The sequence below is a fragment of the Pantherophis guttatus genome, chromosome 4 (assembly GCF_059756535.1).
Source record: "Pantherophis guttatus breed Tessera chromosome 4, ASM5975653v1, whole genome shotgun sequence".
Classification (NCBI taxonomy): domain Eukaryota; kingdom Metazoa; phylum Chordata; class Lepidosauria; order Squamata; family Colubridae; genus Pantherophis; species Pantherophis guttatus.
Window position 1 is genome coordinate 129,538,696 of NC_142066.1, and position 107,153 is coordinate 129,645,848.

The 107,153-nt window shown below is 36.9% G+C and overlaps 2 protein-coding genes, 1 long non-coding RNA gene and 1 pseudogene across 5 annotated transcripts; 1 reads left to right on the top strand and 3 right to left on the bottom strand.

The window, feature by feature from the left end:
* Positions 1–28,488: 28,488 nt before the first annotated feature.
* LOC117655084 (uncharacterized) lies at positions 28,489–38,129 on the bottom strand. Its single transcript, XR_004588543.3, has 4 exons — positions 37,480–38,129; positions 32,576–36,974; positions 32,172–32,267; positions 28,489–30,919 (listed from the first exon to the last, which is right to left on the bottom strand). It is a non-coding gene; the product is annotated as an uncharacterized LOC117655084 (long non-coding RNA).
* BET1 (Bet1 golgi vesicular membrane trafficking protein) lies at positions 33,041–55,679 on the top strand. Its single transcript, XM_034402152.3, has 4 exons — positions 33,041–33,202; positions 43,092–43,207; positions 46,875–46,931; positions 49,237–55,679. The coding sequence occupies exons 1-4, from the start codon at positions 33,184–33,186 to the stop codon at positions 49,390–49,392; spliced, it is 348 nt and encodes a 115-aa protein (XP_034258043.1). The 5' UTR covers positions 33,041–33,183; the 3' UTR covers positions 49,393–55,679.
* On the bottom strand, positions 51,757–105,908 carry LOC117655082 (putative acyl-CoA dehydrogenase 6). Of its 2 annotated transcripts, XM_034402149.3 has the most exons (10): positions 105,666–105,899; positions 92,049–92,169; positions 73,688–73,817; positions 67,109–67,215; positions 64,541–64,708; positions 57,973–58,146; positions 56,255–56,416; positions 56,004–56,154; positions 53,538–53,624; positions 51,757–52,193 (listed from the first exon to the last, which is right to left on the bottom strand). In XM_034402149.3, exons 1-10 carry the CDS (start codon positions 105,876–105,878, stop codon positions 52,178–52,180), a joined length of 1,329 nt encoding a protein of 442 aa, XP_034258040.1. In that variant the 5' UTR covers positions 105,879–105,899; the 3' UTR covers positions 51,757–52,177. The 2 variants fall into 2 exon arrangements, with proteins under 2 accessions (XP_034258040.1, XP_087748906.1); XM_087892780.1 differs by lacking the exon at positions 51,757–52,193 and having other exon boundaries at positions 53,441–53,624; positions 105,666–105,908.
* Positions 78,767–80,431, bottom strand: LOC148114349 (uncharacterized; annotated as a pseudogene). The gene has a single exon (XR_015734060.1). The product of XR_015734060.1 is annotated as an uncharacterized LOC148114349 (transcript).
* Positions 105,909–107,153: the final 1,245 nt, after the last annotated feature.

Below are 107,153 nucleotides of genomic sequence, written 5' to 3' on the forward strand. Positions count from 1 at the left end.
GTCCTTTGGAAGGTATATTAAAAAGTCAAATCCAGTCTAAATACCTGGCTCACTGGATGAACAGCCATAATAATGTATTCATTTAATTGTCAAGCAATCCAGTTCACATTTAACCAGTTTGCAAATAAGGGTTTACTTGGGAACGTATTATGGATATTTTTCACATCTCTTTAACTTTTAACTTTACTGTATCTCTCCATTATAACACTTCAAATTGCAATCAAAGGTCAATGATGGAATTCTTCAGTTTAAAAAAAAATAGCAAAACATTTTTCACAGATGTAGTGGTTTTATATAAGTAAAAATATTTATTTAATTTATATAAACAGTAATACTGATAGTTATTATAATTATTATGGGCACCCTTAGAATACCACTGAAAAAATGAATGTTACTTTTGTTTCCATTCATAAAATAATTGAATCTATATTGGGATTCATAATATTCTTGCAAATGGAAATAATTAGACATTGGGAATCTGAGTATATATTTTTCAAATTTGTCTCCACTCCCTCTCAACAAAACTATTATCTTCCCAGTCAAAATCAGTGTGAAATGCATTTCTGTCAGCCCTATAACTTACTGCATAGACAGGGTGTAACAGCTGAGCATTCTTTTTGATTAAATTTTCAAAAGGCGTTTCAACATGTGCGAAATCGAAAAAGAGGTACCCATTTGTAACCATTTCTAGCAGTGGTGTCTTTTTTCTGGGATTGCACTACTGTTTGCAACTGCCGCACAATCTTGAGAAAGTACATGGCTGTTTTAAGGATCTGTTGTGGCAGATGCTACATTTACAACCTATGTGCTCCAGTTTTGGAGATGAAAACTGAAGTGTTGCATGGTGCTAAAGTCTTCTTGCTCTGACTCATAACTCAAAAAACTATAACCCTTCCCTCATAATTCTGGATTCAGAATTGCTAAGAACTCAATTTTTTTTTTTTTAAAGAGATATGAATAACATACCATACCACTTTTCCAAGACAGCTGCATTATCGGCTCTGTTAATCAGTACATAACAATGTAGATATTTCAATTTATCTTTCTGTATTTCAAAACTGTATCTTTACAACAACACTGACTTTGTTCTTTGTAGGCATGGACACATCATGCCATCTGAAAATTTTTCTCCAAGGTCTCCAAGTTGCTAGTTTAATTGAAAGCTGGTGCCTTAATATTGATAATTGAATCTAAAAAACAGAAACTATCCACCACTTCAATATTTCAATTCTCATTTCTAAGGCAAATGTCATTAGTTTAGTTTCCTTTATATGCAGTTTTAATCCCATGTTTTCATTGTGCTTCTTGACTTCCATTATTAGAGCTTGCAGATCCATTTAACTTTTGACTATTAAAGCAATGTAATTCAGCATAGCATAACACAGCACAGCATAGCATAGCATATTCCTTCCCCCAGCTTTAAAGCCAGTCCAATACAGTTTCCATTAGATATATTCAGCATATAGGTTGAATTAATAAGCAAATTATTACAATTAACTAAAATATAAATTAATTTAAATGAGTTAATTGATTATTAAGTTAAAAAGTTGTAATAAATAAATAAATAAATAAATAAATAAATAAATAAATAGTAAATAATTATTAACATTGTGGGGCATGATGCCTCAGTTAAACATGCTGAGCTTGTCAGCTGAAAATCTGACAGCCCGGGTTTCAGACCTGAAGCATTGTAAAACAGGGTGGGCTCCTGTTATTTGCTCCAGCTCCTAGCCACCTAGCAGTTCAAAAGCATGCACCAGTGAGTAGATCAATTCACTGGGAAGGTAACAACATTCCGTGTGCCTTTGGTGTAAAGCTATGCTGGCCACATGACTTTGGAAAATGTCTTCAGACAACACTGGCTCCCTAGGCTAAGAAACAGAGATGAGCACCTTCCCCGAGATTTCAACATGATTGGACAGGAGAAACCTTTACCTTTGATAAAGAAAAAGCCCTGTCTCCTTTTTCCAATGTGAGCTAATCTGTTTCACCCTGCTCTGTCAGACTTTAGCTCCTTGCCTAAGTATAGTTTTGCATGAAGACAATAAGATGTTCAGGGATTCCATTTTCCTAAGTACGCTCCACAGTGTAATATGATCAATACAATCAAATACACCTTTTTAAAATAAACAATGAAATTCATATTGAGTTTTTGGTAGTCTTTGCTTCGTCAATTATCCATCATGCATCTGCAATTATGTCTTTTGCTTGCTGGCCTTTTCCAAAGCCAGCTTGTCATCTTCCTTCCCTCCCCCCACCAGGGGTGGGTTCTACTTACGTTTATTATCGGTTCACAATGGGATCGCGCGCGCGCTGTCTCTTCGCTCAAGTGCCTTGTTTCTGCTCATGCGCAGAAGCTCCTGCGCATGTGCAGATCACTGATGATGTCATCCGGGGAGGTGGGTGGGGCCTTCTGCTGGTTTTACTTCCAGTTCTTGTGAACCGGTCCGAACCGGGGGCAACCCACCACTGCCCACCACCCCAACACAATAAGGCAGCATAGCAGGATTTAGCACACTACACCTGTAGTGTAGCAAAATGCCTTCAGCTTAAAAAAAGTGGAAGAGGGGGGAATAGACAATACAGTTACAGCATAGCAAAAAGTAATCAAGTATAACGGCAAAATCAAATGTGATTGCAAAGAAGTGCCAAGCAGAAAAAATTGATTAAATTGCTATGCTAGGAGCAATCTAATACTAGACAGAGCAAATCCTGATCTTCTGTTCTCAGGAGGCTGAATCAAAGGCATCCGTAGTGCTGGCCACACTACTGTGTCAATTCCTAACCCTATATTAATCTTAGATCATTAGGCAGCCACAACTGAATTGAGAAATAGAATAGAAAAGTCTCTATTTACTATGTATAACAGCAGAGTACAGTTTTATTTTTAAAATGTCTAGTTTTGTGGGTAGGGATCTTGGCAATGCCAAGAATCTTCAGCCAGCTCCTTTTATTCATTTACCTGCTTCATATCTGCTTGCACGGAGCCAGGACTCACCAACCAAATCAACCAGGTGTTTGTTTAATTATTTATGTAGGTTATCTATAGAAACAGCCATCTAAAATATATAATCCTTGGTGGCTAATAACATTGTACAAAAATACTTAATAAAACTCAAACCACACTGACACTAGCTAAGGTCATAATTCAGCAGGAGAAATAAAAAATGTTAATATAGTCAACATCTTCCAAATTGCCACAGGTAACTGTATAATTTACAGTATACTTTAGAATTTACAGACAGAAATATATAAATATTCTCACCTATTTGTCTTCTCTCTAATTTTTCCTATTATTTTTTGTTGCTTGTGATGAATGTGCACCTGGAGAAGGTGTCTGTGTATGGATGCCGAGGGGTGGGGAGGAATTCTTGGCAATCTGACTTCTCAGGGAGGAAGCAGCCTATTATAGAGAGAAGCCCAAAATAGGACAGCGCAGAGTTCTGAACTGGACATGGGGACTGAGTAACTATATCCTGAAATCTCCTAGGATGTATCTCTAAGATTAGAAGATTATAGCTTTAGACTAGCAAGATTCTATCTATTAAATGTAACCCAATAAAAAACTGTACTCAGTTGGATTTCACTCTATGGTCCTTGGGTTAGGCTTGACTCTGTTTCACAGCTGGCCACCCTTCTTCCCCAACTTAGTTTTCTTAGTTTTCTGATTGACTGTGCTAAAATAATGAATAATATTCCGCAGTTGCCGTTCCTATTTATTTCCGGGAATCAGCTGTGGGATTCAATTTTTTTACTACCGGTTCTGTGGGTGTGGCTTGGTGGGCGTGGCTTGGTGAGCATGGCTGGGGAATACTGTAAAATCTCCATTCCCTCCCCACTCCACGGGAAGGTTACTGCAAAATCCCCATTTCCTCCCGATCAGCTGGGATTCGGGAAGCAGAGAATAGATGGAGGCGGGGCCAGTCAGAGATGGTATTCACCAGTTCTCCGAACTCCTAAAAATTTCTACTACCGGTTCTCCAGAACTGGTTAGAACCTGCTGAATACCACCTCTACCTGGAATGTGAAGGAGATAATAACTTTCATTAGATTAATACATAATGCATGCTGATAACATTTTGCTTGCTTGAGTTTAAGAAACTTTTCTCAAATAGAAATAATTATTAATAATTAATCCTAGTTCTATTAGTGCAATAATATGTTTATCACATTGTACATGAACAACTTACATGCTTTTTCCCCATTCATCTCTCTGTTCTTAAAGAGAACATGGTAATTATTGGATTAATGTAGGAATATCTTATATTGTGATACTTCCAATGAGAACACCTTCCTGGGAGAATTCCATGGAAAGAATGCCCCAGCACAAATATGATCTTCTGAAGTGCTGAAAGCAAAATTCAAACAGTAAGTAACAATATCTGGGCAATCTTGTCTAGATTAAAAAGTTAAACAGAGTTAAGCCTGACTAATAATTCAACAAGGGACTTTGAGGAAATACAAGAGTTATAGATCAGACAAGGAAAAATAAGAAGGTAACAGCAAGCAGGTTTTATAATGTCAAGTAAAGAATTCAATTATGTTCATTAACTTAACTGGGAATCAAAGTCAAAGTGATGACCTTCATCACATTTTCCCCTCTTTTTATTTTATTTTTATCCTTCTTGATTACCTTATTAGTAACTCAAGGGGGAAAATATATACTCCTTCCTACTATTATTTTACCCACAAATACCCTGTGTTCTGTTTCTAATAGAAAACTGATAAAACAGCAAAAGTAAGAAATCATGAAAGACACAAAAAGGAAGTTTTTATGGAAGACAAAACAAAGACCAGAACATGCCTACATTAACTTCTCAGTATGTGAAAGCTTTCACTAATAACATTTGTGTAAGGAAGCTGGCAAAAGAAAGCAGCATTTGCAATTCCCCATCTCAATTTCTTTTGTTGTTGTGTTAATGATGAAATAAGCTGCAACTTGTCATGTTGATCATTCTAGGTAAATACCAATCCAAAATTTTGTTACATTTATATGTCCATTTTAAGCTCATTTTGGGACAACCCCATTCATAGAATTAGGATAAATTCCTCATTCATATGTAAATAACCGCACTTAGTGAAAATTTTAAAAAAGTCATCAGACTAAAAATGCATATTTATATGAATAAATGATCAGCGATGCAAGATCTTTTTGCTAGATCTAATATAACAGTGCAGAAACAGGAATATGTTGGAAATTATCATAATGATCTAGAAACGCAGTGCTCTTCTTCAAATAGATAGGAAGACATGGGCAAGAGAGCTTCCTAAGGATGTCAACATGAAGAAGCTGAGTTCAAAAAAAAAAATGAAGCATTGACCTTTTTTCCCTGGGAATCATTCTGAGTTTTATCTTTTCTCATCTTCATATACAAATAAACACAGAACAGACAGTGTGAAACTACAGTAAGAAGCCTTCTTAAGCATTGACAGGGAAATAGAACCTTTGGGAATTGTCTTTGAAACAAGCATAGGGGATTTCTTATGAAGTTAAGCTTACTAAAGAGGTGAAGATGAGATATTATTTCAGGTTGGGTCTTATCAGTCTAGTCCTGAATATGATCCTGAAGTACATAAATTGTTGTTTGGGACTTAAACTGAACTGTTTTCTGCATCTTGAAAACTGAAAATACTTTATCAGCAGTTTATTCAGGGCATGAGCAAAATGAGGTTATGAAATTATCTGCCACAAAATGTTGCATTTGCTGCTAGCTTAAATGTTTTTAAAGAGGATTTTAGTTAAATCAAAATGTTATTAGTAGTGGCAGACAAAAGGAAGCCATCTCACATAATTTTCCTATTAATTTTTCGTTAGTATTAAGAGGAGAAATTGCTGTAGACATTCTTCCAAAGAAGAAAAGAACTTCAGAAAAAACTGTTGTGGATGGTATTTCTACAGTTATTTAATTAGAAGATGACCAAGATACCCTATCTTACAGTGGCCAATTATCTCTCCAATGGTCAGCGGCTTCCTATCCTATTTCTCTGCCCATGACTCTGGTGCAGTGTTTCTCAGCCTCAGCAACTTTAAGATATGTGGACTTCAACTCCCAGAATACCCCACCCAACATGTTCATATGCTCTAGTGGAATCTTCCTGAAGTGTTTTTGTGCTCTGCTTATCAGCCATTGAAGCAGCCTTTCTCTGGGTTAAAAAAAATTGTTTCTGAAATTGAGCTCTGAAGTGATAATACAAGAGATCATTCTTGAAGTAGATAATACTCTGGAATATTGAGGAAACTTATTTATTTAACAGAATGTTCTTATGGTTACTGTTTATCTATCCATTAAAAGATAGGCATGTAAATAAACTTTCATTATGATCTTTGACCAACATATATTCATTTATTTATTTACCAAATTTATATGCTGCCCATTTCACCAGTGATTCTAGGCAGCTTAAAAATCTTCAATTAAAATGCACTATAAAACATTAAAACAATAAATATGGATTTTAAATTAAATGTTCAGTTAAAATAAAACTGACCAGGAAGAAGGAGAGAGCGAAGTGCATACAGGGAAGGGCATGGGAAGCTACCTAATCCATTAGCTGCCTCCAATTGCCATCTTCTCTTGGGGCCTCTGGTGAGTTGGCAAATCTACATTTTCAAGGCCTTTGGGAGGCCAAAAAGGTAAATGTGGAACTCACCTTGGGGCGCATGATGCTTCAGAGTGTGAGAGCCACATTAGATCTTCTGACCCCACCAGTCAAAATTCCTTGGGTGATGGGGTCTTCGGAATGCCCTTATGCTAGCGCAGGAGGGGCAGGCTGGCCTCAGTGAGATGATCTGGTAATAAATTAATTTACCATTCAAAATTTCATCCTGTAAGTGCCAAGTGTAATACTGTTCTTTTAAAAAATAAAATAAAATCACAAATTGTGTCAGTGCTGAATTTTTGCTGCTTCAGTGGAGAATTGCTTTGGCTTTTCAGCTTCAGCTACAGGATATGACAAAGTCCACTTGTCCAGTTCAGATATTAGTAACCTTTATAGATCTGTTTAGAGCTCTGGAAGAATTTACATTTAATAGTAGTGTAGGAAAGTTTTTCCTGAACAATCTCAAAAATGAATTTATTTTTTCCCATGACAGTGTATGTGTTCATTGCATTATGACGGGTTTTTCCCCTTCTCTCTTTCTCTGTTTTTGTTTGTCTTCAAAATTCAACAATTTGGAGGTGTGCTCCTCAACTCATACCTATAATCACAACTAAGAATATCAGAGAAGTAAAAAAATAGAAATCTGATTCTTGCATTCCTATTCAATAAATACCCTGCTGTTGTTAGGTAGTGGAAGACCATGGGAAGGAAATGGCTACGGTCATCTGCCAGATTCTCAAGTCATCCAGACTTCCCTTCTGCATTAAAATCAGCAGCAAATTCTCAGTAGGCACAGCAGCAATTTCCTGTTGGAGACTGAATATAATCCTACAAGGGATAGTTATGATTTGGGAAGATTATGGGCATGTGAATGTGTTTCCAAATAATCAATTTATACCATTACTATCACAAGGATCTCAACAAAACTAGGAAGGATAATTAATCCATGGGAGGAGAAAGGAAAAAAACCAAAAGTCTTAGGCTAGAACAGTGGACAGAAACAGACAGAAAGAAATTTTACAGGGAGTAAAGTAAGTCAAGTCAAGTAAGGCATCTAAGTAAGAACAACAAAAGAAACATGTACAGAATGGGGGAAATTTGGCTCAAGAGTAGCACCTGTGACAAGAACTTGGGGTACTAATAAACATGCCCCAGTAATGTAATGCAGCTGCAAAGAAGGTCAGTGACATAATAAGGAGCATCAATGGGAATGTAGCGTCCAGATTGCAGGAAGTAATTATTCTGCTCTACTAAGCCATGCTCATGCCTTACCTGGAGTATTGTGTTCAGTTTTGCATACCACACTTTAAAACTGATAAACTAGAGCAAGTTCTGAGAAGGGTTATCAAGATGGTGAGAGGCCTGGAAACTAAGCCGAATATAGAAAACTTAAAAGACTTTAATTTTATTCAGCTTATAGAAGAGAAAGTTGAGAAGAAATATGATAGTTTTCTTCAAATGCCTGAAGGTATTATTGACAATTCAGACTTATCTTCATTTGTTCCACAGGATTAGACTAGAACTATTAGGACAGAACTTCGAGGATGCAAAGGCTAATTGCACACTAAAAAAAAACTTCTTGTCAGTAAGAGGTGTCGTCAGTGGAACAGGTTGCCATGTGAAATGGTTTCTTCCCCTTCGTTGCAGGGGAAACAGAGGCTGGATTATTGTCTATCAGGGATGGTATAATGAATCCAGCAGGAGGTTAGACTTGTGACCTCTTTAAACTGTATGATTCTGTGAATTTGGAAATACTGAAATGTTAATATAATTTTTGTTGTTGTTGTAAGAGGTTCTACTCGTTACTTTCCCCATTTGTTGTTAGCATCCTTTTCTTAACTATTGTTGTTCTTTAAAATTAAAAGAATAAGAATAACAGTAAACCTTAACTCTGGGAGACTTCCACAGGATCACCTTGTCTTGCTACTACCATTATTTTTTGCCCACTGTCCTTCCCTTCCTGGTACCTTGCAAACCCCTTTTCATTCTTTCCAGGGCCTGCTTACTGCATCCTGTCTTCCTCCTCTATCATAATTTCCTCCGCAGAATAAGTATCATGTCAACTGTCAGAGCTTTTCATAGAAATTTCATGTCCTCCAGGTAAAGCGGTATGTTAAAGCAAACAACAAAGAAGAGCACCCAGCCTCATAAAGGTTCTGGAGTTTGGCATTCAGCTTACTTTATATACAGCTTTATTCCAACAGAAATTTATCCTATCCTAGGCACCATGGCAGAATCACCTACTGTAACGATTCAAGTTAGTTACCTTGAGAATTACGTAATGATTCACACCCAAAAGGAACAGAGTGGTATAAAACTAATCTATCTAGTCAGATACTTCAGCAGTAAAAAGCTAAAATATTTTTCACATAACTTCTTATAAAAGAGAGTATAATAAAACCTATTTATTGTTTCGATTCCCTTGGATTCACATGAATAAACTGCCTTATCCATATGAGTTTTGGAGTATTTATCTTTTCAAAACCCAGATGGAAGAATGTTATATCTGGTCCCAAAGCATTTTTTTGGCAGCTTTACAGCTTATTTTTGCATTAAGCTTGTCAGTCTCCTTGGAAAGGTTCACAAGGAAAAACCCCATCTTCCATCTATTGTCTCATGGTCCCTTTAAGAAATGCTTTTCTAAAACTTTCAAAATGGCATAAAGGTACATTGATTGATTTACAGATTGCTGCATAGCTAAATAAATTGTTGTATTCTATATATTTCAAAGAAAGAGAAATATTGTGATATATGTGCATCTGCAATGGCCTTTTTAACTCTTTGAATTTATCAATCAATGAGTTTACTGCTACTAATTCATAATTACCTCACTACTACATCTAAGCATATACAGATACTTGAAGCAATTGCTAGTTTCGGGGTGGGGGGGGAAGGTCATAAATCATGATCAAGTGACCGTGGTACACTACCATAAATGCAGGCCAGTTTCCCAGTGCCCAAAATGCAGTCATGTGACTGCAAGAGAAACAGATACCATAACTTTGAAATCAGTTCCCAAGTCCCATTTTTGGGGTCCATCATAACTTGTAATGGCCACTAAGTGACTGGTTATATATAAATCAAGGGCTACTTGTATCCTCATTTTGATCATCAGGGGAAAATATAGGGGAGGATACAGAAATATCGAGTGATATTGGCATCATATGGTAATAAAACTAGGACATTCTGGTAGCACAGTAAATGATTGTCCAAAAATCCTCGTATGTATTTGAGTGAATAGAAATCCCAAATATTAAGATGCAGGGAGCTGTAGCCTTAGCAGACTTGGAATGATCCTGATTGAGGAAGGCTAATTTAATTCAAGCAGATTCTTTCATAGTTGAGTGTATACACTATTTCTATTATTTGCTATTATTTTTGTTCTCTGTGGCAGCCACCAGATGTTCTTGGCACTTCAGCCTTATATTAGACTAGTCTTGTTGAACATTTCTTCTATTTAGCACTTGGAGCAATCAGCCCTTGAGGTATACATAATTGAGCCAGCTTTTCCAATCTCATTTATACATACAGTTTCAGGAAGTATATTAAGAGAGATTATTATTACCCTTGCTGAATTCAGTAATGACGTTATCTCTTTTACTATGTAACATGTTACTCCTTAAATGTATGAAGTGAAACAGAATTGAAAACTTGATCTGATTTTAGAAATCACAATATCGTTTATGATTTAGCATGACTCTTGAAAATCACACTGAATGTCAGTTATTATTTATTTGTTTGTTTGTTCATTTGTTTATTAGATTTAAATGATTGCTCATCTTAATTCCAGGTAGTTCATAGCAAGTTTCAAGTTGTGGTTTTCAGTAGGTAAGTTAAATAGCAATAGTAGTAGCACTTAGGCTTACATACTCTCCACAGTGCTTTACAGCACTCTCTGAGCAGTTTACAAATGTCAGTGTATTGCTCCCAACAATCTTGGTCTTCATTTTACTGATTTCAGAAGGATAGAAGGCTATTTCCCCTCTCTCTTCTTCTCCGCTTCTATCTCCTTCCCTTTCTACTAGAGAGGGGACAGGAGAAAGGGAAGAAGAGAGAAGAAGAGGAGAAGGAAGGAGGGAAGAAGAGAGAAGGAGAGGGGAGTAGAGAAGAGAGGGAAAAGAAAGAAGAGGAAAGGAGAGAGATGTTGTAAAAATGGGTGAAATATGGTGTACAGGAGAAAAGAAAACAGATGGACAATTTCGTGTTTTTTTTCCCTTGAGGGTTATACTATTGAAACTATAACAGAAGATAATATGGATGCTAAAGCACATCAGTTTAGATGTTATTGCATACTAGTTAATATTTATGTGAAAATTAAAATTTTGTGTAAAAGGTAGGAGTAAATAATATGAAATAAGGAAAATGGAATGTAATAATTAGGAATATGTTTATATGTATTGAAATGTATGATAGTCAAACATTGCACCATTCACACAATGATATGTATAAATTTTAAAAAAATAATAAAAACTTGATTTTTTTTTAAAAAAAGGATGGAAGGTTGAGTCAACCTTGACCCCAGCCAGGATCAAACTCCAGGCTGTGGGCAGTATTTGCCTGCAATACTGCATTCTATCCACTGTGCCACCAGGACTTCTAGGTGAATGTTCAGACTTGTTGTGTAAAGTATGTTAAGGTATGACAGGATAAAACCATTTTGGAGTATGGTTAGTTCACATACGTTTCCAGCTCCTTCCTCCAGTGCAGTAATAATAAGGAAAGAAACAGAAAAGGAATCTGAGGGGTGCAGCACAAATAGCATCTCTACCATTTAGAATCTCAGCCATACTTCCTTGTTCCCATAGCAACATCTGTCTTTAGAAGCACTTCTGCAGCTCAGCCATTAACCGGTTGAACTCCGGCATTAGTAAAACATAGTTTGGTAACTATTAACACTGAGTTCTGGAAAGCAGGTTCCCCACTGGAAGACCTCCTGCAAAATGCCTTTTCCTTCTCTCTCTGCATTGAAGTGCCCTGCCTTCATATCACTGGGCTTAATTAAACTGCTGAAATCAAGAATACCATTCTTCAGAGTGAGTTTGGCTCTCTTTTTTAGCATCATGGAAACATAGTGTAGTAAAGAATGGAGGCAACACTGAGTGGATACCAATTTCTATGCTTTCCTATTTGTCGCCTGAAGGGAAAGCTGATTATGTTGTAAAAAGTTTGTGCAAACACAAACATTAAAAGACACACATACACATACACACACAAACATGTTTCTGAAGATGAGGAGATTGAAATCAGTATGGAATACCAATATCTCATAGGTTATTTACACGGTGTATACTCATATCGTAATTCTATTTTCAAATACCCAAAATATTTCCAAAGCTTGTGATATTAACACTGATGTTTTAAATGATAGTTAATACTGATATTGATAGCTTTTCTTTATTTCTATCTTTAATGGTCTGTATTATCCAAACATTATAGAGCAGTGATGGCTAACCCTTTTGCCATCACGTGCCAGGAAGGGGGTGGGGTGGGGGAGGTTCATGCGTGCATGTACCCACACCCATAATTCTATGTGCCCTGCCCTGCGCATATGCGCGTGACCCCCCTCTCCCCCCACTCGTGGCACGTGATGGCCCGGTAGGCCCGTTTTTCTTTCTATCTGGCTCAAGATCTTCTCTATGCATCTGGGGAGGGCAAAAACAACCTTCCCCACCCCCTCAGAGACCCTTAATGGTCCATTTCCCAACTTCTGGTTGGACAGGAAGTGATGTCTTTTGCTGTCCCCAGCCTCCAGAGACTCCTAGAGAGGAGGGCCTCCGAGGGTGTGGGGAAGGCTGTTTTTGCCTCCCCAGTTGCATAGAGAAGATCTGGAGCCAGGTGAGAAAGAAAAACGGGCCTTCCCCACCTGCCACCCCCAGGCTCTCTGGAGGCAGGAAACAGCCTGTTTCCCTACTCCTGGTAGGCCCAGAAGGCCCAAAAATCAGCTGGCCAGCATGCACATGTGCGCCAGAGCTGAGCTGGCATGCCAGGCGACATGGCTCTGCATGCCACCTGTGGCACACGTGCCATAGATTCGCCATCATGGTTATAGAGTGTTAGTAATTTCCTGTTGATAACTATACAAATACTACTGAATCCAAATAAACCATATATGATGTACGTTTTTCAACAACGAACATAAAAGAAAAAGAGTCAGGGAAACAATCATTTTGCCTAAATTGGCAGAATATATTCATGTTGATTTTTTCTTGTTTTTTTCAAAACCATATTTAAATAAAACAAGAAGATATATTAATGCATCTTTATACTTCTTTTGCCTTCTTTCCCCATATCTTTTATTTAAATGTACATTTTAAAAAGAGTCTGAAAGTATTTAATTGCATGTAGCCTTCTTAATGTAGTGATTAAGTGCTATTTCATGGTTTTAATGTGTTGTTTGTTCATTTTCCTTTCTTCAGGTAGAAAAAATTTGAGGAGGAGAGGAAATAGAAGATTTTATTAGGTAACTGTTGGTTAAAAATATATTTTCGTAATGATGGAGAATATAGGCTTTTCTGAACTGCATAGAAGGAGGAAAATTGGGTGTAATTAGTTTGAATGAAAAATTAGCCCTATTGAATAGCAAACGACATTGTTGCCAATAGAAGCACATAAGTAATTAATGTGCTTAATTTAATTAAGATCTGTGAATAATCTATAGGAAAAGAATATTCCTCTCATTTAATTAAACTTTGTATAATCATTAATCCACCCTATATTTGGGGGGGGGAGGTGTCAATGATGAATATTTCAATATTCTTATGGCATTTCATACATTTCAATTATTGGCAAAATGAAACTATCAGAACTGATTTGATCATATCTGATCAAGCATTTCTTTCATACATTTCAATTATTGGCAAAATGAAATCTATCAGAACTGATTTGGTCATATCTGATCAATCATTTCTTTTCTGTTAACTTTTAAGGCACTGTTCAATGGCAGCTGAAACAGAAAACAAATAGAAGAAACATATGGCTTTTTATATCAGCCCTGTTAAAATTTGATTTATTTGCAGCTTTACTCATGAGAAGCCATCAGCAAAACTCATCTTGGAAAGCAATAATTCATGAACATACTCATTATTAACATTGCTCACTTGCATCAAAATAAGTTCCTTACATATAAAAACAGTAGAAAAGGATTAGCAAATTTCATTTACCTAACTACAGAACAAATAATATAATGTTCAATGATCAATAATAACCATTTGTTCATTGTCAAATCAGATTGTAGTTCACCCTGAACAAAAAAATGATCCATTTTCTGTATATAAGGTAAGTATATTTTACATCAGCTATTAATTATTTTCTTTCCAATTGCCAAACAAGGACCCAGTTTGTGGGGACAATAAGCTGACTTTGTAAAAATTTACAAAAGGATGAAGGATATTGCTTAGCACATTGTAAGCCGCCCTGAGTCTCCGGAGAAGGGCGGCATATAAATCAAATTAAAAAAAAATATATTTATTATTCAGTAATAACAATATTCAAAAGTTAAAAGATAAACTTATACTTTCTGTGTTTCTCCAAAAATAAGACCCTGTCTTATATTTTTTTGAACTCTGAAATAAGCGTTTGACCTTATTGCCATGCGCTCAAAAGCCCGATTGAGCTTATTATCATGAGGTGTCTTATTTTGGGGGAAACAGAGTATCTATCCCATTAGTGAAAAAAAACCTCCTCTTACAGCCCATAATTTTTTTTATATATTATTGTGTAACAGTATCTCTTCATTATGATACTATTAACAAGATATTATATTGTGTTATTATGTACCAAGATAATGTTCCCAAGCACATTAAAATTCCAGGAAACTTCCATTACTGCAGTTTACTACAATTTTCATTTGGCTGTAATCTAGATTACAGCCAAAAATTTCAAGGTCTTGGCTGTGATGAGATGGTGAGATCTGTTCCTCCTTGTTGAAGCTACTGAAAACTGCACTGATGATGCTGAGCAGAACACAGGTCAACAGATGTCAGTTTTGGGCGATAAACCAGTTGGTAAAATGTCATTATAACTAATGGATGCCACTAATGGTTGCATTGTTGAACAAAGCACATAAAAACAGGCAGAACCTCAATGGTACCGTCAGAGCTGCATCTTGACTTTTTTAACCATCCCTGTTGGGAGGAATAATATTAAGAATTACTAATAATTAATAACATTCATATTAGAAAGATGATTGACTTAAAGAATATATATGTGTGCTAAGCTATAATTTTAATCAATTTTTATTATGGTCACAGACCAGCTTTGCTAAATTATAATTTACATGTATACATGATACATGCACACACACACACACACACACACACACACACACACACACAAGCTATCCATTTTAGCAAGATCATTGAAAATGATAAACACTAGCTATCCTTTTCAATTAATTGAAGTTAAATTAAATGGCAATCTGAATTTCTGAAAACTAATGGAGATCTGAAACTGTCTGGACAAGGAAGTTCTACCTAGAATAAGGTCCAGAAATGAAATGCTACAACATATTTCCTTCACCATTAAATCATTTTCTTTGCTTACTTTTCATCAAGGTGAATGGCATTCTCAAATCAAATATTTAACGCAATATTCTATGTCAATTTTGTTTTGCTTCATTGTGACTCAGTGTTAAGCATCTAGGCTAAGAGGTAAACACATGACAAAAAAAAAGCTGAAGCATTCAGGGATTTAATTATAATATGTCAACCTTTTGTATGTTTTCATAATATTCTTAACCTAAAAGAGAATAAAGTGATGACTCTGTCTATGTATATGGACTTTTAACTACAACAAAATAAAATAAGCTGACACATAATTTTATAAATATTCCTTTTCTAGGCATTTAGATAATTTAATACAAGAAAAAAAAATACTGTGACCTAATCAAAAGAAAAGGATAAATACAATAGTGAAATATGCAAATAATTTAGAAGCAATGTCAAAAATTGATGAGGATCTTTGCACTTTGGAATAGGACATAGAAGCCAATAATACAAAGTAGAAAATATATGAGTATAAGATAAAAAGAACCCTAATATGCAGCAGTACTTTCAGAAAGATCTGAATATCTTAAATATTATATTGAACATAATACAACAATGTACTATAGATACTAAACAAACAAACAAACAGCATTTTAGATTGCATCAACAGTAATATAGTTTTAAAACTGAAAGAAGACACTGTTCCTCTCCTTTCTGTACTGGTGAGCCCATACCTAGCTGGGGAATTCTAGGGAATTTAAATCCACAAGTCTTAAAATTGCCAAGTTTGGAGATTCCTGAACCAGTTCATACTCAGAACAAAACAATCAAGATGATAGGAACATGGAGTAAAAAAAAATCTCAATTATGAGAAATAATAAGAGTCCTTAAGCTCTTAGAGAGAAGAGAAGACTATAAGGACACATCATAGCTACTTTAAGTATAAAAAAAACTTGTTATATAGAAGCTGAGGATAAACATTCAGAGTCATTCCAAAAGATAAAAATAAATTGCATAAATTAAGAGGAAGTAAATTTCAAGAAGAAAAATTTCCATCGGTATAAGCTGTTCAATAATGGAAAGAATTGTCTGGTTGTTTGTATCTGTAGTGGATTCTCCTTTCACAGAGGTATTTAAATAGAAATTTCCAGGGTTGATCTAGTGTGAGATATTAAAAGAGGATCTGGCTGAAGGATCTAACTTCCCTTAACTACTTGAAGGACTCTGAATAGATTGAGAGTTGGAATGAAGAGTCTTTGTTGATAACGGCATGCTGTGTGAATGTGGTAAGACACGGAGCACCCCCCCCCACATCTGCTGGTATGTTGGCTACTACCAGAAACATGTACCAATAATGAATTATTTTTAGCCAACAACAAATCCAAGAAAATGGCTTTATTCTGGCAGTTTGATTTACACATGGAAGAAGAAGGAATAGAAGTTGGAGAGCCATCTTTTATAGATGCTGCAGTGCAATAATGGATTTCTCCACTTGATAGGGGATTTTGTTAGATATTTTCTTAGCTACCTTCCAATCCTTGGGTGACTCTATAACCTTTAGACAGTGTTTCTCAATTGTAACAACTTTTTAAAAATGGACTTAAATTCTCCAGAAAGCTAAGTGGGGAATTCTGGGAGACAAAATTCCCACATCTTAAAGTTGTTAAGATTAAGAAATGCTGCCATGAATGATAATTAAAAGATTAGATCTTCTTTCTAATCTCCTTCCGATTTTTAAAAGAAGACCCTGTATGAGATCAGACTATCACACAGATCATGACAAAGGTATTTGTTAAAGTGGCCCAAACTGAAGCCTTGAATGCATTTTTTGGAGACAAATATAAAATTCACCTTGGAACAGCTGTGCTTATTTGGAGACAATGTTAATATATAATAATCCACTCTTATGAAGCTCTATATAGTCAAAACAGTACCATCCAAGCATATCATATCTGCTACAGAAGTATTTATCCCTGGAAAATTAGCTGGCTCTCAGTTACAAGAAATAGGGTTAGTTCCAAAATGAGTACAAGTTTATTCCATGCTAGCTCTAAACAAGAATCTGAACTACTAATGATCAAGACAAACTGGTGGTAGATCAGAGTTGATGGGATTTAAGGAGAGCTGGACTTAGATTCTTAGGGGCAGAACTTCAAACTGATGATGCATTTGACCCCTCCCTTAGGCTCAGACTGGTCACCTCCTACACAGGCCTTGTGGAACTTCAAGCTTTAAAGAAGTAAACACTTTTAATTGGGGCGGGAGATGGAAAGACTCTCTAAGGGGAAGCGGAAACTCACTAAGCCGGAAAGGATGTTTTCAATGGCTTTTTGTATCTTAGCTTGTGGTTAGACATAGGAGCCTTGACACTTATTGCTTTTTAACTCTAATTGATGGGCAAATAGGATTTATTATTTTTATTGTTTTTGCTGCTCTTGTTGCTTTTATTGTCTTGTTTATATTGGTGTAAGACCATTATAAAATCACTGCTACTGCTGGTTATAGAAAGTTTATTGGTTGTTAGTAGTGGGAGTAATGAAAATTGTGTTATGACTAAAGACGTAATACAAAATTCTAAAAATGGCTAAATTCTTAATGGAGTCCATACTACAATTTGTTTGTAGATTCCATTTCTCCAGTTTAAGCCATTTCTCTCATTAGCTGAAAGAAATATGGTAAATATATTTATAGCAGCTAATAACATTTAGCCTTACAGATGTTGCCCTGCACTAACTAATGACTACTCAGGCTCTGGCTGATTGTTATTGTGAACATTAAAAAAACCTGAGGATTGTATTTATGTTTACAGGCATTTCAAATTATTGTGTTGGGAATTACAAGGAAAGACTATCCATTAAAGCAGTCACTTAAATCTATAAAAAGAGAGGAAAAACACCACCTGCTTTTGTTTTTGCTTTTTAAAGAGAATTATAACTTAAAATTATGGCAGATATTCACAATATTCTTTACAGCAAAATTAATCATGCTTGGCTCAGTGACTGTAAATAATGTCAAGAAATTTCCTCAAGCTTAAAAACATTGTTAGATGTAAAAAAAAAAAAAGTCATCCTGAATTTCAAAGCAGCTGATTATATTTCTTAAAAAAAACTACTTGCCATTTTGTAAAAGAAAGTTTTATCTTACCTACTGATTCTGAGTTAAGTTAAAAAAATAGAGTAAGAAGTCAATACTTTGATTACTAAGAGAAGACAAAACCATCGTTAATACAGTTGAAGGTACATTGAAGGTACATTACATAGTAAATCCACAGAAGTTAGTAGCTAAAAGGAATTTAGCAATCTGTTGGGAGGTGCCAAAATTCAGGCACAGCATAATCCTTGTAACACAGCATTGCATTTTTTTTTGTTGGTTACAAAAAAGAAATTGCTGGGTGAAGTCATTCATCACACAGGCTGAAATATCACTCTGCTGATGATACAGTTATATCATCAAGGCTATACAAGGGATGCTGCTGAGATGCTTACTCAGTGCCTTCAAGATGTGAGGATCTAGATGGGGACTCATCTCACAGTTATGACTCAATTCACACTGATAAGACAGATTGACTTTGTGATTTTGGGTTTCTGGAAGGATATGGATGTTCTGTCTTCAATTCTTGGTGATGCAGCACTTCTTGGATAAAATTGATGCAAAATTTGAGGCTTCTAGACTTGCTGTTCCTGATCAAAGAGCAGGTGGGATCCATTGTTAGGGGAGCTTTTGCACAAATCCATCTTGTGTGTCAAATGTGTCTATTCCTGGACACAATAACTTGTGGCCTGGTGGCTCAGCATACTGATAGCATTGTGATTAACACCAGCTGTCTGCAATTACTGTAAGTTCGAATCTCACCAGGCTCAAGGTTGACTCAGCCTTCCATCCTTTCTAAGGTAGGTAAATTGAGGACCCAGTTTGTGGGGGCAATAAACTGACTTTGTATAAATATACAAAAGTATGAAGGCTATTGCTTAACGCATTGTAAGCCGCCCTGAGTCCCCGGAGAAGGGCGGCATATAAATCAAAAAATTTTTTTTAAAAAAACCTTAGTCAGTTCCTGACTAGACTACTGCAAAGGGGTCTACATGAGCTTGCTCTTAAGGATCACTCAGAAGCTTCATCCAATGCGAAATGCTATGGGATGTGCTGTTTTGGGCATACTATCAGCTTTATGATTGTGGAATGAGTCTCAGTATGCCTACAGGTGCAGTTCAAGACTCTGTTTATCACTTTTAAAGCCCTGAATGGCTCAGGACCACATTACTTATGGAACTGTCTCTACCCATCACACCAGATCTGAAAGGACAGGTGCATTCCAGATTTTCCCTACCAAACAGTGTCACTGATGAGACAAAGGAAATATTCCTTCACTATCATGATGTCTGCCTGTGGAACAGGATTTCCCTAAGATCTGGAAGGCGATCCACTTGGCCTTTCAGAAGGCTATGAAGATTTGGCTGTTCCCACAGGTGCTGGGCTGTGATGTTTGTGGGGCCAATAGAGGCCAATCATAGACACTGATTTTCATATGGTACAGATGTACCTGTCTTGCAGAGGCTAAATGACCTGCTTGGAGAAATGAGTGCTGCTTTGAGTTTCATAATGGAAAGTAAAAATCGTATGATACATCCACTTGTTTTCTATGCTCATTTATATTATATTGCTGATATAAATTAGATTTCTATAAACTAGATACAAAGACATAAGTTTTATTATGGAGTCCTGCATAGATTTACTACAACTTGATCATATTGTCTATTGAACATGATAAAACAAGTTTTGAATGACCAAAGATAATGGAGAAAATAAAAATGACAACATAAAAGAAAATCTGATAAAGAAATTTAAATATCCAGAAATGGATGAGGTCTTAATTTTAAAGAAAGACATTTATTTTTTTTACAATACTTTTTCTAGCAGTGCAACACATGCTAAACATGCTAAAACCATGCTAAAAAAAGAAAAAAAAATAAGCAAATGCATTTTTGCCTAGTTTTGCAAATTATTTTTATGGTATTTAAGGATTTTTTTATATTATTAAAGACTGATGATAGACTCAAAGCAGAGCTTTTCTCAGAAATGTGATGTAACTAGTTAGTTGCATTTCCAAGAAAAAAGAACACTGCTAATGGAAAGGTAATACTATGATTACTTGCTGTTTATCCTTTTTGTATGCATTAAACTGATTAAGAGTGTTAGGTGCATCTTGGTTTCATCTTTTAAAAAGCTGATTGGAAAAAGTCTCTTCGACAATTCTATCAAAACAGGGGAGGGAGGGAGCCTATTGTGAAGAAAATTGTTGAAGAGATTGGGTATCATATGTTGCACTGCAATTGTCCATCTTTCATTAATCCAGATGGCTGTAAACTTACACCAGGGCAGAAAATTATTAAGTAATAATAAAAACTGCAGGTGGCTTTCTTTTTGGGTTTCTAATATCTTGGGTTTAGTCTTCTAAATCTTCTTCTGGATCTGCAATTTGATGAGAATGGCCATCTTTTGAATATGACTAATGAGCCCTGCATCCCTTTACTTGTCATGCTATTGAGCACACTTATTCAGTGCAGTTATCACCATGACTGTGTGTACGTATGATTACCGCTATCTATCCCTAGAATTCCCCAGCCAAAATGGCTACAGTTGCATTCCTACTCATTATAGAGTCTCCATCCAAAGAGAGATGAAGGGTATCTTCAAGACATTCTCCTTCCTTTATAGTGTTCTTCCTTTTTTACCAGATTAGGGCTGATTGTGAAAGAATATCTTAAACAGAGATTCGCTTGTAGTAGAATTGGACGTATTCCTGTTCTCTTGATGTATTTCATTTGCATTCAAATTTGGAAGCAAATGGTTTACTGCAATATGGTTTGTTTCAGTGGTGAGTTTCTACCATTTCGCCCTGGTTCAGGCGAATCGGTAGTGGTGGCGGTGGGAGGCTCTGTCCACTCGCCTGGACGTTCTGCGCATGCGCAGGTTCTGTGCATGCGCAGAAGGTTGTAGGCATGCACAGAAGCATCACGAACAAGCAAAGAGAGCATTTGTGCGCACTCCTGATTCCGAACCAGTAGCGAAGGTAAGTGGAACCCACTACTGGTTTGTTTGCTTTTGGTTTAGCGCCTTTTGTGAAACCTAACATATATGGTTTTTAAATCATGATAGATGGCTTAATAACTTGAAGGTCCAAGCCAAATGTGATTTATCACCAAAACATGGCAAAGTAAATATAGCTAAACATAATGTATAAATACAGCTTCCTACCTTTTTTTTTTTTTTTACTAATTCAAAAACACTTTGACTCTTGACCAACAAGTGATAAGTAATTTATAGTATAGCATACTTGCAGGAACTTAAGATGATAACCTGTTATAACTAAGACAAGTGTAGCTGTTCAGAGTGCAGCAGAGTTGTGAGTGCCCAATCACTAGGATCATCTTATCCATTATTTTAGTTACTTTGTACATAAATTCTAGGATTCCTTGACTTCTGTTTAGTAATAGCATGTATTACCAAAGACATAATAGGATCTTCCACTCCGACAAGCTGAGTGTACTTTGACAACTCACCCACCTTCATAGCCTGTTCCTATATCTGTCTTATGGTCCAATTTCAATTAAAAATGCATTAACTAGTGGGGTTCATATAAGACCAAAGTCATTTCTGCTGACCAATAGGTAGACTCTAAAATCTGCCAGCTGACTCCAAAATCCACTGATAGAGAAGTCCATCAGCACAAAGCTGAAATCTATCAGCAGGAAGAGTGAGAGTCAAAGCAAGGAAATGTTGATGTTAAAATAATACAAAATACTTGTAGCTCGCATTTTAGATTTTGGCAGTGGTTTGCTCTCCGAGCTTGTTTCTGTTTGTTTGTTTGTTTATTTATTTATTTATTTTTATTTATTTAGGTTGTCAAACATGGGCAAGATAACAGGTATATAGTATAAACATGGACATGAGCACATGAGTACAAATAAATGGGGACAATAGGACTAGGTAGGTAGCCATGCTGGTGCACTTATGCACGTCTCCTTACAGACCTCTTAGGAATGGGGTGAGGTCCATAGTAGACAATTTAATTTAATTTAATTAATTAAATTACATTAATTAATACATTAAGTTACAATTTAATTTATTTTTGTTTTTGAATGTTTTGTTATCAGACTAAGTAACATCATCAGTGGGATTTTCTTGTCCTATTCTCCTTGGCTTATAAATGTCTATAAATGCTGATGTGGTCAGAGCTGGCAGGAAATCAAGCTAGCTGGAGATAGTCTTTGGCTGATTCCAACTACTGAATACAATGGGAGATCCAAGTGTACACTCCTTACTGGGATGAGTTTGGATTTAGCTCTGATTCTGCCAGCAATTATCAGATTGGCTAGAACTTGGACATTTTTATTTAAGGACAGTGTTGTGCACCTACCTTCCCAAGTAAAACAAAGCTAAGCGAACTTTTAAGTACACTGAATAATGTTGCAAAAGAAATCCTGTAACATTACCCAATATGCTTTTTAAGAAACATGGCTTTCTAAGAAGAAAAATGTGATCAAGTTGAAAATGCTACATATGCTATTTATTGCAGGATGTTCTAAGGATAAAATAAGGACAATTCATTTAATTTTTCTAACTTCACAGAACATTTTAATTTACACTAAGTAATTCCGTTTTCAAATCCTTTTCTAACAATACTGATGTCTCTATTGCAATGAAAGATTCCTAGCATGTCTGCCCTAGCCTCAGATTAAAAAACAGCAATTGGGGTCAAAGTTATTTTGCTTCATTGTACTAGTTTAAGGGGGAGAAAGCCTTCTACTAATGCTGTTGGATAAGGGGTAGTGCATTTGTTAGAGTTCGATATGGTTTGTCTTGAAGGTTAAGATAACACAAACCGTTCCATCAAGATTTAGTAATTGCAATTAGATAGAAGGTAGAGTGGAAACGTGATAGTTTTCTTGATTTCTGAGCTATACATGCTAGCAGGTAATTTAAGGTATATCAGAGCATGAAGCATCCTATGCATGCTTACTAAGTTAGACTGTGTTTGTAAAGATGCACAGGATTGCAACCTAAACACGGAGGTGAATGCAATGGCAGAAAATTAATATGAAAAAGCTAATGTTGCATAGCAAATAAAGATGATTTTATTTGTGTTGTTTATAAAAATAGCTCATTAATAAAGATATAATCTATACTCTGCATTTTGAGGTGATTATATGATTAAGGCAGGGAACAATATCCAAAACATGTTAGAGAATTATTGGAGACTGTCAATAAAATTAGGTGGATCTATCAAATTAGCATTTCTTCCAAGGATTCAGAAAAGAAAATAGAAGATCAGATGGCTATTAGCAATTGGAGTCTGGAAGACTGGGCAAAAGGATACCAGTGGGGTGCCAGATGTTTAAATTCATATGAAAGGTTGAAAGTAGCTTCCTGCTTTTCCCACATCTGTTTTTTCTTAGATTTCTCCCAATGCAGAAAAATGAAAGAAAATTATGCAGATGAATCTTTTGCTTAGCAACAGGCTACAGAACTCCCTAATATGTATACCTGCAAAGATCTAGACACACACAGATAAGGATGTACTTAGCACTTGGCCCAGGGACAAGCTTATGGTCAGAACAAAGTGGGGGTTAAGACAATGAAAGACACTTGCACTTTTGGAGGCTTCCCCATTGCAGCCCAGTGTGAAGGTGCTATGTTCCTTTGTACTGGCTAGATTCTCTGGCAGAACAGGCATTTGATTGATAATATTCCAGTTGTGCTTCTCTCTGTACTGGAAATCTCATAACAAATAAACTTTAGTTGTATCTGAATCCTAAAAAAATCTCTTGGCTTTACTGGCCATATGTGCCAAGACAATGAAATAGAAATGTGTCAGAGTACACACAGTGTGGCTATTTTGAGACAACCCAGGAACAAAATACAGTAAATGGAGGTTTGTCTTTCAAATAGTGGTTTATCTACAAGGAATTTATACATACACATACTAGGCAAAATCAAGCAATCAGCAACTACAGCACAGAAGCACATACGGAGAGAGATATACGCCCTCACAGGGCCTCTCTTATGTTACAGCCTCTTAAAGCGATAGCAGTCAAATAACCCTGCTGACTCATTGCTACCATTGCATCATTGTTACAGTGTTACAGCATTACAGCAGCTGATCAGTTATTAAATCATCATTACCTGACAAAATGTGACAAAAATAGCAATATTATCTGGAATAAAAAACTTGTTTTTCCTGCCCAGAGTTATAACTGTCCTGAATTGTCTTTAGTTAGTCATGAAATGTGCATTGTCAATTCTTAAGCTCATGAGTTAAGACTAATTTACTACAACTTACAAATAAGGATTTATTTTTAAGGATATATAGACAGCACTGCATCTTCCTTCCTTCCTTCCTTCCTTCCTTCCTTCCTTCCTTCCTTCCCACCTACCTACCTACCTACCCTTCCTCCCTCCCTCTCTTTGAGAAATTTGAAAGAATGAGTTGGGGATTGACCATCATGAAGAAAATTTATTTATGTGATTGCTAGAAGTTGAAAATGACTTGATCATCATCACCATCTCGTATATATGACTTTGGGAAGTTTACAAGCAATTAAAACAAATGTGACACAGCAATACACACACACACACACACACACACATATATAAAACTGTGGGGATTTTTTTTGAAGCCAAAACAATTGTTCACTATGCTGGCAATCTCAGTTTATATGAGTTTTATGTCACAATCAACTGGGTATGATTATTTGCTCATCTATATTTCCTCCATCATTATATTTCATAGGAGTCAGCGGGGGAAATGGAGGGTGGACAATTGATGAAACATACGTTGTGAGATTGTGACACAAATTCTAGCCTCACATATCAGTACAAGAATTGTGATGTAAGTATGAAAGAGCAGAACTTTCACAGTGATATGCTTATTCCATCAGTCTGGTATCATCATAATGAGAAACAGATGTTAGTGGTGGACATGGAACATGTCCCACTGAATACTGTGAGGGTTTTCCAAAAGTGCATGTAAGAATAGACTGCAGATCAGTTCAAGACTGAAGAATGAATCTTGATTCACACAGATCCATCATTCAGAAAAAAAATATCACTGTGTCCTACTGTAATGTAATGGTTGAAAATTGTTTTAAAATGACTTAGCTGTGATTATTCACATTTAGTCACATCTCAGTTTTGAACCACACGCTACCTGATTGGAAATGCGGTTGAGAAGTTCTCGGCAGCTACAGTTGGGACAAAACTGAGCCATCTGGCTGGGAACAAGAGAATGATATATTTACTGTAAGTATTATATAGCTTCTGTTCTTATTCTTATCCATATGTGATGGGTGACTACTCATCACTTCTGCAAAAGACAATGTTGGAGGGATGCTGGGAATACTCTCCATTGCCACATTCTGCCACGGGTCTATGACAATTCGTCACAGCCAACTTCCACAGCCAACTTGCTGCAGGACAACTCATTGCAGGACAAGTGTTACACTAATACCAAAGAAAAGGTGGAATAGAATCATTAAAGAGGGGATACAAAAGAAGGGACAGAACAAAATGTGAATGGTAAAAATTAAAATTATTTTTATTTATTTTAAATAATTAAATAGAATTGTTGAATTGTCCCACAATGAGTTGTCTCGTGGTGAATTGTCCATGGCGAGTTGTCCTGCGCCAAGTTTAAGAGGTCCCTAAGGGGGCATGCATAAGCACACCAGCATGCTTACCATCCCTGTCCTACTGTCCCCATTTATATATAATCATTTTATGTGTTTATGGCTATAATTTTGCCTATTTATATCCATTTATTTGTGCCATTTTTTTCATGTGCCCATGTCTATGTCTATACTGATACTTATTTCTTTGTACTTGTTGACAAACAATTAAATAAATAAAAAGTTGCCCATGGTGAGTTGGCTGTGGGGCGTTGGCCGCAGTGAATTTGCTGCAACGAGTTGGCTGGGGCAAGTTGTCCCATTCCTTCTGCCACTTCTATTTGTATGTAGTCAGAAATGTCAATTCAGTCCTATTATAAGGACATCTAACATCAGAACAATCGTTAAAAAGGCACAAGGAAGAATGTTCTTCCTGGGTCAACTCAGAAAGTTCAAATTTCTCCAGGAGCTGTTGATCTACAGAGGAATTTATTGAGTCTGTCATTTGTACTTCTATCTATGTCTAGTTTGGTATATCAACAAACAGGACAGGTACAGACTTCAACTGATAGTTAGGACTCCAGAAAAAACAACTGCAGCCAGCCCTGCCTTCCAGTGATAACCTGTATATTGCACGGGTCAGAAGGAGGGTTGAGAAAATATTTACAGTCACTTCACATCCTGGACATACTGTTTCAACTCCTCTCCTCAGAAAACCGTTCCAGGGTATTGCATGCCAAAACAACTAGACACAGAGACAGTTATTTTTTCCCCCTCATGCTATTTCATTTCAACTTCCACTTCATTATTGAGATGGGAAATATAGAATCTGTCTGTTTAAATGAGTTATATGTTGGATTGCCAATTCTACTTGCTGGTTCATTTCTTATATTTTTAATAGCAACTAAAATTTTAAACATTAAATGAAGGTTTTCATTGTATGGTTGGAGAAACTATAGCTGAGCAATTTTTTTTCACGTATTTAACTGTCTGTGTTCTTAACTCTTCTTAACTCTCAAGAATATCCTTACTTTCAATTTTAATTCCTTGAATATTGATAGGGATATACAGCCAAAAAAAAAAAAAATATGCCTGGAACACAAAACTTTCTCTTACAATGCTGTATAATCACCAGACAATTGATTACTATCTTTTTGCCCAATAGCTACAGAGCCTCTAACATTCATATGTTAGAGGGCAGGGAGTGGATCAGCTTTCTCCCTTTCAGTATCTCCATGCCAGGATCTGAACCCATGGGATCCAGAATATTTGTCAATAAAGTATTATAACAATACAATATTAGGTTTGAGTGTCAGAGTTGATGTCATTCCAAGATTGGTAGGAAAAAACTACCTTTTGAAGTCCAGTTGCCTTTTGAAAAAACTACCTTTTGAAGAAAAAGCACTTTTAAGACTGGTGGCAACTACCATTAGGAGAACAATAGAGTTGTATGGAGTCTTTCTAAAGGAAAAAAATGGGTAGAGAATGGGAGCAGTATGGAATATTTTTGTTTATTAAAAGTCTTTACTGATTTGGTACAAATCTGCAGAGAACCAATATATTTTGACCAATTTTCTAAAGTTATCTTAGTTTGGAGAAAAATTCAGATTAAATGGGAGGGTGGCTTGTTGCAAAGGAGTATGCCAACTTCCATCATTTTTAATTACGATAAAGCTACCTCTTAGGTTCCACATACATTCTTGGGAGAATAAGATGTTGGCATGCCACAGTTTACCTGTTTTAATTGGGGTGTTGATTTTAATTTTATCTTGTTGTGATTTGTATTGGAAATTGTCATTTTGTAAGCCGCCTTGAGTCCCTCAGGAAAAAGGCGGCATATAAATCGCAATAATAAATAAATAAACAAACAAATACTGATTTCTTTGGAGGTGTTTTCACTTGCCCAGTAAAACAGCCAATGGTATAAGGGCATTCATACAGTTCTTCATAACTGAACAAGTTATTCTATCTTAGCTAGGGGAAAGAAATAAATGTAATGGCTCATATCAATCCTTTTCTCTGAAATTGCAATTTATAACTTTAGTTTGTATTCACTTCATTGGAAGTACTCCTAGTGAATACTAACTGATAATGTGGGCTTATCTGTTTCTTTAATTAGTCATGTCATTAAAGTAAACAACAAAACTATGTGATGCTGACATCACCAGGTCATGATACTTACCAGATGTGGCATGTTTAATTTAATTAAACATTAAATTAAGAAAATAAAATCAAGAAAATAAAACCCCCAGAAGTTAGTCACCTCTAGCGTAAATGATTAATATAACCCAAACTTCAATATTTTGTAGATTCAAATCAGATCTAACCAAAATGAATAATTAATAGAATCTTATAGTTGCATCAAAGTTGAATTAATAGAGGGATACAAACAGAATCAAGTGAGGTACTAATACCACTCTATAGTAAGACCACACCTAGAATACTGCATCCAGTTTTGGTCACCACACTATAAAAAAGATGTTGAGACTCTAGAAAAGTGCAAAGAGCAGAGCAACCGAGATGATTAGGGGACTGGACACTAAAACATACAATGAACTGTTGCAACTACCTGGCATGGCTAATCTAGTGAAGAGAAGGACCAGGGAAGACATGATAGCAGTGTTCCAATATTTGAGGGGCTGCCACAGAGAGCAGTGGGTCAAGCTAATTTCCAAAGCACCTGAAGGCCAGACAAGGAATAATGGATGGCAACTGATCAAGAGGAGATTGAACCTAGAAATAAGGAGAAATTTTCTGACAGTGAGAACAATCAATCAATGGAACAGCCTGCCTTAGAAGTTGTGGGAACTTCATCACTGGAAACTTTCAAGAAGAAACTGGACTGCCATTTGTCAGAAATGGTGTAGGATCTCCTGCTTGGGTGGGGAGTTGGACTAGAAGACCTACAAGATCCCTCCCAACTCTGTTAATCTGTTAAATCTGTTTCACTGTAGTTTTGAAGCAAACCCTATTTTGTGCATTTTGAAATAAATAATATATGCTATTAATATTGATGGGCAAGCTAGACCTACAAACCACATATATCCTCACCCTTATTTTGGCCTTAGAACATCCACCACTGCCTCTCAACATCACACTGCTTTTGTAATTCAACTATAAATTCCAAGATAATAGCAATAAAATCTTGAACAGTTTTGCCTCTCAATATCACACTGCTTTTGTAATTCAACCATAAGTTCTAAGATAATAGCAATAAAATCTTGAACAGTTTTCTTCCATAAGTGATAGTAAATATGTACACTAATCACCCAGGAAGGAAAATGCTACTATTTTATACTTCATCTCCAGTGATCTCAGTGTCTTGCCATATTGTTCCCCAGGACCCTCAAATACTGGAAAACAAAAATTAAGGGGAGGTGGTTTGCAAAAGATTTGTTAGGGAGGGATGAGGATCCAGCCATAAGCTTTAGGCAGTCACATCAAGAAAGAAGATGCTGGCTAGAAGGGCCATAACAGTAATGTTGGTCTTGTGCGCTACTTGATTCATAGACCCTCTGCAGATCCCACCTTTTGTCAATGATGAAATAAGATTCAAAAGGCAGTTCTCAATTTACGACTACAAATTGTAAGCCCAATATTTCTGTTGTTAAGTGAGAAATTTGTTAAGTGAGTTTTGCCTCATTTACGCCCTTTTTTTACCATGGTTATCAAGTGAATCACCGCAGATGATAAGTTAGTAACACAGTTGTTAAGTGAAACTGGCATCCCCATTGACTTTGCTTGTCCAAAGGTTGCAAAAGGTGATTGCGTGATCTTGGGACACAGCAACAGTCATAAATATGAGTCAGTTGCCAAGCCTCTGAATTTTGATCACATGATCATGGGGATGCTGCAAAGGCCATGTGAAAAATGGTCATAAGTCACTTTTTTCAGTGCCATGAATGATCACTAAATGAACTGTTGCAAGTCGACCTGTAATGTTTATGGAGATTCTCAGTCATCTAGATCATGGTTGTCCAAAGGTGCTTTTTTTTTTTTTTTTAAGAGGCAACTGGATTTTCTGGGTTTTCTTTGAAGACGTTTTACTTCTCATCCAAGAAGCTTCTTCAGCTCTGACTAGATGGTGGGGAAATTTGTCTTCAAAGAAAATCAGAAAGTCCAGTTGCCTTTTTTTTTTTTAAAAAAAAAAGCACCTTTGGGTACTTCTGAAGATAGATTAAGAGAGCAAAAAGATGCTGTCTTATCTTTTTTTTTTTTTCAGGCAAAAGATATGTCAAGTTGAAATATAGTGCCTAAGAGAGCAAAAGGAGATTCTGGGTAAAAGCTGAATCCTGGGGAAGCTGCAAAGCATTCTGAAAAAAAAAACATAGAACAGATTGCAAAGGATGCTTAGAATGTAAACAGTTGAAAAATGCATGTAATTCTGTGCAAGTGCATTTTCTTGTTTGAAGTGGAGGACAATCAGAGTGCCTAAAAAAAGTGACAGAACTATTATGCACAAAGAAAGGAAATCCTATAGAATGTAGTAGAAAACTTCAATACCACTAATGTTAGGACAGCTTTCAACATCTGAAAGATTCTGCTGCCACAAAGACAATTTCACCTAAGTGAAGAGCAGCCTGGCAGACATTCAAATGTAAAGGTTATTCTGGTTCCAATGGCCAACCAATCTACACATTTGCAATTACTAGATTCTATTCATATGACTGTCAGGTGTTGAGTGAATAGCAGGAGAACCAAACTTGTGTTATTTCCTCTTGGAAACACTAAGTGCTTCTTTCATAAGGGTGGACAGGGATTGTGCTCACAAAATCCTTGTAAGACATTAACTCATTAAAGTTATGGATCACCCTTAAGAGGAAAACCATCTTTAAGGATAGGAGGAAACGAAGGAAGGGGAAAGTAATTTCTGATTCAAAAACCAAGCCAATGCAAATTTAGATTTAAAGACATAAAAAGGCACAATAACAGCTTGGTAACTTGGTAATGATGCCAAGCAAATCTATCACGGAGAGAAGACTTAGAAAAAAAAATATTATGTAGGCTGTGATACTGGAAAAAGAACAATTGATGCATATACTTACTGCTGTGTTTTATTCTATGGAAGACGTAAATGTTCAATAGAAGCCAGAATAATATCATATGCATAATATCAGCTGATTGGTAGAATCCATGAATCCTATGTTAAAGTCCCCAATCAAACGTCAAGAATTGCTTTAATAAATTAGAGAAAAGAATGATACCAATATTATTTCTTTTAAGAATACAAATAGCCATTCAGAGAGATGCTGTTTACTACACAAGACAAAGATTGCTGTCCTGTTGTAGTTTGTTTGTGTTTGGCTTAGCATATTATAGAAACCTGGCTAATTATTGTTCATAGATGACTATTTATGTACTTTGCATAGTTTCTGAATTGTACTAATGTCACTTTTCAATAAATCATAATTTAAACAAACTGTGGCTTAACATAATACATGACATTAGAATTAAACTTTCTGCGTACTCCAAGATTGTTCAGGTTTTTCTAGCTTGACTCTTCAGAGGGTCAGAATTTTACAATTCCTTTTTAAATAATATTTTTATTTAAATGTTATAGTTAAATAGATAAAAAGAAATACAAACTATTACTGGTGAAGATTCATGGTAGACTACATGTCTCTGAAGGAGCAGAGATGGCACAATGGCGAGACTGGCAGTCAGAATGTAAATTCCGGCTGGCAAAATCTCTCTGGAAAAGGGAAAGGCTGTGAGATCACCCTCTTGTACTCCAGACAACTGCTACTCATAAGTAATCTGCAGTTGTCTCATGAGCTGAGCAGTTGGGAATTATGAGATTTCCACCAAGTTCACAATCACAATGTATACATTATTATATTATTGACACAAAGTTCTCTCAAACCTTAATTATATTTGGAAATTGTTTTTCAACTATTTTTCAAATACTAAGAACCTTCCAATCAACAATATATTTTACATGTATTAAATTAGAAAAAAAAACTGACACGATTGATTGATGCAAAAAGTTGATGTATGCATAACAGATAAAATAAATACAAACTACTCCTGTTGTTTTTTCTGTGGAATGTTTTAGCAAGACACACCTTTGAAATTGAGACAAAATTTAAGTAAAGAGAAAACCACAAGAAACTCTGTTCCAATTCTACAATTATTTTTCAGAATGTCCTTGATTAAATTTATCCACAATATTATAAATTTTAAGAACTATATGTTATCTCCCTCTGCCATAGAAAAGCAATAAACAGATATAATGGGAAACATTATTCATCTTTACATTTTCTCAATAAAAGCTTCTATGTTTTCATTTTTATTGTAATGATAACCTTTTTTTTCTGTAGTAAGATTCAGCAATATGGGATAATGGAAAGATATATAAAATGATAGAGGAGTTCTGTAATAGTTTTGACAATGAAGAAAAGAAAAATAAATGAAGTTGTATACGTACATGAATGATTCATAGTTTCCAAGCAGTTTATTTTTCTGTTCAAGTTATTTTGGGGGAAATAATCTATAATCCTGTGGTGAATGGCCTGAGTCATATCTACAATATAAAAAGATAAAAGCCCAGTTCTGCTTAAACATTTGAGTTAAGTTGAAGGAAATAAATTAGCTTGAAAATTAATTTTAAATAATGTTGTAGAATACGAAATGTAACAAAATTACGTAGTGAACAATGGGGAGGCTGCAACGTTGTAAGTGTGTGTGAAAAACAGCCCTAAATCACATTTTTCCAGTGCCTTTGTAACTTTGAACAGTCATGAAATGAACTGTTGTAAATTGAGGACTACTTGTATACGTTTCCCAACTCCTTATAGGACCCTGAATGAAAAAGAGAACTGCGGTAGCCACCTCTTTTGTCAGCTTTGTCGACCCTTTGGGGTTCTTGCCCGGCTCGAAGATGCTGCTGACACTTAAAGGGCTTTCAGCCTGGCTTCTCCTGCCAGCTGTTGTCTAAACCTGAAAAGCTGCAAAACAAAGGAAACGAAATGTTGCTTCCCTCTTGGGGGTCCGCCTTTAATCCGATTGTCCGCTTTCTCTTCCACATATAAAAGAGATAGTGATGGTCCTCGTTTAAAAAAGGAGGAAAAAAAAAGCATTTATGATTCTAGGCTTCATCACCGAACTTTATAACCAGCCCTTGACGCGCAGAAGTAACCAGGCAGGCTTATAAAACTACATTATCCAGAAATCTCCGAGAGTAGTACGGGGAAACTACGTTACCCAGAAGGCCTCGCGAGGGCAAAAAAAAAAAATTAATAATAATCATAGCGAAACTACAATTCCCGAAAGGCTTTTCAGGAACTTAACGCTGTCGTGGCGTTTCGGGGTTTCAGTGGGAATGCCTGACAGTGTGCCCCGTTTCCTCCTTGCCGCCGAGTGTGTGAACGGCGCTTTTCCGTGGTGCCCGTGAGTCTCAGGGGAAGGAATTTATCTCGCCTCTCCTGTGACGAATAAGGATGAGGAGGGCTGGGCTGGGTAAGTGGGGATCCACCAGGAGAAGTTTCGTTGTGGGGAGCGGGTCTCTGCGGAGGAAACCCGTGTTCAGGGGTTCACGGCGCCCTTGCCTTGCCACGATTGAGTCCCGGCCCTCGTCTTCGGGGAAAGTCCCCCTGGGATCTTTCAGCCTTCCTCTTATTCATGAAGGCGAATAGGAGAGGCCTGGTGATACCCTTCTTCTATCAATGCCTTTTCCTCGTCAATGGGATTTAAACTTAATGTGCCTGAAGATTCAAAACATTCCATTGCAGATGTGGATAGATTTCTCTGTGGGATTGTTGCCTCCTGCCAGGAGTTAAGCCTTACATAGTTGGTTTTAGAACAGATGGCAGAGACGCAAAGAGCAAGTGGAGGTGTAAGAGGGACTGGCAGTAGGGGCATCCTATAGGTTTATACGCTTAGACTGAAAGGTCCTTGGGTGGTTTTGGGCCAGATAACACTCAGCTCAGTCTGCTCTGCTGGGATGTGGTTGGGGAAAAAATAGAAGTAACTTTATGCACACCATTTGATGGTCTTCTATCAAAAGTCAGGATATAAATCTAGCAAATAAGAGGCAGAGCTGTGAAAAATATCTACAGATCCCTCGAACCCTGGGCACAAAAATATCTGCAGATCCCTTGAACCCTGGGCACAAAGTGTTTCAACTTCTACCCTCAAAATGACGCTTTAGGGCATTGCATGCCTGAACAACTAGACACAAAAACAGGTTTTTTTCCCCCATGCCATCATTCTGCTCTGCATCATTGAGCCTGACTAGGTGGCTCAGTGGTTAAGACACTGAGCTTGTCGATCAGAAAGAAGTTTGGTGGTTCAAATCCCTAGTACAGGTCTCCTGCGTGAGCTAGATGACCTACAAGGTCCCTTCCAACTCTGTTACTGTTATGCTAAACAACTAATTCCCACAACACTTGTCAAACTATCTAGAAAGGCAATATTACCATCATTATTCTCATCTTCCCTATCTTCTTCTTATGACTATAACTTTGTTGTTGTATCTTATGATTTATTTATTTACTTAGTATCCTAGTATAATTTATGTTGATTGCTTATTTAGTATCCATGACTATTGCCAAGTGATAGATAATGATGTATTACTATTGTTGTATGTACACTGAGAGCTTAGGCACCGGAGACAAATTCCTTGTATATCTAATCACACTTGGCCAATCAAGAATTCTATTTCTAATAAATACAGGTGGAATATCAGGTATACTGATTCAGTCATCCTATTATAGTTGGATGGACACATATCTCAGATTTTTAAAAGCCAGTGTGCTTTGAGACTCAGGTTGTATTTATGGGGTGCTTTCATCATGTATCTGCAGAAATCACTGTGTTACTGAATAAAGTTGAAGCCAACTATAGACTATGATGAGAGTGATAAAACACTTTCTGTAACTTGTTTTGCATATCTTCCCACATATGGTACAAAGACATCTATCAGTCTCTTTCCCAGGATATGTGGGAGGAGATTCATAGAGGGCTGGGATGATAGATTAGACACAACCAATGAATTGTATCAGGAGGTTCAAGACTGCATTTGTAATGAAAACATGGGGCAGCAATGAATATTATGGCATCAATATTGAACTCCTATGGACGTTTAATATTCAGTCCAGTTTTCACTGCGTTAATGAGAATGAAAAATGGCATTAACTTTTAAAAGAAGTATATAACCCTGCCATCAGAAACTCCCATTCTCTGGCCTATGACATCTAGGAATAACTTAACTTTATCAGAAATCTTTTATTGAATGCTAATTGTAGACCTAAGACTAGAAATATCATTTACTATGACAAAGTTAACACTATACATTATGCAGATAGCTTGCAAATTTTAATCAGCTTTCAAGAAATTCCTAGGGTTGGTATATTCTGAAAGCATTTGGCCCTGCAAAATAATGAGAAATTTAATATATAAATTAATTTTCTGCAAAGTAATTCAATGGCCTTCTATTATAGTACGTTCTGAATAATAATAGCTTACCTTCTATTTATGAACTCTTTTTGGCTCTTGTCAAAAATGTTTTCCATTTTATATGGATAAGCTGTCTCATTTAGTCAGCTAACTCTGCAGATATATATGTATTTTGACTGATTAATAGCCTCATCACATTTTTGTTTTACATATAAAACTTGGAGAAAATAGAGAACGATAGTGTATGCTACTTTTCTTTTTTAAAATTCAGAAGTGCTTGACACTCTCCGACCCCAATCCAAATTCTGAGCAATTTATTCACATCTTGTGCATTGAATGAACAATAAAATCCAGCAGGTGCAGTAATTATCAATTATATGTGTAAAAATAAGAACATAGATTTCCAGCATTCATGTGAGGCTGGAAGGACATTAAATTAGATGTTATGGCAATATTCCATAAGTAGACTTGGTCCAGGGCACACTATTCTGGTTCTAAAGACAGGATTTCTGAGATGACTAATGTGTGCAAGGGGTGGTGGTGGTGGAGGGGGAGGGGGCTCAAACAGAAAAAAAGTTAATCCTGATTTTATCTATGTTCTAATTTATTACTAGCTGAATAAGTAATCTTCACCGATTTGAAAACTATTCAGAAACTGGCACAGTCTTAATTTTTTTAGCTGGGCTAAGTAATAATTTAGTGGGTGGGTATCTGAAATTTTAAGAAAAAGTATAAAGACTGTAAAAAGTTAGCACCCCACTTCATAGAAAAATGAAATATTTTGAGGAATATTAAAAAAGGCATAATGTTATATTTCCTTAAATGAGAAGTGAGAAATATGTTTTTCTTAAAAGACAGAAAGCAGACTCAATCTCCCTTCGCCCAGCAGATTTTTGTGCCCATTGAGAAAGATTGGGCCAGCCTATCTACAAAACAAATACCTTCAGCTCCAGGGTGAAGGGATTAAGACATGACCCTCCAGGACATAATAGGATTAACTCACTAGCAGCACTATCACTACATTGCACTATCTCTTAAGGATATTGCATCAGAGTCCAAACTTCAACCAAACTTCTCAGACAACCTACAGATCTAGCTATGACCCCTACAACAGCTAATAGAATACATGTTCTTGCACAGAAACAGGAAGTTTAAGTGCAAAGCCCAAGAGAAGGTATAAATACCCCCCACTCTCAACTCCGTGTGGTCAGCTGCCCAGGACCTCAAACCCATGTGGTTCTGCTTCATCATTAAACCCTCTTTCCAATTAGCCTCCATGGTTCCAGTGACTTTCTCCCGGCTTGGAACTGAACCAGATGGATATTTCTCCCAACAAGGAAAACTATCATATGCTACTGGTAGTAATTTAAACAATAGACATTCAAATAATCTCACTTTGGAAAGGTGTGACCTGTTTCACAAGCTTGCTGCATCTTACATTAGCCACTTGGCCTTCCAATGACAACATATATCAGCACCATAAGCTATAGGCATGCCCTTTAGGATAAACTTGCTTAGATATGTGGCTCCCCAAGTCTTGTGTGGAGCCTCCAGTTCCATCCTCAAATTGCTGCTGCATCATTATTAATGCTGCAGGTTATTTAAAAAAGCACCTGAATGGTATTCATTAGTTGCAGTCAATAAAACCAAAATTAGTTTATTGCCTTTGTCCTATAAACGTGCCAGAGTGCTTTTCATGGATTATGAATAAAATGTTGCACATCTTTATTTAGGAAAATGAAATCCCATTGACAACGATTTGGCTCCTGACCTTCATTTGCCTCCAGTCTCTCCATTAGTGTTCTACATTTCAAGACTGGTTCCACTGCTTTGTCTATCTGATGAAAAGGTGGAGTAAAACAAAGTTTCATTAGTGCATATTTTATAGCACCTCTACCCAAATTTCCTTGAAGAAAAGGATAGTGGCTTTCCCCCCCATGGTAGTGTCTTTAAATGGATTTCTGAAGAATCTTAAAGTGCATCATTGAGTAACAATGATGAATGGGATTCTGGAGAGAAACTAGCTGTATTTCTGTGTTGCATCAGTTATGAAATAGACATCTGGAATTGCAAGAAACATTTCCAGCCTATGATGTATAACTTTTGAATTCTCTCCATATAAATGGTCACTGTACAACTTTTAGATATCCAAGAAATGTGTAGACATAGTTTCATCATTGCTCTATTATTCTATTTGGAAATGAAGCTCCTGGCCTCCTATGAAAATTATAAATCCATTTTCCTACTTGAGATATTGAGACTCTGTTTATATGCCATGTTTTCAATAAAATAATTTGTAATTCATTGATTTTTAGGTCATCAACATATCTGACTCTTACCTGACCCCCATCTGCTTTCTCTTATCTAGCGCTACTTTTTCATCTGCCAAATTTATCATAAATTTGGTATATCTGTGGGCTGTTGAGTAAGAGGGATATATATATATTAATTATGTGTGGATGCTATATGCATGCATGTATTTGAACATAATCACTTCAACTTGCCCCACCCTTGTGCAACACGTTCTACTGGACCTGAAAATGATCCTGTATATAAAAGTTGCATATCTTGCAAATAGTTTGTAATTCATTTTGTCATTTTATAGATGTTTTTATTTTTTTAAAACAGTCAAAATCTTATGTTGTAGTTTCAGAGAAATGAGATATAATCATGACCTAGTGATGTTGATAGGACTCTGGCTGCAAACTTTCCCTATGTACTTTAAACTTAAGAGATGTTTTTGAATAGATACTGTATGTATATATCTCTAATTTATTAAAATTAACTATAGATTAATAGATTTCAGCAAATGTCCTGGCCTGTTTTCTTATTATAGCCCAGTTATTAAAATATACATTCCTGTTAATGATGGAAAAGCTTAATTTTGTGAAATTAGTATGCTTGTAAAACCATTATGGTTTTTCAAAGAAGCAGCAATGGGTTACAATTATAAGGAACATTTGAAATGATTTGGTTGCAACAAAATATAACCTTCTTTATTTCTAACAGCCAAATTATATTTTTCATTCCAAAAGTTAACTTAGTATTTTTGTTTCCAAATGAGTTAGCCATATTAGTCTGGGGGGGGGGGGAGGGATGAAGAAAGTTTTGTAATCTTTTAGAAATGTAACCAATTTAGATCCACAAGTTTTTGTGGATCATGTCCACTTAATCAAAGTGGGGTTTAATAGTGTATTGTAGCACCTTAAAAACTATCCAAAAAATTACTAAATCATTGTAAGTTAGTGCAGTTCTCCAAAATAAATTTAATGGCAAATGACTTTGTGTGTGTCTCTGTGTGTGTGTGTGTAAATAAATATTAAATAGTATACTTCTTAGGCTATCACTAAATGGCAGTAAATTATTAGGTTTCTGTATCCCATGGCAATCATCCAGTTGTATGATAGGCCTAATATGTATGCAGGGTAAATTTTTTACTGAATTTGCAACATAAACTGGGACCCTGCGATAGCTCAGCAATTAAGATGGCAGCCTGGGTTTGAGACCTGAGCATCACACGATAGGGTGAGCTCCTGCCTTGCTCTAGCTCCTGCCAATCTAGCAGTTTGAAAGCATGCAGATGCAAGTAGATAAATAGGTCCCTCATCAATGGTAAGATAACAGTGCTCTGTGACTTCATGCTGGCCACATGATGATGGGAATATCTTCAAACAACGCTGGTTCAATGGCCCTTGAAAATGGAAATGGAACACTGCCCCTTAGAGTTGGCAACAACTAATGGAATAAAATCCTCAGGGACTCCTTTTTTCTTACCTGTTATCTTTCAACATATTATAATTGAATTTTATTTATTTATTTATTTTATTTAATTTGTATACCGCCCTTCTCCTAGTGGACTCAGGGCGGTGCACAGCCAGAACTAAAACACATACCAATACAAAATTTAAAATTATTAAAAGAATTACATACTTTGGCCCAAATTTAAAACAATTCGAATTAAAACCCATTGACAGATTAAAAGCTAAAAAGCTAAAAAACTAAAAAAAAAGGGGGGGGGTTCACGCCAGCCCTGCTTGATGGAAAAGAACAGTTTTCAGGGCACGGCGAAAGACCGAAGATCCGATATCCTTCTTATCTCCATGGGCAAATCGTTCCAGAGGGCAGGAGCTGCCACAGAGAAGGCCCTCCCCCTGGGGGTCGCCAGTCGACATTGCCTGGCTGACAGCACCCTCAGGAGTCCCTCTCTGTGGGAGTGTACTGGTCGGTGGGAGGCTATCGGCAGCAGAAGGCGGTCCCGCAAATACCCAGGTCCTATGCCATGGAGCGCTTTAAAGGTGGTAACCAACACCTTGAAGCGCACCCAGAAGACCACTGGAAGCCAATGCAGCTCACGCAGGAGAGGTATCACATGGGAGCGCCCCCTCGCTCCCATAATCCCCCACGCAGCCGCATTCTGCACCAGTTGGAGCCTCTGGGTACTCCTCAAGGGGAGCCCCATGTAGAGAGCATTGCAGTAGTCCAGGCGGGAAGTGACGAGTGCCTGAGTGACTGTGCGTAAGGAATCCCGATCCAGAAAGGGACGCAACTGGCGAATCAGGTGGACCTGATAAAAAGCCCCCCTGGCCACGGCGGTCATATGCTCTTCTAAAGACAGCCGTGCATCCAGGAGGACGCCCAAGTTGCGAGCCCCATCCATGGGGGCCAATAACTCGCCCCCAATAGCCAGCGATGGCACCAGCTGGCTATATCGGGACGCCGGAAGCCACAGCCACTCGGTCTTGGAAGGGTTGAGTCGAAGCCTGTTACTCCCCATCCAGATCAGCACGGCCTCCAGGCACCGGGACATCACTTCAAGGGCATCGTTGGGATGGCCTGGGGTGGAGATGTACAGCTGCGTATCATCAGCGTACTGATGGAACTCCACCCCAAAGCCATGGATGATCTCACCGAGCGGCTTCACATACATGTGAATTTACAAACATTACCATAATATAGCAATTATGAGCATCTTTAGATCTGTTAGAAGTATTGTGTATGTAAAAATAAAAAAACTACAAAAGGCTAATTTTAAAAAGCAAGGGAAAGAAATATCAGGAAAAGCAGTTCGCTAAAAAGAGCTGAAAATAATATTAAAAAAGTAACTGGGAGGGGAAAAGATAAAAATTAAATAGTAAAATGCAAAAATGCAAATTGCAAAATTTTCCACAAATCTCAATGTATAGAAAATGATTTCAAATCTCAATTTTATATTTATACAAATAATTGCAAATGTAGTTTTTCAACAGTAAATTAAATCTAGGCGGACCATTGCCCAATCCTACCTATCTGTGGAAACAAAGCAATTCAAAGAAAAAAGCTAACACGTTATTAAATCAACTATTAATATCTGGATCATAAAATTTTATTCAAGAATAAAAAATCACTTTCTATGCAACAGTCCAAGCAAAATATATTGGAAATTTCTTCATAAATTGACAAGTTCCAGTTTTTTTTGGAATATAATTGAATATTATTTTAACCCATAGCTATCTTCCAAAAATATGCTTTACTTTACTATTGATAGTATGATAGTTGCTTTAATTCTGGATTTTAAATTGATGTTTTCTTTTATTAATTAAAAGTGCATCATAAACTCAAAGTCTTATGTTAGTTAGCAATTGCTCTAAATTATACTTAAGAGTGTTTGGCTGCTGTATTTCCTATATAAATAATTGTCATCTTGTACTGTACAAGTAATCCTCTTTTAGCAATTAGACAGTGACATCTATGATGGGAATGAAAAAGTAACTGTGACCAATGCCCACATTTACACTTTTGATGCAACAGAAGGAAAGCTGAAGTAAAATTGTAAACATAGTCATGGTTCCATGTTTTTCACTGATTACTTAATGACAGAGTTGCAATTGCTAAATGAGGACAATCTATAATGCTTTGACTCCTGAAGCTTTCTATGTATGTCACTTCAAGATTATTTTTAACCAGGAAGTGGCATACATGTTTTAAATAAATGAAATAATTAGTTACAAACACAATGTTTGTGTGGGTATGTTTGAATATTTATACTTATAGGCAACTTCAACTGAAATTGACTTTAAACAACTTACATTTCCAGTTTACAAGAAAAAGATAAAACTGTCCAATATTACATCATCAACCTACATTAAAATCAAATCTAATAGTCCCTGTAATGTTAACATATTAGAAGAGACTTTCAATTATTTCAACGAAGTCTTTTCCAATAGCCGCATCTTAATGGTTTTTCCAAAGCACCCAAAGAATAGATGTTAGCTTGAAGTAATTGTATAACCTTTAGATTTAAATTTAAATTCAGTTAAATTTTAATTATTTTCTTGGTTATACTCTTGAATTTTTCTTTGTAAAAATTGCAAAGAGGCAGAAAGCCAGTTTAATCTTGTGGTTAAGGAGAATACGTCTAGAAACCATGAGACCAGGAATCTTAGTTCCACTTTAGGCATGAAAGATAGCTGTTTGACTTTGGGCCAATCACTCTTTCTCAGCCACTTCTTAGAGTTGTTGTGAGGAATATAGCAGGAAGAAGATATGTTTGACACAGGAGTGAAATGCTCCCGGTTTGGACCAGATCGCCTGATCCGGTAGTGATGGCAGCCGGTGGTTCCGAGAACCGGTAGCAGAAATCCCTGCGCCCCCCTTCCCCCATGCCCAGCTGAGCTGTGCAATCATCAGAGGCTGTTTTTTTTACTTTTAAAAGCATTTTTTCTACAACCTCTTTGGCTGAAAAAATGCTTTTAAAAGTAAAAAAAAAAGCCTCTGATGATCGTGCGGCTCAGCTGGGATCGTCAGAGGCTTTTAAAAGCATTTTTACTACAACTTCTTCGGCTGAAGAGGTTGTAGAAAAAAAAATGCCTTTAAAAGCCTGTGACAATCCCAGCTGAGTTGCCTGATCGTCAGAGGCTTCTAAAAGCATTTTTTTTCTGCAACCTCTTAAAGTTGTAGAAAAAATGCTTTTAAAAGTAAAAAAAAAAGTTGGCCATGCCCAACATTAGGTAAGTCACATTACTTCCCCACCCAATCAAGCCATGCCCACAGAACCGGTAGTAACAAATTTTAGATTTCACCTTCAGTGGTTTGACACCTTCAGTTATTTATAAAAATAAATAATTGGATTATGATCACAATTAGGACTAGAATCTTAATCCCGATTGTGGACTAAAGTGATGCAAAATATTATCATTGTATTCTAACCTAATCTCAGGATGTTCCAAAAATGATGTTGGCACAGAGAAGACCCATCCATGTAGTCTGTGATGCTAAATAAGTCTGAAAGGAGTTGTCCCTTGCAAAATTGTTACCAACAGTCAGATACCACTGGGAGAAGGTGATCCAAAATTACAAAACCATAAAGTTTTTTAATTGCTAGTCTAACACTGCCTATTCTTACTGAAGAAAAAGGCAAGGGACAATTTCTAAGTTTTAAAGAGTAGAACTTAACACTTGGGGAAGATGATGTCTTTGATTTTGTGTTGGCCTGAAATGCAAGGAGAAAGAAAATAACAGATCCAATTTAATAGATGATCCAGATATGTACACCCCACTCAGAAAATCAAAGAAGGGGGAAGAGATTTCTTTAGAAAAATGTTTTCTTTAGAAAAATGTTAACAGGATATGGAAACTTTGGACTGTCCAGTTCAGTTATTTTTTTAAGATGATGGATTTGGATCCTGAATTCTCTTTGCAACCCATTGGTTTGGACTGCAGACTGAAAGGCCCTGAGGGTAACATAAATTAATCACATTTGTATGTCTTCCTTCTTCCCTTACTCATTACTTTGACCCTGTTCAATTTTAGATTATGAAAGGTTTAAGTTGTTCCTATTGTACAATGACATTACTTGCCTGTTCTTTTAAAACAGGGGATGATTTAATAAAACTAAGCTGTTCTTTCCCTCCAGAAATTATATTTTCCCATCTGAATTTCTGGTGCTTTAATTTGATTGGTTTTTTTTTTTCAGGTGAAGGAGCTGCTGGCAGCAATTATGGTTATACCAATAGTGGCTATAGTGTATATGAGGAAGAAAATGAAAAGTTAACAGAAAGTTTGCGTTCAAAAGTCACTGCCATAAAATCTGTAAGTATGTCATTATACTAGCAGCATCCAAATTGATTGGAGTACAGTTGCTATCAACTGTATAGCAACAGTTTAATTGAATTGAGTTGCCCATCAGAGAGCATGGTACATTTGTTCATAGAATAGATTCTATCTATAATTGGATTTGAGTTTCAGCTGCCCTTTTTGACTAATCAAAGTATTAGTTACAAGCTGGAACGGGCAAAAAGATTTTTTGTTTGGCACTGTGACTAAGAATTGTGTTCCTAAGGGATGATAAATCAGTAAAGATTAGTACGTTAGTCTATTTATAAGCCACAGAGTTAAATTATTCTGTTAAATAAATAATTATAGCTGAAAATCAAACTAAGGTAAACCAGCCCAATTGTCTAGTTTAGTCCCTATAAGTAAAGCTGGCAAATTGCACGTCCTCATTTGCCAATTCATTTGCTAGGTCTTGATGGTTAAGGTCTCAGTGTGGGGGCAGAAAAAAAGATTGGGTTTCCTTCAAAAAGAACATAATGGCTCTAGCTTGATTTATTATACATCTTCTAAGGAAGGAAAACCAAGACATTTTAGCATCAGTTTGATTTAAAGGGACAAGACATATTTTAAGCAGGAATAAGAATAAAATCACTTTCATCAGAGATGGCAATTTTTTTTCAGCTAATGGCCACATTTCAATGCATGCAAGTGTATCGCTTGTCTTAGAAAATAATCCAATGAGTGAGAAGTGTGTGGAAATATTCTCTTTTTTTCCCCCTCTGTCTATCCCTAGTCTACTTGCAAAAATCTAGAACATACTGCTTTTTCCAGATGTCTGAGCTGACTACTAGCAGAGAGGTTTTGAAAACTGGCTACCCTGATTATCTATATTTTTCCAATAGAAGAGAATATCGAAAGCTCATCATTGAAATGTGGAGTCCTTGGTGCTTACTGAGCTTAGTTGTTTATTTGCAGACATTTCATTACCTAACTAGGTAATGTTATCAAAATGATGATGAATGAGTGTGGGGTTTGCTCCCTGGTTATATACAAAATTTCACTGCCTGTTACGGATGTCCTTTACTAGTCTCCTGCCTGTACAGCCACCATATAAGACAGACAGGCTAAAGACTAACTGATCACATCCCTGAACACCAACCAGCCATCAGCAGACATAATGAAAACTCCTTAATCTCACAATGTATAGACAGAACCCATTCAAAAGAGGCGATATAAAAACTAAAAAGGAAACAAGATCAGAATGAATCCTTTCCAGCAATCAATACCCAGATAAGCAAGGAAAACAAGCAGAAAATAATGCCCTAATCAAGGAACTATATCAAGAAGAAAAATCACACCCTGCCAACGTTGGCAGGGCAAGCTACTGTATATAAGCAGGGAGCAAATCCCACTAGCACTGATGATGTTACTTAGGTAATAAAAGTTACTTGGGTAATAAAAGATTTCAAAGCATACAAGCAAGCTGAAAAGCACCAAAGACTCCACGTATCTATATTTTTATTGATTCTGGCTTTATTTCATGATTTATGGCTGCATTCGCTTGTGATATAACAAGAGAGTTTGGAAATACATTCTCTTGGGGACAAAACAAAGTCCAAAAATCAGATGACAATCTTCTTTATCTAGAGAAAACCTTTAAAAAAAAAGCCTATGTAAGAGTTGTCCTAGTCACATAATGTCTCACTTAGGAACCGTGGTGATTCACTTAACCATGGGAAAAGCTGACATACATCTGTTGCAGTCATGTGATGTCTTGCTTATTGATGGAGTAACAATTGACAATTATAGTTAAGCAAGGACTAGGCAACCTGTAATTGTTTTTTTTAGTGCCTTCTTCAGCTGCACGATAGTCTTTTTAAAAAAGATTTTGTGACCAGAGGTGTACACAAACACAGATTCATCTTGGATTTGTGTAAGGAAATTTTAATATTGGGTATTTTATAATTCCCTTCCTAATAATTCCAAGCATTATTTTTTAATCATTTTTTAAACAGCAGCCAAATTACTTTTTTTTTTAAAATTTGATTTATATGCCGCCCTTCTTCGGAGACTCAGGGCGGCTTACAATGCACTAAGCAATAGCCTTCATTCTTTTGTATATTTATACAAAGTCAGCTTATTGCCCCCACAAACTGGGTCCTCAATTTACCTACCTTAGAAAGGATGGAAGGCTGAGTCAACCTTGAGCCTTGGCGAGATTCAAACCTGCAGTAATTGCAGGCAGCTGTTCTTAATAACAGGGTGCTTTAGACCACTGTACTACCAAGGCTCTGAGGAAAAACATTAATGTTTTTCCTCAGCTGCCTACCTTCACTCTGACATCGTTTTTTCAGATGAATCCTACCAGTTCACTTCCTACGAATTATTGTATCATCTGATCTGATGACTTCCTTACTGATCAAACTCAGAAAGATATTGGGGGGGGGTGTGTGGACAGAATGCAGATTGTCCCAATACTGAAGATGCACAACTGGAAAAGTTCAGGAAACAATGGTAGCCCTGGAGGACTTCTTTATTTGTAAAGCATGAAATGACACAGTTGGTTATCTTATAAGTAGTGTGTGGCTGGTTTAAACTATATGATTTTTTATTGATTCGTTCCTGTTTAGTTTCTGTGTATCAGGATTTAGGGTGCTTTATCAGTTGCTTAAGAGGCATAATGGTGATGTGGTGAAGGCAACTAAGCCAACATGTTTGATCTGTTTTTAAAGAAATGAGGAAGGGACTCAATGCCAAATAGCAAATTAAGTATGGATTTTTAAAATGAGAAAAATTGTATAGCTAATGTTCAACGTTTGTACAGTAGGTGGCTCAGTGGCTAAGACACTGAGCTTGTTGATCAGAAAGGTCGGCAGTTCGAATCCCTAGTACAGGTCGTTGGACTAGATGAAATACAAAGTCCCTTCCAACTCTGTTAATCTCTAATCTGTATCTGTATCTGAGTTTAAAGTATATTATCAAGGGGCTGTAAAAATGGGGCTGAGCTATCAAAACTGCAGTCACTTTTATATTTTTAAAGTATTGTCAACATTCTCCCCTGCTCTTAACTCTTTATTTGTTCTAACATATCCAGTGAATATATTCTTGTATATCCATATCAAAGTCTGTGAGATGAAAGCACTTGAAGGACTAAGAAAAGCAATTCTTGAGCAGTCCAGTGGCTCACTTGATCTGAGTACCAAACCATGTGGAATTATTATGTTTCAAAGGAATCTATAGGAAATAAATGATATGTATATAGTAATCTACTGCCTAAACTAGCTAGTATACTATTAATCATTTTATGTAATTTCATCTGCCAAGTTGATCATTTTTTGTTCAACATTAATAATCTGTAGTTCTGAAGTATAGGTTTTAAAATATTGAAACATAAAAAGCATGAAAAAAAAGGAACAAGTTATCCAAGGATAAAAGAAATATGAATTAAAACAGATTTAAAAGTGTACAATGTGTCTTTAGTTAAAGGCTTTGGAGAGCAGAGCAAACTGTAGCAATACCATCAGCTTTTTCCCTGCTACATAAGGAAAAAAATTAACAGAAGGGATAGATTTCATATTTGAAAATGAATGAAATACTATTTCCTACCTTTTTAGGATCATCTGGAAAACGTGTTAAATAAGCTGTTATCTCATTATTTACTATTATGCATTGTAAAATACCATGTATGTCTTTTTTCTCATAGCTTTCCATTGAAATTGGAACAGAAGTTAAACAACATAATAAATTATTAACTGAAATGGTATGTATTTACTTAAGCAGTTTATTTTAGATGAGCATGGAAACAGCTAAACTCTAAACTTTCAGATATATCAATTTAATTTTAAAATCACTCAAGTAAATTCTAACATACTAATTAATCCCTTTGGTCAAGCTTAGATTACATCACTGAATTTAATAAAATAAGTGAATGCAGGTAGTCCTCGACTTACAACAGTTCCTTTAGTGACTGTTGAAAGTTACAGCAGCACTGAAAAATATGACTTCAAGTCCATTTTCCAAAGTTACAACTTTGCAGCCTCCCCATGATCATGTGATCAAAATTCAGATGCTTGGCAACTGGTTCATAATTACGACCGTTGCTTTGTCCCAAGGTCACGTGATCTCCTTTTGTGACCTTTTGACAAGCAAAGTTAATGGGGAAGCCGGATTCACTTAACAACCGGGTTACTAACTTGTCAACTGCAGGTTATAAAACGGGCAAAACTAATTTAACAAATGTATCACTTAACAACAGACATTTTGGGTTCAACTGTGGTTGTAAGTCAAGGACTACCTGTAATGATTTAGGTTTGTTATTTCAGTAGATTTATTTTATATATATGTTTGGATTCTTTAGCCCTATACATAACATCAAGTGTGTCACATTTTAAAATGTTACATGTTTTTATTGCGAAGGAAGACCGTTAAAGTGAGTTATACCGCATTTTTTGTTTTTTTGCCACAGCGAAGCAGACCACTGCTGTTGTTGTGAATCATGTAATTGTTAAACTAATCTTGCTTTCCCCATTAATTTTGCTTGGCGGACGCCAGCTGGGAAGTTTTCAAGTGATGATATTTTGATAAACAAAACTGGGACAGTGCAGCTGTCATAAATACATGCCCATTGTCAGGTGCCCAAATTTTGATCATGTGACAACAGGGATGCTACAACAGTTGCAAGTGTGAAAAAAGTCATAAGTCACTTTTTTCAGTGCCATTGTAACTTCAAGCAGTCACTCAACAATGGTTGTAGCTCAAAGACTATCTGTACTGCTTGGATACATGAACATATGCTCTTCAGCAATACTCAAGATGATTAAGTAATTCTGAGAGTTGGCAGTCCACACATCTGAAAAGAGCCCAAGATGAGGAAAAATGTTTTAATGCATGGAAAGCCGGGGCTTGAAGTCAAATCAGAGAGTTGAAGTCTTTCCATCTTAAAAGTTGCTGATACCAATAGCAGTTAGACTCATATACCACTTCATTGTGCTTTACAGCCTTCTCTAAGTGGTTTAGAGTCAGAATATTGCCCCCAGCAATATGCTGACAATTTTACTGACCTTGGAAGGATGGAAGGCTGAGTCAACCTTCAGCCGGTCAGGATTGAACTGCTAGAGCAGGGGTGTCAAACTCAATTTCACTGAGGGACGCATGTATGGCTGGGATAGGTGTGGCCAGGATGGGCTCAAGATGCATTTTTCACCTTCTCTTCTTTCCACAGTTCTTTATTATAACCATTTTCCTATCTCTTCTATCACATATTACTGGCAAACATTTATTACTTATTTTTCATACTCCACTACACTTTTTATTTCTAAATTTATATCCCATTGTTTAATAGTAAATAGCAGAAAAGCTATTTATACAATTGTATATTTATTATTCAACTAATAATAAAAATATGATTGCATAAATCACATGATAATACAAGATCTAACAGCGGAGGTAAATTTCCAGGATAGTAAATAGAAATGGCTGTCAATTATAGATTGCTGATTGTAGATTAAATGGACCTACATTATGTAAAATCTGGCATTAAACTGTAATATTAACATAGGATGTTGCTTGTTTTCTATCCAGATTAGGTACTTACTTGAGGCCACATAATTGTAATCCAGTCCTATCCAGTCCTCCTGCAGCACTCTGCTGGCTGAAAATGGGCCACGCAGAGGCCCTATGCAGCAGATTTTTGGCCAGCAGAGTGCTGCAAGAGGCCCTGGAGGCCAAAAATAGGCCACGGGGGAAGGGGGACATCCATAGTCCCCCAGGGCCCATTTTGGCTGGCAGAGGCATTTCCTTTGATATTTCCAGGCCAGATTTAAGCACTCCGCAGGCCAGGCTGGGTCACGGGCCTTGAGTTTGACACACCTGTGCTAGCGGGAGCAGCGAGCTAGCCTGCAGTACTGCATTCTAACCACTGCAACACCATGACTCTCAATGTTGAAGAACTTTTGCTGATCCATGAGCAGAGAGAATACAACTAATTGCAAGCTCTGTCTTTATGTTTTAAAAGTTAATAGGAAATATACAAACAGTAAAATAATTCTGCATGTTTTTAACAACAGGACAATGATTTTGATTCAACAAGTGGATTCCTTGGTGCAACAATGGGCAGACTGAAAATCCTCTCCAGAGGAAGCCAGACAAAACTGTTATGCTATATGATGCTGTTCTCATTGTTTGTCTTTTTTGTGATTTATTGGATTATTAAACTGAGGTGATGCAGATCTCCATTATGAGATTATTCATACCATCTTGAAAACTTTTTTGAGAAAATTGATAAATAATTTTTGTAACTGGATTTAGGATTAATGCATTTGAATCTCTTCTGTAATTCTTAAATCTTATCAAGCCAGAAGCATTGTCATTTTTTTTTAAAAAAAGCCCTTATTTTATAGTTTCCTGAACTGAATTCTATTCAAATCTTAACTCTTTGTAAACAAAACATAAGTTTACTAAGGATGAGTTCCATTACTGAAACAGGCATTTTCCTACTCAAAAATTACACTATATAACAGTTCCTTTTTTCCCCTAGTAATAAAAATAATTTTAGTAATTTTGTATAAATTTATCGAATATTTTTAAAAGCCAAAATACTTCTTTTCAAAGCTTAATTAATTGAAGGGCTATTGTTTTAGTAAAATATTTAACCATGTTCTGAATCTGGTTTGCAGTTAATTATTTACTTTAAACGATATAATAGTTTTAAGATACAGTTGTTATGAGGGGAAAAAAAAGAAATATTGTTCACAATCAACATGGTTCTTTGCCCACATGTCTGCTGGGATTGCATTACTATTATGTTTAGGGTTAATAGAGGAATTGGTAGTTTTAATTTTACTATACTATAGTAGACAGTTTGTGCAATATTCTAGGTCGGCAAAGCAGTCACGCAACTTGCTGTTATAATGTTCGAGGTTTCATCTAATGTAATAGTGAAATAGGTGTTTGTGGGGGGGGGGTTTGAAATAAGGAATTTAGGGATTAAAGTTCCCTTTAATTAAAAGATGAAAGGGATCCACAAATATTAAATCCCCATTAAATAAATGGTCTGTTTTATTAGATATTGGTATATCCTTAGTAGCAATGTCACTGTTTAATTTGTAGGCAGAGTATTATTTTCCAGAATATGAAATCTGACAGTATGTGACATTTAAAATATGGGTGACATTTATAAACTTCCTAGAAGAGAGATAAATTTTGATGATGAGAATAGAACCTCAGTTTTTATTTTTTGAAAAAAACGTTCTGTCTCTATAAGGAATACCTATTTCATATGAAGATTTCTTCACAGCAGAGCAAATCTCTTTTAACTTGCAATTCAACAGCAATAGCAACAGTACTTAGACTTATATATTGTTCCATTGTGTATTTACAGCACTTTCTGAGAAGTTTACAAATATCAGCATATTGCCCCCAACAATCTGGGTCCTCATTTTACCAACCTTAGAAGGATGAAAGGCTGAGTTAATCCTGAACTGGTCAGGATCAAATTCTTGGCTGTGGGCAATACTGCATTTCAACCATTGCACCACCACAGCTTTTAAAATTAAGGCAGGGGTGTCAAACTCACATCGTCACAGCAGTGTCATGTGACATATCGGGATCTTCCCCCCACCCCTTCGTTACATTGGGCATTGGCATGGCCAGCATGTGATGCATCCAGCCCGCGGGCCAGGAGTTTGACAGCCCTGAATTAAGGTGTTGGAATAGTGGGGAAGCCTGAGTTTTAGCTCTGCTTTACACATGGTAGGCAGCTGGTTGGTTTTAAGCCAGTCACTAACTTTCAGCCCTAGAAAGAAGGCCCTTGCAAACCAATTCTGAAACGTTTCCAAGAAAAGTCAGTAGATTTATCCAACCAGATGCCAATAGTTAAATCTGATTTGGGAGTAGTCTCTATTTAATTCTCTATATTAAATACTTTATACTATTTTTGCTACTGTGTTTCCCCAAAAATAAGACCCTGTCGTATATTTTTTTTTGAACCCTGAAATAAGTGCTTGGCCTTATTACTATGTGCTCAAAAGCACGATTGGGCTTATTATCAGGGATGTCTTAATTTGGAGGAAATAGGGTAGGTTCATAGAGGTTTTAACACACATCTGCAAATTTAAGATTTGGAATTGGAAGATATAATAGTGGATTTTTTCTTCCAGTGTACAACATATTAACTTGCTAGAGGTAATAGACCTACATGTTAACAAAATGACTTTGAGTATTGTGTTAAGCTTCTTCTAAGTGTTGTAGTAAGCTTCTTTTGTATGCAGAAGGTTTTTTGAGAATATTGGTAAATAATTTTTACTAAGTTAGATGCTGGTTAAATTTCCACTGAGAATCTTCAGCATTTGTTAAGTTTGATAATGCAAATCCAGTCGCTATGTAGCTAGGATCCCATTAAAAGTGCTAAAGGGAGGATTCTACTCACTAACACAATTGGTCATTTCAACAGCTGTGATACTTTCTATCCATTTTTCAATTGCAGCATGTAGTGTCACACTTATATGAGCAAGGATATCTTGCTTCATTTATATGTATTTTATACTGACAAATTCTCCAATTGAAATGATTTTTTAAAAATATAATAGAACAATTCATGATTTGTAGTTTATTCCAATCATATATAAATGCTTCAATTATAAAAATTATATACTATTTTATTATATAATCAAAATACTGAGGAATATCTTTGATTTTACTAATAGTAAGGCTTATATAGACTATACATATTTATGATTTTAAAATATAGGGAAATGCAATAGGAATGCTTCCTTTCTCCAAAGTCATCCCATTTCCTCTCAGTATTATTTATTAATTAAATTTATTTGCTGCTTGCCTTGCTGTGAGGCTATTTTAGGCAATTTAACAGTAATAAAAAGAAAGAAAAATGAAAAATTAAGGTTGTTAAAATTAAAACTTTAAACAATCTGAAGAATACTATTAGGCTGGCTGAGGTTAAGAATTTTTTTCACCATAATTCTGTTAATTGTGTTCTGAAAATTCCAGGGCTTATTCTTTTTTGTTCCTATAAAATAAGAGAATACAGATTAATGCTTCAATTTAAAATATATTTTCTGTATCTAACTACAAGGCGACTGTTTACTGAGACTATCCTGATATTATATCTGAATTTGCTAATCTCATAAAATTCAGCTGGAGGAAAATGGTTCCCTTTCACAGTTACTTCCCAATAACCTATAATTGAGTATGCAGCCAATGATCCAGGGGGTAGTAAAAACCTTCAGTACTAACAACCATTGATAGCTTGATTCTGAATGAACCCATTCAGTTCTCTTTGAAAGCTGTCCAAATTGCTTGCTGTTATCACCATTGCTGGCAGTGAATTCCCCAAATTAGCTATGTATAGTGTATAGCTTCCCTGCATTTAGTTTGGATAATAGATGACATGAAATTCTAACTATGTAAAATAAGGATAAAAACTTCTCTCTATCTAAGTTATATAGGCTATCTATAACTTTATACACCAGTGGTGTACACCAATGCATCCATTCTTTTTCTGGCACAATATTCAATTAAACTAAATAGTCAACTACAGGTAGATTTTTTCCACATCTTTTGAAAAGGTAATGGTGGCTTTAATACATAGCGTATTATATTATAAATAAATGTAGAATGCATGCTATATATTATTCAATTGTTACCAACAGAATTGAACAAACAATACATTTAAATAATTATTTAGATTAATATAATTATATGGTATACATTAAGATATGCAATATTAATGCATATGTTAATATCTATGAGATGCATGGAATAATTATATAAACTGGTAGGTGTGACAGAGCTCTGGTTAATATTTGAAGATGTTGATTATAAAACAGGTGAGATAAGAATTCTAGGTTAGTCCTATCATTACATTTTTTTTATATTACATCACTACCTTTCATGATTCAGAAGCAAACGATGGATGGATTTATTTTTTAGTAATTAAAAAAAAAACCAGAAAAATGTTCTAGGTATGAATGTGCAGGCATTCACACATTCAAAGCAGGAAAGGAGATTCAGATCTGGCCTGGATGTGCTATGCATGAGATCAGGGGGGAAAAATACTGTTTCTTTCAAGGGCCAGAGAAAGATAATGTGTGTATAATCACATCAGATCAGAATCCCCTTTTCTGCTTCATAACCAAATACTAAGTTATCAGTGGTTCTTGGAAAACATCCTACAAATTTGCACATTTTAGTACCCTTATATCCCCTAAATTTAAGTATAATTTACGTGCAAGAAAAAATCATGAAAATTAAAAATTTGGTCATATACGGTATTTATTGTACCTGCACTTTAAAAAAAGCTTTAATACTGATTATTAAAACAGTAGCAAAGATCTATAGTCATAAAACTTACTTTTCGGGCAAGATACCCATGTATTTGCATACAACAGACAGCATGATTTCATCAGCACCGCCTCCTATTGATACCAATCTTAAATCTCTGCCATGACAGAAAAGGCAAAACAAAGTATCAATAAAATGAAATTTGTCTGTTCTGCTTCCCCTTTCACTTAATACTATTAATATTAAACTTGATATTGTTTAACAGTCCTTGTTTAACTAAGTCAATGTGAATTGCGAGCTGCTTTAATATACTAATCATCAACATCGCTTAAAATATATTAGATTTGTAAGTACAACATTTTAATTCAGGTCAGCAATCTAGCAATCCTTGGCAAGTATAACTGAGTGTGACTGCATATATAGCACCCAAAGCCTACTAGGGCAGTCTTGTGAACATTTCTATGTTGTCAAGCTGAACAGCCATCAATTAGGAAACAAAATTCCTAATTGACCACGATTTTGAATTACAGTAGGGTTTAATCTTCTGTTACACATGCATTCATCTCTATGACTTTGATTGTTGTGGGAGTTATAGCTTTCCAAAGAATTGTTCTGATGCAAATTTTCTCTATATATATCAGACAAAATGCAGCCCATAAAAATTTCCCAGAATTCCAGTCAGTCTTCTATCTCAGAAAAGCTTCCTAATTCCTTGGGGGGGGGGATTTCAATTCCATTTTGGCATGTGTATGTGTAGTCCTTGGTTTACAACAGCAATTGGGACTGAAATTATAATTAAGCACCACAAATGATGTGGTCACATTGCTTAGTGACAACAATTCTGGCAGTCCTAGTTGGTGTTGTTAAGCAAATCACTGTGGGTCATTAAGTGAGGACATCGCATGATCACCATTTGTGATCTCTTGGATCACATGATTGTGGGATGCTGCAACAGCTGGAATGCTAAGGATTGTCCATAAGTACAGGTACAGGTAGCGCTCAATTTACGACCACAATTGAGCCCAGAATTTATGTTGCTAACTGAGGGATTTGTTAAGTGAGTTTTGCTCCATTTTACAACTTTTCTTACCATGTTTGTTAAGTGAATCATTGCAGTTGTTAAATTAGTAACGTGGTTAAGTGAATTTGGTTTCCCCATTGACTTGACTTGTCAGAAAGTCACAAAAGGGGATCACATAACCCTGGGACACTCAACTGTCATAAGTATGAACTTCTTGTCAAGCATCTGAGTGTAAATCACGTGACCATGGGGATGGTGCAATGGTTGTGAAAAAAATGGTCATAAGTCTCTTTTCAGTGCCGTTGTAACTTCGAACAGTCATTAAACGAACTGTTGTTAAGTTGAGGACTATCTGTACCAATTGTTCAGTGCAATTGGAATTTTGAAAAGATGCTGAATATGTAGTCATTAACCAAGGAGTCCCTGTAAAATTTTAGATTAGGATACTTTTTAATCACTGAATAAAATGTTGTATTTTGAAAAAAGCTGCTTTCAATGTGATCATGCAGAATAAAATAGGGGCTATGCAAGAATTTCAGACCTCGTATACATAGAACATAGAATAACAGGATTGTTATTCTATGTTCTACATAAGGAACCTTGGAGGTCTTCTAGTCCAACCTCCTGATCAAGAAGGAGACCCTATACCAATCTGGAAAATGGCTGTCCAGTCTCTTCTTGAAAATCTCTAGTGATGGAGCAGCCACAACTTTCAGAGGTAAGACTTTCCACTGATTAATTGTTCTTACTGTTCTCTCCTTAGTTCTAGGTTGAATCTCTCTTTAATGGTTTTCCACCTTGGCTTACCTAGTTCTTTCAACAGTTCATTGTATGATTTAGCTTCCAGACCCCTTATCGTGTTGTTGCTCTTCTCTGCATCATTTCTAGGTTATCAATATCTTTTTTGTTGTGCTGACCAAAACTGGACACAATATTCCAGGTGTGTGTGTGTGTGTGTGTGTGTGCGCGCGCCCACGCATGCATATATGCATATATTACATGTGTATATACAAACACGTATACTGAATCTATGTTCATTGTTTTGAAACAGTAGTTCCTGTTGCCATAAAGGCTGGATTTCCTACTCATCTTTCTTATTGTACTTAAGTTTGGCTATTGGCATTAACTGGATAGTTGAATGTAAATGTTGTTGGTCAATGACAGAAATAAAAATTTAATATTACTTCTTCAGCTGTTCTCCCTGTGTATTTGTAGGGGTTTTTTGGTGGGTGGGGATGGATTTGAATGCATTTGAGCTTAAACATGAGGCATGGGGAATTTAAGAAGAAACCTGTACTGGTAATTATCCCACAGGATACATAGTACTAGTATATATAGTTTCCTGGATTATAATACATATCTTTTCTTAAAATTTAACATTAACAATATGTATCCAATACCATACTTCAAATACAATGTATCAAACATGAATACCCGATTAATAATTTGAATGCTTGTGACATTACACACTTATACAGGTACACCCACATAGATTAAAGAGTTAATCCTTCTCACCTGTACATTCTACTCACTAGCACTTCATTAGTGTACCCCATTCCTCCCCAGAACTGGAGACAGCTATCTGGAATCTCTCGACATAGGCGACCACACTTTAGCTTGGCCATGGATACAAGTTTGGTCACATCATTACCGCGTATGTAGAGACCTCAAATAAAAATACAAACTTGCCTGTCAATTTAACCATATCTACAAAAAATAATGTATCTTTTATTAGATTATTGGAAATAAATTTTTATTGCACTTACCTGCCGCCTCATATAGCAACGCACGAAGGAGTTCCACTTCGGTGGCTAGTTCAGCCAGGCGAAAATGCACTATTTGATTGTGAAGTATTGTCTGTCCAAATGCTTTCCGTTGAGAAGTATAATCAATAGTTTCTTTTATCAGGAGTTCTAGAATTCTCAGTGCTAAAAATGTGATGTAATAAAAAAGTAAATTTAATTCCTTTCTATTGAAGATTAAGTCTCCCTTCCTCTCCCTCTCTCCGCCCAGATTTTTCTGAATTTTTGTGTATCTTTGCCATAGAACATGATCAAGAGTTTCCCATGGATATTACTGTTACTTAAAGTGAATCAAAGTGAATAACAGCAATACTCAGTGTCATGAACAATATGCAATGTGTATGGTCATCAACTTCCTTAAAATTCAGTAAGTGGTTGCACCATCTTGAACTACAGTAATGCTTCCTGATAAATTATGTAGGAATTTTGCCTGTTTCATAGCACATTGCTTTGCTCACTAAAATTTGACATTTTTCTAACTCGCTACATCAAGATTTGCTACAATATTTCAGCTTTTATGTCTAGAGTATCTAAATGCAGACTTCATTCTTCATCCAATCTCTCACAGATCTGCTTGTTTATTTGGCAACACTGCTTTGGTTCAAGACCCACCTGGATTCAGTTTCCACAGATACGACTTGATATTCTGCAGAATTGTATGACATGTTTTGTACAATAGCAAGTAGCCCAGATCCTGAAACTGAAGAGCATCTCCAAACTGTGAACTTGCCCCCTCTCTGATGACTGATATGAGATTTGGAATTAATTTATTTGATTAAAACCAATCTGGAATTCTTTGGTTTTCACCAGATATAATAGTACCTGAAAAGATTCTGGAAGGTCATCCAAGTGCTTCAACTTCAAACAGTGGCTATCTCTCAAGAATATTCCCAAATACCAGATAAAATGTCCATGAATCTCATATCTTGGCTTTTCAGGCCTTTCTTGATCTATCTAGAGTCAGTTTTTGTGACTTCGCTGTTTTTAAAAAGCTGAAACTAAAAGTTTCTCTGTTGCTCCAAACTTTCACTTCTACAGGATTATTTTTCTGACTTTAGAGTAATGGCACCTCAGAGGTTCCACACAGCCTTGTAACATCATAGACATCAATGACTTTATTATGGAGGTTTTCGTATGTTCTCTGAGGAGGCACTTCTCTGTGATAAGGAAACCAAACTTTGTGAAATGGATATAGGGAAGAGTTGGCCCAAATTAATCCTGATTGTTTAATGAAGCATTCAAACAACTGTTGTAATTATGTTTTTTTTACTGGTAGCTGTATTAACTGTTTTTTTAAAAAAATGTTTTATTAAAATTGTATGCTGCTCAATTTGCCAAAGCAAATCAAAATAGACAACTTGGTTTATAAAAAATAAATGTTTGGTGTTTTTCATCAAAAACTGTTATTCAATACAGAGACCCATATAAAGTTTTGGTAACATTTAGTGGCAAAAATATCCAAACTTCTGAAATACTGAATGGGGACAAATAATTTTTGACAAATTTGTACATGGAAGGAATCTGCAACTGTGGAAATGCATACAATATTGTCTTCAACAAAAATTTGGATTCTACTTTCATAACTGAGAGAGTTGCTATATTTTACTACCAAAATCAACTTTCCACATTGTTTGGTAAGAAAAACACATCTTAGTAGCTAGACAGTGTGGCTTATTACTTACATGAGGCTACTCCCCACATTCGTTCTTCTTGGAACTGCAACATCTGGTAATTAAATCCCATTCCTTCTTCTCCAATGAGGTATTTGCTGGGAATTCTGACATTTTCAAAGAAGATTTCTGCTGTGTCAGATGATCTCATACCAAGCTTGTCGATTTTCTTAGCAACGTGAATACCTGAAAACGAGTGTTTATAGGTCAAGGGAAATGATTCGTACAAATGAGTAATATGAATTGCATATGTGGGACATTCAATTAGATTATGGCTTCTTTTTTAACCTCATTAAAATTCATCTTTAAAAAATGTGTAAGTGTTAGTAAAATTAATGTTTCCATTTGTGAGTGGGGAGGGGGACTCATTGGTAATAAAAAAAAATTGAAATACTAAAAATTGTAAATAGATATTCTAGGCAGAAGCCTGAAAAAAAAATCCTTTCTGATTTGAGGAAGACAAAAAATAAAGAATCACTCTGAGACCAAATGGGCAATCTCTATATTTGATAAATAAATAAACATGAATGGCTGCTGTTTTTACTAAGGAATATGCCTATCCTGAACAATAGACTTTTAAAAATCCCTCAAAAACAATTAGTTTGTTGATTGGCTTGTCAAGAATGTCATTTGATAGTATCCTTTATTTACACGAGGAATCGTATTCTGACTGTCAGTTGCTCACAATATACTGTGGTGCTTCTGTATGTATTTAGAGACTTTTCATATGGTGCTGTCACTTGAACAAGATTCTAATTCCAAATGGGGAGGAAACAAGCCTGAAAGAATCAGGGATTTTTGATTGGCTAGCCTAAGTAAGTTCCATCTGTATCAATGAATTTACAAGTTTACAGACTTGAAGAAAAAAGAAAGGAGGAGGAATATAGCACAGATAAATGCTGTAATCTGAAAAGTCAAAAATTTGGCTAAATAAGTTAGGGTAAAACAACTCTAAATCAGAGGTATCAAACTTGCAGCCTATGAGCCAGATGCGTCATGCTCAGGCCACACCCATCCCAGCTCCACAAAGGGGAAAAAAGTCACAAAACATCACGTGACGACAACATGATGCTGCAAGTTTGACACCCGTGCTCTAAATCAACTTAGCTTTCCTTCTCTAAATAGACAAGACATTGTTGTATCAAGGATAAGTAACTGAGGGGCAGAGCATATTTTATCCAGGAGAATCATGTCATCTGATGATGTTGCCTCGTTTGGTAATCAAACACCTACAAGATAACAAGCAAGTTCAGAGAGCATAAAAGACTCTTCATTTCAACCCTGAGCTACAAATACTCTCCTTTAGAATCATGCCACTTCTTCCAAGTGTATTTTATTGTCTTCTAAGCAGTTTAAAACTAGCTTGTTCATTCTTGAACAAGATCCAAGTCTCAGATATTTGGTAATTTTGTCTTACTAGTAGTTTTTGAACTGACAGGCCTATAATTTCTTGGATCTCCCCATGGGCCTTTCTTAAAAGTTGAAAATACTTTGGTCATTTTCTAGGCCTCTACTTGTGGGCAGCCTGAAGCCCTGGGATCATAACATCATTCTATGAGTTACAACTTTAATTTTTTTTTTCTTTCTAAAAAATGGGTAAGTTGAAAAAGGTCATTGCTGAAAACCAGAGCACTGTGATAACTGTATAAAATTTGATCACTTTGGCATATGATCATCACTTAGCAGGAACATAAGCTATTTATATTGAGAAGACATTTGAATAAATCATTTGCAGCTTGTGAAGATTATTTACTTTTTTTAGTTTAAATAAAACCAGGTGGGAATCCCTGAATAATGCTTGTCAAGGATCTTTGGACAAACTTCCTGGGGGAAAAAATTAATTATCTGAATCCAGACATGGACCGGAATAGCACTGGTTCTTCATGAATGTGTCCTAGTGGGGACAGAATGAAGATGGTGCATCTCTCAGTGGTTTTTAATACTATTGATTATGATAGCTTTGACTTAGGGTAGAGTATTTATATTTTTATAATATTTTACTTGTATTTTGTATAATTTTTATCTAGTTTTATCCTTTTAATATTGTAAACCAGCCAGAATTATCCTGTGGTAAGATAGGCATATAAAATGAAATAATAAAACAAAATAAAGTAAAGTAAAAATAAAATAAGTCTTTTGGGTCAGCTTAGGGTACATGGTTCTGTGCTAGTTCACCTATTCCTTTAGAAGTTGATCTCAATTAGTGTTGATAGGAAGTGAGAGGTCCAGCTCATGGAAACTAGGAGGGCCTTTGTTCCACTTCATATTGTGTGCCAGTTACATTCTTTCCTGTATAGGGAGGCTCTCTACTTGGTGATTCATGCTCTGGTCATCTCCCATTTGGACTACTGCAATGCGCTCTAAATGGGGCTAGTCTTAAAAAGTGTCCAGAAATTTCACTCGTACCCAATGCAGCTGGGGGCTCCCAAAGAATCTGCTTGTAATATCTCTGTTGCATGAGTTGCATTGGGTACTAGTTAGCTTCTGAGTGCAATTCAAGGTGTTGGCTATGATTTTTAAAGCCCTACATGTGTTCTGCCCCAGCTCCGGATTCCCAAGGATTGTGACACACACCAACAGTCCTTATCAAAGTACCAAGAACAAAGGTAACCAGCCCAGAAAACAAGATACGATAAGACACTCACTCTCCAAAATGCTCTGTAATAATTACACATTGTTTCCAGCAAGAAATTACTAACTGTGTGCGACTTAAATAGGTGAAGGGAGTGGCCAATTATCCTCAAACCTTACTCTCGAGGAGACCTCCTCCTCCTGAGTAGCCAATCCTGCCTTTTGGTAGCCTGCATGCTCAAGCATTGAGGAGAGGCTCCTCCACATCACTCTCTCCACTTGAAGGAGCCTCTGGAGGTTCTGAAGGTCCTGGCTGAGTCTCTGCCTCTGGCACCACATCTTCTTCAGCCTCCTCACTGTCTGATGCGAGCACCGGCTATGCAGGCTCCTGGCGTGACCCCACACCAGCCTCCTCGTCATCAGGATCAGCCACAATCCGCGCAGGCTGCTGGCGGGCCACAACAACATGGCACACGGCATTGAAGGTGTGTTGCGGACTCTGTCAACCAAAGAATTCTAACTGGCAGCGTCCAAGAGGAAAACCTTCTCTGCCATTGTTCCTGGAATGTGGAACATTCTCTGCCTGAGGGGAGGTGGGCACCCACTCTCTTGGCCTTCCATGAATGTTTAAAAACATGGCTCTGTGGCCTCAGCATGTGTAGAGGATTACACAGCCATGGGGCTGATTAGTGCCCTGAAAGCCCTCTCCCTGCCTATTAATTATTTTTTTTTAACACTCATTGCCTCTTTTACATTTTATGTATCATTTTTATGTTTTAATGTTTTATTGTACACTCCACAGAGTTCTTCTATGAGGGAGATGGATGGTTCTTCTTAAAGATGATAAATAGATTTAAGTGGTATTTCCTAAATTTTATACATTAGCGGACCCCAACCTTTCTGGGACCAGTTCTTTGGAGTAAGGTTTTTCTGCAGACCCGAGCTCCCCTGTATACCATGGATGGGGCTTTGCTTGTTTGCACAGATCAGTTGCAGACATACTGTGGACTGGTGCCAGTCCATGGACCGGGGTTTGGGTACCCCTGATTAGGGGAATGCTGTTCCATATCAACAACATGGGCAGTGTCTGTTCGACCTATTTTTTAAAATTAGTACAAACAGTTTTATCAAATCTTAATCACTAATAAATTAAGAAGCCCACAAATTTGGCTTCACCAACTCTTCATTGGCAATTATCCCATTCTTCTGCACTGGAATGGGATAGACCCGTGATGGCGAACCTATGGCATATCAGTGGGCACACCAGCTCAGCTCTGGCATGCACGCGCTGGCCAGCTGATTTTCGGGCCTTCTGGGCCCATCAGAAGTAGGGAAACAGGCTGTTTCCTGCCTCCGGAGGGCCTGGGGGGGGGGAAAGGCCCATTTTTCTTTCTTACCTGGCTCCAGATCCTCTCTATGCATCTGCGGAGGGCACAAACAGCTTTTCCCACTCCCTCGGGCCCCTCCATAGGCCTGAAAGGGCCCATTTCCCAACTCCCAGTGGGACAGGAAGTGACTTTTTTGCTGTCCCCAGCCTCCAGAGATTCCTAGAGAGGCTCTGGAGACTGGGCACAGCAAAAAACTTCACTTCCTGTCCCACCAGGAGTTGGGAAATGGGCCCTTTCAGGCCTCCAAGGGAGTGGGAAAGGTTGTTTTCACCCTTCCCAGATGCATAGAGATTATCTGGAGCCAGGTAAGAAAGAAAAATGGGTCTACCAGGCCATCATGTGCCAGGAGCGGGGGGGAGTAGGGGGGTTGCACACGCATGTGCAGGGGGGGCGCATAGAATTATGGGTGTGGACACATGCACGCATGAACCTCCCCCACCCCCAACCCCTCTCCTGGAACACGATGGCAAAAAGGTTAGCCATCACTGGCATAGACTAATGGTATATATATCAGAATTACTGGCTTTACTAATATCAAAGGGGACTGCAGTATGACCCAATATTACAGCACTTTTTTAAAAAAATTGTCAATAAAATTGTTGTTGTCATGTTGGAAAATTGGAAAAATCATTCATAGCTTAATCAGTGCAGTTTATTTGAAAAACTTTTCAGTCTTATTTCTTTCTTTAGAATTACTCATCAGTGACCTTAGAGACATTTTTAATAATATAATCCTTTGATTGTTTTTAAGTAACTTCACTAATCCAAAAATTTCATTTATATTTTTAACTACTAATAGACTGCAATTAAGATTGTGTGGTACCTAGCATTAGTTCTTTTTTAGATAGAGAACATTCTCAATTTTGTTCTTCCTATGTTAGTTGAACTCCCACTTGTTAGAAACAATTACCCTAATATTGAACTTAATAACACATTCAAGATTCTGAGGACTAGTTCTCATGAAATCTCCCAAAGTGGGTTTATCGACTTTCAAGCAGCTATAAAACTTTCCCATTTAAATGGGACTGTAGTATTGTTAACTTTTCTTCCTTCACCAGGTTCGGTGCCTAGACATATTGGGAAAACTGACTTCATAATTTCTTCATTATTAATGGCATTTCTGAGTGATATTCATCTGGGTACTTAATGTGGAAAAAATTTGTCAGTCATCCTTGAGACATAGGCCTTGCTGAAGGATATCCAACATGTTCACAAAGGGAAGGCCCTGTCTAATTCATCTACATGAATATTTTTAGGGCATTAATAAACATGCAATGAAGGTGAGCCAGTAGACATTATCTACTATGTTTTTTTTTTTAAAGTTTGATAACTAACTCTATCAAATATTTCTCAATGAGTTTAAGAACCATGGAATAAAAAGGTAGGTTCTCATGTGTAAGCATCAGGCTAAATAATATAAAACAATATGGAGGAATAAATGGATATTTCTCACAATGGAGGATATAACTATTGGGATCCCGCAGGTCCTGTTCTAGGAATGGTGCCTTTTAAAATATTTATATATGATTTATAAAATATTTAATTATAAAATTGAATGAGAATAGTGAAGTTGGTGAAAATACTAAATTGTTCAGACTGATGTAAAACCATAATAAACCGCAAAGAACTCAATAACTATCTCCGCAGATTAGGAAAATGAATGTCAAAATAGTAACTGTCAGTCTACATGAGTAAATATGAAGCGATACACACATTGGTGCCAAGGAACCTAAGTATTCATGCAAACTGATGGGATCAAAGCTAGCAGTAACTTGATGTATAAAGAGATCTGTGAGTAATGAAAAACAGTTAAATGAAGATTTTAACCTAGTGTCCAACCACAGTGAAAGGGGAGGGGGGAGGATAATAGCATGTTAGGAATAATAATAAAATTGTAATGAAAACAGAGATTACAATTTCAAAATTCCCTAATATCAATCAATCATATGACATTTCGAATATTGCAAGTGATAGCCTTAATCAGTTTCTGCTTGGATGTTTCCACTAATATTTTTACAAGTAGTATTTTATAATCAGTAGCAGCTTCTAATTTATGTGTTCTTACAGCAAGCTACAACTAATGAGAGATATTGTGCAAAATGTATGAAACAGGAGTAGTAGTCTATAAAATACTTTTGTTCCACCTAATTTCTTCTTCTTTCTTGATTCTGTTCTTAATTACTGATATCTCAATAAACAAAGAAATAGTAATGCAATAATTTTGTAGCACAGAAAAACCTAATTATGCCATAGGTTTGAGTAAATAACTATCAATTATATCAAATTTGTTGTTTCAATTTTAAGTACGCTTGGTTGCTTCAACTTTTAAGATAGCAAAAAAACAAAAACCGTGAAACACCAATTAAGAATTCTGTTTCTAATTTGGAAAGCCTGACAGCTATTTGAAGATTTTGTGTAGTCTTAGAAAGGCACAGTCACAATATACATTTTTCAAATTCTAACAGCCAACGCTATTTTGTCAACAGATTGTCATCATTTGGAAGATATATTTCTCAAGATGATTTATGAGGTTAAAATGAACTTCCACTCCTCTAATTTATAAGTTATATGTTTTGATATTACTTTTTTTTTCTGAGATCAATTTATCTTAACTTTATTACCAGGCAACTTCATTGGCAGACATAGGAGAGATTTATTTTTGTTGGGTAGTCCATCGTTTGTGTTTGCCAAGAGGCACATCCAGTCTGCCTGAAATCCATTAGTGATCCACATTTTGCCACCATTTATCACATAGTCATCGCCTTTTCTTACAGCTTTGGTCTTGATATCTATGCACACAAGGGGGAAAAAATGGGTATGCAATGTGAAGAGTCTAACTATATGACGTGATGGTGCTAAACGAGTAGACCCTTATGAATGGTCCTTGAAGTTCCAGCTGTCATAGTGGCCCAATGGTCCTTGATTCAGATAGGAATCAACTTAGCAATTGGGTCCTATTTATGAAGTTGCAGTATTCTATGGTCATGTGATTGCAATCCCTGCCAACTTCCCGCATGCATTTGGCAACTGTCTGGCACTTGACAGCTGGCACTTGGAAATGGCTCACATTTACCACAGTTGCAGATAAATGTGAGCCATTTCCACAAGCAAATCATGTGATTGCCATTTCCACAAGCAAAGTCGAAGTGGAAGCTAGCCGGGAAGCTAGCTCATCATAGATTGCTCTAAAGATTCCTCCTTCATCCCCAGTCTCCCTGTACTTGTGCTCCTTCTGCACCCATTCATCACCCTTTCTGTTCTCACACCCTGCTATGCCATCCACACCCAGCATTCTTGCATTTGTGTGCCGCTTGTGCCTTGCCTCCCAAGCCCTCTCCTGGTTTCCTCTATGTTGCACACAGCCTCTCCCAGGATTCCCAGGGCTTCCCTCATGAGCCTGCATCCCACACTTTCCTGCAGCAGGCCCACGGCATTCCTTCTTGTGACTCCTGCCGCTTTCCAGTTAGTAACAATAGCACTTAGACTTATATACCGCTTCACAGTTCTTCACAGCCCTCTCTAAGTGATTTACGGAGTCAGCATATTTCCCCCAACAATCTTGGTCCTCATTTTACCAACCTCGGAAGGATGGAAGGCTTCCTGAGTCAACCTTGACCGGTGAGACTCGAACTGTCGAACTGCAGAATTCAGCAGAATTAGCCTCCAATACTGCATTCTAACCACTGCGTCACCATGGCTCACGGTAATCCATGTTAGTTGACAACAATCAGGGATGTTGGGATTATATGATGGCATGCTTTATGACAGCAGCGCTCATCTATAACACCCCCAAATTCAATTGCTGTCTTAACACAAGTACTACCAATGTATTTTATACATTGGAAATGATGTTTAACCTTTAAAATGAACCTCTCCCTCCTCCCCCGCTCTCTCTCATACACACACACTCACACACACACACACACACACACACATTAGAAGTGGAGTTGCCACTAATTTCTTTTTAATTTTTTAATTATACATAGGAGTTTTCCAGAGTTTTCCATTTCTATTTCTTTTAATATTAAAAAAAAAGTTTTTAATAAATGGGTCTTAGTTTTTTTTATCCAGAGCATCTTATGAACATAGAAATATCTGAAATTACCGGATATCAATTCAGGGCAATTAGTCAATTCAATTTAGTGGTTCTTTTGCCTGCTCCAACTTCCTTGGACCCCTTAATCCAATCCCATGCTTTCTTTCTCCCTATTGGCCTATTTTTATTCACTAAATATTGTGCTTTATGCAAACAATAATCAACATTATATTTGAGCCGCCTTAGATTTTCACTGCTTCACAAAGAAACAGAATCATTAGTTTGAAGTTCCACAAATATTTAAAGGATCAGTAACTCAGGATTGAACTATGAAGTCCTTAATGCTCTCTGAATGTGGTTGTTTGCCCACAGATGTTTTGTTATGAGACTAGATACAACTTCACTGAATCGTCCATAGGTTGTCTAATAATAAAACATCTGTAACCTCAGAGAGCACCAAGGACTCCATAGGAGGAGAATTAATTATAGCACACAAATTCAAACAAATTGTAATAACAACAATGATTCTTTCTCCTCCATTTGTTTTAACAGGGTTTTCACAAAGCATCTTTCCCTAGCTGATGTTGATCAGTTGATATCTAAGAACATTTTCTTTAACACTCTGAACCAGTGTTTTTATTTCACTTCTAGCTACTTCACAGTTGTGTTATAGACTTTTAGAGCACCAAGGACTCTCATTTCAATCCCGAGCTACAAATATTCTCCTCTATTAGTATGGTTATTATTGCAAAACAATAAGCCTCTGTATTCTTAAATTATTTAGAAGAATAGCAAAAGGTACATGGGGCAGAATGTTAATAGAGCTGGGGATGATTGGGTGTGGCTTATAGGTATGAGTTTTTAACTGAGGCCTCGACATTGCCCGCCCGCCCTCCCTCCCTCCCTCCTTCTTTTTCCTTCCTTCCTTCCTTCCTTCCTTCCTTCCTTCCTTCCTTCCTTCCTTCCTTCCTTCCCTCCCTCCCTCCCTCCCTCCCTCCCTCCCTTTTTAATTTAATGTATTATGGTTTTATTCTTGCTCACTACTTAGAGTTCTTAATGTGTATGCTACATAAGTAGCTACATAAATTTGTATAATAAATAGTCAATAATCAGTTGTAAATGGGTTACAAATTTTATACTGATTTATACTTACTTGCAGCATCTGAACCTGCCCCAAGTTCACTTACTCCTAGGCAAGCCACCATATCTCCAGCTATTGTTGGAGCAAGAAATTCTTTCTTCAGCTCATCTGAACCAAATCTGCAATGATGACAAAGTCAAACATTTTTTCATGGTCCTTTTGTGTGATTTCTGAAAGCAAGATCTACTACAAGAGTATTTTATATCCTTTTTTAAGAGGAAATGTTTTATAACTTTTCATGTACAACTTTTAAAATAAAGAGCATGATATAAAATAACTTATAAATCTGTCTTTCCAATAGAACTTGAGCAAAATAACTCATGGAAAAAAAGAACTTTGTATCATTTGGCAGCAAAAGCTAGCAAGGCAAATGATCAAATGTTAACAGTTTCTAAGAAAGAAGAAGTCCCTCAATCATCAGATGCTTAGGGTGTGACCAATGTTTTATTACAAAAAATTGTACAAGCAAACCAAAGATACCACAAACAAAAAAAGACATGTTTTTGGGCCAACACTTTTGAGGAGGACAGGTTGGAGAAAGTCTATAGAGATTCTCAGTCATCCAGGTCATGGCTATCCCAAAGATGCTTCCCCCCCACATTTTTTTCCCAAGAGGCTGAAGAAGCTTCTTGGATAAGAAGCGAAACGTCTTCAAAGAAAAACCAGGAAGTCCAGTTGCCTCTTGAAAATGCTCCTTTGGAGAATTTTTACTTAAATTTAAGTAAAGTTTACTTAAATTGTACCTATACAGAATGTTCATAATTGAACCCCAGTTTTCCTCTTTCAACGCATAGTAGATGCATTGAAAAATAGACCTTATCTGCATAAATTTATTTTATTTGTTTAAATTTGGGGTGATAACTTGCTCCTCTTTTTGTTCTGGCCTTGTCTTACATGATATTTTCCATCCTAAATATAACACATTTATCTCAAGAATCCCCATTTTCTAGAAATGGAATCCCCAAATATCTTAGCATTGCATCTCCCAGTAATAATATCATTTGCAAAATTTTTGTACTGAATGTTGTTTGCTCCTTTTGGTTTCTCTCTCTCTCTCTCTCTGCACCTGAATTTTGGGTGACTCTTCTTTTTTCAAATGCTCTGTTTTTGTTTCTGGGTTGTTTTTTTAGTTTCCACCAGCACTACTACCACCACCACCATTTAACCTTAAAAACTAATTCTAAATTATATTGTTCTTTAATTTTTTAAAAAATCTAGTTAAGACAGGATAGACAACCAGCATTGCTTTGAGAAATGAATGGGTAGACTTCGTTGATACATAGAGTCCTTGACTTATGACTATTTGTTCAGTGACTATTCAAAGTTGTAATAGTGTTAAACAAAGGGACTTACAAGCTTTGCCTGAGGTTATGGCTGTTGTAGCATTCCTGCAGTCATGTGATCAAAATTCAGGCACTTGGCAGCCCACATATACTTTTAACCACAGGGATACTGTAACCCTCACATATCTCCACCCACCCACCCACCCTTCCCATCTATGTCCTTTTGGGCTCCTATGCTCTGCTTCTCCAGAGAGTCTTTCTGTCCTCTTTCTCCCACTGCTGTTAAGGCATATCTAGCTTGGCTGCTGGCCTGAGGCTGGTTTCATGTGGAAGGAAGAAGGGAAGGGAAGGGAAGGGAAGGGAAGGGAAGGGAAGGGAAGGGAAGGGAGGAAGGAAGGAAGGAAGGAAGGAAGGAAGGAAGGAAGGAAGGAAGGAAGGAAGGAAGGTAGGAAGGAAGGAGCCCATGAGCTGTAGTACACCATACTTGTGAGCTGGATTGGATCTGGCTTTGTATTGCAAAAAAAGAAAATAAACAACGGAAAATAAACCACTGAGAACACATCAAAACATAGAAGATAGGTGGGTAGGGCAATGCCTTGACCTACTGAGGTTGGGGATGATGACAGATTAATCCTAGATTGGGCTGCAGTGGGTCCTCAGCAACGACCAGCAAAATTCACTTAATGACAGCAACAGGAATTGCTGGGGTTGCATTGCTAAGCAATACATGATAACTCACTTTACAACCACATAGCTTAGGAACCAAAATCCAGCCCTAATTATGGTCATAAGGCAAAGATTATCTGTACAGGGCCTGAGCAAACAGTATGATGAAAACTCTACTTAATACTATGTTGAACTAAAAAGTGATTTCAACGTAGACCTGGAGGGCAAATTTCTGTACTTGATTCTATAACTAAAATGGTGTACATTCTTTTGTGTGTGCAACTTAAGAGCTACAAAATGTGTGTATGCTTAATGACACAGTTTGCATGAAACAGTTATTGGAATCGAACTGAAATCATGATATGGGTAGGCAGCATTAGCTTTTTATTGTTTGTATATTGGATTTGTATCCATCTAAGCTGCCTAGAGTCACTGAGAGGGTGTCTCCCAGGATATATCTACAGTATTACATTAGAATGTTATAGCTTTAGTCTGGTAAGATTTTGTCTATTAAGTATAAGCAAATATAAAGATCTAGACTCATTTTGATCTCACTGTGCTGTCTTTGGGCTTGGTCCTGACAGAATATGAAGAAGCAGGTTAGGAAGAATATTGATGCACTTGAACTTTAGTGTTGGAGAAGATGTCTTGAGAACATCATGGACAGCCAAGAAAACAAACAAATAAATCATAGAACAAATCAATCCAGAGTTCCCATTATAGGCACAAATTACTATGCATCAACTTGATGGCACATAATAAATCAATCAAATATCTGTAGCTCTTAGATTGGCATGATTAGAATATTAAAGGCCACAAAAAATCTAATTGTGAACAAAATACTTCAACTATTATTTATATATTTAGAAAGTATTTATTTATATAGTTACCCAATTCAAACATGAGTCTAAACAGTGTTCAAAATCATGAAACAAAAATAGAGAAGAAAAATCAGTATGATTATTGAATAGGAAATGGTCTGGTTCACATATAAGCTACATCAGAGTATAGCTAGTTTAGCTAGGGGCTATCCTGCAGGAGTTGGCAAATTGAACATTTTTATCATAGTCTACTTACACAGTTTAGACAAAACTTCCTCCCTCCCTCCCTCCCTCCCTCCCTCCCTCCCTCCCTCCCTCTCTTCCATAATGTTATCCCCATTTAGTATTATATAAACTATATTATCAAGGGGAATAAAGGTAAAGGTTCCCATTGCACATTGTGCTAGTCATTCCCGACTCTAGGTGGCAGTGCTCATTCAGTTTCAAAGCTGAAGAGCCAGTGCTGTCCGAAGACGTCTCCATGGTCATGTGGCCAGCATGACTAAACGCCAAAGGTGCATGGAACACTGTTACCTTCCCACCAAAGATGGTCCCTCTTTTTCTACTTGCATTTTTTACGTGCTTTCGAACTGCTGTGTTGGCAGAAGCTGGACAAGTAATGGGAGCTCACCCTGTTATGCACTAGGGATTCGAACTGCTGAACTGCCAGCCTTTCGATCAAGAAGCTCAGCATCTTAGCCGCTAAGCCACCACGTCCCTCATCAAGAGGAATAAAGCTGAACAAATAATCCTAAAGTTACCATGGGACTAGAATTTCTGTTGGTAAGTGATATGGTTATAAAATGCAATGTCATGCAATCTCATGGTTTAGCAACAGTAACCTTGAAAACCCAGTGACTGCATGGATTGTTAAGAAAGGACCTGATGTGACCAGAGTTTAAATAAGGAGGGTAGTGTACAAGAGCTGTGTAAGGGTGGGTGAAAGGTCTGTAAAGGTGGGTGAAAGCTGTGTAAGGGTGGGTGAAAGCTGCAGCTCGGCATTACTGAGTGTGGGCAACTTGCCAGGGGCCGCTACAGAACACTGGCAGTTGCTGTGTAGAATGATATCCCTGTGATATTATACACTATAGTGGACCTTCTTGGGAGAAAAAGTAGCAGGAGCAACTAACGAATAACAGAATAATAGAGTTGGAAGAGACTTTGCAGGTCAACTAGTCCAACCCCCTGCCCAAGCAGGAGAACCTACACCCATGATGGTGAACCTATGGCACATTTGACAGAGATGGCGCTTCAGTTGCAGCGCTTCAGTGCCTTGCTGGCAGGATGCTCAGGTAAGTCAGTGCAGGGCATTGGGGGGCAGGTCCACACCCCCTCACCTTGCTTCGTACTCAACCCACCCTCATTGCCATTTAGCACCCCCTGCCACCCCCTTTTGCCTCTAGCGCCCCCCTGCCACCCCCCTTCCTTCTTACCGCACTCCTAAGGCATCCCACCACTCCCCAGCGGGCGGTACCGCCCACTTTGGGAACCACTGGTCTACTCATTTGTTTTCTTTTAACACTGATCAGCTGTAGGGCGGCCCTTTGAAGCCCCATGGCAAGAGTTTAAATAGTTTTTCCCCTCTAGCCAATCAGCTGGGACTCAGGAGGCAGCAACAGATTGGGGGTGGGGCCAAATAAAAGGTCAGAATAATGCGGGGGGCAGGGGGCAGAACCAGTTCGGTGATGTCATATCGTCACCGCTACCGGCTCGGCCGAACCGAGCTGAACTGGGAGGAACCCACCACTGGTACAAGGGAGATATGGTAACCTCTGTTGAGCATGGGACAAGCAGATTAAAATTCATTCCTGGGCTGTATAAACAGAAGTATAATGTCACGATCAAAATAAGTAATTGCTTCTTTCTACTTTATATAGGTGAGACCACTCCCCCAGTTTTGGAAAATGCAAATTTTAGGAAGCATACCAACAAACTAAAGCATGCCCAGAGGAAAGCAACCACTAACATCGAAATCACTTTTAATATTACCATGCAAAGCCTACCGGCTGTTACTGAATAGCTAATTTATTTAGTTAATATAACACATTCCCAAATCCTAAAATGTAGAATACAGATTCATCAGATGACATGCTGAAAAAAAGACAAGTGCTTGCCCCCTCCAAATTATGAACTGTATCTAGGATCAGCAAAGTGATGCTATAGCCACCATGCTATTATTAGTACCTTTTGATGGCACCCAGAGAATCCAAATACAAACAGCTGGAACACATATCGGTGGAAGAATGCTGAAATCTTTATCCGACTATGGTAAAGCACACTGAATCCTTGTGAAATTTCAAGACAAGAAATCTGAAATCTTGTGAGATGTGACAATCATGAATGATTTTAGACACTTCAATGTTTTAAAATATTTTTATTTGGCACATGCACCAAATAAAATGTATGTTGGTGTACAACATCTACAAGAATGCCATCTGCCATACTAATATTGCCTAGCAAGAAAAAGTTTTGGTCAGTTATATAGTATTTTCTATATACTTTCCATGTCTCCTGACCTTTGAAGAGAGGCTAGCTGCCTCTATGATGAAGTAACAACACCATGCCTGAAGTCAGAGCAAATGGTTCAACTGGGGACATCCCAGGTCATTTTTGTCTCCTTCACTGAAATGTTGCAAATATGTAATAAATAAATACAGAAGGTAAGTATTTTCTCAAATGTCATCAGAGCTTTCTATGCTCCATGTCATGGTGAGCGCAGATTCATAGGAGGAGATTAAAAACGAGCAGGGAGTCCTAGAGTTGCCGGATGAACTCTCCCTGCCTGAAGACCTGCAAGAAGAGAAGGAGTTGGACAATAACCAACAGCCATAGTTGCCTTAAATGGACTCCAAAAGATGGTAGAGGACAGGAAGGCCTGGAGGAACATTGTCCATTGGATTGTGATGGGTCGGACACAACTTCACAACTAACAACCAACATAGCTGCCACACTACAGGTCTCTGAAGATGAGAAGACTAAGCTGCTACCACCCTAGTGCAGGGCTCACCATGATGTGAAGACAGCGATGGGGGAGGGGGGGGAAATATGCTCTGCAAAACTCTTCACAAGAAAGGAGTCTTCCCCTTCCAAATGAGCAGCATAAGGGATGCTTCTATTTTTATAACTAGGAGCAAAGAGCTCAAGCCCCACCACTGTCAACAACTGTTTACTTATCCAGATACTGTATGCTTGATTCCCAAACTGAAACCTTGTCTCTTTGCTGCTGGACCTAGACTGGCTGATAAATCTATAATTTTTGTGCCTTTAAAGTTTGCTTGACTGTTCTTGGGCCTACTGTTGTGGATGGGAGCTCTTTTAAAAAAAAAACAGTTTACTGAACTTTAGGAGATTTGTTTGCATTTATGCATTGTGCATTTATGTCACAAAATTTATCAGTAAACCATCTCTCTCCGTGTGTGCTTCTGTCTGCTTGGCCTGGGATAGGACACTACTTTTCATCAATTGATACTACAGCAGTTTCTTGCAACATAAATAAATAAGTAAATAAATATACAAGTAAGTAAGTAAATAATAAACATCTGTAGAAGCATATCTCCAAAATTAGAACGTTGTTACACTTCTATCCTGAGATCAAATTGGGATAACGAAATTACTCTGTAGACTTATTTTTTAAAAAAATCTCTGCTGCTCAGATCTAGATTTCGAACTGTTTCATTTCTGTTGTTTTTTCCAAAGACTCTGGAAATTCCAGTATTACCTAAAAAAATCTCACAAACTAAGTGGGAAAATGGACTTGATGCCCTGAATGGTCTCTATTTCTGTGGCTCAATGGAAAAAAAGAGAAGATTTCACAAATGTACCTTGCAAGAGCTGGTGTAGCCATACTGCTCTGTACCCCAACAGCCATGGGAATAGCCCCACAGCGAATCCATCCAAGTTCTTCTGCCACTGCAGTGATATAGGAGAAATCCAAATTTAGGCCGCCATATTCTGAAAATTAAAAAAATCACAGTACAATTACAAAACTGATTTAAAGTTATGAATTCTACAGTCATTATTGTTATGACCTAGGCTTCCTGAGTCATTAAACACACGAGTAGTCCCAAAAACCTCTTTCAGAGAAAAGTCAAGGCATGCTGAAGACATTTTGCCAACTAAGGACACCGTTTGAAGTAAATCATGTTTCTTAATCAGACCAATGCCTAAAGGTGACCTGGATAGCATTCATACCTCAACACTGATGAGAGGATGGAATCCTCTGTTTCTTCTAATAAATTAGTTTAGGAGGTCCTATATAGAGTTTAAAGAATATTTAAGGAGAAAATTTAGGAGGTACAAGAGCTAGGTATGCTGCCATTACTTCCTACACTCTACTGTCTAAGGTTGTGGTGGCAAACCTATGGCACGTGTGCCAGAGGTGGCACGCAGAGCCATATCAGTAGGCATGCAAGCATTGCCCTACCTCAGCTGCAGTGCGCATGTGCACACCGGCCAGCTGATTTTCAGGCCTTCTGGGGCCCCCAGAAGTTAGGAAACAGGCTGTTTCCAGCCTCCAGAGGCCTCCAGGGGAGGGGAAGGCTGTTTTTACCCTCCCCAGATTTCTAGAAAGCCTCTGGGGCCTGGGAAGAGCAAAAAAACAGGCCTACCAGTCCCATCGTGCCATCACATGCCAAAAGCGGGGGAGCACAGGGGGGTCGCACATGCATGCATGGGCGTGGCACATTGAATTATGGGTATGGGCACGCATGCGCATGAACCCCACCCCCCGCACTGCCCCCGCTTTTGGCATGTGATGGCAAAAATGTTAGCCATCACTGGTCTAAGGCAACTACCTCACTATAATTCCTGTCCTTGGAGGACGCAGACAGGTTAGCTTTTTTTTTTTTTTTAAGTTTTTTACTTACATATACATACAGTTTACAAACATATCAAATCAATGCATGAATAGTGTGGCACCTGGGTGTCATACATTCTAATAAAGATAAAACTAGTAAAATTAATCATAATTATTACATTCAATCAACTGATGTATTTCTAATAATGATACACAATTATATTAAGTTGCAATCTGTCATTATTCAATTATTCCATGTTTTGACTTATTATTACTTTTATTTTATTATATAAAGGTGTATACACTATTATTCCCCCTTCTTTTATTTCTATCACTTATTCTAACTTCTAATCATGTCACTTACCTAAAAAAAAGAAGAGAGAGAGAGAAAAGGAAAAGCAAATCAGAACAACAAAAAAGAGAAATCATTTATTCATTGTCTCTTGCCTGCTTCAGTACTTTAATTGCTATGTTGTTTTTTTTACTTGCCTCCCAAATTCCTCTCTTTGATCTTTATCTCTGTCTGCATCTGCTTCTTGACTATTCAAGCTAGGTATTTCTTTTTTTTTAATTTATTTTTTATTGAAAAGTTTTTTAAAAATTTTTTTACAAACAATTTTCCCACCCCTCCTCCCCCTTCCCAACCCAACCCTCCCCCCCCCGGACTTCCCAGAGCAAAATACAGGGTATAGCATTTAACAAACATAAGCTAACATATGCAAACTATCTATAAACTCCTATCTCCCTCTTGCACTTTAACTCCCCTTTATATGACTAAATATAAGAATTCCCTTAAATATCTTTTTTTTTCATTCATAAGCTATTTGAAACTTTTTAGTCCCATATTTATTTTGAATATAGTCAATCCATCTTCTCCATTCCAATATATATCTTTCATTTGAGTGATCCTTCAAATATGCTGAAATTTTAGCCATCTCCGCTAAATTCACTACTTTTAGTGTCCATTCTTCAATAGTAGGTAGCTCTTCCTTTTTCCAGTACTGCGCCACCAAAAGTCTGGCTGCAGTTATTAAGTTCAAAATCAAATTAGTCTCTATAACCGTACAATCTGTAATTATACCTAATAAAAACAACTGTGGGATAAATTTTATCTTCTTTTTAAGAATATTTTGCATAATCCACCATATTTTTATCCAAAATGCCTTGATTTTTTTACATGTCCACCATATATGATAATACGTGGCATCATCACGCTTACATCTCCAACACTTGGATTGTGAACCTGGATACATATAAGCTAACTTAGGATCTAGATGCCATCTATAAAACATTTTATAAAAATTTTCTCTCAAGTTTTGGGCTTGCGTAAATTTTACGTTTCTAACCCATATTTTTTCCCATGTTTCCATCATTATTGGTTCCTCAATATTTTGTGCTCATTTTATCGTACCGTCTTTGACTAACTCCATTTCTGAATCTATCTCTATCAGAACATTATACAATCTTTTTATGTGCATTTGACCTTGGTCTCTAATTTGTTTTACCAAGTTTTCCTCATTTTGCAAGATACCAATTTTCTGAACCTCTTTCCATCTAGCTTGCAGCTGTCCATACTGAAACCAAGTTTGAATTATCCTTTCTTCTTTTAATACATTCAAAGATTTTAACTGCAATGTGCCTTTCCATAATAAGAAGATTTTTGTAAGTAATCACATCTTGTTTTTGTTCTACACTTATATTCTCTATCGCATGTCTGGGTATTGCCCATATAGGTATTTTATTGTTTGGTTTATATTGATACTTTTTCCAGACATGTAATAATGCATTCCTTAATATATGACTTTTAAAATTCTTATCCACCTTTTTTATCATATAATAAATATGCATGCCAGCCATATACCAAATCATATCCCTCTATATTCAATATTCTCTCTTCTGTTGAGTTAGTCCAATCACTAATTGCTGAAAAGGCAGCTGCCTCATAATACAATCTTAAATTGGGCATTTTGAGACCTACTCTCTCACATATATCTTGCATTATTTTTTGCTTTATTCTCGGTCTCTTTCCTGCCCAAACAAAGTTACTGATACCCTTCTGCCATTCCTTCAAATTTGCATCTTTTTTAAGTATTAGTATCATTTGAAAAAGAAATAAAAACTTTGGTAAAACATTCATTTTTACTACTGCTATTCTTCCAACAAAGACAGTTGTAGTTTTTTCCAGTTTTCCATCTCTTTCTGTATTTTTTGCCACAACGGTTCGTAATTATACTTATATAATTTTACATTTGAAGTCACAATGTAAACCCCTAAATATTTCTTCTTTATTATTTCAAATCCTGTTACTCTTTCTATTTCTTCTTTTTGATTTATAGTCATATTTTTAGTTATTATCTTTATTTTCCCTGCATTTATTTTAAATCCAGATATTTGTCCATATTGATTAATTATATCCATTAAACCTATAACCAATTGCACTGGTTGGGTTAAAGTAACAACCAAGTCATCTGCAAATGCTCGTAATCTATAATCATAATGCCTAATTTTAATTCCCTTTATTTTATCTGAACCACGTATTTTATTCAGCAAAAATTCCAAAGTCAAAATAAACAGTAATGGAGACAAAGGACATCCTTGTCTTGTTCCTTTTTCAATAATAAAAGTTTCTGTTAAACTACCATTAATTATTATTTAAATAATAATGTGCTGTTTGTTTCTGGTATATTGCCTTAATAGATTGTGTAAAATACTCTCCAAACTGCATCTTTTCTATTATTTTCAATAAAAAATTCCAATTCAATTGATCAAATGTCTTCTCCGTATCCAAAAATATAAGCGCCACAGGGACTTGGTTGTTCTTCCCCAAATATTCCAATATGTTAACAATTTGCCTTAAGTTACTTTTCATTTGTCTCCCATTTATAAAACCAGTTTGATCATTATGAATCATTTGTTGTATAACTAGCATTAATCTATTTGCTAATATTTTAGCAAAAATCTTGTAATCTGTATTTAAAAGCGATATAGGCCTATAGTTCTTTGGCTGACTATGGTCTTGATCCTCTTTTGGAATCAAAGAAATAAATGCTGTTCTCCAAGATGAGGGTACATCTCCTCCAGATTGTATTTTAATAAATAATTCCTTAAGTGGTTCCACCATTTCTAATTGCAAATTTTTATAATAAACAGCTGTCAATCCATCTGTTCCAGGAGCTTTACCCACTTTCAACTGTTTAATTGCTAAGACAATTTCTTCCGAGGTTATCGGTTGATTCAAACCTTCCCTTTGCTCTTCTGTAACTATAGAAATATTCTTCTTCTGTAGATATCTATCTATATCTATACCTTGAATTTTATCACTAGCATACAACCTCGTGTAAAATTCTAAAAATGCTTTTTTAATCATGTTTTGCTGATGCACCTCTTTACCTTTATATTCTATTTTCTCTATAGTACGTAGCTTTTGTTTTTTCCTTAACAAATATGCTAACCATCTACCTGGTTTGTTAGCATTACAGAAAGTATTATGTTTAGCATACTGCAGACTAGTTGCAACCTGATCTGCCATCAACATATTAAATTGCCCTCGCAATAAATTAATTACTTCTTTTGTTTTCTTATCTGCTGGGTTCAATGTTAATACTTGCTCTCTCTTTTTTATTTCCTCTTCTAAATCAATCCGTTTTTTTTTCCTGTCTACGTCTGTGTTTATTATTCAAATATATTAAAATACCTCTCATATATGCTTTGCTTGTATCCCATACCACTTCCATAGATGTACCTTTATGCATATTCATAACAAAAAATTCTTTCAAAATTTTTTTATATTCTTTCACATTTTCTTCATATCTAAACAAATTTTCATTTAACCTCCAGGACCTCCTGGGTCCCTTTTCATGTTCCAGTTCCATCCAAACTGGGCTATGATCTGTTAATGTTCTTGGACATATCTTCGTCTTCTCCACCCTAGAAAGAAAATCATTAGTAATTAATATAAAGTCAATCCTAGAAAGGGATTGGTGTCTATCAGAAAAAGAAAGTAAAGTCTTTTTCTTCAACATTCCGTTCTCACCAGATATCTCTCAACTCCATATCTTCCATCATATCAAAGAAAGATTTAGGCAATCTAGCATGCATTTGAATATTTTGCGAAGGTCCTTTTTTGCCTTTTTTAGTATCCAAAACCCATTCCAATCACCCAATAATATACACAATTTGTAATCCCATTGTATTAGTTTGGTATGTAAAAGCTTGTAAAAATTTTCTTGTTGTTGGTTAGGTGCATATACTCCAATTAAAAGTATTTTTCTCCCTCTATTAAAATTTCAATTGCTATATATCTTCCTTGATCATCTGCTTCAATTAATCTAGCTATTAAGTCTTTTTTTAAGTATATAACTATGCCATTTTTCTTTTCTGGTGCAGATGCTACAAAATGTGTTCCCAATCTTGCGTTTATCAAATATTTTTGATCTTTTATTCTAATATGTGTCTCTTGCAAACAAATTATTTCATTTTTGTACTGTTTCAAATAATGAAATATTTTCCTCCTCTTTTGCGGTGAATTTAAACCATTGACATTCCAAGTTAAAAACCTAGTTGCCATTCTTGGCACCTTGAAGCTTTTGGAGCATGAGCTGAAAATCTTCCTGTGTTTTCCTCTTCGGCCTTGCTCCTCCCACTGCTTCTGTTTTTGTGATTTCTTCAGTTTTCGTCTGAATTTGCTGCACCTTTAATTCTTCTCTGCGCTTAGTTGCCGCTTGGGTCTGTCTCTGATCCTTTGGTTCCTCTATTTTTTCTAATAGCACCGGAGCTTGAACAGTGCCCGAGAGTTGTATTAAGTCTTCTTGAGTAATCAAAACCCCTCCTTGGGTCTGTGCCTACATTTCTTCTTTCTCCCCCTTTCTTGCCTCCTCTGCTTCCTTTCTTCTTCTAGCTTCTGGGGACAGTGGGCATCCAACCTTTAATACATTTGTGTAAAAGTCTCTTGCCTTCCAAACTGTATTGAGATGATATCTTTCTCCTGAGTAATTCACCACTAATCCTACTGGAACCTCCCATCTGTACTGTATCTGGCGATTTCTAAGTTCTTCCACCAAAAAAGCATAGTCCTTTCTGGTTCTCAGCATTTTGGGGGGAATTTCTTTCAATATTAAAACCTCCTGCCCTGCCACTTGAAGTTTATTTTTGTAGGAAGCTTGTAAAATTTCATTTCGTATCCTCCTTGTTGTAAAGTAGATTACAATATCTCTTGGTAAATGTTTCTGTCTGGCAACCCATGAGTTAACACGATAAATTTTGTCAAATGGCCATTCAAGATCTGCCTTTTGTTCTCCAATTATCTGTGCAAAGGCTTCTGCAAAGATCTCTCGTAAATTCTCTTGATTATTTTTTCTCAGGCCTCTTACTCTCAGGGCAAATTCCATCGCCCTATATTGTATCATTGTCACTTCTAAGTCTGCCCTCTCCATCTTTGTCTGGATCTTGCCCATTTTATTTTCCAAATCCATATTGGATTGATTAATTTCTTCCACTCTTTCATCCAGCCCTTCAATATGGCTTGCCAGACCCTGAAATGCCAAAACAATATCTTCTCTGATTTCCTTATTTCGAATTTAAATTACCTCTTTAATTTCTGCCATCTCTTCAGCCACATCCCACATTTTTTCTTCAAAAACAGAAGTACTTTTTTCCTCTAAAACAGAGGCTTGTGTCTTTAAAGCTTCCTGCAAAGCTTCCAGTGTTAATATTTGTGGTTCCATTGGAGCTGATAAAGATTGCAATTTAGATAATTGGGCTGGTGATCCCCCAGCACTTTTAGCCGCAACAGTTTTTATTTGCCTTGAAGCGATTTTCTAATTTTTAATTTTAATTTTAAACTTTTGCAACAGCCAAAACAATAAGTTCACTAAATCAAGTTAATTGCAGACAGGTTAGTTTTGACTGGACTATGAGGCTATCATTTTATTTGCTTATTAAGGAGCTTGATTGACAGTCCCAGAGAAATAATATGAATTGCAGAATCTCTCCTGCTGCAATCATTTTACAATAGTTAACAACTTTATTAACAAAAAACTCAAGAACATATTATTACAATCCATTATATACACCGTGTAAGTTATTTTTATTTCAGGTTGTTCAGTTACCTAAATTTCTGCCCTAGGTTAATGAAGACAGAACTAGTTTCGAACATACTCCATACATCTAGATCCAAAAGGTAGTCATTGGTATGGCAGAAGGCATATATGAATAAATGAATCAAACCGATGCTTGAAGACTGAAAACAGGACATTGTTGTCTACCACTAAATGTGGAGAATCAATAACTTCCAGCAAATGATTTATTATGCTTGCTTAATTAATGAAGGAATGAATAATTTGAAGGGCCAATGTATCATTGGTATTATAGCTCTTAAGAGACAAGAGACTTATGATCTCTCCATGTTTTGCTACAAACTAATCTAAACTACCTCTCTTGTGTGTCCCCACAGCTTGAAAGTGGGGAGACACTGGAGTGCCCACTGGAAACTAGGAAAAATAAATGCTGTAGAGTCCTAGGTGCTTTCTGAGCTTGATTGTTTGCCTGTAGATATTACATTACCCAACTAGAAAATGTCATCAGAAAGTATGCTCTACAGTAAATCTAGGGTCTTGTTTGCCCACATTCTAATCAAAACAGTAGAAAATCAATTGCAAGGATTGTGTGAAGTAGGCATAAAACTCTGTCTTTGGAGGTTCACGGACAACTAGTATTCAAAATGCAGCATTGCTCCTTCATAAAGCAAGCAACTTAAAGATGTGAATGAAATTAGATATATATACGTAATAATATTATGTTGTGTTGAGTGAGCCAGTTTGTAAGGTGATATATATATATATATATATATATATATATATATATATATATATATATATATATATATATATATATATATATACATAGATCAGAATAGGGAATAAAGTTGGCTACCATCACTAGTTTAAGGTTGTTGTTGGGGGCCAGGAAAGTTCTGTTCTCAACCAAATAGGAACAAAAGCTAAATTGCACTAATGCTTATGAGAAAATTAAAAGCATGCTTATTTCTTTTAAATTATATACATAGATTACACTTTAGAAAGATTTATGGTTTTATTTATGTTTTTATAAATCACTCTTGACTAACAATTTCTTCAAAATAATTTGCACTGTCCATTTAATATTTTACTTAAAATTATTTATTAGTGCTAGCAATGGCACAATGAAATCTCTATTTCAATCTATAATTTTTACATAGGCTGAAAAATGATGTCAGGTATAGCATTTTATACCATATTGTGTATATCTTGCAGAGCAGATGTTTTCAAAAAGAAAAGGTGTGATTTTATACTTTGTTCCTATTTGGCATAAAATTTGTATAGCAAAGTATAAATGGCTTTGCAAATGTTTATAGATACACTCAATATGAATTAGCACTGGGCCACTACCTTATAAGCATATGTTATATTTTATTACCTTAAAATCCTGCAGTAAAAAAAATCCATGGATTATTTGCTATTGGAATAATGGCCATAGTTATATACATTTTATTAGAAGGTTCTAAAAACAGGGAGTTAGACTAGAAGACTTCCAAGGTCCCTTCCAGCTCTATTCTGAATTGAATTGAAGGTTGCAATAGCAGATTTTCCCTACAGAGAACTTCAAAGCAATTTTTGAGATTAACTGCAGTTAAAAGCATTTAGATTAGATTTAGGCAAAAAGAGCAGCATACAGGAATCTCTATCACAAAAATGATTGGGAGGGCAAAAACAAGAAAACTTGAATGTTAACTTCATAATGACAAAAATCAACATATCTCAGAGCAGGATCTAAGCAGCAAAAGGGATGACTATTCCTCAAAGGTGACCACATCACAAGAATGGGGCAGGGGGAAGGGAGAAGTGTTAGTTGCTCTTTTAGAATTTTATCAAAGAATGATAGTATCCAACTGGAGCTTCCCTTTGTGACAACAGACAAAAATACAAGTAACAGTGCAGTGATTAGTGGTTCTCACAGGCTGAAGGTTGATTCAGCCTTCCATCCTTCCAAGGTCAGTAAAATGAGGACCCAGATTGTTGGGGGCAATATGCTGACTCTGTAAAACGCTTAGAGACGACTGTAAAGCACTGTGAAGCAGTATACAGTCAGGTCCAGAAATATTGGGACATCGACACAATTCTAACATCTTTGGCTCTATACACCACCACAATGGAGTTGGAATGAAACAAACACAATGTGCGTTAACTGCAGACTGTCAGCTTTGAGGGTATGTACATCCAACTCAGGTGAACGGTGTAGGACTTACAGCAGTTTGTATATGTGCCTCCCACTTGTTAAGGGACCAAAAGTAATGGGACAATTGGCTTCTCAGCTGTTCCATGGCCAGGTGTGTGATATTCCCTCATTACCCCAATTACAATGTGCAGATAAAAGGCCCAGAGTTCATTTCAAGTGTGCTATTTGCATTTGGAATCTGTTGCTGTCAACTCTCAAGATGAGATCCAAAGAGCTGTCACTATCAGTGAAGCAAGCCATCAGTAGGCTGAAGAAAAAAAACAAACCCATCAGAGAGATAGCAAGAACATTAGGCATGGCCAAAACAACTGTTTGAAACATTCTCAAAAAGAAGGAACGCACCGGTGAGCTCAGCAACACCAAAAGACCTGGGAGACCACGGAAAACAAGTGTGGTGGATGACTGAAGAATTCTTTCCCTGGTGAAGAAAACACCCTTCACAACAGTTGGCCAGATCAAGAACACTCTCCAGGAGGTAGGTATATGTGTGTCGAAGTCAACAATCAAGAGAAGACTTCACCAGAGTGAATACAGAGGGCTCACCACAAGATGTAAACCATTGGTGAGCTTCAAAAACAGGAAGGCCAGATTAGAGTTTGCCAAACAACATCTAACAAAGCCTTCACAGTTCTGGAACAAAATCCTATGGACAGATGAGACCAAGATCAACTTGTACCAGAGTGATGGGAAGAGAAGAGTATGGAGAAGGAAAGGAATTGCTCATGATCCTAAGCATACCACCTCATCAGTGAAGTATGGTGGTGGTAGTGTCATGGCGTGGGCATGTATGGCTGCCAATGGAACTGGTTCTCTTGTATTTATTGATGATGTGACTGCTGACAAAAGCAGCAGGATGAATTGGGCAATATTATCTGCTCACATTCAGCCAAATGCTGCAGAACTCATTGGACGGAACTTCACAGTGCAGATGGACAATGACCCAAAGCATACTGCAAAAGCAACCAAAGAGTTTTTGAAGGGACAGAAGTGGAATGTTATGCAATGGCCAAGTCAATCACCTGACCTGAATCCCATTGAGCATGCATTTCATTTGCTGAAGACAAAACTGAAGGGAAAATGCCCCAAGAACAAGCAGGAACTGAAGACAGTTGCAGTAGAGGCCTGGCAGAGCATCACCAGGGATGAAACCCAGCGTCTGGTGATGTCTATGCGTTCCATACTTCAGTCTGTGATTGACTGCAAAGGATTTGCAACCAAGTATTAAGAAGGGAAAGTTTGATTTATGATTATTATTCTGTCCCATTACTTTTGGTCCCTTAACAAGTGGAGGCACATATGCAAACTGCTGTAAGTCCTACACCGTTCACCTGAGTTGGATATACATACCCTCAAATTAAAGCTGACAGTCTGCAGTTAATGCACATTGTGTTTGTTTCATTCCAACTCCATTGTGGTGGTGTATAGAGCCAAAGATGTTAGAATTGTGTCGATGTCCCAATATTTCTGGACCTGACTGTATATGTCTAGGAGCTATTGCTACCTGTGGCTAGGGGTATCAGACTAAATCTAGAATCCTTCTGAGCCTTCTGGAACCTTTAAACCAGGGGTGGGGAACAATGGGCCTTCCTGAGCCAGCCAATTCTGGGAGTTGAAGTCAAAAATCATAAAGGAGCCATCATTCCTCATCTCTGCTTTAAAACAATGAGATTTTGAGTGACTCAGAAGATGTGCTTACTGAGTTGCAGCTCTTATCCTCTGAAGAGATATCTCCCTGGAGATTCATGCAGCTTCTTGCAACATTCTGAAAATTATCAAAACCTGGCTGTTCACTCAAGCCAGTTAGTTTGTAGTCCTTTTAGTTAGTTTAGTTTTGTTCGAGATTCTGGCCAGCTGTATTCTTCTTATACATATTGCTTCCTTGCATATTTATTTGTAACTGTTGAGGAATCAGGCAGCCTTGAAATACTGATGAATAAATAAAATTGAAAAGAGAAAATATAAATTACAAACAGAAGCTATCAAAAAGTAAGTCCTCATGTCTTTGCTTATAAACTAATTAATTTTGTTTGCATAGCATTAGATAAAACAAACTTTATTGCCTACTGCAGAACAGACAGACATGAGACCAGACACACACACACACACACACACACACACACACACATAGAGAGAGAGAGAGAGAGAGAGAGGACACATACAAAACAAAGTAGAAACAGTGTGTGTGTGTGTGTGTGTGTGTGTTTAGAGGTGGACAAAAATGGACAAAATAAATAATCAGAATAAAACCGAATAAAAATAAAAAATCTTGCAAAATAAATATCTTTAATTTAGTAAATGAACTTTAGCAGGAATCAATTCAATGTACAAAACTAATAGGAGGAAATAACATTGGGTTCACTCTTTAATTTGTGGAAAGAAGTTAGGAAGGGCAGTGTGATACTTTTGTTCCTTCCTCTAATTAAATGTGTTTCTTCTAAACTCCACTATAGTTTTGCCATGGTCTTCTTGATCATTAAAAAATATTATTTTTAAGAGTGCTTCATAAACTCATTTCTTCACATCACACTCCCAGAAAAACAAACATATACTTAGAAAGACCAGATTTGAAGGAAACTACAGAGTTTGTCTGTCTTTCTCTTGGCTTGCCTATGTTACACAAAATTCCTGGCAATAGAAAAAAAAGTGGCTGTTTTTGAAAAAAAGAACAATGTGTATACACTGACTTCTTTTTATTTGGAACAGTCGATGCTGAGTCAAACAAATCTCCCTGACTTTTTATTAAAAAGGTTAGAGATAAATATAAAATTTAAAAAAAGAGAAAAGGCAAGCCAAAATATAAGAAGTTCATTGAAACATATTTATTGTAAAAGAATCTATAATCCGCTTTTTAGTTATATGTTACATTTCCAAAAGGGCTGTACAATAAAAGAATTAAAATAGCAGAAATAGTTTAAAGTTTAAGAGCAATCATCCCTCCCCCTCCCCCCTCTCCCCCATCTCTCTATTCTGTATGTAAAGGTAGTCCTGAACTCATGACCATAATCACTCATGATCTGCCAGTCATAAGGTGGATCATCACATGACTGATCTGATTTTACAAGTTTTGCAGTGGTTGTTAAAAAGAAAGCTGTGATTGTTAAGTGAGCACAGTGCTAAGTAAACCCCATGGTCACTAACAGTAAGTAGGGGCATTTTTTGCTGAAAACCAAAAGTAAATGCCAGGTTTTGCCAAAAACATCACAGGATGCTGAAAACAGCTATAAATCTGGGCTGGTGACAACAGGATGCTGAAAACAGCTATAAATCTGGGCTGATTGCCAAGAGTCCAAAATGCAGTTATGTGATTGTGGAGAAGGGCATCTGTCAGAACTGGCTCATAAGTACCTCGGAGGTACTTAACTTCAAACAGTGGCTAAGTGACTGGTTGTAAATGAAGGAATACCTTAATGACTGCTCATATAACTAAGCTTATAAATACCTATTTTAAATATATAAAAAATTTAATTACGTAATACATACGTTTGTGCACATGTATTTGTCTATATGTGTGTGTCCATGTGTGGACTGAATATTAAATAATATTTTCAATCTCATGTCACCAAGAGATTGCAGTTCTGATATGCTAGAAACTCTGACGCATTCTTGAACATCTGTTCTTTCATTTCAGCTGGTAGGAAGTAACTGTGAGAAAAGATTGTATTGCTATTCATAAATGGAATAAAGTGCATCCAGCACTTTAAGCAACATGTAGTGGCTGAATTTTTTCTTGTCAAAAAACTTCCTCCAACTGAAATTTCTCACGTTCACCCTGAATGCAGGTTGCTTACAGTTGTGACTGTGTTGACATGACTACTGTGCAAAGCTAGGCCGACAAATATAAAGATGGTAAGCCAGGAAGTTTATTTGAGTAAACATAGTTTCTTGAACATAGTTTGTTCAACAAATGAACAAACTATGACAGTAACTGTTAAGTTTCACATGAGAAGGGAGAAGGAAAATCAGATCACTCAGAGGAAATCAGTTCCAGTTTTTTGGAATCAGAAGTTGCTATTCATATTGATTTCCTTGAATCTGGCACTATTATCAAGTCAAAGTGCTAAATTAAAATATTCAAAACTTTGGAACAATGATTAAGCAGAGTTCAGAAGCTCAAGAAAGGAAAATTTGTTATAATGTGCTAAAACCTGGTCTCACACTTTTCAGGCTACCCAAATGGCAATTACAAAGTCAGATCTCATCGTCTTATTCCATCTGCCATATAGTCAAAACTTGGCACAATGTAATTTTCACCCCAAGCTTTTCCCAAAGCTGAAGAAAAACTTTTTTGAGCATCTGTTTGATTCAAATGAAGGGATGGACAGAATCTGGCTGAAAAGACAAATGTAGCTTTTACAACTACTTTAAGAAGCTTGTCCATTATTGCATGAAATATCTAGTGAATGTTGTGATTATGTGGAAAAGCAAATACACATAATGAAAAAGCTGTTGACAAGCATTATTTAATTCAAACATTTGTCTTAAGCTACCCAGAAAGTAGAATGGTTTTATACTACAGAATGAATTATATTGATGAAGAAGATATGGTATGTGCAGAATCATTTTAAGTCACATGAATTCTATGAAAAGATGTATCAACATTATACTTCTAGAAATTTATTACTCTTTTGAAATACCAATTTATATTAAATATACTTAATTTAATATTAGAAAATATTCCAAGTACTTGGTATATTAAAACTTGAATTAGAAAAGCAATAAATTTTATTAAAAAGTACTTTTGAACATAAATGGACAAGTATAATTAAAAATGGAATTAAATTAAATATGGAAGACTGGCCTAATAGCACTTAGAGACATTTTACAGTAATGTATGTTGTCTTAGGAAACATTAATTATTTTATATAATCACCTCTCCTCTTATAGTCATTATTCAAATATTCCAGGTCTATCCATATTTTTGTTCAGAAATACAAACATTTATTTATTTATTTATTGGTTGGTTGGTTGGCTGATTGGTTGATTGGTTGAATGTCCAAAGCACTTTTAAATACATGTGAAATTTTTAAGTGTGTGTGTGGAGGGGGGAACTTTCAAACTTTTTAAATTGATGGAAAGTTGGAAAATCATATTTAAAAAATTATGAAGTATTTAGACAAAGTTATCTTGATTGACAAGTTAATAATCTTCCTTTGGAAAGAGCCATTTCTAATGCATCACAGTTGAATCTCATGCACAAGTGCTTCCTTGAAAACTGTCTATTATATATCAAAGTCCACACCAATTATACCCTCATGAATAGATAAAAATGTTGAAAATTTGATGTACAACATTTTACCAAACCTTTCACCCAAAAAATTTTACCAAAAAAAAATAAATAAATACTTGAAGAGGAATAAAATAACAGTTTAGGAGAGAGAGAAAGAGGAGAGAGAGAGAAGGAAAGAGGAGAAAAAATTAATAAAATAAATAACATAGCAGAATGTAATTTTTTTCTTCCAAGAGTTTAAGTAAATAACACTATACAGCACTAAACCAAAATAAACACCTGAATTCAAGAGCTGGCTGGACTTTTCCAGCTGAGCAAATGGACAATTCCTAAAGAGCATATTAAATTCTGCAGATACATCGTATGCCTACACTTTACCCACAGTGTTGCCTACAATTGAAACTCTGTGTCTTGTGAAGACTGCCTGTGTATTCAAATCTGTGAACCATGAGTCTAAAATTAACTTATGACTTCTTATTGACTTCTGGTACTGAAACCAGAGAAAAACCTGGCTATAGGCAATAGACAATGATATCTGTAAATTGCTTCCCTTGGCTTTCCCTTAGTAAAAACTTTCTCTGCCAATTTACACAGAATAATAAAACTGTGGCCATAAAACAAAACAATATCCAAACACCCTGCTGAATCCAGGAAATGAACTAAAGCTTTCATTTCAGTATTACATAATGTGGGTCAAATCTTTGGGTAAAACCACACCACATCAAACCCAACTCAACCCAACCCTTTATATATCATTTCTGACAAATTCAAGAAAAAATATTTTAAAAGTGTGTATTCCAAGTTATTTGGTTCATAGTGCGTCAGCATTCTAAAGTTTATTTTTAATCCTTACCAGTAAAACATATTCTAAGTACCATGAAAAAATAAAAAGGAAAGAATTTTGAACTGAGAATTAAACTCCTGGGCATCCTGGAAATTTTCAAATTTCTTTGAAATTACTATCTTTCCCACTTTTCTTTTCCTAACAAAAATAATAGGACAGGTTTTGAAGAAGTGAAAATGTGGCAGAAGGTTAATGGATTTTAAATAAGATGTACTTACCGATTTTTTTCGTACCATGAAAAAAAAAACTGGTCACAAGTCTACTTTTTTTTTAAGAGATATCCTTTTGAACAGTCACTAAACAAGTGCTTTAATTTTTGAACTTTGGTTATCTTATGACCAGTTTTCACACTTAGGACCACTGCAGCCACGGTCACATGATCACGTAATCATGTAACCTTTCCAGCTGGCTTCCATCAAGCAGCATCAATGGGGAAAGCCAGATTTGCTAACAACAACTGATTCATTTAACAACTGTGGCAAGTGTTGTAAAATGAGGTGAACCCACTTAACTGCCTCATCAATTTTGAACTCAATTGTAGTCAATCGTAAGCTGAGAACTATTTGTATTTAGTTTCCAAGTTTCTATATTCTAATCCCTATCTATATTAACAGATACATATACTGAATATACTTAATGAAACTTGAGGTGAGTTTTGTTTTCTTGGCCATGGTTCATTTTCCAAGGCTTGACCTAAGTGTTCCTAGTTTTCTTTGACCCCTGATTTGTTTTTTTTTAACGTTAACTGATGTCTATTAAGTGCTGCAGAACCTGAATATAAGAATAAAATGTTGAAATATTCCACTCTGTGAGGAAAACTATAATTGAAAATAAATGCTATACTATAATGGTAACTCAGTAAGATCTGGAATAGCTTCAAAATAAGTTACATAAAACTTGAGCACTTTGCTTCCAAAATGGCAGAAGAAAAGAGACAAAAATACATTATTACTAAGTTTTTATTCCACTTTGTTCTATAATTTAATAACATGCATTCATAAAAATTCTCATTTTTGACTATTCAAAGCAAGATTTGAAGTATGCAATTAATCCTTATTTGATTTTCAAAGATGCTGCATTAATACAGCATTATATATAAGGAATAAGAATATTTATGAAAAAGTCTAAAGTAAAACCTTTTTAAATACTGTAAACCGTCCATGAGAAGAGATTTTAAAAGGAGTAGGGGGTGGGGCAAAAGATTCAAACCTGTAAAAAAAAAATGAACCCAGCCCTCCATCCAAACCATTTCTCTTTAACTTTCTTAAAACTGACTATAAACATATATAAATAAATAAAATTTGAAGACTGCTCCATGTCTTGTTTGCTAACAATTCTCAGTGAATTCCATAACTTCTAAGTGACCAGAATTAGGCTAACCGGCTATCTTTTAGCAGCTATGGCATTCAAAATCTCAACATTATTAGCTATTTTCTGAATTTTAGCCACAATTCCTACTTAAGACAGCAGAAATTCATAGCAGAATATTTGACAATAAGCGAGTATCTAATATAATTGAACAACACAACAGTACATAAAAACTATTAGATCACACATTCAAAGCTTCTTTTAAGGAAACCAAATGCTTAAGAAATCTGGCTTCTACAGTTAAGTAGAAAAAAACAATTTCATGGTGATAACACATCATCTAGTACTTCAAGATCTGCTCAACAATAAAACTACTAACCTTGTTGGACATGTGCAATTAAACCTGTGTATTATTAACCACACCAATTTTTTAGTAGCACAACCAGCTGTATACATTCCTAAGTGGAAGACAGTACTGTACTTGGAACTTAGAACACTTTAAGATTTGAAGAAATTACCTTATTAGACAGACGGCTCCCCAGAACAGCCCAATAATGATTCAATATGCTTTTTGGCTGCAAATACTATTTTTTTTTAAATTTGATTTATATGCCGCCCTTCTCCAAAGACTCAGGGCGGCTTACAATGTGCTCAGCAATAGCCTTCATACTTTTGTATATTTATCCAAAATCAGCTTATTGCCCCCACAAACTGGGTCCTCAATTTACCTACCTTAGAAAGGATGGAAGGCTGAGTCAACCTTGAGCCTGGTGAGATTTGAACTTACAGTAATTGCAGACAGCTGGTGTTAATCACAATGCTATTAGTCTGCTGAGCCACCAGGCCCAGTTTAATATTTTGCTGGTACTATTTTCAGGCTGTAAGGTTGCATATATCTTTAGAACTTTTATTTCTTGCATACTTTGCAAAGGTTTGTAATAGATAGTCCATTGATGGCTAACCTTTATGCCATCGCATGCCAAAAGCGGGGGGAGTGCGGGGGGGGTTGCACATGCGTGTGCCCATACCCATAATTCTATGCCCTCACCCCCGTGCATCTGTGTGCGACCCCTCCACGCTTCCCCCACTTTTGGCACATGATGGCATGGTGGGCCCAGTAGGCCCGTTTTTCGCCCTCTCCAGGCTCCAGAGCCTTTCTAGGAGCCTGGGGAGGGCAAAAACGGTCTTTACCTACCCCCCCAAAGGCCCTCTGGAGGCCAGAAATGGCCTGTTTGCTGACTTCCAGTGGGCCTAGAAGGTCTGAAAATCAGCTGGAGCTGAGCTCGCGTGCCCACCAATATGGCTCCACGTGCCACCTGTGGCACGCGTATCATAGGTTCGCCATCATGGAGATAGTCTTTAATCATTTTAAAAACACACTTCCATAATATAGAACATTGAACAGTGGACGGATAACTGAAGTTAAAAACAAATGCATTTAAATCAGTTAATTAAAACAGCAAGTAGAATTATTTATTAAAGAAGGTTATGAAGAATTATACAGTTTAACAGCTCAAGTAAAATCAAATTCTACTACCATATTCAAAACATATTGCACATAAAACCTGCTTTAGATTTTAGAAAAATTGTATTTGGTGGATTTTGTATTCCAGCCCATTCAAGTTAAAATGCTATAATTAGGATGCATTTAGAAAGACCAGCTTCTAAATGCTTCAGCCAAATATTAAACATGCTTTCTAAATTACAGGCAATTATTAAAGTATGTTCCTTTCTCACCAGTTGGCTTGTCTATTCCAAGAAATCCAGCCTTCCCGAGGGTTTTAAAAACTTGATGTGCTGGAAATTGTCCCTCTTCTTCCCATTTGTCCACAAATGGATTGATTTCTTTGTCAATAATCTGCATTTGGAAAGTATGGGAAGGATGAAAATAGAAAAAGGTTACAGAGTGAAATATGGCAAATATGATTCTAATATAGGCATTAGAATAATTTATTCCATGCTTTCCTAAACAGAAGTTCTCCAGCTCTTCTGGACTATGGTTCCAATCATCTCCAGCCAATATAAGGCAGTCAGAATCTAAAATCATAGGGTGGAATGCTGCTTTAATGCAGTAATGGGTTTACTAATTCCAGTTAGGTTTGATGGACTTAAACTGAGTCAAAACCAGTTTAAACTAGAGTTAGCTGGATGGAAGATTTGGTTGTCAACCCTATTAGGGTATTGTAATGCCAACAACAGTTTAACTATAATGTTTTAATTTTCTGAATTCTTCATTCAAATCTAAATAGATACTTAGTGACATGAAGCTTAAAATTGTTTTAATATTTTATCTTTAAATGATACACAAAATTGTACAAGAAGCAAAAAAAAAAGGAAGCAGTTAATTTTAGAAAATGCTGACACCAAATCAAGAAATAATTTATACCATCAGTTGGTAAAATGTCTATTATCCATGATTTAATCCTGGGTCAAAGTGCTGAGATATTGTGGAGACAAACTAAAAGAAAGTATAATCTCTCCTAGCTGTGTCTATTGTGCTACTTTATCATGCAATTGATTTGGTCTTGTAGGTGAGCAAAAGTGATATCTGTAGGTAAGTCTGTAGGAATTTCATCTCACTAATCAGAATTTAATCATCTCAGTTTGGAGCATAGTATTTGTAACTGCATTTGTATAACTGTGACAATGTAGGGAAAACATTAGTGTTCTAACTGCACAACAATCTCTTTTTCCCAAGTCAAGATTTCAATGGCTATGTTGAGATTGCTCAATAAGCAGTAGCTCAATTTTTCTGTCTGTTTTGAAGGATGCTATCGCCTGATTTGCTCAACTCCTATTCTTCTTAGATGACTAAATCAGTCAGACTGGAACAGGTCCACTCTTGAGAAGTAATTAATGATTACTAAAATGCAGGATGTGTTCCTGCCTGCTTCAAAGAGGAAGTTGTAAAACCACTACTGAAAATAAGGTCCTTCCCGTGATCCAGAGATCTTGCTTAATTATAGGTCAATCACAAATATTCACTGCTGGGTAAGAAAGATCAAGAAAGTAGCGGGTTCACAATTCTAGATACATTTAGATAACTTGATTTTCGGAACCTATTTCAGAGTTTTTCTCTAGGACATGATACCAAAACTGTTTTGTTTGCATGGTTAGATGGCCTATGGCAGATTGGGAAGTAGGATACTGCTAATTTATCTAAACCTCTTGTTAGCTTTTAATACTATTTATTAACTATGGTATTCTTCTGTGCCATCTGCCACAACCCAGCTTTGTGGATATTTCATAGTGCTTTTGGTCCACTCTGTAAACAAACTGATAGCTGACTTCGGGGAAGACATGAAAGGGGCATAATAGGGGAAGGAAGGAAGGAAGGAAGGAAGGAACAAGCTGTTAAGGAGAGATTTAGAGAAAAGATTACACAAAAAGAGTAGGTTAATGCCTGACTTCCTTTTTCCTAAAGTCTAACAACACTGGTTCCATGTCCTGGTTCATTGTAATATGTACTTCCCATCACCGGCAGGCTGTGATATGAAACACAGACAGGAAAATACATAAAGTAATGATCTGAAGACACTGAACAGGAGGTGACTGTGTGTAGAGAGCTGATAAGAATTCAATGTTGGAATCCAATGTTTAGGGACATCTCTAGATAGCTACCACAGCCTTTTCCAAGCTTAACTATGTATCTGTCTCCAGATATATTGGAATTACAACTCTAAAATGTCGAAACAGTAAAGAAAAAGGAAACAAAGAGATAAGATAAACAGTTATACAAATTATAAGAAACCCAAATAATTCTCTTACATCTGCACAAACCACAATTAAATGTTTCCTCCTTTCCCCCAAAATATGGAGTAATTTATTTTAATTTATTTTAATAAATTACTTGAGGTTTTAAAATACATAATCTGAAACTAGTCCCTGGTGTGTGGTCAGATATTAGGCTAGAATTAAAATAGGTTTTTTTTTTTTAAATGGAAACATTTTCGTATAAGTTTAACCTTTTATTTCTTAATAGATGTTATTGATCTTAAACAATATTTATGTTTGCAGTTCAAACCCTGCATTCTCAACAGCAATCTGAAAGGGTTTATTTAAAGACTGCATTATTGGGAATTTTTTATTAAAGAATATCTCAAGTGCTATTCACAACTGAGAATACCACTTTGGCAACTGTATAAGTAAGTGGCCAGTGAATTTTTAGAATTCATTATTTTGTATCATTAAGCGTGTCTGCATGTTTTAGTATATCTATCTGAGAAAAATAAGAGCTCGTTTAAGTTATATTACTAGAGTTCTTCTGTGTCTGGAAAGCCAATTTCTTTTTATGACAAAATAATCTGTGGAAGAAAAATATCAGAGAACATATCCTACTGGAATTCTTTGAGAATAAAAAGCCTTGTAAAAACTAAAATTAAGATCAATGAATGGTAATACAGCAGAGGCAACAATAGAAAATATCTTACCCATTCTTTCATTACTTATACTAATAACCATTTTTAAAAGATATTTTATTAACATTTTCACTTTAAAATATTCTATGTTTTATGAATTCAGGGAATGATCCTAAGTGCAGTTATTGTGTTAATGTTTCTAATAATGAATTCAATAAGCAGCTAAATGGTTAATGTCATGAGTTTATATAACTGACGGTATGAGGGAGCAGGTGAAGTTGATTATAAAATCATCTGTATTAAAGCACTCTATTAAAATTAAGAGGAAAAAAGGTTTTGCTACTGAGAAGCTGAAGAATTTTATATACAGAGAGGCTCCTTCCTTTAAAATCCACTGAAACATTTACATACATAAAATGGTTAAAATAGAGTACTGGGGTAAAATTCTGCAATGGATTATGAAACTCATTGGAGGACACACACACACCCAGACACTACCTAGTTGAGACACCATGCTAAACTAATTGGTTTAATTATGGTTTGCTTAGAATATTTTGCTAAATCATAAATCAGCTTTCAAGCCCATACCCAGAGATGAAGCAATGAGACACAATTTATTTGCTTACACCTAATGGACAGAATCTTGCCAAACTAAAACTATAACTTTTGAATCTACTAGATTTATTCTAAAAAGTCTAGGATGTGGCTACCGTGAACTTCTTTCTCTTCCTCCATTCAGCCTGGACTGCAGTCTCTTAATCTCGGCTTCTTTCTGGGAAATCTCTGAGTTAGCAAAATGCTTTTCTTCTTCTGCTGCTGTAGTGTTCATTTCATCCCAGTTTTGTACAACACCTGTTGGCTTGTATGACATATTAAGGGTCTTCCGTTAAACTAAGGCAGGATTAGGAATTATTCTAGGAAAAAGTTTCAGAAATGTTATGGGGAGAAATGGGTGCATTAAGTAAGTGCAAGGTTTAAGGCAGCCATTTTGTCCTTTAAACCACATCAAAATGTAAAACTCCCAAATGGGGAAGGCCATGGGGGATAAATGTAACCCCCTCCAAACAATACAATTCTTCTTCTGTCATAAAATAGGGTTTGTAATAGATAAATAATGTGTGAGGTCTGAATTAACTCCAAGCTCCAGTTTCCTTGTGAAATTTATAAAGAAAAAAGAAAACTGCAGACCCTTAATCCCAACCTACACATAACCCCTTCCCCTCAAAGAGAGAACATCTAAAACATCAACATAATTAAAAGAGAAATTTTTTCTCAAAAAATCTAAACTGATTTACAAATTATTTTAATTATAATCTATAAGCCTGAGTGGAAAATTATTGAAACTACTTTTGAGGACTAAAATCAGTTTTAATATTTGAAAGTTAAATCAAGTATTAAAAGCTATCAAGAGAAAAGGAGGCCCGAGAGAATTGCATTTCCATTATCCCATTTCCTCCAAAGGTCATCCACCAGCGCAACTAATGAATTTTATGGACTCTATTCTGGCCTGAAATCTATTTCTTCTAGGGCAATGGTCCCCAAACCTTGTGGCTTGGCAGCTGAATGGAGGACGGGCAGTGATGGGATTCAATTTTTTTAACAACCGGTTCTGTGGGCATGGCTTAGTTGGGGCGGTGGCTTGGTGGTCATGTGAGTGGGTGGGCATGGCTAGCTGGTCATGTAACCGGGTGGGCGTGGTTATGTGCATAGGGACTACTCAGAGGGCTGAAAAAAGTCATTTCTCATTGGTCATCACACTTTTGACCGGTCCTTACACTTATGACCATCCTCACATTTATGCCCATTACAGGATTCTTAACAACCGTGTCAGTCATTTCACAACTACTTCTCATAGTGACAAGATAGGGTGCAAAACGTAAAATGTGAGGACAGTCGTAAGTGCAAGGACAGGTCAAAAGTATGAGGACCTGTCAAAAATAACTTTTTCAGCCCTCTGAGTAGTCCATATGCACATAGGGACTACCCAGAGGGCTGAAAAAAGTGATTTCTGACAGCTCCTCGCACTTTTGACTGGACCTCGCATTTATGACCATCCTCACATTTATGCCCGTTGCAGCATTCTTAACAACCGTCTCACTCATTTTACAACTACTTCTCTTCACCACGGTGACAAGTGAGGATGGAAAATGTAAAATGTGAGGACAGTCATAAATGCGAGGACATTTAAGCCTACATTGAGCCAAGGGGAAAAAACTGGAATGTACATAATTTCAGAAAATAAGCATTCCTTGTTTGTTGTACAATTAGTGTAAAGGAAATAAAAGTTTTTACCATAGCTCACAATATGTACTGTTTATTCAATTCAGAGATACAAATGCATTGTGAAAGTACAAAACATTTCTTTTGTACAGTATTATGACCAGTTCTAGTCCAAGGGGTGGGGGACCATTGGCTTTAAAAAAAGCGGTGGTGAAATCTAAAATTTGTTACGGTTCTGTGGGTGCGACTGGGGGGTGTAATGTGTAATGTGACTGGGTGGGCGTGGCCAATTATTATTTTTTTTTACTTTTAAAACCATTTTTTCTACAACCTCTTCAGGCAACTCAGCTGGGTTTGTCAGAGGCTTTTAAAAGAAAAAAAGCTTCTGCCGATCAGGCAACTCAGCTTGGATCGTCACAGGCATTTAAAAGAGCGGTCGGGAGCAGTCCAAGGTGGGCGTTCGGGAACAGAGTGGGAGGCCGCTGCGGGCAAAGTTAGGAAAGCAGGCTGGGCCACGTGGTTGAGGAGCCAAAGAATAACTGTAGCAATGCCTCTGTGTGTCACTAAGGCAAGCTTTGCAACACAGCAAGCGAGGCCAATAAATAGTGGTGGGGCGGGTGAGCCAGCAATTTAACAAACGGTTCGGTGTGCTGCGAGGCCAATAAATTACAAAAAAACATCGAACCGTTTGTTAAATTGCTGGCTCACCCACCCCGCCTCACCACTATTTATTGCCAATAAATAGTGATGGGGAGGGGCGGGCGAGCCAGCAATTTAACAAACGGTTCGTGTGCTGCAAGGTCCGAGGCCAATAAATACTGATGCAGAGGAGCGGGGCAAGGGTCAGAGCAAGCCAGCAATTTAACAAATGGTTCAGCTGAACCACCCAGAACCGGCAGAAATCCCACCACTAGGGATGGGGGTGTAGAAGGGAACCGGACTACAGAAGTGGGAAGTTGGTACACACGTAACTCAATTTGTGCAAGCAGCAAGCCAGCATCGATCTGCATTAGTGGTGGGTTGCCTCCGGTTCTCACCAGTTCTATAGAACCGGTAGGCGGGAGGCTCCGTCCACCGACCCCAATGTCATCAAAACGCTTCTGCGCATGCACAGAGGCGCGTGCGCATGCACGAGCAAAGCGACCGGGCGCGCGCAGCCTTGCTGCAAACCGGTAGTAAAGGTAAGTAGAAAAAAAGAGCCTTGGTGGTGCAGCAGACTAAAGTGCTGTTAAGTAGCACCAGCTGCCTACAATTACTGCAAGTTCAAATCTCACCAGGTTCAAGGTTGACTCAGCCTTCCATCCTTTCGAGGTAGGTAAAATGAGGACCCGGATTGTGGGGGCAATAAGCTGACTTTTTATATATAAAAAAAGAACACTGCTTGGGGGGGGCCGAAAGCCCTACTAAGCAGGTATATACAAAAGTATGAAGGCTATTGCTTAACGCATTGTAAGTTGCCCTGAGTCTCCGGAGAAAGGGCGGCATATAAATCGAACCAATAAATAAAAATAATAAATAAATAAAACCCACTCCTGATCTGCATATGTGCACGGCTTGACTTCTGCAAGTTGAACTGCACATACATGTTCACGCATGCTGTCCAGCTAGTCACAGAAGTCGAGCTGCACATGCACAACGGCCCACCAAACATGTGGCCCGGTAGCAAATAGGCCACGGCCCCAGTAGTGGACCATGGCCCAGGGGTTGGGGACCCGTTTTCTAGGGTGTCTGGAGTTTTAGAACCATGATAAAAATAAAATTGGAGTCAGGTCGCAAATTATTCAAAATAATTGGATTCTGAGCCTTATTGATCAGGGACTACAGCTCAGCATGTGTAGAAGTAATGGAAACACCCATTTTTGCAAAAAAAAAAAAAAACCCATTTATTACTGCTCAGATCCAGCCTCCAACCACCTCCTCAAGGGTAACATTAAGAAACCATGAAAGGCGGGGATCCAAGTGAGAGGGGCAAAGCTGAGGTTATAGATCAGTGATGGTTAAACCTTTCTGCTGTCATGTGCCAAAAGCGGGGGCAGTGCGGGGGGTTGTGTGTGCACGTGCTCACACCCATAATTCAATGCGCCCCGCCCCCCTACATTTTTTTTTTAATTTGATTTATATGCCGCCCTTCTCCGAAGACTCAGGGCGGCTTACAATGTGCTCAGCAATAGCCTTCATCCTTTTGTATATTTATACAAAGTCAGCTTATTGCCCCCACAAACTGGGTCCTCATTTCACCTACCTTAGAAAGGATGGAAGGCTGAGTCAACCTTGAGCCTTGGCGAGATTCGAACCCTGCAGTAATTGCAGGCAGCTGGTCTTAAGCAGCTTAATAACAGGGTGCCTTAAACCCTTGTACTACCAAGGGTAGTATGATGGTATGGTCGGCCCAGTAGGCCTGTTTTTTTGCCCATCCCAGGCTCCAGAGGCTTTCCTGGAGTCTGGGAGGGTAAAAACGGCCTCCCCCCACCGGAAGCCCTCCGGAGGCTGGAAATGGCCTGTTTCCCTACTTCCAGTGAGACCGCAGGCCCTCCAGAGACCGGAAATAGCGCATTTCCTGACTTCCGATAGGCCTGGAAGGCCTGAAAATCAGCTGGCCAATGCACGCTGGAGCTGAGCTAGGGCAACGCTCACGTGCCTACAGATATGGCTCCATGTGCCACCTGTGGCACACGTGCCATAGGTTCGCCATCACGGTTATAGATAATGATAAGGGTTTCATTATTGCTTTATTTCCACAGGAGGAGGTATTTATTTGTTTAGAAAATTGCATGTACATTTTCTGATTCTGGTATTCACAGTGACACGAGTGTTTATTTGCAAGTCAGGTTTGCTGTACCATTTAATTATATTTATTTTTAGATTATTTTTTAAAAATAAATAAACGAAAGCTGGCCGACTCATAAGCAAAGTAGCAGCATCAACTTTTTTTTCACAGGAACATCCTTGGATCCCTCATAGGTTCCCCCCCCCACTTCTTTTTTCTCCCCTAAACTTATGTTTGATGTTACAATAATATAGTTTGTAAAAAATAAATAAATAAACCCGAGTGGTAGAGAACAAACAACCTGGAAATTTAGTGGAGGTGCAGTAGATCAACCTCGCTAGTATGGTTCCTGTAAAGAGGCTTCCTATGATTTCCCATGCCCATCATGATACATACATTAGTGAATGGAAAAGGCTTCCCAATAGCTACTATTTTTCAGAGTGTTCAAATATACATTCAAATTCCATATTTCCCCGAAAATAAGACCTTGTCTTATATTTTTTTGAACCCTGAAATAAGTGCTTGGTCTTACTGCCATGCGCTCAAAAGTCCGATGGGCTTATTATCAAGGGATGTCTTATTTGGGGGAAACATTTCCCCCCATTAAAATTTCAACACTGGCTCAAACATTCACTTGTCCATTCAAGAAACTAAAGATTAAAACAACATTTTTTTCATTTCATTCCTACAATCCTTTGTTAATTGAAATATTTCTATCAATTACTACATACCCTATTTTATTATTTATTGGAATTGTAGAATGAAGAACTGCATGTAGTATTCCTAGCACTAAGATTACAGTGTACAATTACTGTTTTCTGATATTATATGAAAGCAAGGCAGATACATCACTATCTCTATGTTCAGGGGAGATAACAAAAGAGGACAAGCAGTTCTGATTAATTGTAACAAACCTTTGTTACTTTCTCTTGCAAGATATTTTAAAACACCATCCTCCCAAAAATATTGATCATGCAAATATACCGTAATTTAAAACAGAAATGGTTATCTAAAGTTCAGGCATATGTTGGGTGACCTGCATCTGGAACAGTTAAAATAGTTACCTAGTAATTAGCAATAACCTTTCCCAATATTTCCTTTAAAATATTGGGGTTTAAGTGTGGTTTATTGGATAAGCTAAAATAAAACATAAAACAACACACATTATGCCAAAATCAAATAATTTGTACTGATTTACCACAATATGAAAACCCAAAAAGTTTTCTAGAATTGTTTTTTTTTTTCTATTAGGATTAATTCACAGCATCCTCAATTTAAAAGCAGCAACAATCCTGTATGTTATTTACTTAATTTATCCCAACCTATCTTTTGCTAACCACATTCTTAATAATGCCAGTACTGCTTCTATGAATATGCAATAGCAACATCACTTACATAATTGTGTGATATTATTTAAAAAATAGCTGGTTTTTGCATCACTCTCTGACCAAAAAACTAATCCCAAAGTAGCCAGTTGGCTAGGTAATTCAAAATTTTACATTACATAAACAATTTACTGGCCATCTCTATAGCATACATTATCCTTGCCTGCTATTCTGGAATAAAACAAGCAGAATGAAATTCAAAGCTAAGTAAAAATTTTATATTTACAACTTTAACTACCAAATATAATCACTGATATTTAAAACAGGATTTTTTTTTAAAAAAATGCATCTTTTCTTTGTCATCTTAGATATGGTGCAGACATAGTTCTGTTAAATATAATTTAACAGAACTATGTTAAATTATATTAAATATCCTGCTATTCTGAAAGAATTAGTGAACAAAAAATATGATAGAGAAATCCTTAATAAACTAAATCAGTCTGGAATCCTTAATAAATTCACTTTGATTATGTAACATAATGCTCAAATCATTTTTAATAAAAAGAAAGTAACAATCACATCTTATATTCAATCATCAGGGAGTAATAATTGATATATAATAAATTCTTGAACAATAACTATTATATGGTTTGATTTCATTTCTAGTCCAATTTACAACTTCTGCCAGTAGTTCTGCCATCACTTCAACTTTTGGCATGAAGAACACAACCTTCTACATCTTTGGTATTATTTCCAAATGCAACTGTTGCCTTTCTATTCTTGAGTTGTGAAAGCTACATTAGAACAAGGCATTTCTTTTATGAGAGAAGAAGGCTAAACAGCATGTGCAGCAATTTAAGTAAATACACCAAACACAATTACAATTACAACTATGCAGCCTAACTGCAAAATTTTTGTTCACATAAAAATCTTAAGTACATACTGAATTGATCTAATTTTAAAAGAAATGGTTCTTTCCATGTCAATGCAGAAGCTTTTTTCCAGAAATTTCTACTACTAAGAGACAAAACAGATGAGGATAAGAGAATGCTGTGGATGGGAAGGAGAGATGCTAGAGCCGTGATGGCAAACCTATGGCACGCATGCCACAGGTGGCATGCGGAGCCATATTGGTGGGCACACGAGCTCAGTTCCGGCACAGATGCACACGCCGGCCAGCTATTTTTGGGCCTTCTGAGCCCCCTGGAAGTCAGCAAACAAGCTGTTTCCGGCCTCCAGAGGACCTCCAGGGGGGTGGGGAAGACCGTTTTTGCCCTCCTCAGGCTCCAGAGCCTTTCTAGGAGCCTGGGGAGGGCGAAAAATAGGCCTGCCGGGCCCACCATGCTATCACGTGCCAAAAGCGGGGGAAGCAGGGGGGTCGCACACACATGCGCGGGATGGGGCGCATAGAATTATGAGTGTGGGGACGCAAACGTGAGACCCCTCCCGTGCTCCCCTGCTTTTGGCACGCGATGGCAAAAAGGTTAGCCGTCACTGTGCTAGAATGTTTTTTAAAAATATTTGCTTGATCTAACATCTCACATTTGTCACTTATGAAACTTATTCCTCAAAAAAAGAATAAGTTGGACAAAAAGGGGTTTTTTCCCCTCCTAGGGTTTTTTAAATATACATTAAATATTTTAAGATTGTAATCATGTATCTCTTTACATAAGAAAAAGACGCATTTAACTCATTAAAATTACTTCCACATACAGATGCATTACATCGGTGCTTCTCAAACTTCCACATTTTAAACTTGCCAAGTTTGAAAAACATTATATTAAATAACACTACTGTATAGACCAATATTAGCAAACAGAGGGGCTTCTTCACACTTTGGTATTGGATGAATTAATATTGGTTGCATATTAGTATTTTTAATTTTTCTAAAGTTTTAAAGCAGTGGTGAAATCCAAATTTTTTTATTACTGGTTCTGTGGGCGTGGCTTGGTGAGCGTGATGTGGCTTGGTGGGTGTGGTTTGGTGGATGTGGCAGGGAAAGGATACTGCAAAATCCCCATTCCCACCCCACTCTGGGACCAGCCAGAGGTGGTATTTGCCAGTTCTCTGAACTACTCAAAATTTCCACTGCCGACTCTCTGAACTGCTCAAAATTTCTACTGCTGGTTCTCCAGAACCTGTCAGAACCTGCTGGATTTCACCCATTTTAAAGGTTTCCCCTATCTACTAATGACTGATTCAAGGGTTAGGGTTTCTGAACTGAGAGACCCTTCGTTATCTGACAGATGTTTCCATCATTATGTGGCCATCATGAAAATATAGAATGCAGTAACCTTCCCACTGAAGCGATACCTATTTACCTACTCGCATTTGCATGCTTTCAAATGGCTAGGTTGGCAATACTGGGGTGAGTAATGGGAGCTCATCCTATCTTGTGGCAGGTGATAAGACTAGAGTCTTAACCAATGAGCCATTGTGCTGCCCCAATTCTTCTAAAGCAATCTGGTTTTAATTAATAAAAATGTTTCTTAAAGAAACAAACTCAAACTAAATATTTAACATCTATTGGCTTCTTTAAACTGGTGTCACTACCACATCCTGTGTTCCAGTCCCTAAACTCTACCCTTCAGCACTGTCTGCTCCAGGAAGCAGGAGATCAGTTCCAATCCGGGGGCCTCTCTTTAGCAACCCCTGGTCAGAGATGTTGATGAGGGATTCCCAACCCTTAGCCAGGGACTGGCACCGGTCCGTGGCGTGCCAGCAACCAGTCTGCACAAACAAGCAAAGTCCAATCTTCAGGATGCAGGCAGCACATGAAACCACACAGTGGTGAAATCCAATTTTTTTTACTACCAGTTCTGTGGGCGTGGCTTGGTGGGCATGGCAGGGAAAGGATACTGCAAAATATCCATTTCTATCCCACTCCAGGTGAAGGATACTACAAAATCCCCATTCCCTCCCCACTCCTGAGGGAAGGATATTGCAAAATCTCCATTCCCACCCCACTCCAAGAAAAAGGATATTGCAAAATCCCCATTCCCTTCCCACTCCTGGGGGGAGGATATTGCAAAATCTCCATTCCCACCCCATTCCTGGGGCCAACCAGAGGTGGCATTTGCCGGTTCTCCGAACTACTCAAAATTTCCGCTGTCGGTTCTCCAAAACCTGTCAGAACCTGCTGGATTTCATCCCTGAAGCCACACTCTCTCCAGTCCATGGAAAAACTCTCTCCACAGAACCAGTTCCTCGTGTCCAAAAGGTTGAGGGCCACTGACATAGACGGTAGCTAAACAGCAAAGTAAGAAGAACTGAATGAGCAGGAGACAGAGGAGAGACAGGAAGAGCCTGTTATTTCTCTGCTGAGGGCTACAGTGGTGCATATCAGCTTTTGCTAGGCTGATTTTGAATACAGTTTTACCACTTTTAGAAGAGCAACAAAGCCATATGGTATTTAAAAATAACTTGCAAACAGCAAGCAAGTACAGGGAGGAGCAGTTGAAAGATCAAATAGGAAGTAACTCTTCCACTGCAAGAACTATCTGTGGCAAAATAGGAATGGGGAAAGCAAATGTTAGAGTAGAGTAGAGTAGAGTAGAGTAGAGTAGAGTAGAGTAGGGTAGGGTAGGGTAGGGTAGGGTAGGGTAGGGTAGGGTAGGGTAGGGTAGGGTAGGACAGGACAGGACAGGACAGGACAGGACAGGACAGGACAGGACAGAACAGAATAGAATATTGGCCAAATGTGATTGGACACACAAGGAATTTGTCTTGGTGCATATGCTCGCAGTGTACATAAAAGAAAAGATATGTCTATCAAGAATCGTATGGTACCACACTTAATGATAGTCATAGAGTAGAAATAAGCAATCAGGAAACAATATCAATATAAATCATAAGGATACAAGAAACAAAATTACACTCATATAGTCATAAGTGGAAGGAGATGGGTGGTGGGAACGATGAAAAGATTAATAGTAGTGCAGACTTAGTACTTAGTACAGTGTTGAGGAAATTATTTGTTTAGCAGAGTGATGGCATTCAGGAAAAACCTGTTCTTGTGTCTAGTTGTTCTGGTGTGCAGTGCTCTATAGCATCGTTTTGAGGGTAGGAGTTGAAACAGTTTAGTACTTTAATTTGGTTGTGGGAATGAGCCCTTAGAACTAAAAGTAATTTTTGCAAAAGTCTAACAACTATGAAAAAGCACCGACATTTGCCCAAACAATCCAAATTACAAATCTTACAGAGTTAATTTTTTCCCTGCAAATATTTTAAAAGGGGACTCCGAACAGAGATGCTTCACTTAATACTATAAGCAGTATATAATAATGAATAATTGTAACAATCGTATGAAACATTACTAAAACAACTGGGATTCAAATAGCTTTTGCAGTGTCTCAAAAAGAAATTGAAAGTTTCTTGTGAGAGAGGGGGGAATAAAATGAACTACCACACAGTACTATAAATTCCCACTTAGGTGTAGCACTTTTGTCTTTTTAAATCTGAATCTCTCCACCTATATGAAGGAACAATAATAAAACTCCGAATGAGTGAAACGGACGATCTAACTGTGTGATTCCAGAGTTGACAAACTTCAAAACTTTTTCCACCAAAGCGATCTGAGCCTGGACACACCCAACTCCACGATCTGTCCCCTGCCACTTCCCTATAACCAACGAAATGAGTAAGAGTAAAAGCTAGTTTTGCCTTTCACATAATAAACAAGTACCTTTCTCAGAGACGCTCTTAAAGCAAAATGGTCTGCGGTGTATAATAGATGACTTTCGGACGGAGCGTCACTACTATAAGGGCGGTGGCTCGAATTAAGCGAACAACTTTCTGGAAAGCCTGCAATTGAGACGCCAACAAAACGTCGCAGCGGTAGTTTTAACAACTTCGTTAGCTCTTTACCATTAAAAAGAGAGCTCCGAAAGATCGCCATGTTGTTGGGTAATGCACCATCGGCGCATGCGTTCGAAAAGGGCAATTAATAACAGCGGATAATTCTCCGCCTGCAGATGTTTTGTTACTACCAAGGAGTTATACCGAGCTTTGTCTTTAAAATACTCCACAATAGTTTATGTAGAGATATGCAGAACAATCACTGACAGCGGAGAGTTAGCCAATTATATAAGCATCTCTCAGAAAGAAGTAAAATAGGGCACAAGTTTTCGAATTTTCCTGAATGTTTTCCCTGGAAAGATGATAGTTGAGTTCTTAGAATTTTACAGGAAATCTGCTTTATTATCTATCTGCCAACTTTGGATTCTACTAAAAAGAATGTTTTTTTAAAATGTTCAAATTAAACGCTGCAGTTAATTACATTTGTAATGAATTGATAAAGGGGTTAATCAATATCACCCCACCTTACACCTTCCAGTTATGCTACAATGTCTATAAATTCTAATCAGGATGGATATTATGGGAATAATGGGCTGCTTCATCTCAATAACATAAATTGATTTTTACAGCTATAATTTTAATTTAGAAGCCTAAATACTATATTGATGTATGTATGTATGTATGTATGTATGTATGTATGTATGTATGTATGTATGTATAAGAAAATAGATACTATACCTTTACAGGGAGGATACATAAGATATGGGTGTGGCCTACTGATGAAAGCAAACGAGCTAGAAATAGATCTATATAGGTCTCCCACCTAGCAGGAAGAGCTTGCTAGCTGTTAGAAAAGGAAAAAAGCCCAGAATCGAGTGGATGTGATTCTACTGAGCTGGTGCTGCAGAAAAACCTTGGTTAAGTAGGGAAAACCTGGCTAGAAGAAAAACACACACACATATATATATATACCACCTCTGGCTGGCCCCAGGAATGGGGTGGGAATGGATATTTTGCAATATCCTTTCCCTGGAGTAGAGAGGGAATGGGGATTTTGCAGTATCCTTCCCCTGGAGTGGGGTGGGAATGGAGATTTTGCAATATCCTTCCCCTGCCACGCCCACCAAGTCACACCACGCCCACCAAGCCATACCCACAGAACCAGTAGTAAAAAAAAATGGACCTCCATATTTTGGAATTGTAGCCCTACGTTTCTATCTAATCCTTCCCTCTTGGTATTGCTACTTGGTATAAGTAGCAAAAATCACTCTATTCCACCAAGCTTTTAACCCTAGATCCTGCACTTAATATATTTTAAAGCAAGGTGCTAACCCAGATTTGTATAAAACTGAGATCTGAAACTCTCCAAGTATAC

Bases quoted from the DNA above. Each gene is read 5' to 3' on its own strand.
- BET1 (XM_034402152.3), top strand. The intron at 43,208-46,874 runs GTAAGTATGTCA...TTTTTCTCATAG, and splicing joins AAGTCACTGCCATAAAATCT to CTTTCCATTGAAATTGGAAC. The intron at 46,932-49,236 runs GTATGTATTTAC...TTTTAACAACAG, and splicing joins ATAAATTATTAACTGAAATG to GACAATGATTTTGATTCAAC.
- LOC117655082 (XM_034402149.3), bottom strand. From the start codon at position 105,878: ATGGCGATCTTTCGGAGCTCTCTTTTTAATGGTAAAGAGCTAACGAAG. The intron at 73,818-92,048 runs GTGAGAAAGGAA...TTTAATTTTCAG, and splicing joins TGGAATAGACAAGCCAACTG to AATATGGCGGCCTAAATTTG. The intron at 53,625-56,003 runs GTGAGAAGGATT...CTGTCATGGCAG, and splicing joins CTAGTGAGTAGAATGTACAG to AGATTTAAGATTGGTATCAA.